General features: G+C 43.6%; 1 protein-coding gene across 3 annotated transcripts; it reads right to left on the reverse strand.

Moving 5' to 3' along the window:
* Window positions 1-10,673: 10,673 nt before the first annotated feature.
* On the reverse strand, window positions 10,674-86,227 carry lnpep (leucyl/cystinyl aminopeptidase). Of its 3 annotated transcripts, none has more exons than XR_009651414.1 (19): window positions 85,897-86,227; window positions 54,519-55,344; window positions 54,271-54,409; window positions 50,944-51,075; window positions 50,598-50,718; window positions 50,282-50,433; window positions 46,395-46,508; window positions 45,977-46,108; window positions 45,759-45,890; window positions 45,528-45,679; window positions 35,064-35,155; window positions 33,518-33,701; window positions 33,166-33,322; window positions 32,843-33,021; window positions 22,863-23,024; window positions 22,642-22,782; window positions 22,445-22,526; window positions 22,163-22,346; window positions 10,674-12,235 (listed from the first exon to the last, which is right to left on the reverse strand). XR_009651414.1 is itself a non-coding variant. In XM_060907007.1 (18 exons), exons 1-18 carry the CDS (start codon window positions 85,913-85,915, stop codon window positions 22,215-22,217), a joined length of 3,048 nt encoding a protein of 1,015 aa, XP_060762990.1. In that variant the 5' UTR covers window positions 85,916-86,227; the 3' UTR covers window positions 19,821-22,214. The 3 variants fall into 3 exon arrangements, 1 of the variants encoding a protein (XP_060762990.1); XR_009651415.1 differs by having other exon boundaries at window positions 22,144-22,346; XM_060907007.1 differs by lacking the exon at window positions 10,674-12,235 and having other exon boundaries at window positions 19,821-22,346.
* Between the last annotated feature and the right edge of the window lie 20,228 nt (window positions 86,228-106,455).

Consider the following 106,455-nt stretch of genomic DNA (forward strand, 5'->3'; position numbering starts at 1 on the left):
TGCTTTGCAACAATGTCTGTTGCTGAAAGCATTATAAAAATAAACTAGACTTGAAGAGGCCATGTGGTGTAAACTGCCCTAACCCCCCAACTGAGACGCATATTCCAAATGTGCTATATACATGTCCAAAGAATGCTCCTAAAACCCAAATAATATTGGCATATCCCATGTCTTAATCGGAAAATGCTCATTTCAGAATAAGGCCAGATTCAGAATATCCAAATGGAATACGCTGTTTGCTGCTTATGAACTGTATCAAACTGTGAATATTATCATATTCGGAACAATAGTGGAATTAGTGAACAATTAGTGTGAATGTAAACATACTGAATGAAAGTCACACAGTTTATGCCATGCCTCTCTTTGCTTCTCCAAATATGCTGACATGAAATCCAGGATCAGCATCTCCTCTGTTTCTCAGCTGCTGAGTTCCATTTAAAACTATTGGATTTTTAAAAATGTGTTGTGGGAGAAAGTGTGCACATATAAATAATGTGTGTTGTGACATATGTAGACTGATAATGATGTGATAATGATGACTGATGACTACTCAAGTCAAGTCCCAAGCTCAGAACTCAGTCACACCACCCCAACCCCCACTACAACCCACACCAACCTCTGACACCACCCCACTCACCGTGGAGGTGGAGGACGTGAGATGTGTGCTCCGTGCTGTCAACCCCAAAAAGGCCACAGGACCAGATGGAGTACCAGGGAAAGTACTCAAGGCATGTGCTGACCAGCTAGCACCAGTCTTCACTGACATTTTCAATCTGTCACTGGAACAAGCCAACATCCCAGCCTGTCTAAAATCGGCCACCATCATCCCAGTCCCCAAAAAGTCACCCACAACCAACCTCAACGACTTCCGCCCAGTAGCACTCACTCCAGTCATCACAAAGTGCTTTGAAAAACTGGTGCTGAGACACATCAAAGCCTGTCTCCCCCACACCTTCGACCCACAACAGTTTGCATACCGGCCAAACAGATCCACTGAAGATGCAATAACCACCGCCCTCCACGCTGCACTGAGCCACCTCGAGAAAAGGGGGCGCTATGTCAGGATGCTCTTCATTGACTACAGCTCAGCCTTTAACACAATAATACCGGACATTCTTATCCCCAAGTTGGCCAACCTGGGGCTCCCACCCTCCACCTGCTCCTGGATTAAGGACTTTCTGGTCAACCGACCCCAGCACGTGAAGCTGGGTCCCCACCTCTCATCTGCCCGCACGCTCAGCACCGGCTCGTCCCAAGGCTATGTGCTGAGCCCACTACTCTACTCACTCTACACGCATGACTGCAGACCCACCCACCCTGAGAACATCATTGTGAAATTCGCAGATGACACAACGGTGGTGGGGATGATCACAGAGGGGAATGAGGCGGCCTACAGAGATGAGGTCCTTAGACTCAGCGAGTGGTGTGCCTTCAACAACCTGGCGCTGAAGATCTCCAAAACTAAGGAACTCATCCTGGACTTCCGACAGAACAAAGCCGCCCCTGCCCCCCTGTACATCAATGGCGAAAGCGTGGAACGAGTGGAGTCCTTCAAATTCCTTGGGGTCCACATCTCTGCTGACCTCTCCTGGGCAGCCAACACCACCGCACTGGTTAAAAAGGCACAGCAGAGACTACACTTCCTGAGAGTGCTCAGGAAGGAGCAACTTGACATGAACCTGCTGGTGACCTTCTACCGGTCAGCCAATGAGAGCCTGCTGACCTATGCTGTGTCAGTGTGGCACTCAAGCTGCACAGAAGCGGACAGAAAAAGACTGCAGAGGGTGACTAACACAGCACAAAAGATCATCGGTTGCCCTCTACCTCCCTTGTCCACCATTTACAACTCCCGGTGCCTAGGCAGGGCAAAGAGCATCATAAAAGACTATACACACCCTGGCTTCCACCTCTTCGACCTGTTGCCCTCTGGCAGGCGCTACAGGGCCATACCAGCCAAAACAGACTCAGGGACAGTTTCTTTCCAAGAGCTGTCACAATACTCAACTCAAGTTTGCACTGAGGAACTGTCATGCTTGAACACCACTGACAAGGTAACCATCACCACAATGCTGCTAACCACTTGAACTCAAACCTAGTGTCTCCTTGTCAGACTGTAAACTGTCATATTTGCACTGTAAATATCACAAGACTGTCATATTGCACTATCATATCAAGTCAGTTCATCTGTTCTTAGACATCCTCTTCCTTTGTCATTTTAAGTACTGTAAACTGTCATATTTGCACTGTTAATATCATAGCTATCTGTAAACTGTCTTATTGCACTATCATACCAAGTCAGATCATCTGTTTTTTAGTTGCCTACATACTGAAAATAGGCGTCTGTACATGCCAATGCTACCTCTATCACTTGATGCAGCTAGTCACTTTATTCTCAACCCTGTTATTGCTATGCACCTGTGTTCCTTCAGGGACTTGCACAAGTTTATGTATAGTTTATGTATAGTTGTCAGTAGTTTTTTTAGTAGTAGTTTTATATTAGTTTTATTGTACATATTTTCCTATGTTTATTTTAGTATTTACAGTGGGGCAAAAAAGTATTTAGTCAGCCACCAATAGAGATCTTGCAGTCACGTGACCGGAAAGTACACAGCCGCCATCTTGTCGGTCAACAGCACAGCTGAATACTGCTGCACTCGTGTACAGAATGGATCAATTTCAACCGACGGACTACACGGCTCATTTTTCTAATGAACAGATAACTAGATATATGTCTAAAATAAACCAGCTACAGATTATTGACCCTTATGGCTTTCCGGACGGAGTTTTCATGACCGTGTCAGTGGATATGGAACTGCCAGCGGAATACCCAGACGTGTATAATTACCTCATTAACTTTCCCTCACTGTTCAGTGGTGAAGCACTGCGTGCTTATAAATCTCTGGACAGTTATCTTTACAGAAATTCAGGATTTGTCAGCAACTCAGATGTGGCATCTTGTAAACAAGAAAATGATCCTCACTGGATGGGTAAGTCACTTAAGTATTGAGTATAGCACTGACCAGCCGATTATAGAATAGAAGAAGGTAATTCCAGCTGTAATTTCAAATTGTCCGTCTTGTTTACCTGGCGTTGGAGAGGTAGCGGCTTAGCAGTGGAGGTTTGAGTGGCTGTTTTCTGAGCTTAGTCAACAGGCCGGCTCTGCAGCCTCGCTTTTGCTCCCGGCGCCGCCTCCTTAGCTTTGCTTCCAATAACAATCCACGGAGACCCCGCTGGTCTCACTATCTCGTCCGGAATTTTTTTTTTTCTCGTCCGGAATGTTGTACATGCGATGGAAATCGCTACAAACCGTCATTTTCTGCTGGAAACCAATGTCCAGTAAGTCCATACGGTTGTAGTGGATATTGAAGTCCGGTACAGACAAACAACATGCAAAAATACACACAAAAACCATAAAAAACGTGCACAGGTAGGGAGAGCTTGTAGCCGCAGCCGTTGTAGTAGAATTGTATATAGTAGGTTTTTCCAGAAGAAAAGGTAGAAGTAAAAGCAGAAGTAGAACCAGAAGTAGAAGTAGAAGGTGGAAATATGGCGTTTGACCGACAAGATGGCGTCTGTCACAATCTGGATCGGCTGTGACGTCACATGCAAGTGCTCCATTGTGCAAGTTCTCCCACTTAAAAAGATGAGAGAGGCCTGTAATTTTCATCATAGGTACACTTCAACTATGAGAGACAGAATGGGGGGAAAGAATCCAGGAAATCACATTGTAGGATTTTTAATGAATTAATTCGTAAGTTCCTCGGTAAAATAAGTATTTGGTCACCTACAAACAAGCAAGATTTCTGGCTCTCACAGACCTGTAAATTCTTCTTTAAGATGCCCCTCTGTCCTTCACTCGTTACCTGTATTAATGGCACCTGTTTGAACTCATTATCAGTATAAAAGACACCTGTCCACAACCTCAAACAGTCACACTCCAAACTCCACTATGGCCAAGACCAAAGAGCTGTCAAAGGACACCAGAAACAAAATTGTAGACCTGCACCAGGCTGGGAAGACTGAATCTGCAATAGGTAAGCAGCTTGGTGTGAAGAAATCAACTGTGGGAGCAATTATTAGAAAATGGAAGACATACAAGACCACTGATAATCTCCCTCGATCTGGGGCTCCACGCAAGATCTCACCCTGTGGGGTCAAAATAATCACAAGAACGGTGAGCAAAAATCCCAGAACCATACTGGGGGACCTAGTGAATGACCTGCAGAGAGCTGGGACCAAAGAAACAAAGGCTACCATCAGTAACACACTACGCCGCCAGGGACTCAAATCCTGCAGTGCCAGACGTGTCCCCCTGCTTAAACCAGTACATGTCCAGGCCTGTCTGAAGTTTGCTAGAGAGCATTTGGATGATCCAGAAGAGGATTGGGAGAATGTCATATGGTCAGATGAAACCAAAATAGAACTTTTTGGTAAAAACTCAACTTGTCGTGTTTGGAGGAGAAAGAATGCTGAGTTGCATCCAAAGAACACCATACCTACTGTGAAGCATGGGGGTGGAAACATCATGCTTTGGGGCTGTTTTTCTGCAAAGGGACCAGGACGACTGATCCGTGTAAAGGAAAGAATGAATGGGGCCATGTATCGTGAGATTTTGCGTGAAAAGCTCCTTCCATCAGCAAGGGCATTGAAGATGAAACGTGGCTGGGTCTTTCAGCATGACAATGATCCCAAACACACCACCCGGGCAACGAAGGAGTGGCTTCGTAAGAAGCATTTCAAGGTCCTGGAGTGGCCTAGCCAGTCTCCAGATCTCAACCCCATAGAAAATCTTTGGAGGGAGTTGAAAGTCAGTGTTGCCCAGTGACAGCCCCAAAACATCAGTGCTCTAGAGGAGATCTGCATGGAGGAATGGGCCAAAATACCAGCAACAGTGTGTGAAAACCTTGTGAAGACTTACAGAAAACGTTTGACCTCTGTCATTGCCAACAAAGGGTATATAACAAAGTATTGAGATGAACTTTTGTTATTGACCAAATACTTATTTTCCACCATAATTTGCAAATAAATTCTTTAAAAATCAGACAATGTGATTTTCTGGATTTTTTTTCTCATTTTGTCTCTCATAGTTGAGGTATACCTATGATGAAAATTACAGGCCTCTCTCATCTTTTTAAGTGGGAGAACTTGCGCAATTGGTGACTGACTAAATACTTTTTTGCCCCACTGTATGTGTGCACTTTTTGGTGAAGCTTTAAATCTCATTGTACTTGTATAATGACAATAAAGGCATTCTATTCTATTCTACTGGGTAACTTAGTTGACGTTAAAAAAACATAGTTGACAATTTCCCCATTTTGACCCATAATTTCAATGGTAGGCCTTGCCTAGCTGACCGCGTGTCATTTTCTTGAACAGGTTAACATTAAACTTGAAGATATAACTGAATTAAAATCATTTAAAAATTGTAAACCATAACAATGTATGTAACATAGTTGACAGTCAATTAATATACTCATTGACAATGCACTATTTTAGATAAAATATTGAGGAAAAAAAAAGAAGAGAGGACATGCTACACAGCGTGTTTAACATGTCTGCCACCAAGGAAAAGCACATCACGTGATGCTGGTCACAAGGTGTTGGGACAAACCATTTTTAAATTGGGGGGGGGGGGGGGGAGTTCTGTTAGTAATACAGTTGGCAAATTAAGATATTTAAATTATTTGAATGAGAAAATGAATTAAAAAATATATTTTCTTTTGTATTTAGACTTTTGAAACAAACAAACAAAAAATGTTGACTTTAATGTTTTTTTTTATCCCCCACTGGGCGAAAGGTCCGAAGGGGGATTATGTCATGGCGATGTCTGTCCGTCTGTCCATCCGTCCCGGAAAGGGTACTCACCTTCTGAAATCAACTCCTCTCACAATTTTTGGAGGAATTTCATGAAACGTGACAGGATTCTTTGTTATATATTGGTAATAAGCATATTGTAATTTCGTTCAATTCAGTCGCATTTTACCAGAGTTATGGCCCTTGATTTCCAAACTTGTACTTTGACAATTTCATGAGGGTGTATTAAGCACTTATAGCATAGATATAGTTGCCAGCGGGGGATATTGTTCTCTCAGAGCACTCTTGTATTAATTATTTTGAAACCAAGACAAAAAAAAAACCCGTTAATTTAGGAACACTGACAAATTTAAAGCCAAATTCAAGAACGAAAGAAAGAATTCAAGGAAAAAAGAATTCAAGAAAGAAAGAAAGAAAAGTTGGGCTGATGTGTAAGGGGGGGGGGGGGGGGCAGAATGCTCCATGTTACTTTGAACATTTGAGCACAGGTATTTAAACTCATCCACTTTTGCCACCTCTACTTCTTGCATCCTCACCATTCCAACATAATCCTTCTCGTTCACACGCCTGTATTCGGTCTTGCTCCAAGCTCCAGTTGATCTTCATTCCTTTTCTCTCCAGTGCGTACCTCCATCTCTCCTCAACCTGCTCCCTGTTCTCACTACACAACACAATGTCATTGGTGCAGACTTGTAGTACTCGAGTTCGACTCGTGCCCTAATTTTAAGGACTTGTGACTTGACTTGGACTTAAGCACTGATGACTTGGACTTGTGCATTAACTGCATTCGGACTCATAAATTGGAGACGAGGACTCGGATTTTTTCTTTATTTTTTGTAACATGCCATAATAATTTGGCTGAAGATATTTATATCTACATTAATTTTATACTAATTTTGTGCAAGAGAATGCACATTCACCTGTTCATGTGTGATGTTCAGGAACAAACTAACGTTAATGCTGCTAAAATGCCTGGAGAGAAGCCCCTAGGATTGTCCACTTTGCTTATACAGACTTCTCATGTAGTGGGGAAAAAGTGCATTGCTGTGTGTTCCATATGTAGAAGAACTATCGAGGAGACGATGGGGACAACCTCGAACTTCAATCGTCATTTGGTAAAACTCCACCCAGAGAAGTGAGCGGCGTGCTATGTTCATTGCTCTGTTGATAGCGGGGCTTGCTTGCTGACCAATGAACTAGCTCATGTTAACCCTCTTGTGTTATTTGCCCTGTTGATAGCGGGGCTTGTATCAGACTTGACTCGGATGAGTAGTGGACTCGACTCGAAATTTTCTTTAATGACTTGGACTTGAACACTGGGGACTCGAGACTGGACTTGGATTCAAGGCTTAGTGACTCGACTACAACACTGCATCTGTGAACATCATACTGTAGTCCATGGAGACTCCTGCCTGATCTCCTCCATCAACTGGTCCATCACCATATTTATTAATGACGAGAAGTTAATAACGGTGGCGCGGACAGACGCAGTGGCTCAGAACTCTCAGTTATACAGCAGCGTTTTTGTTTTTTGTGTGTATGTTAAGACTACACAAAGGATTGGGGGAACCAAGCTCCCAAATCTGGACATAGTTTATGCTAGCCGTTGACGTAAGAGGGCTAATAACATCATCAAGGACTCAACACACCCAGGCCACAAACTGTTTGCCCCCCTCCCACTGGGCAAAAGATATAGGACCATCAGGACATGCACAAATAGACTGAGGAACAGCTTCTTCCCCAGAGTTGTGGCCTCCATGACACCCCATCCCCACACACTTACACACACATACATTTGATATACAGTACATCCACCCATAACTGCTGAAGACTGAAGAGAGTAAACAAATCAGTGGTCCCCCCCACATTGTCGCTCACGTACTGATCACTTTACATTCAGGACCCTGAATACAATTATTACAATTTGTGCAATATCTGTTTACACTGTATTTTTTATACTTAGTTTATCTTGTATTTTATTGCTGCTGAGTGCTTCCAAACAAAATTTTGCTGTAGAACTACAATCACAAAGTCTCATATCATCTCATCTCATCATCTCTAGCTGCTTTATCCTGTTCTACAGGGTCGCAGGCAAGCTGGAGCCTATCCCAGCTGACTACGGGCGAAAGGCGGGGTACACCCTGGACAAGTCGCCAGGTCATCACAGGGCTGACACATAGACACAGACAACCATTCACACTCACATTCACACCTACGGTCAATTTAGAGTCACCAGTTAACCTAACCTGCATGTCTTTGGACTGTGGGGGAAACCGGAGCACCCGGAGGAAACCCACGCAGACACGGGGAGAACATGCAAACTCCGCACAGAAAGGCCCTCGTCGGCCACGGGGCTTGAACCCGGACCTTCTTGCTGTGAGGCGACAGCGCTAACCACTACACCACCGTGCCGCCCACAATAAAGTCTTATCTTATAATTTAACATTGAAAAATAAATTACCTAATTTTTAAATAGTTTTAGGGCCCCTGTCAGTCACAGGCCCTTAGAATCATCTCAACTTTCTCTTACGGTGCCCCTGGTCCACATACCTCTGTAAATATGCCATCATGTGATGTTTGCTGAGGGGTGGAGTAGAACATGTTCTGCCTGGCAGCTATTTAAGAAATAAATCTCACTCCATGATAAATATCTTAATTGCAAATGTACTGTAGAAAAATGCTGTTTCTCAGATACAGGTCTTGTTAAACACCTGGGGAAAGTGCACAAGAGAAGATTCGTGTCTCATCTATCTATAAATATGTAGCGAGAACTTTTATTTCCTTCAAGGGATTTCTACAGGTTACGATCTCTTCGTTTTAGGTGCTTTTTAAAATGCATTTAAATGACAATCCGCATCCAAACGGATGGACACCACAATATGAAGGATGAAACATGGCAGACAGTGAGTGGTATTATAGGAATAATCAACAATGAGGTGGTGTGATGCATTTTCCGATTACAGCCATGTTCCATTGTGTTTTATTTGTCTTATACCACAGCAAGTCACCAACTACTGTATTACAATTTTATTTTATTGAAGATACTGTACTACTCTGAACTGCTTATAGTTACATAAAAATGCAACTTGTGCTACCAAGAAAACAGAAAGCACAAAGTCTCTTTCCTGATGGTGTAAAACTTACAAAGCATTACGAAAAAACTTACTAATTCACTTTCAAAGTACTGACACCTTCAACTCCTTACGTAAATGTTAAATAAACAGCAGCTTTCAGAACGCTTCACCCGATTAACAACTACACATATATCATTTCAATAGAAATAACGTATTAGAACATATTACACAGACATGAGTGTTTTACTGAGAAATATGCCACTCGTATTTTTTGTACAAACTACATCCAGGACATCAAGTGACAATTAGCTCTCTGTCCATAAGACCGATGAGTTATTGCCAACTTAACACATTTTCTTCTGACTAGAATTGTATCTCCTCTGTCATTGATCATGCGAATTCAGTTCTGATCGATGTTTTGGGTCGAGCTTCTCTTAAATAGAATTTAGTCCTTTGTTGAATTTCTTGTTGTAAATTTGTTGTGGAGGTCAGTTCTCTCTCACATTGTCACATTTCAGTTCTGTTTGATGTTTTGGTCGTCATAGCGGTTTTGATGGCAGGCCAGATGAGCTACTACGCCCTTGACATTCTGGTTAAACAATATTTACTGGCTTTTTTTCGTAGTATATCAGATGTATTCCATTCAGCTAGTATGGTGTTGAACGAGTTGAAGACAAGCTGAATGGAATACATCTGATATACCACGAAAAAAAGCCAGCCATTATACATACACATTTCTTTTGGGTGTTCAACGCGTCTTTCTCTTTCAAAATTCTCTCAACATCTTCCATATTTAACAAAGCGAACCTGGCAGCCATGTTTGTTTACAAATTGTCACAGTCGCTCGCTAGGGCAGAAGTTTTACATTTCCGACATGTCTCTTTTCCAGTTTTTCTCTTTCCATTGGTATGTTTTTCTCTTGCAAATATGAGTTGAAGAATATCTAGTGAAATTTTGGTAGCCTTTCAGGCGTTCAACGCGTTTTTCTCTTTCCCAGCGAACAAAGAAATGCTTCTGCACATACACAGCAGAAAACTCCCTCACTGAATATTCACATCAGCCCTGACGTGCAACATCATGTTGTCTTGACAACCACGCAATATCTTAAACCATATTACATGCTCATTCTCCATTGGATAGAGTGATGTAACACATGTAGGATAAGTGATAGCATGCAATATTGCTAGCATATCAAACCAACTTAATGAAACCTGCTAGAAGGGAATAGAACAAGTTTTTGTTCCATCGAAAAAGTGTCCTGTATGTATAATATTTCCCAATATTTCACTCCGATGACGTCACAGTGTTTTCCTGCTCACTGGACCGACATTGTCAAAATGGCAAACCGGTTCAAAATTAAAATTCTTTTGATTAACTTGCATTTTGTTTTTTTTGTTTTGGTGCATGTGCCCATATAATATAAAGAACATTATACAGTGATGCAAAGATATGAAGTTTATCTTCTTGTATTGAAAGATATCACTTGTTCGCTGCATTCACACATGATGTATACATTTCACCACTCGAAGATGTGGTGGAAGATGTCAAAGACTTCATATCACCACACCACCATGTAATATCTGATATGTATTTGTATTACAGCTAGCACTCTTGTCAAGCAGCTGTTATTAAAAAAAACAACAAAAAAGAAGTTTTGATATAGAATTTACAGTTTCAACTAAGTGCACTGAAACTTTTGACTGCTACACATTAGTGTGTGCCATTTTATTGTTTGAGAATAGTGATATTTACTGAACTGATAAATAAGTTAGAGGATATCTGAAGTATTTTACAGAAAGTTTATTTTTTTTCTTTTTGATAAAGACAGTTTTCTCTCTCTGTGTATATACACTCACCGGCCACTTTAAAGGAACAGTCCACCATACTTCCATAATGAAATATGCTCTTATCTGAATTGAGACGAGCTGCTCCGTACCTCTCCGAGCTTTGCGCGACCTCCCAGTCAGTCAGACGCGCTGTCACTCCTGTTAGCAATGTAGCTAGGCTCAGTATGGCCAATGGTATTTTTTGGGGCTGTAGTTAGATGCGACCAAACTCTTCCGCGTTTTTCCTGTTTACATAGGTTTATATGACCAGTGATATGAAACAAGTTCAGTTACACAAATTGAAACGTAGCGATTTTCTATGCTATGGAAAGTCCGCACTATAATGACAGGCGTACTAACACCTTCTGCGTGCTTCGGCAGCGCATTGATACGGAGCTCAGATATCATTATTGAGTGTCATTATTGAGTGGAACTCAATGCGGTTGCCTGCTGTTGCATGCCGAGATGCTTTTCTGCTCACCACGGTTGTAAAGCGTTAATACGAGTTGCTAGATCCTTGCTGTCATATAAAATACAAGGCGTTTCCACCCACAGAACCGTTGCTCACTCGATGTTTTTTGTTTTTCGCACCATTCTGTGTAAACTCTCAAGACTGCTTTATCTGAAAACCCCAGATCATCAGCAATTTCTGAAATACTCAAATAAACCAGTCCATCTGGCTCAAACCAACACGCATGCCACACTTTGAGATCCCAATTTTTCCCGTTCTGATGTTTGAAATGAACATTAAACTGAAGCGCTTGATTTGTATCTGCATGATTTGATACAGCGTGCTGCTGTCAAGGGATTGGCTGATTAGAGCACGGCATAAAACAGCAGGTGGATGTATAGGTATTCCTAATAAAGTGGCCAGCGAGTGGATACTGTACATAGCTTTGAATCATGTATGGGCAAATCCAGTGTAAAGATTTAGCACAAAATATATGTGAAGGGTGGTGACAGAGGACAAGACTACATGCAATGAAAAACGGAGAAACAATATTCATGTTCACTTTGACACTGCAACTGGCAAAACTAATTAAACTGACATTTCGAAAAACATCATGACAACAAGTAAAGAAATGAACAGATAATTGCTAAAATATTTCATGGGTCAAATCCTACTTTGTGAACAGTTTAAATTAAAAAAAAAAACCGAACAAACAATAACAATAGTGGGCAAATGTATATTTCAATCTGTAACAGTGAGTACAAAGAAAATCAAAGAATTATCAATCAATCAATCAATCAATCAATCAATCAATAGGCATCCATTCATTTATTCATTCAGCTGCTGTACATGGATGTCTGACAGTATTAAAGAGCTTAGAACAAACAGGTGGTGGAGTGCGAACAGAAACCAGACCACAAAGTGAATTACACTGACAGGCAGATCAGGATCACAAACAAAAGGTCTTGAGTAAAATCCAAGCTTGAGTAACTCTCAGTATTCTGGGCTGGAAAGCAGCGTTCAGACAGCTGGGTCTTGAAATGCACATAATTCAAATTCAAAGCCCACCACTGCAAAACCACAAGAGTTAAGACATTCAGTGAGAAACGTTTCAAATGTGGCAACAGCACTAAAATATATGTTTTATTAAAAGAAAAAAAAATAATCCTCACATATGATGCTGCACAGGTAGAAATGTACGGATTCATTTAAACTGGCCAATCTCAGTAAGAATAATTGCTCTTTCACAGTATTAATATTCTACAGTGATGAACTAAAATTCTTGTCGGAAACCAAAATTCAGGGTCCTCTGAAAAACTGAAATATAATAATAATAATAATAATAATAATATTCATTAGATACTAAATATAATTAATTAATAATAAATTAAAACTAGACAATTAAAAAAAATAAATAAAAAACTACCCCCCCCCCCCCCCCCCACACACTGTCATTCCATAACAAAATCAACCAAATTTTTCATTTTAGTAATTTTTTATCCAGTCAAATATACACACAAATGATGAAGGCGGCCAAAATATTAAAAGGCAGAGTGTTATCAGTTTTGTGTCCCATTTTGGAGCTCTCCAAGTACCCACATCCCTTAGTTTGGTTTTATGGAAAGACATGTTGGTACACCCTGGCACTGTAAATACCTTTCAGCCCAAAAACAAACAAAACCTGCTTTATAAATTGAGAGTGCATTTATTTAACCTTATTATTTTCCAAGCACACACACACACACACACACAGTGGTGCTTGAAAGTTTGTGAACCCTTTAAAATTTTCTATATTTCTGCATAATAGGACTTAAACATGATCAGATTTTCACACAAGTCCTAAAAGTAGAAAAAGAAAACCCAGGTAAACAAAGGAGACAAAAATATTATACTTGGTCATTTATTTATTGAGGAAAATGATCCAATATTACATATCTGTGAGTGGCAAAAGTATGTGAACCTTTGCTTTCAGTATCTGGTGTGACCCCCTTGTTCAGCAATAACTGCAACTAAACGTTTCCGGTAACTGTTGATCAGTCCTGCACACCGGCTTGGAGGAATTTTAGCCCGTTCCTCCATACAGAACAGCTTCAACTCGGGGATGTTGGTGGGTTTCCTCATATGAACTGCTCGCTTCAGGTCCTCCCACAACATTTCCACTGGTTAAGGTCAGGACTTTGACTTGGCCATTCCAAAATATTACGGTAACTTTATTCTTCTTTAACCATTCTTTGGTAGAACGACTTGTGTGCTTAGGGTTGTCGTCTTGCTGAATGACCCACCTTCTCTTGAGATTCAGTTCATGGACAGATGTCCAGACATTTTCCTTTAGAATTCACTGGTATAATTCAGAATTCATTGTTCCATCAATGATGGCAAGTCGTCCTGGCCCAGATGCAGCAAAACAAGCCCAAACCAAGATACTACCACCACCATGTTTCACAGATGGGAAAAGGTTCTTATGCTGGAATGCAGTGTTTTCCTTTCTTCAAACATAACGCTTCCCATTTAAATCAAAAGGTTCTATTTTGGTCTCATCCGTCCACATAACATTTTTCCAATAGCCGTCTGGCTTGTCCACATGATCTTTAGCAAACTGCAGACGAGCAGCAATGTTGTTTTTGGAGAGCAGTGGCTTTCTCCTTGCAACCCTGCCATGCACACCATCATTGTTCAGTGTTCTCCTGATTGTGGACTCATGAACATTAACATTAGCCAATGTGAGAGAGGCCTTCAGTTGCTTAGAAGTTACCCTGGGGTCCTTTGTGACCTTGCCGACTATTACACGCCTTGCTCTTGGAGAGTGATCTTTGTTGGTCGACCTCTCCTGGGGAGGGTAACAATGGTCTTGAATTTCCTCCATTTGTACACAATCTGTCTGACTGTGGATTGGTGGAGTCCAAACTCTTTAGAGAGGGTTTTGTAACCTTTTCCAGCCTGATGAGCATCAACAACGCTTTTTCTGAGGTCCTCAGAAATCTCCTTTGTTCGTGCCATGATACACTTCCACAAACATGTGTTGTGAAGATCAGACTTTGATAGATCCCTGTTCTTTAAATAAAACAGGGTGCCCACTCACACCTGATTGTCATCCCATTGATTGAAAACACCTGACTCTAATTTCACCTTCAAATTAACTGCTAATCCTAGAGGTTCACATACTTTTGCCACTCACAGACATGTAATATTGGATCATTTTCCTCAATAAATAAATGAGCAAGTATAATATTTTTGTCTCATTTGTTTAACTGGGTTCTCTTTATCTACTTTTAGGACTTGCGTGAAAATCTGATGATGTTTTCGGTCATATTTATGCAGAAATGTCAAATTCTAAAGGGTTCACAAACTTTCAAGCACCACTGTGTGTGTGTGTACACACACACACACACACTTTATATTCTGGTTAGGAATTAACTTCTCTTGGTCTCCAGGCATTTTCAACTTCTTTGTGATTACACTCAAAAAATAAATCAACTCTCTAACAGAATTATATTGTTAAATTTAGCTTCACCCCCCGAAAGGAAAATCCAAATTTGGCCATAAGGAATAAATTTGGTTTTCTGTGTTGTGGAAGAAGAAAGTTGTGCAGATTAATTAACATGAAAATTGTAAGAAATCCCCCCCCCCCCCCCAATCATTTAAAAAAAAAAAAAGTGACATTAATTTTTCACAGAAACCCCCCCCCCCCCCAACATTTACATAATGTGGCTAATTTGCAAGATGGAAGAGGGATTAACTGTAAAATGTCGTGGTTTTTCCATTTTCACCAAAATGTATAACATATTTGACCGGTTAAAAATTATCAAAATTTGGCAGGAAGCCTTGGTTGAGTTGGCACAGAATGACCTGATTATTTTAAAATTTCAACTTTTAAATAGAACCTAACTCCTCTAAACCAAATTGACAAATATACGTGTATATACACAGTACCAGTCAAAAGTTTGGACACACCTACCGGTAATTCAATGGTTTTTCTTTATTTTTATTAATTAAAAATACTCTTCATGTCTTAAAGTAATGATGGATGTCGTTTCTCTTTACTTCGCTGATCAGTTCTTGACATAATATGGATTACTGCAGTTGTGGTATGGAATAGGGCTATTTACTGTATTTTTATTATTTACCATTTGATCTCAAACACATTAAGAAGGCAAGAAATTGCACTAAATAACTTTTGACGAGGCACAAGTGTTAACTGAAACACATTCCAGCATGAAGCAGGTTAAGATAATGCCAGTAGTGTGCAAAGCATCAAGATAAATGCTGGCTACTTTGAAGAATCTAAAATGTGAAGCATTTTGTTTTCTTAAAGGAACAGTCCACCGTACTTCCATAATGAAATACTGTATGCTCTTATCTGAATTGAGACGAGCTGCTCCGTACCTCTCCGAGCTTTGCGCGACCTCCCAGTCAGTCAGACGCAGGGTCACTCCTGTTAGCAAATGTAGCTAGGCTCAGTATGGCCAATGGTATTTTTTGGGGCTGTAGTTAGATGCGACCAAACTCTTCCGCGTTTTTCCTGTTTACATAGGTTTATATGAGCAGTGATATGAAACAAGTTCAGTTACACAAATTGAAACGTAGCGATTTTCTATGCTATGGAAAGTCCGCACTATAATGACAGGCGTACTAACACCTTCTGTGCGCTTCGGCAGCGCATTGATATCTGAGCTCCGTATCAATGCGCTGCCGAAGCGCGCAGAAGGTGTTAGTACGCCTGTCATTATAGTGCGGACTTTCCATAGCATAGAAAATCGCTACGTTTCAATTTGTGTAACTGAACTTGTTTCATATCACTGCTCATATAAACCTATGTAAACAGGAAAAACGCGGAAGAGTTTGGTCGCATCTAAGTACAGCCCCAAAAAATACCACTGGCCATACTGAGCCTAGCTACATTGCTAACAGGAGTGACAGCGCGTCTGACTGACTGGGAGGTCGCGCAAAGCTCGGAGAGGTACGGAGCAGCTCGTCTCAATTCAGATAAGAGCATATTTCATTATGGAAGTATGGTGGACTGTTCCTTTAACACCCTTTTCTGTTTATGTCATAGTTGTGATGTTTTCAGTATTGTTCTACAATGTAGAAAATAGTCCAAATACAGAAAACCCTATGAGTAGAGGTGTACAAACTATTGACTGGTGCTGTACATCTGTTTTATATGAGTGATTCCACGCTTATGGGTACTGAAATGGGGACATGAACTTATTTTTAAAAATTCACCTAAAACCATTTCTTTTTTTACCATCAGGTCACAAAACATGTAATCTTTAATGAATGTTAAAAGATAACTTTAATTTTCTGAGATGTAATAAAAACATATTTATATGCCAAAGTCAGAACGTAACAGAAGTGTTGTGGACATATATATTCTCAATTTTAACAATGTAGAATTACTTTTTGAAACATAGGAAGGTGATGTTTTAGCAAATATAATTAATAAACATGTGTAGTAGAATAAACATACACATTCTTTCAATAAGATTAACATGGTATATAGCTAGATTGTAATTAATTTGTAACAGACGCGAGATGGACAATCATAACAGAAGTAATGCAACAGACATCATTTTGGAACTCATAGGCTTGACTTTGGCATATAAATATGTTTTTATTACATCTCAGAAAATTAAAGTTATCTTTTAACATATCATTCATTAAAGATTACATGTTTTGTGACCTGATGGTAAAAAAAAGAAATGGTTTTAGGTGAATAAGTTCATGTCCCCATTTCAGTACCCATAAGCGTGGAATCACTCATATAGCTATTATTAAGATCTGTAGACAGCTTGTTTTGTGTGCGTGTGTAAAAAACATGGCCAATGTGACAAAATATAAAAACAAAAAAAGGTATCAATGTGTTCATTAAGCATTTTTAAGAATTTGTTAATTAATTAAATCAACCATGACATATCAATGTTTACCTTATGATTAATAATTAATAAACGATACCCTGGTCAGAGATGGAAATAAATCCTCTAATGCTTCATCAGATTTAGAAAAGACAGTGGATAGGATTTCAGACTAATCTCCCAGGTCAGAACTTTTTAAGAACCTTGAGGTGCGAGTGAGTGGATCAGATTACTCAACTGAGATGGCCATAGCAACCCAGTGACGTGAATTTGGTGGGGGGGTTTTTTTCCTTCACAAAAACCCTGTTGACTGAGAACTGGAACACCTTTCAGTGAACTGCTCCAGCAGCTACAATGCCAGTCTTTTCTCTTATGATGCAAATCTCATCTCTAAAGGGCCGGTGAGCCTGTGGCTCTTTCGTCCAGTGAGGTGGCTCATAACTCCTTTATCAGACTGCAGAAGCTTCTGTGGACGTTATTGTTAAAAGGGAGGAAACTGGCATGACCCTGCACCAGCAGGGAGGAAAAAAAATGCCTGCAAGATTACAAGACCCAAAAACGGACCATGTGCAAATGCAAACGGATCTAAGGATGCTGCCATCACAGAACGCCGATAGCAAATCTATTCGCTACTTACACACAGTATTCTGGACCTTAAAGTGCCATTCCACCATTGGATGTATTTTTTTGGCATAAAATACAATATATTTTATGACAACATGACTAGACAGAGAAATCTTTTAGCTTCAAAATGATACATCAAACATAATTTTTGACAATGACAAGTATATTAATTTTGCGACCAAAGTCACTTACCCTTTTAATTTCCGTGCGGTAGTGAAACGTGATGTCATCGGCAGGTTCCCCTTCTTGTGTACCACGTCACATGTGATGTGGCACAGATCATCAGCAATGGCGGATAGAACACGATTGTCAGCTTCGGAAAAGAAGCGAAGGAAAATAGCAAGTGATGCCCAAAGGAGACGGTCGATGGTGAATATCGGCACAGCAATCGACAAGTGGAAATCGCGTTCTATCCGCCATTGCTGATAATTTGTGCCACGTCACACGTGACGTGGTACACAAGAAGGGGAACCTGCCGATGACATCACGTTTCACTACTGCGCGGAAATTAAAAGGGTAGGTGACTTTGGTCGCAAAATTAATATACTTGTCGTCGTCAAAAAATTATGTTTGATATATGCCAAAGAATACATCCAATGGTGGAATGGCACTTTAAACTGCTTTTTGTGATCCAAATGATACTGAAGATATCCTCACTACAATCATTAACTGAATTTTTTTTTCCAACGATTACTGCTCACCAGTGAATCTGCAGCTCAAATGAATGATTCAATCAATATTACATTAATATTTTAAATGTAAGCTTCATCCCAATGTGCATAGCAAAACTTAAATATACAAAATATACCTATATCTATACATCTCTCCACACTTAAAATCCAAGCTTTAACATAAAATCTCAAATAAAAACCTCTGATTTAATGTGCAAGGCTGCATAAAATCTATTAAAGACACGATAAAATCAATACTCAAACGCCAACAAACTTAAAGAATAAGGCTTATGAGGGAAGCTGCTAAGGCAAGAGAGTATTTACACAGTACCAGCTACAAGCATTGCAAATTCAAATCTTTTTTTCAAAAAAATGCTTTTATCAGATGCCTTACAAGACTGATTGTCTGCACACGTTCAGACGGATAAACCATCTCAGTACCAAAGGTGTTTGAGTTATAGTGACACTTCGACCATTGCTTGATATCAAATTCAGAAGGTCAGTCATTTTCCCCTTAAATGACAACGTATTCTTGGCAACGTATGCAAAAAAAACGCATGTTGAAAAGACACTACTGAGACGATTGGTCTGGAGCCATCGTGCGCCATCGTTCATGACCTGGAGTAACCCTGAGCAAGCTGGAATTCCTAATAGTGCAAACAGTCACAGGCCACAACTGCTTGTGTGCAGAGACGGGCCAAAAAAAAACAAAAGTGTCAGCGTAGTTTCCCACATGACAAGCAAGAAAGCAGAACACATCATCATACATTATGCACTTAACAGGAAGCTCATAAACAACAGTACAAACTAATGTGCTATTATTTACAGCATGATAAATCACAATCATCTTTAACCATAGTCTTCCAGAGGTTCTAACGAGAAAACCCAAGCAAGCAAATTAAACAGAATTTACTACAGTAGGGCATGCACTCACCACCCACTTTAATAATAATACACCTGCTCATTTATGCAGTTATTCAAATCCAATCAGCCAATCATGTGGCAGCAGCATAATTTATAGAATCACGCAGATACAGGTCTAGAGCTTTAGGTAATGTTCACATCAAACATCAGAATAGGGAAAAGTGTGCTCTCTGTGACTTTCACCATGGTATGGTTGTTGGTGCCAGATGGAGCGGTTTGAGTATTTCAGAATCTGAGGCTGTGTGAACATCACCTGAAGCTCTTGACCCGTTTTGCATTGTGCTGGACCCTGAGCTGGCCTAGTGGTTAGCGTCTCCGCCTCTCGATGGGGAGATTGAGAGTTTTACTCGAGGTCAGGTCATACCATAGACCATCATAAAAATAGGTATCCTATGGGTACATGTGGCTACCGCTCATCTCATTAGCCGCTTTATCCTGTTCTACAGGGTCGCAGGCAAGCTGGAGCCTATCCCAGCTGACTACGGGCGAAAGGCGGGGTACACCCTGGACAAGTCGCCAGGTCATCACAGGGCTGACACATAGACACAGACAACCATTCACACTCACATTCACACCTACGGTCAATTTAGAGTCACCAGTTAACCTAACCTGCATGTCTTTGGACTGTGGGGGAAACCGGAGCACCCGGAGGAAACCCACGCGGACACAGGGAGAACAGGCAAACTCCACACAGAAAGGCCCTCGTCGGCTGCTGGGCTCGAACCCAGGACCTTCTTGTTGTGAGGCGACAGTGCTAACCACTACACCACTGTGCCGCCTGCTGGGAGGTCTGTATCGGGAAATACCATGACCGAGGTCTTGGGCCGAGGTCAGTATTCAAGGCCGAGGTCACGGTATTTCACCATACGGACCGATCTTAAGCTGGTAAATAATTTTTTTTCTTTACCAAATTCTACCAGAAAACGAGAGCGCCCGAAAGGGAAAACCGAGCCAAGCCGCCATTTTGAATCCTCATTCACGGCTGTAATGCAAATCGCTTCCTCCTCGGTATACAAGTGCACTTCCATGGCAGGAAAAAAAACTACATTTTGCTGCCTATGTAGTCCCCTATTTATACAAAATTGAGTCATTCAGGATTCAGCCATGTTTTTGCTCGGCGTTAGCAAGTTAGAGGTTTTTAGCTTTCTCCTGAAGTGTTTTATTTTATTTCTTCTTCCTCAGGGTAGTAAAACTCGCTTTCGCTGTGAACACTGTCGTTATCGCTATCCATGCTGTAAAATTAATGCTATTCTCCTGAGAAATGCAAAAATAAATGTTGACAAAAATTGCTACCATGTTTGTCGTCGTTGTGAACGAGCGAGTCGCCAGAGGTCCGTATCGTAGGATACGGACCCGCTCGCCAGCCAATCAGAGCGCGGGATTTGATGGAAACCGGACGGCGAAAAAAATAATTACGTTATCAATTCTACTCGCCTCATCTCTTGCAAGCACCACCAAGCTGTGAGCAGCATCAGGGCTTGGAGTATTTTGGTTACCAATTGTGTTAACTGTGTTTTGTTCAAGTGAACTAGATCCATTTTCAAAATAGTAAAAAAGCACTTGTTCATAAATTGTCTTCGAAGCATTATTTAGTACTAATGAGCACATTTTGTTTCACTAGTATAAAGACTCTCAAATAAAAAAAAATTAACAAATTAAAGCGAATAGCAGAAGTTGTTTGATATCGGCTTCTCAACATATCTGCCAAGAAGCTCAAAAAAAAAAAAAAAACACCTTACAAAACCTTTCATTTGACCTTTCTGAAGGACCAAACAAAAGCTATGATAATCAAACGGTAAATTTTCTTAAAATAAACACCACTTACTTGATATCGAATGAGTAGCCTTGACGAACAATGAGGTAAATTTCATTTATCTTTTTAGCTTCCGATGCTACAAAGTTATAACAAGGTTTCTCTTATTTCGTTTCTGGTTCTGATTGGTTCCGAAGTTTATCAAGAAGTAGAACGGGTAATCGAACTTGATCAGGATAAGTGCTGATTGGTTCCGAAGTTTCGCTATCGTTACGCTCATTCTTATAACACGATGACATAGTGGCTTCCCCACTCGTTCTTGTGTACCTTTGATGACGTGAGATCAACTGTTCGTATCATGAGATCACGATTCGCCGTTCTGGTGATTGTAATGCTTATGTGTAGGTGTTAGGTGTTACACTTATTCTTACAACACGAGGACACAGCGGCTGCCGCCTCGCTTCGCTTCTATGATGCAGTAGCCACAAAAATGGTACCTACTGCTGTCTGGCAAGGCACGCTGCAATACAGATGTGAGTGGGGAGTCAAACTCTGTCTGTTACCAGAGGACCAGCTCCCACTGTATAATAGGCAAGAGGCCGAGGGCTATAGAAGCAGAAATCGGCACTGCCCAATGCACCTTAAGAGCCTGGTTAGTAGGGGCACAGGAGACTGCCTGGGAAGACCAGGTCCTGGAACGGGAAGGACTTTGACTTTTTTGATGCATTGCACTGCTGCCACATGATTGGCTGATTGGAGAACTGTATAAATGACCAAGTGTACACGTGTGTGTGTGTGTGTATGTATTGGTGGAAGAGATGGATCTTTTTGAATTTCAGATGTGTGCCAAGTGTGCAAAGGCAAAAATAGCTCCATGTATTGCCTTATTGTTTTTTTTTTGCCCTTTTCTGCCAGGTGAATTTTATTTGCTTTTGGTCTGAGTGCTGACAATTTACATACAAATCTAAATGCTACCACTAAACAGTAGATTTTAACACCTCTGGTTTTCCATGGAAAAGGAGAAAAAAAATATAGAAAGCTAATCAGAGAGCAGATAAAAACACAATCAAAATAGGCATAAATTAAGTTTAAAAAAAAAATCATCATCTCTGCACACATTTGGCTCTGGCCATGATCGCTGTAACATCACTCACAAGTGCTCGGCCTCGTCACCTGAGGGGTATGTGCATGTGTGTTGGCGTGAACAGAAGTTGGCCCTCTGAGCCTACAGAAACTTCCGGAGTGTGTCCAGGTTGTTCTCCACCCAGAGCATGTTCAGCTGAATGTTCTCAATGGCCTCCTGAAAGCTCCTCATCTGAGATCCCCTCTCCTTTAAAGAGCCGAAAAACCTCTGAACCTGAGCACAGATGCAAATCATGTTGTTTTAGGATTCATTTAACTGGTAGACATTAAATAAAAATAAAAAAAAAATCAGATTTGCATGCAGAAACCAACCTCCTCAAGGTGCGTCTTTGTAGAGAACTGGCTGGTCGTAGACATGATTATGTTTCGCAAAGGGAAACTGCCAATGGAAAATCTTAAAAAAAAAAAAAAAAGGTGGGGAGGGGGAAATAAATGTGTTAGAATTCTATCGTATTGCAGTCAAACATTAAATTTGACGCATTTTCAGATACCATCCGACATTCACTTACTTTTGTGTGATTTTATCCCAGTTCTCCTTCACAAAATCCCAAGCATACAGGTAACCTGCAAACTGTGTGCTTACTCTGCTAATCACAAGAGGAAATTCAGGGGTCTGAACCAGATTTCCATCCAGACTTGCTTTTAGGATCCTAGAAGAAACAGGATTTCACTTGTGAACTTAAGAATCTTTTCAGGTTGTTGATGGATGGTTGTTCTATCAAAGCCTTACCATGCGATTTTTCGCATATCCTGAGTGCTGGCCAAAGCCTCCAGTGCTTTACGTTTCTCCGAGTCATACATGGAATATGTGTAATTGGTATATAATGCATTCCAACCTTCCTCGGTTTGGGCTCCCACAGACAGAACTGCTCTCAGGAGATCTCCAGGAACCCTGAAGAATGAAGAGATCGCCATATCTCATTTACACATCACCGTCATGTGCCCATAGCGACAAAAGCTGATAAAACCTTCAAACCTGTCGGTTAAGACTTCCTAGAAGTTTTGCACAAAACTGAGAGTTCATTAAAGGTCGTTTCACATTTGTTTGCGGTGAGAAAGTGGTTCAGCTCTGAATCGACCCAAATGCAGGAAGTGAATCAAACATTGTGTAGTTTGTACATTTTTAGTTGTTGCATAGTACAGGGCTGCACTGGTGCAAATACGTGATGTGTGCTGGATATTTGGACCGACAAAGAAACGAGAAAAAAAAAAATTGTGGATACGATACACAAACTGTTTAGTTATTTAGATAATTATCTGAGCCTTCATTGAGAGACGGCGCCGCGTTCTAGCAAATTCTGTCATTCCTAGACACAGCTCTTGACAAAAGATTTACGAGGATGTTTTCAGCTCTACACACCCTTTAGTCAATATTTTTTTTGGCTCAGTAATCATGTGCAGTGTCAAACAAAACCAAACGAACCAAATTGCAAAAGTATACAAAATATATAAATTTCGCTCCGATTCAAATTTGGCATATGGACTAATCAGTGTGACATCACTAACTTCAGAAAGACGGAGCTGCCAGTTCAGCAACATTTGATTACCGCGGCAAACAATGTTCATAGAAAGCTGCAAACATGTACTTTCATTCAACCATTCACGTGTTCCTTCCTTTGTTTTGTAATTCACTTACTTTTAGCCACGGAGTTCTTTATATAGTTGAGGTCAGAAGTTTACATACAGTGACATGAACGTCATCTTGGATATGAATGTCATGGCAATATTTGGGCTTTCAGTCATTTGATGCACAAATTTTTATTTTCTTTGGGTTTGCTGAAATCAACACAGGGTCAAAATTATACATACAGGGTCAAATATTTACATACGCTCACTTAGATTATTAATTCAGAGGTGCTGAAACTTCCAAAATGTCTCTTATCTTGCCAAGGCCGAGGTCTCTTAACTTCCTGTTAGTGATCATGATTGACTACAGCTGGTAGCTTCTCTGTGCCTTCATAAAAAGGGTTTGTTTACAGCACTCATTGGATTAACACACAGTAAAATGGGAAAGTCCAAGGAACTCAGTGCAGATCTGAGAAAGAGGATCGCAGATGAACACAACTCCGGAATGTCTCTTGGAGCTATTTCTAAACAACTGCAAGTTCCAAGATCAGTTCAAACAATTGTATCCAAGTTATTGTGAGGTGTAGTCACTTTGCCAAGCCACTTTGCTTCAAGAAAACCCAAACTGTCACCCTCAGCTGAAAAGAAATTGGTTTGGATGGTCAGGAACAACTTGGGAACCACCATGGCACAGCCCTGCCATGAACTGGAAGCTGATGGATCACTGTCTACAGTTCAGATCACCATGGACTAAGAGGCTGTTATCCAAGAAATAACCCCCTGCTCCAAAACTGACACCTTCAAGCTTAACTAAAGTTTGAAGCTGACCGCATAGACAAAGAAAAAGCCTTCTGAAGGAAAGCTGTATGGTCAGATAAAACAAAGATTGAGTTGTTTGGCCACAATGACCACCATGTACAGAGGGACACTGTATCAGCTGGTGGTGGTGGTAGGATCATCATGCTCTGGGGCTGTTTTGCTGCCAGTGGAACTGTTTCATTGCACAAAGTGGATGGAATAATGAAGGAGGACTACCTCAGAATTCTTCAGCATAAACCACCAGAAACTTGAACACGACTGAGGACTTGGGAGTTACAACAGGACAATGAGCCCAAACACGCATCAGAGCTGGTTGTGGAGGATAAAGCAGGCTAACATTAAGCTTAAAACAAGTCCTGACTTCAACCCTATTGAAAATATATGGGCCGTGCTTATAAGTCGAGTCCGTGCCAAGAAAAAAAAACAAATTTAATTGAACTCTACCAATTCTACCATGAAGAGTCGTGAAATATCCAATCAGAATTCTGCCACAAGCTTGTTCATGGTAAACAAAAATGTTGGGTTAAGGTGAATCTTGTGAAGAGACATTTTACCCAAATATTAGGTGTGCTGTATGTATATTTTTCATCCTGTGTAGATTTCAGAAAACCCAAAGAAAATTAAAACTTGTGCACCAAATTCTAGTTTTTTTTTTTTAATTAAAGATGTATGCTGTCAGCCCTGTGATGACCTGGCGACTTGTCCAGGGTGTACCCCGCCTTTCGCCTGTAGTCAGCTGGGATAGGCTCCAGCTTGCCTGCGACCCTGTAGAACAGGATAAAGCGGCTACAGATAATGAGATGAGATGTATGCTGTACAATCATTCTGCCACAGAAAAAGAACAGTTCAAAGAAATGACTGAAAGTCCAAATATTGCCATGACATTCATATCCAAGATGACATTCATGTTACTGTATGTAAACTTCTGACCACAACTATATAAAAAGCATTCGACTTCTTCCACCAAGTGACATTCAAGTGACAGGAACTACATACTTGCCAACTCACTGATTTATGCGGTTAGTGTACCGATTTTGACAGGTGAATACTGCCTACCACTTTTAGTTCTAACAAGAATGCTCTGAGAGCACAATATCCCCCGCTGGCAACTCGGCCATAACTCTGGTAAAATGTGACCGAATTGAACAATATGCGTATTACCAACATATAACAAAGAATCCTGTCAAGCTTTGTGAAATTCCTCCAAAAATTGTGAAGGAAGTTGAGTTCAGAAAGCAAGCACACCTTGATGAAATTGCCAAAGTACAAGTTTGTTAATAATCAAGGGCATAACTCTGGTCAAATTTGCCCAAATTAAATGAAATTTCAATATGCGTATAACTGTCATATAACAAAGCCTTTTGCCAAGTTTGGTGAAATTCCTCCACAAATTGTGAGAGGAGATGATTTCAGAAGAACATACACCCTCATGAAATTGTCAAAGTACAAGTTATTTAATCAAGGGTCAAAACTCTGGTAAAATTTTCACAAACGAAATTAAATCACAATATGCGCATTACCGTCATATAACAAGGCCTTTTGCCAAACTTCGAAAAATTCGTCCGAAAATTGTGAGAGGAGTTGATGTCAGAAGGCAAGCGCACCTTCATGAAATTGTGAAAGTACAAGGTTGTTAATCAAGGGCTGTAATTCTGGTAAAATGTGACCAAATTGAACAAAATAACATTATGCGTACTCAGGGGCGGTCCTGGGGGTGGTCCGACCGGCATCGCCGGGGGGGGGGGGGGGCAGCACGAGCGCGGGCGTGAAAAAAAAAAAAGGGTCCCTCAAAAAAAAAAAACCCCGAAAAAAAACAAGACGGACGGGGACATTTTAGATGGGGAGGCCCAATACCAAAGTTGCGCAGGTGACGTCAGTGTGTGTGTGTGCCTAACTTGTCGTAGCCCCATAATATGCACAATCCCGCCAGCGGAACGTTGTACTAGTCATCAAAAAGACTTTACTACCATAGTACTACACTACTATGACATTACACAGAGTCTTAAGTAATACATTACGACTTGATCATTGCCATTCTGGTAACGGCAAATTTATAACGGGCCGTGTCCGCGACGTACAACACACGACGAGAAATGTTTAAATGACCATGTAAAGCTGTTAACATTCTGTTGGCTAATACAGAGCCCAATGTGGGGGGGGGCACGAGTGCGGGCACGGAAAAAAAAAAAAAAGGTCCCCTCCAAAAAAAAAAGGTCCCCCCCCAAAAAACCCCCGAAAAAAAAAAAGACCGGGGGGGGGGGGGGGGGGGGGGGGGGCAGCAGCAGGGGGTTTTGCCCGGGGAGTAAATCACTCTAGGATCGCCACTGTGCGTACTAACGACATACAACAACGACTCTTGTCAAGTTTCGAGAAATTCATCCACAAATTGTGAGAGGAGTTGATTTCAGAAGGAAAACACACTGTCATGAAATTAACAAAGTATAATTTTGTAAATCAAGGGCTGTAACTCTGGTAAAAAGTGACCCAATCCAACAAAATTACAGTATGCGTATTACCGACATATAACAAAGAATCCTGCCAAGTGTCATGAAATTCCTCCAAAAATTGAGAGAGGAGTTGATTTCAGAAGGTGAGCACCCTTCCCAGGACAGACATCGCCATGACATAATCCCCCTTCAGGCCTTTTGGCCAGCGGGGGATAAAAACTACCACATTACAAAATAATCAGTAACGCTGTTGGATTCGCACTTCTGATCTCGCTTCATCTGTTTTCAGCACTGGGGATACAAGGATATAGCATCAGAGAGTCATATTAAGTGAAGGTGAGAGCCAATGGAACGGCATGAATGGAAAGATGTTGAATCTAAATTGGATCACGCCATTCCACTGGTTCTCGTTATGGCTCTATCCAATTGCATGTTACAACAAATCGCGTTAGTAGGTGTAAATACCAAACACGCTGTGGTGATCACAAACAATGAAAATTCAGGAAAAAAAAAAAAAAAAAGATTCGCTATGACAACACCTTGAAGGCCAATTGGTTGTCGGATCATCCAGCATCAAAGCATCGAGGCATGCATTTTGTGAAGTACATCGGTCTGATTTCTCGATTAAATTTCCAACAAATGCACCGTTTTTTCCAAAATTTTCAATTTTAGAAAGAAAGAAAGAAAGAAAGAAAGAAAGAAAGAAAGAAAGAAAGAAAGAAAGAAAGCACAATTTTATTCATCACACACTTGTGAAATATACCCAGAGCAGTGGGCAGCTATGCTAACAGCACCCGGGGAGCAGCTGGGAGTTAGGTGCCTCGCTCAAGGGCACCTCAGCCCAAGGCCGTCCCATATTAACCTAACCGCATGTCTTTAGACTGTGGGGGAAACCGGAGCACCCGGAGGAAACCCACGCAGACACGGGGAGAACATGTAAACTCCACACAGAAAGGCCCTCGCCGGCCGCTGGGTTCGAACCCAGAACCTTCTTGCTGTGAGGTGACCGTGCTAACCACTACACCACCCTGCCCGCCCACGGTGGTGGGGTGATAGGGTATGGATTGCTCCTGGATCCTGCTAGAAGGGCACGACTGTGCCACGCAACCTGATCTGCTGTTAATTCTCTGGGGGTTGGCAAGTATGGAAAGAGAGTCCATCTGTTACAGGGTTATTTTGAATTTAACATCACAACAAATTATGTTTTTAATAACGGGTTGGTTTTGAAATCTCAGGGGGGAAAAAAAACAGCAACAACTACCTACAGTATATCACACTCACTCACTCACACTATATTAATGGCATTTAGCAGATGCTCTTATCCAGAGCAATGTTCAAAATACCCAGAGCAGCCTGGGGGTTCGGTGCCTTACTCAAGGGCACTTCAGCCATTCCTGCTGGTCCAGGGAATCAAACTGGTGACCTTCTGGTCCCAAAGCTGCTTCTCTAACCTTCAGGCCATGGCTTCCCCCATGTATGAGTTCAATAGGTCAGTGATAATATACAAATATCACATTATCACAGATAACGTACACACCTATCAGGAACTAAAACTACTGAACCCAACAGAAATTCACTGATGATTAAAACAAGAGAAACCACGATAAAACTACAATTGAATTTCAAAAAATAAACCAAGAATAAACACCAAAACTATTTTAAAAAGTCCGTTACAGGAAAATGTTATAAACAACCATTTAAAACATGAACCATTTTAAATCAAAAACTGCTGCACTCCCATTTGCACTGTGGTGTAGTGGTTAGCACTGTCGCCTCACAGCAAGAAGGTTCTGGGTTCGAGCCCCGTGGCCGACGGGGGCCTTTCTGTGTGGAGTTTGCATGTTCTCCCCATGTCTGTGTGGGTTTCCTCCAGGTGCGCCGGTTTCCCCCACAGTCCAAAGGCATGCAGTTGGGTTAACATGGGGCGGCCTTGGGCCAGGGATGGGAATGAAAAATATTTTAAAAAGTCTGAAAAAAGCCGGGGGTTTGGGGGCCGCAGGCACCCCCGGTGGGGGCCCAGGGGGTGGGAGCTAATGATTTTTGGCTATTTTTTTTTTTTTTTACCCCAAAACCATTAATTTTATCAGCAAAAAGTTGCAATTTATTTGGAAATAAATTCCCCTTCTTGGTGGACTACCAGGTGAAAATGATTAATATGGTACAAGAGACTTGTTTTTAATCAATTCACATTTGATGATTTAAAAAAATCAATGCACCTTTTAATATAAACGAGCTCTACAGTATTATCTCATCTCATCTCATTATCTCTAGCCGCTTTATCCTGTTCTACAGGGTCGCAGGCAAGCTGGAGCCTATCCCAGCTGACTACGGGTGAAAGGCGGGGTACACCCTGGACAAGTCGCCAGGTCATCACAGGGCTGACACATAGACACAGACAACCATTCACACTCACATTCACACCTACGGTCAATTTAGAGTCACCAGTTAACCTAACCTGCATGTCTTTGGACTGTGGGGGAAACCGGAGCACCCGGAGGAAACCCACGCAGACACGGGGAGAACATGCAAACTCCGCACAGAAAGGCCCTCGCTGGCCACAGGGCTCGAACCCGGACCTTCTTGCTGTGAGGCGACAGCGCTAACCACTACACCACCGTGCCGCCCTCTACAGTATTCTATTTCTGCATTTTTGCTATTCATGTCTTTGAATACTCTAATCCTTTAAAATGAAGTGCAAACCAGAAAAAAGTTCTATCCTATAATTCTCTTAAGCTTTCTTCTGATGTTATCATGGTAGCAGGAGGTCTTGCATATTAAGCAGGCAACATTCAACATCACTTATCACTTCCCTTTCAACTGTTGTGTGTACTAACTAGGTTTTATCTGGACAGGATGTTGTGTAATGTAATACATATACCAGATGGTCAATTTGAAGATCAAGATGGTGATTTTGAATTAAAGAACAGGCATGTACAATTGGCATTACATATTGGAAATTTTTTTTAAATCAAAAACTACAAGTTCATCTCGGCCTAAAAAATTTGGGCAGACGCTCCCGCGCGGCACATGCCAGCAATTCCCCCCATCCCCCTGTGAAATAAGTAGGAGAGTTATACATGGTATCATACCTAAAATTTTATCAGAAATATAGAGATGATACTATGATTCTCCCCAACATGCTACATTAGATAAGCTAACCCCATTTATAAAAGATACACTTGTATATGACATGTATTTGATAGATGGATATATATATATATATATATATATATATATATATATATATATATATATATATATATACACACACACACACACACACACACATACATACACACACACACACTATTATATATATACACACACACACACACACACACACACAGGGTGTCCATAAAGTCTCTTTACAATTTAAAAAAATTATTACAAAGGCAGTTGTTGAGATATTGTAACTAGATTTATTTTATTTTAATCAGTGTTGATTAAAGTTGTTATTCACATTACAATTTTGTGTTTCAGATACTGTGTTGATGGAAACCGAACCCCTATAAAATGGCTACTCCTCAAGAAAAGGCACAATGTGTCTCCTGGTTTGAGTACCGTCTTGATGTGCTTCGTGCAACTAATGGTGCCCATATAGAGGTCTATTAACTGCAGTTGAAAAAAATTTAATAAAACACTGATTAAAATAAATCTAGTTACAATATCTCAACAACTGCCTTTGTAATAAATTTTTTTTAATTGTAAAGAGACTTTATGGACACCCTGTGTGTGTGTGTGTATATATATATATATATATATATATATATATATATATTAGTGCTGTCAAAAATGTCGCGTTATTAACGTGTTAACTTGACTCAATTTTAACGGCGATAATTTTTTTATCGCGAGATTAACGCCCTGTGGCATGATGTAGGTTTTTCATCAGCTTTTGAAACTGCCAGGAACTTGGAACAGAGACTTTGCTTAGAAAACCGATAGCAGCTAGACTGTAATGCCACGCCCCGCACAGCCAGAGTCCTCTGCCCCCCCAAGAACCAGCGCGGGCAGGGCGCGCTAGTAGAGATGGGATTTATGGCTCTTTGATGGGATCCGCATCTTTGTGATCCGTTCTTTGAAAAGAGCCGTTCAAAAGACTGGCTAATTTGGCTCTTTTTAAATATTTATTCAGTTTTAAGAAGACAGCGTCTAAAGAAGCCAGATCCCTCTGAACTGTAAACTCAATGCTATCCCAGAAATCCTTCCTGTAATATGCAAATTTGGCCGCCTCTGATTGGACAGCGCGACGCATCAACAGGCAGAAAGTGTAAAAGTACAAAATGTGTTAAGTGAGCTGAAACAGTAAAGATCAGATTCAATGCAATATTTATCAACGAACAACTTAAACTTAATATAATAGTGTACTTTATATTCTAATCAAGCATGTCAAGCCTACCGTCACTGTGTAACCTATCTCTCTTTAGTTGTAGACTAACTCAAACAGTAGATCATTTCACTCATGGTTCTCTTGCTAGCCCCGCGCCGGTGCTCGGCTTAGGTTTCACTTTGCAGTGGCTGTGTCAAGACGTGTTATGCTTTGCAATAAAAAAAAAAAAAAAAAACATTGGTACAAAGCAAGCCCATTCACTTTTTTATGCTGATAAGAGAATTACAATGTTTTTTTATGTGACAAAAATGTGCGATTAAATTGGGATTAATCGCGAGTTAACTATGACAGTCGCGACATTAATCGCGATTAAATATTTTATCGCTTGACAGCACTTTTTTATATATATATATATATATATATATATATATATATATATATATATACACACACACACACATACATACACACACACACACACACACACACACACACATACATACACACACACACACATACACACACACACACATACATACACACACACACACATACACACACACACACATACATACACACACACACCATAGCATTGATTTGTGCGATATACATTATAAATATAATGAATCATTGAACAGGCAAAATTATTTTCGACCTACCTTTGTGTTTTTTGGTGTATATGTGAAGTTCGATATCCCTTCCCCCTCTACTAGCGTAGTTTATCATGTCAGAACACAATGAGCAAAGTACTTTTCCTGGGACGTCTATTTTCCATATGTGATCACCGAGCTTCGTTGTGACAGTCTGCTTGTCGATCTCAACATTCAGTGTTCTTTCTAACCAAGCCCATCAAAAACAGTTCTTTATTCCTGCACCTTTATCAATCTCCCTCGCTCGATCCTCTTCTTTCTTATCTAGGACTTCTGCCATTGTCAATATGCTAAAATATCCCGCCTGAATACGTCTCTTTCCGATGTTACCAATGCGTATCGTCAAACAGTGTATACGGTCGGTGAACGGCGATTGCAAGCCACACGTGGAGAGCATGCGCACTTGTGTTTATACACTGCACGCGATGGGATTTCCCGAAAATTCTACCGCAAATAAGTCGAACATTGTTGCAAAAGTGAATGTTAATTACGACATGTCGAAAGACTCGAGTGTGTTAACCCGGAGCCCACCAAGAATCAAGACGTTATAAGGTGACCACAGATCGTTAAGCATACACCCCCCGAAAATTTCTCAACGGATTTACATCGATCTCAAAAACGATCATTTTGGTCTGAAAAAGTCGGAAATCCAGCGATCGGCGGAAAATTCTCATCCCTGTTGGGCTGAAGTGCCCTTCAGCAAGGTACCTGACCCCTGACTGCTCCCCGGGCGCTGTAGTGTGGCTGCCCACTGCTCTGGGTGTGTTCACTGCTTCAGATGGGTTAAATGCAGAGGATGAATTTCACTGTGTGCTTGAGTGTGCATGTGACAAATAAAGGTGGCTTCTTCTATAAATACTTGCTAATTAAATGGGGAAAATAAATTACTCAAACCTACATCTTATTAAATGATGCCCACTGTTCAAAGAGGTGTTTGGCCTTCTCAATGCAGCTTTGTCTGTTGAGCGAGCAGGCCGTCTCCAGCAGGACTGACCTCAGGGTCACTTTAGACACAGAGGTCTCTTCTTCCCATGACTGGTTGTCCATCAGTTTGCCAAAATGATTAGAAATATATGTCTAGAAGAAAAGAAGAGAATAAACTGCCCCTGGTGAAGTTATTTCCATCTGTACCTGAACTGAGCTGAAGTTTTTAATTTTTTCGAAGCAAGTACTTGATAAATCAAAACTTAACAGTGTACTGTGAACGGAGAGAAAACCAACCGTCATTTTGGACACTAGATATAAATCGGATCTTTTCTCAAGCAGCCTGTAGATGGAGCAGAGTTGCGTCAGGGCTTCAGTCAGCGGCGCCGTTTCGGTTTCATTCTTTAAATAACCCAAGAGATTTAACACTTGTCTGAAGGAAACCTTTCCTAACCTGAACAAATAAACAACATGAAAACAAAATTAAATTGGCAAAGAACTTTTTGCGACGCTGTCTTTCACTTTTGGATAAACTTTAAAAGTTTATGCTTCAAAGCAAACTACCTACACATGTATTCATCTGTATGACTATATCTTTGGCATTTCCTGAATCTTTAATAAAATGTAGCTGAAACCAAATACAGTCTACCTTGACAGAGCAAAGGCATTATTAATGAGAGATGCTCGGTCCTCCGGTGGAAAAACGTTCACGTTTTCCTTCAAGGCCTCAATCAGTACGCTCCAGCCTTCATCTCCGTAGTCCACTATGTAGAAGCCATCACTTCTGTAGTTAAACTTCAGCCACTTCACACTGCCGGTAACGTTAAACGTGGCTGAAAAAGATGGTGGGGGGACATTTAAAAACCAGAAGGGCACTTGGCAGAGTGTATACCTCCATCAAACCACATATTAAAATCAAAATCACTCGAACCCAGGGCTTTGAACCGGTTCAAGGAACGAAAACGAAAACCGGGAACTTTTTCTATAACAGAAACAAAACCAGAAACTTTATTATTTTTTATGTTCTGGAACAGAAACGCTTATTAAAAATAATGGTAACCCGTTAATACCGGTTTTTATCTCGTTCCTCAAAGTTTCCGTAGCCTACAAATAAAAAAAGTCATTCTTCTCCTGCGCAAGTTTCTATGACCCACTGGGGTTCACTTCCTGTGTGACGTTCGCTGACTGAATGGAGAGAGCAGGAGGGTGGACTACTATCACGTCTCCACATCTTAAATAAGAGGTAAATATTGCAGTCTATCGTTATTCAAAAACGTCAGTTTCAAACACGATATCAATATATTTGTCCACGTTAATGAGAGGCTCGCGAACATTAAATGACGTTAACCTCTGTTAGCCTATCAATGCATAGGGCCTGACTAGCCTTTGGTAACACACTAAACGAATTATCTTTCATTTTTGGCACTTTTTCTGTTTGTGTAGATGGGAAGACATACTGAGAATCCAAATCGCCAACATTTGAAATAATAATTGTTTTGAATTATTTCTTGTCTTATTTAATGAAGGTTGTAATAGAATTAGCCTACATTTGGCTTAAGCTGGATGAGACAGAGACATAATTTTATAGCCATTTGTTAAACAGCTGACAGGGAACGTAATTAACCGTTCCGGGAACGAAATTTTTTTGTTCTAACCAGTTCGGGAACGTCTATTTAATGGTGGAACCCAAAACCGGAAACGTTAAAATTCCGTTTCTGTTCGGAACGAACCAATAGGAAAAAAATTCTGGTTCAAAGCCCTGCTTGAACCTAAGATAATACTCAAGCCGTACACCAAATTTCATCAAAATCTGTTCACTACTTTTTGAGCTACACTGGGAACAAAGGGAAAAAAATATTCATGGATCTGCATACATAAGCGGATTTGCATCAAAATCTAAATCAATCAATCGTTCCTTGGCCCATGGCTCACCTTTCCATAAAATTAATTCACTACTTTTTCAGTTACATTGGAAACAGACAAAAAACAAATAAACAATAGGTGAAAACATAACCTCCTCCAACAAAATTGGCAGAGATAACAAGGTTAACATCAAACTACTACTGCTGTGGCATGAGTTCTGTGATTTACTGCATAATTTTCTTCACATGCTATCAATTTTCCATAATTCAATTATCAAATTGGAGCAGGGCAGGTTTCTATGGTTACAAGAGCAAAACCAGGAAAATATTTACCCGTTTTGTCCTTAAAATAAAACATCTGCTTGCAGGAGATTGAGCTGCTACAAGTGTCATTGATGTACGTCAGTGGGATGTGCCACAAGTTGCTGTGAAGAGAACAAATCCACATCGGAGTGAAAATTAGCTGATTTTCATTAGCTCTTATTAGATTAGGACTTGATGCATTTCTAAATAAATAAATAAATGTATGTTAGACTTTTTGACACCCCCCAGTGACAAAATGGCATTCTGTTTTATAGTGCAAAACACACACACACACACACACACACACACACACACACACACACACCCCTCTCCAGGTCATGCAAACAGACTGCTCTTAATCTGAATAACTGTGTCTCCCAGGTATATACTAATACTATAGTTCGAGTACAGTGGTGCTTGAAAGTTTGTGAACCCTTTAGACCAACAAAAAAAATCACTCCAAAGCAAGGCGTGTCATAGTCTGCACAGTCACAGAAGAACTCAGCTGTTTAATTTAATTTACTTGTGACATAGTTTGTGACGGGGAAGAATACAGGGTAAAGCCCCAACTGATTTTCAATCTCTTTGCTTTGGCATAGATTTTAACACTGGATGCCCTTCCTGACACATCCCTCCCCAATCTTTCCAGGCTTGGGACCGGCACCAAGTATGCATTGGCTTGTGCAATCCCAGTGGCTGGATATTTTTACCTAATCTGCATGTCTTTGAACCATGGGGGAAACTGGAGCACCTGGGGAGACACTGGGAGAACACGCAAACTCCACACAGAAAGGCCCCCGTTGGGGGCTCAAACGCAGAACCTTTTTGCTGAGGCGACAGTGCTAACCACTACACCACTATGCTGCCCCAAACTCAGGGTAAATTCTAAGCAACTGAAGGCTTCTCTCACATTGGATACTGTTAATGTTCATGAGTCCACCATCAGGAGAACACTGAACAACAATGGTGTGCATGGCAAGGTTGCAAGAGGGAAGCTACTGCTCTCCAAAAAAAAAAAAAAAAAAGGGCATTTCTGCCCGACTCCAGTTTGCTAAAGATCACATGGACAAGCCAAAAGGCTACTGGAAAAAATATGGGGACGGAGGAGACCAAAATAGAACTTTCTGGTTTAAATAAGAAGTGTTATGTTTGGAGAAAGGAAAACACTACATTCCAGCATCAGAACATTATCCCATCTGTGAAACATGGTGGTGGTAGTATCATGATTTGGGCCTGTTTTGCTGCACCTGGGCCAGGATGGCTTGCCATCATTGATGGAACAACGACTTCCAAATGATTCCACTGAAATTTAAAGAAAAATATCAGGACATCTGTCAAGAAGAAAATGCAGCAAGACAACAACGCTAACCACACAAGATGTTTTACCAAAGAATTGTTAAAAAAAAATAAAGGTTTTGGAATGGCCAAATCAAAGTCCTGAACTTACTCTAATAGAAATGTGTGAGCAGTTCATGTGAGGAAACCCACCAACATCCCAGAGTTGAAGTTGTTCTGTACAGTGGAATGGGCTAAAAATCCTCCACGCCAATGGGTACCAATGATCAACAATCACTGAAAATGTTTAGCTGCAGTTATTGCTGCACAAGGGGGTCACACCAGATACTGAAAGCAAAGGTTCACATACTTTTGCCACTCACTGATATGTAATAGTGGATTATTTTCCTCAACAAATAAATAAATAACCAAGTATAATAATTTTGCCTCCATTGTTTAATTTGGTTCTCTTTATCTACTTATGACTTGTGTGAAAATCTGGTGTTTTAGGTTATATTTATGCAGAAATATAGAAAAACACAGAAAAGGGTTCACAAACTTTCAAGCACCACTGTATATGTGCAGTGGCATGAGAGTGGCATGAGAGATTTGACATTTTCTATTATATGTAATTCTGAAAACTGCAGGCTTTTCTAAATGGAATACATTTTTCTCTTTCCTTACATCCAAAAGTGAAAAGGGAGAAAACTGCATTTAAAGAGGTCACTCTCTTTATACTGACTCATCTCATCTCATTATCTCTAGCTGCTTTATCCTGTTCTACAGGGTCGCAGGCAAGCTGGAGCCTATCCCAGCCGACTACGGGTGAAAGGCGGCAAATTTCACACTGATTATATAAATCATACTACTGATTTACAAAATCACTGAATGGTCTCAGACCACAATACCTGAGCAAACTTTTAGACTTTTATGATCTGCCATGCCTACTTCAATCAAAAGGTGCAGGCTATTGATTGGTACCTTGAACAGTGAAGGCTACAGCAGGTGCCAGAGTTTTGTCTAACAGCCTTCCAATTAGCGTTTGGGACTCAGACATGGTTGCAGTACTTAAGTCTAGGCTGAAAATAAATATATATGTTATTTACCAGCTGGGAGGTCTGTATCGTGAAATACCGTGACCGAGGTCTTGAAAGTACTGAGTGAGGCCTTCTGGGCCGAGGTCGGTATTCAAGGCCGAGGTCACGGTATTTCACCATACAGACCGACCTTAAGCTGGTACGTAAATTATAGATTTATTTTTTTCTTTACCAAATTCTAACAGAAAACGAGAGTGCCTGAAAGGGAAAACTGAGCTGAGCCGCTATTTTGAATCCTCATTCACGGCTGTAATGCAAATTGCTTCCTCCTCGGTATACAAGTGCACTTCCATGGCAGGAAAAAAAAAAAAAAACTACATTTTGCCGCCTATGTAGTCCCCTATTTATACAAAACTGAGTCATTCAGGATTCAGCCATGTTTTTGCTCGGCGTTAGCAAGTTACAGGTTTTTAGCTTTCTCCTGAAATGTTTTTTTTCATTTCTTCTTCCTCAGGGTAGTAAAACTCGCTTTCGCTGTGAACACTGTCGCTATCGCTATCCATGCTGTAAAATTAATGCTATTCTCCTGAGAAATGCTGGCAAAAATTTATAAGATTTTTGATACTTATAAATAAATCTTATTTTTAAAAAAATGTTGACAAAAAATTCTACTATGTTGTTTGTTGTGAACGAGCGAGTCGCCAGAGGTCCGTAACCGGGGTCCGTATTGTAGGATACAGACCCGCTCGCCAGCCAATCAGAGCACAGGATTTGGACTGCAAAAAAATTGTTTATTCAAGCCTTTTGTTTATAACTTTTTATTAGGTAAAAGAGCAGATCTGGAGGGTTCAAAGGCATAGATTGTTTTGGTAAACTGGGATATTTACATGCTGTCACCTCACCACTCTTACTCAGGTTTGTTGACGGTGGAGTGGCTGGCCGCGTTATGTTCCATGGTGCTCTCACGTCTGTGGTAGTTTCTGGCTGTCCCTTTTAGTTATGCGGTCATAGCTAGTCTTGCTACAGTCCCTATTTGCACTCAGCACAATATATACATTTTATTTTTTTCTTATGTGACAATAAGCATAGCAATCTCTCTCCCTCTCTCTCTCTCTATACCCCCTAATGATCTTGACCGCTTCTTCTCTCTGAGCCTGCCTGATCCATCCTGATGCCCTACTTCTGACTGGCGTTCATCACTTTGGCCCCATATGGACAGCCTAAAGATTCATTTAGAAACCGTGAAGGCTTTGGACTGCAAATGATAAACAGTTTTGAGATGATGGCTCAGGACTACAACTGCCATGCTAACTTTAGGACTGCGATCGCCACGCAGTTGAGAGCATTTTACACTCAAGTCTCCATCAGTGACCAGCTGAGAACTTATTCAAAATAGACTTCACGTTAAAACTATGATGAATTTCCTAGTTACACAATCACACTGTGTGTCCATACAGCAAGGTTCCCTTTTGAGTCTGGTTCCTCTCAAGGCTTCTTCCTCATGTTGTCTCAGGGAGTTTCTCCTTGCCATGGTCACCTTGCTCATTCAGGATAAATTTCTAAAGTTGTTTGTTTCTGTAAAGCCGTTTTGTGACGATGTCCATCGTTAAAAGCACTGCACAAATAAAACTGAAGTGAATTCTCACTGTGGCACAGGGGCATGATAGGTCATTTTGGCAGCTTGGATCTTATTACAAATTGACTTGATGATGCTTTTGCCCATGTCTCTAAAGGACATACCCGAGATTAGAGCCCTGCACTCCCGCGGGAGTCCCGCGGGACCCGACACAAAGCAGTGCGGCGCAGGACAAATTTTGAAAGCTCATTGCGGGCGCGGGCGGGAGGGGGAGTGCACAATGCGGGAGCGGGCGGGAGAGGTGATAAGCTGCAGTCCCGCTAACTAAAAACATGTTTAAAATAAAATTTATAAATTATTAATTTATGTCTATCATATATAATTTGTGCTGGATATTTTATTTGGCATTAATAAAAACATTTTAAGATGCCTAAATTTGCGGATGTGGTCTAATCTCACGTACGTTTCCGATTCCTTTCCGCTCTTCCGTGTTTGAGATCTCCGATCATGGCAGAAGAGCAGAGCTCCTCTAGTCAAGCTCACAGTGCTTCAGAAGTAAGTGCTGCTTTAAAAAGATAGCATAAACCATATTGGTTTAATGCTAACTTGGTTGGTTGTTTGGGAAACGCACCCCTGAACGCGAGCTGTAGATATTTATGCTCAAATCCACTCAAAGTAGGGGGCGGGGCACCATCACGCTGTGTCTTTAAATTATATTAATTTCTTATAGGCCTACTTGTATTTCCTAGAATGTAAATGTGAGGAGTGACATATAAGCTATGTGCAATGTACAATATTCTTAATATCCACTGTAGGATTTTGGTAGGTGTGTTGGGTATCTCTGTAAAGCCTCAGCTGCGCATGCCACCTGGCAACGCACACCCTCGCTACGTGCGCTAGGTGAAGGATTGGTCAGTGGAGAGCTCAGCTAAGCTCAGCATGTTTAATTCCCCAAGCCAATGACAAGATCTTTCGTGAGAAATAACATGAACGTCTGCATCATGCAGGATTTGCGGGCGGGAGCGGGACAAAATATGGCAGGCGCGGGCAGGAGCGGGACTGAAAATCATAATTCTTTGCGGGAGCGGGACTGCACAATGCGGGAGCGGGACTGAAAATTCTGTCCCGCGCAGACCTCTACCCGAGATCAAAATGTGACATTCAGTGTGTGACTCAAGTTTTAGACCTCTTCTGGCAAACTGTTTTTACAATCACTTTTGTTAAGTCATTTATTCAATATGATATTTGCAGAAAATCTAGGAAAGATTAAAAAGTCAAACAAAAACACTTCATTGTTGTTTTGATAAAATGTATATGGTAAATATGGTGTAGGCAAAAGCAAAAAAAAAAAAACAGGTACAGTAAAACTTGGGGTTTCCTCCTTTTTTTGGCCATTTGCCAGAATTCAGTGACACTGATAACTGCTGGGTTTTTCCAGACCACTGCACATTTCAAGCTCTGTTCCTTTCTATTCAAAGTTCAAAATATGAAGTTTTTCATTACATATTTAAATATTACCACAATTGTGTATGTAAAATACCAGTGGGGGCTTGACTTTAGGAGCAGGTCAATCAGCCGTGAAACAAATGTAAACTTCATATAGTCCTCATTCACAACTCCAGATGTTTTAAAGGCGCTCTCTAGAGCCAGGTTTTGGTTTGTCCATTCTGAGTTACTGTAGAAACATGGCGGTGCAACATGGTGGGCTCTGTGGAAGAGGACTGCATCCCTATGTGGCTCTGACGGGCTTATTCCAAGCTTACAAAAACACAATACTATATTCCATTTCTGAGTCCCCTAAATAGTGCACCTTTAAATTCCGTTGAAATACAAATGACCTCTGAGTGATTTTTTTTTCTTGCCTTTCCAGAAGTTTCACGGTCACGGTAAGCATGCTCACAACACCATTCAGCTCGAGTAATTACTGCACCTCGTGGTCAATAATGGGAACTGCAACAACCACTAGACCGGACAATTCCCCGGGGGAAATTGTGAGAGGATGCAGTGCGCGAAGCAATTCGGTCACGCATGTTTGCTGGCCGTGAATGTGTGACCTGCAATGACGTTTCAATGCAATGATTGTGTGTGTGCTTGAGACAGCAGCCGTCATGAAGAAGAGCTATTCAAGAGTATAAACAAAGTGACTACAGGTGGAAATTAGCATGTACTGCTATAACCTGGGACAGACATCTGTCCTTACCACAAGGATAATGTTTAATTTGTGCACTGTCCCTTTTAAAAATAAAATAAACTCTAAACTCTAAGAAGAGTGGTTGTAGTTTGTATGTACGAACAGAAGTGTTCCTAATAAAGTGGGCGGCTAAGGTGAAGTGTCATGCCGACCGAGGCTGTTTTTTTTTTTTCACAAACAAAAGAAATTCACAAAATTCTTTCACAGTGAGCGCTAGAAGGGTCTCCTGAATAGACTGATGTAATTTTTTGTCTGTAGTGTTAAAAATGAGAGACTTTTCTGTCACTTTTATAATGGGTGTCAATGAGCTAAGACACACAAGGTATGGAGTTTTGTGCTGTTTTTCATGAAGGACCAGGCCTCGAACAATGACAAATAACTCGACAACGGAAGCAGCTATTCACAAAATTCTTTCACAGTGAGCGCTAGAAGGGTCTACTGAATAAAATGATGTATTTTTTTGTCTGTAGTGTTAAAAATAATGACACTAGAGCAAGTTAAAAATGAGTGACTTTTCTGTCCCGTTTATAATGGGTGTCAATGAAGCCTCTCGGCTGCACTCTTCTCAGTTTGAGGCTTCTCATTCAAAAACTGTAAATCCTATCGTTTAGTTAGACACATTGTGTGAATCAGGACAAGTTTTCCTACTACTTTTGAGAAAATCATGTCTGTAGAGTGAAATTTGTGGCTGAAAACACAGTTTAAGCGAGAAAGTCTGACCTTTTTTTTCAAGCTGTCTACACTCTGACTTAACGAGATGCACTGGTGTGTAACGCAATAGACACCCATTCAAAAGCCGGATTTTCTCCCGGAACCCACATGGCGGTTGAGCCGGGACTGATCCGAAAGTGTAGAACCTAGCAGAAAAGTTGAATGCCAGATCCACAGAGGAGAAGTTTTCTTACGTTTTAGAGTTTGAATCACGTCTCTAGGTGAAAGCATGCCAGAGCAGCGGACGTTTGAAAAACGTTGAAAAAGTGCTTTTTTTTCAAATAATCCCATAGAAATGAATGGGGTTTTTTTCGACGATTTTTTCGCGACTATGTCGCGAAAAAATCGTATTCTGTAGAGAAAAGTAATAGCATAGCGAGTCCGATCGAGCCGCACGTTTTGATATATTGTTTGTCTGTGTGCGACATATGGTTATTGAGTTATTCGAAATCGAAATTTGCGTAAGAGGAAGAAGAATACAGAAGAAGAAGAAGAAGAAACACGTAGAAGAACAATAGTTGCAGTGCTTTGCACTGCAACCTATGGGCTCCCCTAGGGGAGCCCATAGGTTGCTGTGCTGCAGCACTGCATCCTAATTAATCAAGGGCCACTGGGGCAAGAATCTGCCTGTCTGTTGCCATCCTCATAGTTGAGGGTCGGCGATCCAGGAAGCTATCAACTAACTTCCCTGAATTCTTTTGGGTGATTATAGCACCTCAGAGGAACCCAAACCCTCATCTGATGGCAGGTACACCTATGGGCAATTTAGAGTAGCCAGTCAACCTAATCCATGTCTTTGGACTGTGGGAGGAAACCTGAGCACCCGGAGGAAACCCACGCAGGCACGGGGAGAACATGCAACCTCTACACAGAAAGGTCCCCATCGGCCACTGGGCTCGAACCCAGAACCTTCTTGCACTTGTGAGGCGATGGTGCTGACCACTACACCACTGTGCCACAAGAATCACGGCGCCCCCCCCCCCATGTTCACACTATGAACCTTTTCAGTGGAGGAGCAGAGGACAGGATAGGGGTTGTACTTTTTTTTTTTTTTTAAACACCAAATTGGGATAGTTTAAAAATCTATGGCCACAAAGATCATGTTTTAAATAAAAATCAGAATGACATCTAATCAGTTTGGGCAAACAAATGGAAAGTACAAGTGCAGACAGTGTGTCTATGATGTACAGAACAATTTCTATTGTAAGATATATATGGTACTGTACATATTCCAGGAAGGAAAGGGGGATTTTGGTGTGGTTAATGTCCCCACACCACGAATGAGTGCGCACCACAGTAACTTTTTTTTCGTTACACAAAGGAATAAGAACAAGAATGCAAAATGTGTCTCCCTTTTCCAGTGCTGAATTTTTGGGCTAGTTTCAGGTCTTGCATATGGTTTTTGAGATTTGTGTCAGCAATGCTTAGCCACTGACCAGAATGACTTTAACCCTCTGGGGTCGAGAGTTTCGCCAGTGAAGCTCGGCAGGTTTAGAATGAGTAGGTCATGCATTTAGATAAATATCTTCGCAAGTTTATCATACAAGCATGATAAACATATTGATAGAAACTTTATACTTTCCAATGTGCCCACTGCCAAATAATATAGTTTTTAAATGACCCAACATAAAACTTGTCACCTTACTCAGTCACACCGGAGTCAGAACACAGAGTGCCCACTTAAGCCTTCATGAAAGACTATTCCTATGGTAACAGCATGATAATCATTTTCACTCTTTCGGTTGGTTTCTCTTTCGCGGTGGGAACGCCCACCGTAAACAGGATAAAATCTGTCTGACAATAGTTTAGGCTATTTGGAGGTAAAACTTGTTTCAAGATGGCACACGGATTTTATGCACTTCAGATTTGTGGCAGCGGGGGCGTGGTCAAGCGTCGGTCTGTGACCGGAGGGCGGAGTCAGGGAAGGTAAGTGGCAGAATCACTGCACCTGATGTTGATTAATCTGTGTTTGTGTGTCTTCCCCAGTGACCACGCCCTATATAAGGAGAGAGAGAGCAGAGGAAGGAAGCTCTCTCCCTGACCTGACGACTCGTGTGTGTGGGGGGGGCCGAGAGTGTGAATATAGTTACTGAAAAGTACTAAATAAAGAGTTTTTTCTTGTGGAACTTAATTCTGGCCTGCCATCTTTTCTGTGCTCCACCCCTACAAACTGCTACAAGATGATTTAGGACATCGATTCAATTCATGATTCAGGACAGTGATTCAATTTCAGGACAGCGAATCAATTCATGATTCAGGACAGTGATTAAATTCAATCTTGACAACTGCAACACTGATGAGCAGTGCCTTTTTTAAATTTTTTTTAAATTTTTTACTTCGACCCAATCCAGCCAAAGGTCAACTCGAGTAAGTGTAAATATTTCTTCTATATATTATGAGCAGATCAGTTGATGTGTGCGCTGTAGTGCATACACAGGAAAAATGACCAAGCAATTTTTCCAGAGTTAAAAGTATTTTCCTCAAAAATAGTTAATTTTGTTGTACTTTGAGTTTAGAGAGTAAAATCTGGAGTTGGAGTAAAATTACAGAGTAATTGTGTAAGAGAGTAACAGTTGTGGCTCCAAACTGAGTAAAATAGTACAAGAGTTCATTTCAAGACACACTGAATAGAGTCAAATACCAAAATAAAGTCAAATACCAGATAAATGAAGATGTTGTAAAAAGTAGTTTTAGAACTGTGTGGAAAAAAAAAAACAAAAAAAACATGACCTTACCCAATGGGACTTGACCTGATGGGATTAAGTGATGGCAGTGGGAGGGGTTTTCACTCTTCTCACTGAATGGAATGGAAATTTTTACCCTTCTCATTGAAACCCCCTCCCACTACCAACCTTTTATCCCAAAACAATAAGACATACATTTTTTGATGGCCAGTTAATTGTCCAAATCAATGCAGCAGATTTAAGTTTTTGTGCTTGATACATTCTTAAGACTGAACAGAATCATCGCAAGTGATCAAAACAGTTCGACAGAATGGGTAAGGTTGTGTTTTTTCACACATTCCAACACCGTTCTAAAACTGCTTTTTACAATATCTTCATTTATGTTATTTGTTAAAAGTACAATCATGAATATATAAAATATTGTATTATATATAAAATTGTAGCTGAACTTGTGCTGAATACAAAAAAAAAGTCATATGACTTTGAAAATACTGCTTAGATTTGTTTAAATTGACAGTCAGAGCATACCAAAATCATTAGAGTGCCATAAAAATACCCTCAGACTTCAGAGGGTTAAATATCACCATTTATTTAAAAAAAAAAAATGCTGTTCTTCCCCCAAATGGTAGCCCAGTTCTGAGGACGATAAACTTGTGCGTCTTATGAATGTTAACTTAATGATTTCATAGTACACTGTAGAAATTCCATGACAAGAATTGTAGATGAGAGTTTGCACGAAACTTTTGTAGAAATTTACATTTGTACAATGCAATTAAAAAAAGAAATCTAAACAGCTTACAACAGATTTATCATAAATCTTGATGGCTGTGTTGGTAGTTTGCATGTGTCAGTTCAAGGGTGTGTCCTGTTCAGGCTGGTATCAGATCCTGACCACATTAAAAAGATAAGCAAGAACCACATCCTGATCTGAGCAGTAATTTGGGACTGAACGCTTAAGGCTGCAGTGTTACTGAAGACTGCACAAACAAAACCTCAGGCCAAAAACAGATCATGAAATACCTGTGTTCTGTGGTGTTGCCAGGACTGAGGAGGAAATGGTCTTGTGTTACTTTCACTTGGTTGCCTGTTCTGTTCACGGTGACCAGCGGAAAACCTTTTTGTACAGTCCAGGTGTTCATCATCTGCGCCACGTCGATGGATGTTTTTGTGAACTGGAACAGCAGTGACAGTGTGGTGAATGAAGCATAATTAATATTCAACAAAATCACTCATACGTGGAGAAGGTTGTACCTGTGAAAAGGTGTTCCACAGATCTTCCTTGTCTGTATTGCTGCCGTTGTACTTTTTCAGATACTCAATCACTCCTTTCCTGAACACGTTTTCGCCAAGTGTTGTATTCAGCATGCGTAAAAGAGAGGCACCCTGGGTGAGAACAATGAAAAGGTCAATGGTAGTGTCTAGCTGGTGGCCTGAAGGACACGTGAAGAGATGTGCTCAGAATATGAAACCTTCTCGTAGGACACAGAGTCAAACATCTCTTCCACTTCCTCTGGAGCGGTTACTTTAGCAGACACAGGATGGGACGAATTCAATGCGTCTTTGGCAAGGGCTTCGAAACGTACATTCAGGAATTCAAGGCCCTGGAAAAGAGCCAACCAACCAACCAACCAAAAAAAAAAGTTGGTATCAGAATGCGTATCGAAAACATCCTTAAAGTAGAATAATGCTGCAAGCAGATGATGAATATTCCCAGATATGTTTAAAAAAAAAAAAAAAATTGTACAAAATGTATGAAGGCTGTTTTTGGTGGTAACATTTTTTCCCAACATTCTTTAAGATGTGTGCGCACACATTCATTTAATTAATATACTTAATATTAATACAACTAGTTTATTATCTTTATAATGTAGAATTACAAGCACTTACAATGTCAAGATTGGGGAAAACTTTCTCTATAGACAAGTACTGCATGTATGTTGCAAATCCTTCGTTCAGCCAGAGATCATTCCACCAGCGCATGGTGACCTGGTTCCCGAACCACTTAAACAGACAAAACAAAAAACATTTTTGCAGGGTTTTTTTGTTGTAATTTTCCAACGATTTAATCAAGACAATATCTCAACACCTGGTGGAACCTCATGTCCTGAACAGCTGAGATTGTTCAGAGGTCCTACCCAGCATTAGCACAGTGTTCCTAATAAAGTGGCTGGTGAGTGTACTGGGCTTCTAACGCAAACTAGTTAAACAGCAATTACATACTGTACTAGTCAGCGTAGCCCTGCGATGACCTGGCGACTTGTCCAGGGTGTACCCTGCCTCTCGCCCGTAGTCAGCTGGGATAGGCTCCAGCTTGCCTGCGACCCTGTAGAACAGGATAAAGCAGCTAGAGATAACGAGATGAGACTAGTCAGCGTAAACGTGTTACATGCTAGGCTTTGTACCGTACTCTGTTGGCAGATTAGCAAAGCAAGCCAACTGTGCGAGCCACATACACTCACCAGAGAACTCTGCTACTGGTTAAAAATCTTGGTGTTTTCATTGACAGCGAGCTAAACTTTGACAGTCACATGAAAGCAATCACTAAAACGGCATTTTATCACCTAAAAAACATTTCCAAACTAAGAGGACTTGTGTCAAAAAATGATCTGGAAAAACGAATACATGCCTTCATCTCTAGTAGGGTTGATTACTGCAATGGCCTTTTCACAGGCCTGCCAAAAAAGACCATCAAACGACTTCAGCTGGTTCAAAATGCAGCGGCGAGGGTTCTCACACGAACAAAAAGAACAGAGCACATTACTCCAATTCTAAGGTCTCTTCACTGGCTTCCAGTAAGCTACAGAATTGACTTTAAAGTATTGCTGCTGGTGTATAAATCTCTAAATGGTACAGGGCCCAATTACCTCTCTGATATGTTGCAGTGGCCTAACCCAATCAGATCTACCAGATCGCAGCAGCAAAATTTACTATTAAAACCAGTTGTTAAAACAAAGTGTGGTGAAGCAGCTTTTAGCTACTATGCAGTACAGCTATGGAACCAACTGCCAGAGGACATTAAAAATGCTCCTGCTGTTGGCAGCTTCAAATCTAGACTAAAGACCAAGCTGTTTTCAGATGCTTTCTGTTAAATAATTAATATTGTCTTCTTTAAATTCTTTATAATCTTTACTTCTCTGCATGTTTTAAATTTACTTTAACTTTATCCTATTTTATTCTTTATTCTATTCTGCTGGGTTTTTTTTTCTCTTTTCTTTCTCATCCTATTTGAACTACTACTTCATTTTATTATTTTATTTTTACTATTGTTTAATTCTTATTATTTTCTTTTAATTTCTTTTAATTATTTTAATTAATTGTTTTAGAATAAAAATAAAATTATGTAATTTTATTTCTCTATTGTTTACTGTTTTTGTTTTTACTTCTGTAAAGCACATTGAACTGCCATTGTGTATGAAATGTGCTATATAAATAAACTTGCCTTGCCTCCTACGCTATACTTTTCTTCATAACGTCTCTATACTCCTGGGGCAGCAGGGGCGTGGTCGAGCGCCAGCTGTGGGTGGTGAGGAGTCAGCTGGAACTGGCAGGTAATACGTGGGGAGCATCACCTCTGTTCGATTCCTGGTAATTTACTCTCGTGTGTTTTTCTGTGTTCTTGCAGAGTGAGGTTGTAATCAGAGAGAGATGAACTACTCAGAGCCATGTTTGTTGACTCATGTGTAAAGATAAAGAAATTGCAGAAGTCACTGAAAAGTGAAGTTAGAAAGAAATACGTAAAATGCACCTTGAACTGTCAACTCTGTTTCCCCGTTCCTCACTCCCCGAGCTGTTTGAGTGTCACACTGGTGCCAAACCCCAGGGGTGAGACACACTGAGACAGCTCGACTATTCAAGGAGTGTTTTATTTGTACACATGCACACACAAACCAAGGTACAGTAATGTAAGGCAAGGTCTCTCTCTCCCCCCATCTCTTTTCTTACTCTCTCTTTCCCATCTCTTTTCTTTCCTTTCTTTTTCTCTACCCATCTAATTTCTTTCTTTCTCTCTCTCCCCCCACTCTTCTTTCCTTCTCTCTCTCCCATCTCTTTTCTTACTCTCTTTCCCATCTCTTTTCTTTTCTCTTTTTCTCTACCCATCTAATTTCTTTTTCTCTGTCTCTCTCCCCACTCTTTTCTTTCTCTCTCCCCACTCTTCTTTCCTTCTCTCTCTCCCGTCTCTTTTCTCTCTCTGTCTCTCCCCATCTCTTTTCTTTCCTTTCTTTTTCTCTACCCATCTAATTTCTCTCTCTTTCTCTGTCCCTCTCCCCACTCTTCTTTCCCTCTCTCCATCTCTTTTCTTTCTCTGTCTCTCTCCCCACTCTTCTTTCCTTCTCTCTCTCTCCCATCTCTTTTCTCTCTCTGTCTCTCCCCCATCTCTTTTCTTTCCTTTTTTCTTTTCCATCTCTTTTCTTTCCTTCCTTTCTCTCTCTCCATCTCTTTTCTTTTATTTCTTTCTGTCTCTCTCCCCCACTCTTTTCTTTCCCTCTCTCCATCTCTTTTCTTTCTCTGTCTCTCTCCCCACTCTTCTTTCCTTTTCTTTCTCTCTCTCCCCCATCTCTTTTCTCTCTCCCCATCTCTTTTCTTTCTTTCTCTCCCCACTCTTTCCTTTTCTTTCTCTCTCTCTCTTTTCTTTCTGTCTCTCCCCATCTCCTCTTTTCTTTCCCTCCCCACTTTCCTTTTCTTTCTCTCTTTTCTTTCTGTCTCTCTCCCATCTCCTCTTTTCTTTCCTTTTCTTTCTTTCCCCATCTCTTTTCATTCCTTTCTTTCTCTCTCCCCCCATCTCTTTTCTTTCCTTTCTTTCTCTCTCCCCATCTCTTCTTACTCTCTCTTTCCCATCTCTTTTCTTTCCTTTCTTTTTCTCTACCCATCTAATTTCTTTTTCTCTGTCTCTCTCCCCACTCTTTTCTTTCTCTCTCTCCCCACTCTTCTTTCCTTCTCTCTCTCCCGTCTCTTTTCTCTCTGTCTCTCTCCCTCTCTTTTCTTTCTCTATCTCCATCTCTTTTCTTTCCATTTTTTGTCTCCATCCCTCTTCTTTCCCTTTCCTTCCTCTCCCCATCTCTTTTTGTTCCTTTCTTTCTCTCTCCCTCCATCTCTTCTTTCCCTTTCCTGTCTCTCTGTCTCTCTCCATCTCTTTTCTTTCCCTTCTCTCCCCATCTCTTTTCTCTCTCTCTTACTCCCGATCTCTTTTCTTTCCTTCTCTCTCTAGCTCTTTTCTTTTCTTTCTTTCTCTCTCCCCCCAATTACCGGCTTTGCTCTGCAAGAAGACATAAAAAAAAAAAAATTCCACAAAAAGGTGAAGCAATGGCCTAATGGTTAGAGAAGCAGCTTTGGGACCAAAAGGTCACCAGTTCAAGTCCCTGGACCAACAGGAATAGCTGAAGAGCCCTTGAGCAAGGCACTGAACCCCCACCTGCTCCCCAGGCTGCTCAGGGTGTGTTGTATGTTGCTCAGGATAAGAGCATCTGCTAAATGCCTGTAATGTAATTAATGTAATGTAATTTCCAGTAATCAAACACAGGTGAAACTTATCATGTGTTACCTGCCGGGTCTACTCGCCGCCCACAGCTGATGCTTGACCACGCCCCCGCTACCACAACATATTAAATCAGAGGCTGTATGTGACAGGATAAAATTAAACCACATTTATGACTTTTCCCCCTCATTTATGCACCTCAATCTGGGAGCTGACGGGGAATTACGCGGTCACTTGCGAGTGTGGACGCAGGGTAACGTTTTTACGTAATGTTTCTGTTACTGTGAATCATTTTGTGTACCTGATGTGCAAGTTCATGGGCAATAACAGAGGACACGAGTTGTTTATCCATGGGGGAGGAATGATTACCCACGAGCAGTGTCATCTCCCTGAATGTGATGAGACCCCAGTTCTCCATGGCTCCAGCCAGGAAGTCTGGAATCCCCACTAAGTCTGTTAATCAAAGAGAGAGACATTAAGTAACGCAATTTGCCAAAAATAAATCCGACCAACACAAACTGAGTTACTAGTAAACACCGTTAACACGAATACGCTACCATATAGAGAATTGGATTATTTCCATTTGCTCAGGAACTACAAAGTGAAGCCTGTCTCACCTAATTTACGCAATGGATACTTGATCTCAAAGAACTGATTGTAGAACTGCAGCAGCCTGGCAGCTGTTTCCAGTGCATAATGCACTTGGTCCTTTTTATCTGGGACTGCGTATACAGAGACCTGTTGAAAATGTGATACAGATGAGCACGCATATTAGACCTAATCAGTTTAAGAATTAAAAAACCGGATAATAAACACCCAAACATCATCATCATCATCATCATCAACAGCAGCAAGTTGTCTCAGTATAAGCCATGTGAATTCTTTCTGGATGCATTTTTTCAAATACAAAAGAAGTATTTAAAAAAAAAAAAGTGCAGTGGAACAAGCAAGAAACATACATACCAGAGTGTCCGAGACATTTTTGTGGACACTGCTGAAGTTGGCTACAATAAAGGCAACCAGATAGGTGCTCATATTGACACTCTTCTCAAACTCATCCTCAAAAAGCCCATCCGACAATTGCGTAGTTCTGGCCTTAACAAACAAACAAACCAGTAAGTCAGAGTAAATCTTAGCCTGGCAAGCCAGACTAAATGTGAATATTTAGTCTGGTCTCAATCCGTAGACATTTCCGACAGGTGGGGGTGGAACAAACCGCTGTCTTTCAAACTGTCTCTGTGCGTATAGGCCAACGCTCTGACCAATCAGTGCAACAGTGACTGTGACGTAGTCAGAGCGACAGAAAGCAGTGGGGGAGGCCTTGAAATAAATAATTTTTCAAAATGCGTATTAATTAATAAACAGGTTCTAGATATTAAGAAGTTTGGAGATAATGACCACAAGTTTGGAGTCTGTACCACATACTTAACATACACTCTTATTTTTTCCAAGTGTTTTTCAAGGGTTTGCTTAAACTGTTTTTAAGAGTTTTTATTTCGTGGTGTTTGGTGAAATAATTTCCCTTAAATTTAAAATAACGGGAAAATAAGAAACAATCAAAAAGTAATGTTTCAAAAGCTGTTTATTAATTCTTCGTACTGCACAAACTAGCCCCATCCTTTTGGCTACGAGCGGAGCCAGCTGGTAGATCAGACTTTTGCCATAGCCGGTCGGCAAAACAGCGAAAACGTCCTTCTTGAAAAGGAATGAGCGGAGAGCCTCTTCCTGCTCATGTTTCAACGAAAACTCCAAGTCTAATTCTTCTAAAACTGATTCCAAAGCGGAGTCAAACGCGCGCTGTTCACTAGCGGTAGCCATCTTTCCTGCTGTGCTTTCTGCAGTGTCGCGCAGCTTTGTCGTCACTCCTGCAAAAGCCCGCCCAAAGAATCCAAACAAAAACCTTGCGTTGTGATTGACGGGCACAATTTGATGCCCGGGGTGTTTTTGTTTATATGGTGCGAGGCTAGACCCACTCGTAGGCAAAAATATTTTTGGCCGCTAGGCAGGTGGGTCTAGTTTACTAGGCTAAGTAAATCTGTAAATATGTTGCAGAAAACATTCATTTTGTGTCATGTAGAATTCACCGTGTGTGCGCGAACATGTGCTGGGGTTTTTATATCGTTTTCAACGTTCCTCCAGACACCACTAATTTAATATCAAGGTTTTTAAAGCACTTCATGTCGTATATCACATTCCTTTTTTTTTTTAAACAATGTAAATGGCACTGGATGTAAACAAAAAAAAGCAAACACTAAGACAAGTCATGGCTAGGGTGTGACTAAAGTGAGGCAAACATTTGAGAAAGGAGTGTGCATCTCTATTAGGATAGTAAAAATAGAATGTTTTGATTACACGCTCTACTGTGAACGTTTTGGAACAGGGGTCTGAAACTCAAATTCTGCCCAAGCCAGCATATCAGCATTTTTGTGAAACTTTGAAGGGCCATAAATATAAAACATATTTATTATTATACAAATGATCAACACTAAAATAGCCAGCTGTGAAAATAAAACAAGATGCTTCAAGGAAAAAAATCAAAACTAACAGAATGTGGATGTACTATTAGGTGATATACAGTGCCTTGCAAAAGTATTCATCCCCCTTGGTGTTTGTCCTGTTTTGTCGCATTACAAGCTGGAATTAAAATGGATTTTTGGAGGGTTAGCACCATTTGATTTACATATCATGCATATTTTTTTCTTTTTTTTTTTTTTTTAATTGTGACACAAACAATAATTAAGATGAAAAAACAGAACTCTCGAGTGTGAAGAAGTATTCAGCCCCCCCCCCATTGCAATTACAGCTGCAAGTCTCTTGGGGTATGTCTCTATTAGCTTAGCACATCTAGTCACTGGGATTTTTGCCCATTTCTCAAGGCAAAACTGCTCCAGCTCCTTCAAGTTAGATGGGTTGCGTTGGTGTACAGCGATCTTCAAGTTATGCCACAGATTCTCAATTGGATTGAGGTCTGGGTTTTGACTAGGCCATTCCAAGACATTCAAATGTTTCCCTTTAAACCATTCCAGTGTAGCTTTAGCAGTATGTTTAGGGTCATTGTCCTGCTGGAATGTGAACTTTCGTCCCAGTCTCAAACCTCTGGCCGAGTCAAACAGGTTTTCCTCCAGAATTGCCCTGTATTTAGGGCCATCCATCTTTCCTTCAGTCCTGACCAGCTTTCCTTTCCTTGCAGATAAAGAACATCCCCACAGCATGCTGCTGCCACCACCATGCTTCATTATAGGGATGGTGTTCTCAGGGTGTTGGGTTTGCACTACATATGGCATTTCCCATGATGGCCAAAAAGTTCAATTTTAGTCTCATCTGACCAGAGAATCTTCTTCCATGTGTTTGGGGAGTCTGCCACATGCTGTTGGGCAAACTCCAAACGTGTTTTCTTAAGCAATGGCTTCTTTCTGGCCACTCTTCCATAAAGCCCCACTCTGTGGAGTGTACGGATTAAAGTGGTCCTATGGACAGATACTCTCATCTCCACTGTGGATCTTTGCAGCTCCTTCAGTGTTATCTTTGGTATCTTTGTTGCATCTCTGATTAATGCCCTCCTTGCCCGGTCTGAGAGTTTTGGTGGGCGGCCTTCTCTTGTCAGGTTTGTAGTGGTGCCATATTCTTTCCATTTTGCTATAATGGATTTAATGGAGCTCCCTGGGATATTCAAAGTTTGGTATATTGTTTATAACCCAGCCCTGATCTATACTTCTCCACAACTTTGTCTCTGACCTGTTTGGAGGCTCCTTGGTTTTCATGTTGCTTGTTTAATAGTGTTGCAGAGTCAGGGTCCTTCCAGAACAGGTTGATTTATACAGACATCGTGTGACACTTTGATTGCACACAGGTGGATCTTAATCAACTAATGATGTGACTTATGAAGTGAATTGGTTGGAGCAGCTCTTATTTAGGGGTTTCATATGAAAGGGGGTGAATACTTATGCACACTCCAGATTTCTGTTTTTTCATCTTAATTATTGTTTGTGTCACAATTAAAAAAAAAAAGTGCACCTTTAAAGCGGTAGGCATGTTGTGTAAATCAAATGGTGCTAACCGTCCAAAAATCCATTTTAATTCCAGCTTGTAATGCGACAAAACAGGACAAACACCAAGGGGGATGAATACTTTTGCAAGGCACTGTGTATGTATATATCAGCAATAAAATACTGCTCTTGCGCTGTGTCTGTTATTGTGTATATGACAAATAAAAATCTTGAATCTCTTGAACCTTGTATCTCTTTTTAGCAACAGTCCAAAAAAACATCACAAATAAACTGGGGTTATTACCAAAGGCATGTTAGAAAGGCTGATGTACTCCGCTTCTCTCTTCATCTTGATTAAAAACGTGGCTTTAAAGGCAGGTTCATCAAAACAAGGAAAAGCCTTGCGGGCAGCCAGGGGTTCAAACTGAGTAGCAGCCAAAACTCTGATGAAAAGAGCAAGTGAGAAAACAAACATGATAAATTACACCAACAATACTACTACTACTAAATAATAATAGGGAACACATAAATCGTAATAATAATCTAGTGTACCTTCTTATTCCGTTTGTGTCGGTGTAAGAGCTGTTATAGAAGCCATCATAGCTGCTGGAAAGGTTTGCTGAATAGCTAATATTCAGCACATACTTTTGTCCCTTTTTAAGCTCCTCTGACACCTTGATAGCAATCTGCTGCCAGGGCGCGTACTCCAAGATCTTCACCGCTTTGCCTTGGAAAGTGGCGCTCTGGATCTGTAAATCAGAGCTGTGCAAAACAACCTTCTTGGTCTCTTGCAGGACCACTACAGTGATGGCTACACTCCCTCTGAAAGTCATGGTGCTCAGGTTGGGATAGAGCGAGATCTGGTAGTCAACAGGACGCACGCTGGTTGGAAGCCTCAGGTCCGTCCATGGGAAAAGCTCGCCATTTTTGGAGATTGGATAGATGACTTCCATGGTGGAGCTGGCCTTGTGGCAGCCTTCTTTAGAAAAAGTGCACTTGGGCAGGAAGTAGAGGACCATGACCAATGAGGCAACGAGGACAAGGAGCAAGACTCCCACCACCATGGTCTTCGCAGAAGGTCTGGCGCACGAACCGGATGGTTGCTGGCGGCTGTAGGAGGCGGTGGCACTGCGCTGGTTGGAGCTGCGGTTCATGAAGGACATGCCCAGGAGTCTAGCTGAAGACTCGTAGTCTTCTTCATCATCTTCCAGCTCATTCTCGCCAAGGCCACGTACCAGCAATCTGGAGCTGCGCGGCTCATACGTGACATCGTCCGAATCGATGGGGTAGGAGGGAGAGTCCTTCGCCAGATCCACCACGTCAGGTTCCTCCTCAAACATGCTGTTTTCTATCATGTTCCGGGGAAGTGGAGCTCGGTCTGAGAATTAAAAAAAACAAACAAAAAAAAAAAAGCTGATATATGCAGAAAGACTCAATTCTGCAATGTGCATCAAACAATAATTGTTGCTGGTAATATTTGGTTATTTCCTGTTGACATATAGGGCTGTCGCACCCAGGCTAAACAGGAGTGCTCACGTAGCTTGTTTTGCACTCAAGTGCAATTCAAGCAGCACATTAACCACATCAATATACAGCCAGACGTGAGAGAGAAATTCTGTGGCGTGGCCCGTTCCATTACGTTTATATGTAATACGGTAATGTAAAGTCGAGCTCTTTTACTGCTGGATAAACATTATACGGTTGTATCATGAAATTTTGAGCAAACATATCAAGACAAGTGGACCAAATGTAAAGTTCGGCCTGTCGACTTTTATTCAGACGTCTGCATACAGATTCATCAGCACCCTTAAAACGTGACCACAATCTTCCTTCTTTCGTTTCCTCCTCGAAGAGCTATGAGAAAAACAGGCTGTGTTGTACGCGCACTAAAATAATCTGCACAGGAAATCAAACTTTTTAGTCCTGCTATTTAACAAGAAGCAATTAAACCACAAAGGTACTTTATTATTCGAAACACAGTGCCACTATGTAGGTTACAGCTGTTTAAAAAAACAACCTCTTTCTCCTGCTTATCACGAGTCCTGGCCGAGATAAACGCAATAAATCATCCCTTGTGCAAACATTACAATTTGAACAGCTGCTTTCTTGCAGTCACAGGCGTGGCTGTGCGCCTTATTTTTATACTTTAGAAATGTAGCAAACTGAACCACAAGTTCTCCTCTGGTTCTGATTCAGCTTTGCTCTATACAATGAGAAATATCCCATGTACTGATCCAAAACAGGATTTTCGCTGATGACAGCAATGGTGCTGATAAACACACAGCTTTAATGTTTTACAGCTCTGTGAAGTGTCAATATTTTGTTTTAGGATGTGTAATAACCATTTACCCAACCTAATTATACTGATTCTGGAATTGACACTGCTGAAAGCTTGTTATTATTATAGCGGCGGCTACAATTATCGACAGTCCATAATTATCGACACCTTTTCATCTCATCTCTAGCCGCTTTATCCTTCTACAGGGTCGCAGGTAAGCTGGAGCCTATCCCAGCTGACTACGGGCGAAAGGCGGGGTACACCCTGGACAAGTGGCCAGGTCATCACAGGGCTGACACATAGACACAGACAACCATTCACACTCACATTCACACCTACGGTCAATTTAGAGTCACCAGTTAACCTAACCTGCATGTCTTTGGACTGTGGGGGAAACCGGAGCACCCGGAGGAAACCCACGCGGACACGGGGAGAACATGCAAACTCCGCACAGAAAGGCCCTCGCCGGCCACGGGGCTCGAACCCAGGACCTTCTTGCTGTGAGGCGACAGCGCTAACCACTACACCACCATGCCACCAGATTTACCAATATATATAAAAAAAAAATTTTACAAACGTGAGTTTCAGTTACAATGGTTATTATTATTGGTTAATCAATCAACCGGAAGACCTGCCTCACCCTTTGATCTTGTCGTCTGATGACGCAGCTCGTTACCTGAGATGGAATTTTTTTTTCAGCACGATCAGTGATTTGAGGAAAACCCGGACGTTATCATCGCAGGTAAGCATGGTGGAAAGATCACGGACATGTTTTTACTTTGGGCTGTCGAAGTTAACGCGTTATTAGTGCGTTAACGCAATTAAATTTGATCGCGATTAAAAAAAAAGACGGCATTATCGGAGGGTACAGTGAATTGGGCTCATCTTGGTAAGGAACAATGCAGATTTTCGCAGGTGACTAGCATGCAAAATAAAGCTAGTTATAACATTAACTTTGTGGTAAAACGTAGCTCTACAACTTGTCAAATAAACCCGCAACATGGTCAGTTAAATTGAAGTCTGCATATGCGATGCGGTGCGAGTTCCGTTTACTTTCACTTTACCGGGTGAAATGTGTTGATATCTGATGGGCTACGATCGGGAATGCGCACATTCCCTTTTCTCCACCTGTAGATTGTAGGTAGCCTAGCGATTTCCAAATAGCCTACTGCTTCACTTGAATGAACTTGCAGGAGTCAAACTACTTCCTCTTTGCTCTTCAAAGTGTAGCTTGCAGCCATTACAGTTGAGAAAAAAAATACAGTCTGTTATTTCTCCAAATCGTGCTTTGCACATAGCCTACAGTATGCCCAACAGATGTCTGACAGGCTACATTGGAAAGAATATGCTGCATGCCAAGATCTAATATAAAAACCCGGATGCCAAATATTTGTGCATTAGGCCGATATATTGTCCATCATAGAGAAGATGAGCCTTATAATTGACATGGAGCATCAGAGCATATATTCAAATGTTTGCTCTGATGTAGAAATGTATTTGAGTACAATTTAAACAGATGTTTAAAGATTTTTATGAGATTAATCGCGATTAAAAATTTTAATCGTTTGACAGCCCTAGCTTTTACTGATCAAATTCACCGATATTTCATGATCTCCTTGTTGAAACCTACTTTGTTTCTTACTCTTTCATTTGACAGCCACCAGTCTGTATCTAAACACGCATTTGAGAATCACGTGAGGTGTCGATAATAGTGATCACTTTCACCGGTGTCCACCATTATCGACACCCTGTGGAATTAAGTGACATTTACAACTGTTATGGATCGAGCTTTGGGTAACATAGATGAAGTACTTAAAAAAAAAAAAAAGTGCTGTGATTTTATATATAAATTTTTTTTCTGATTAATAACAGAATGAAATGTTTACAGAGTATTTGGAATCCGATTGCAATAAATAGAATTAGAGCAGAATTAAATTCCAAGCATATAAAAAAAAAAAAAAAATTACATGCTTGAAATATTCAGATTCTTCTATTCTATTCAGAATTTTTTTTTTGGCAGTTTGTTGTAAATATCTACCACATATTACAATATCAGTAGACATTTTATATTTTGGTTCAAGGAATGACATGTGACCTTTGACCTGGATTTCCATGTGGTTACAGTGTCAATTGCCTGTTGATATTTATTGGTAAACGACAAAACTAGAAATTAATACAAACAATGAATGATTAACAAAATGTCTCATTATCTGTAGCCGCTTTATCCTGTTCTACAGGGTCGCAGGCAAGCTGGAGCCTATCCCAGCTGACTACGGGCGAAAGGCGGGGTACACCCTGGACAAGTCGCCAGGTCATCACAGGGCTGACACATAGACACAGACAACCATTCACACTCACACTCACACCTACGGTCAATTTAGAGTCACCAGTTAACCTAACCTGCATGTCTTTGGACTGTGGGGGAAACCGGAGCACCCGGAGGAAACCCACGCGGACACGGGGAGAACATGCAAACTCCACACAGAAAGGCCCTCGCCAGCCCCGGGGCTCGAACTCGGACCTTCTTGCTGTGAGGCGACAGCGCTAACCACTACACCACTGTGCCGCCCTGATATAAACATATCAAAGATATTTGTACTAAATATAAGTCTATCTAAAACAAATTTTAAATAAAAACTATGTTTGTTAATACCACATACTGATTATTTATTTAAAAAAAAAAAAATTGGGTGTTGAGAACTGTGGACAAAGGTGTCAATAATTGTGGAACGGCATCACGTGATCTGATACGCCAAGTAATCAGGAATCAACTCTTCCCCCCCCATGGAAGTTTGAGTAATTATTCATGCACAATTTACGTACTGAAAGTCTTTTCTACTTTTGCAACGACCAAAAGATCATTAAGGTGTCGATAACTGTTCTATTATTTTTTATGGCTGGGTTCTTGCCCAAACTGATAATCACGTCATCCGTTTTTCTTTGGCTAATCAGACACAAGGTACGCCACCACACTTGCCAGAGCAGTTGGGGGATAGGTCCTTTGCTCAAGGGCACTTGAGCCAATCCTGCTGGTTCAGGGAATCGAACCAGCAACCTTTTGGTTCCGGAGCTGTTTCTCTAACCATTTTCTACGTTAACTCAGGGTGCAAACTTTTTACTTTGCTCGTAAAAATAACTGCTAACTTGGACTCCTATGCGGTTTGCTAGATAAACTGGAAAACTAAAGTCTGTTTTTCAGAAAGAAAACCCCATTGCAACACAGCCTCAATGATGAAACAACTGAGTCCATGTTGTAATGTGTTTTCATTAAGTTTTGCAGATAAAAGATAAAACAAGCATACGTTTCATCAGAGAAGCCAAAAGGGATGGAGGCTTTTGCATTAAACTGTGCCATGAGTGACAGCTGTTCTCAGCGAAAATATCAGAATAATAAGCAATTATTGGACAACTTGAGGTGTTCGTGGCGAGCAAGTAATTATTTGCCAATACCGTAGGCAGCGTTCGCACGGCGAGGTTTTTTTTTTTTTTAAGTGCTTTCACTTTCAATTAAAGAAGCCAACTCATTGTCTGTTGATTTTGGGACGCGAGCCAGGTTGACAAAAGTGCAAAGGAACTGTGCATGAGCAGACCATTATTTATAGTCCATTATTTGCAGTTGGCTCAACCAATCAAAGTGGCGTCAAAATAACCTGAATGATAATCCTATCTGGCCCTAACTTGAAGCACGTCAGGTAATCTCAAGATGTTCCTGAGGAGAGTATGTGACTTTAATGACAGAATTACTTTCAAGCTCCTATATCAAGTGTAACAATGTGGATGTTGTTCTAATTGAAATCATGACACAGTGGATCCAGAAGCCTAAAAACAAGGTACGAGAGCTCATCCCTGACCGACACCCATAGCCCAGAAGATGTGAATAATTATCCAATTGAAATTTCAGGGCCTAGTCTGACCAGCGACCAAAACACAAGTCAAGTTGGCACACTGTCAGGAATCAGGGTACAGTAGGAATCCATTTCTGTCCCCCATGGCACAATCTACACTAATGTACCCCCTAGGGCTCATTATTGGACCTCAAGGTAACTATTACCCCTTTTCCACCAAATCAGTTCCAGGGCTGGTTCGGGGCCAGTGCTGGTGCTGGTTCTCAACTTGCAAACCAGCTGAGAACCAGTTTGCTTTTCCATAGCTCAGGGTGCTGAGGGGAGCCACGTCGTTACGTCACTGTATGTGTCAGTTACGTCACTGCGTTTGCATAAACCTTGGCGTGAACATCGACGCAACAACAACACAGAGAAGAAGAAGAAGAAGAAGAAGAAACAACAATGGATGACTGCTGCTTTACTGCATTCATGATATCTCGTCGCTTATTTAAAAATGGCACCCTCTCGCCGTCTTGCTATTGTTGTTGGTCTTAACAACTCCGCCCCCCCCCCCGCTGACGTAAGCAGTTCTTTCCTCTAGCCCAACTAAGAGCTGGTGCTACCCTGGAACCATTTTTTTCTGGCCCAGAGCTAGCTCTTTGTCAGTGGAAACAGAAAACCTGGTTCCAAACTAAGCACTGGCCCCGAACCAGCCCTGGAACTGATTTGGTGGAAAAGGGGTCAGCGTGTACCTTTCTAGGGCCAAAAAAGTACATACATGTTCCCAAGTTGTATATAAAGGATACAAATAAGTACCTTAGAGGGTCCTGCTGCAGTGACGAGCCTTTGTACCACTAAAGGTACAAAAATGTAGTTTATTTTCCGAGAGTGTAGGCCATCTTTGCCAGCTGGTAAATTACTTTCAGTAAATGTTTGAGATGCTCTAATTGCTCTTATAACATAATTAAAAGTGTAGTGTAAGGTGACCAGATTTCTGAGAAGAGAAACAGGGACATTTTCACCACCGAACTGAAAATATAATCAAAACATCTAATGTTTTCATCATTGTAATAAAAATGGGGGACATTTCTGGTTTTCATGGATTTTGATCATGCACTGTATTAAAAGTAGGATTTTCCTCACTGAGTGCACTGTAGGCTGATTCTGCAACTGCTTTAGGTGAACATTAAACAAACACAATGTGAAAATCTCTGGTATGGGTCCATAGTTTAGATTTATAGACTCAAATTGTAGGTGAGCTGAAATAGATGTTTTAGACCCATGCAAGTATATATATTATATAAAATTTACCAGCTGGGCGGTCCGTATCGTGAAATACTGTGACCGAAGTCTTGAGAGGCCCGAGGTCAGTATTCAAGGCCGAGGTCATGGTATTTCACCATACGGACCAACCATAAGCTGGTAAATTATAGATTTATTTTTTTCTTTACCAAATTCTAACAGAAAACGAGAGCACCCGAAAGGGAAAACCGAGCCGAGGCGCCATTTTGAATCCTCATTCACAGCTGTAATGCAAATTGCTTCCTCCTCGGTATACAAGTGCACTTCCATGGCAGGGAAAAAAACTACATTTTGCCACCTATGTAGTCCCCTATTTATACAAAATTGAGTCATTCAGGATTCAGCCATGTTTTTGCTCGGCGTTAGCAACAGTTAGAGGTTTTTAGCTTTCTCCTGAAATGTTTTTTTTATTTCTTCTTCCTCAGGGCAGTAAAACTCGCTTTCGCTGTGAACACTGTCGTTATCGCTATCCATGCTGTAAAATTAATGCTATTCTCCAGAGAAATGCGAAAATAAATGTTGACAAAAAATGCTATGATGTTGTTTGTTGTTGTGAACGAGCGAGTCGCCAGAGGTCCGTAACCGGGGTCCGTATCATAGGATATGGACCCGCTCACCAGACAATCAGAGTGCAGGATTTGATGGAAACCGGACCGCGAAAAAAATAAATGAAATTAATTACCATGTATGCCACTAGTAATGGACAATGTATTTAAAATACAAAACACACAACACAATTTAAATAGTTTACTTCAATCCAAGCAATTTCAAGGTATATTATTGAGGATACAAATGATTCCCGATCTCCCATAGCCATAGCTGAATTAACGATTTCGCCTAAATGAGTAGCCTTAATCAAAATGTATAGTCCGCTACACATCACAACAAATTATACAAGTTACTGACACTTTGGTAACATTACCATAAGCCTACAGCTTTCTATAGCCAGCTACTCTGTGGGATAACACACTGATCTGTGTGTAAGTTAGCTTATGCCATTGAACTGTTACAATTTTACCTCAGCTGGATTTCCGTTACAGCAACGCTATGTCTAGCAACAACTTCAGCTGACTGACTGGCGCTGCACTGAGCTTTCTCCTGCTAGCATTGACCGAAGTAGGCTACGGTTTGTTTGGTCAACCGCTACATCTCAATACAGTGTGACAAGGAATTGTGTCATATTGTGTCAGTGTGACAGTGACACAGAGTGACAGTGAGAGAGTGACAGTGTGAGAGACAGTGACAATGAGAGAGACAGTGAGAGAGAGAGTGACAGTGAGGGAGAGTGCGACAGTGTGAGAGAGTGACACAGAGAGAGAGAGAGAGAGAGAGAGAGAGAGAGAGAGAGAGAGAGAGACAGACAGTGAGGGAGAGTGTCAGAGAGTGACAGTGAGAGTGTGACAGTGAGTGACAGTGAGAGAGTGTGAGAGAGTGACAGTGAGGGAGAGTGACAGTGAGGGAGCGTGACAGTGAGGGAGAGTGTGACAGAGAGTGACAGTGAGAGAGAGTGACAGTGAGAGAGGGTGACAGTGAGAGAGGGAGAGTGCAAGAGAGTGTGACAGTGCAAGAGAGAGAGAGAGTGTGACAGTGTGAGAGTGAGTGTGACAGTGACAGTGTGAAAGTGAGAGAGAGAGAGACAGTGAGAGTGTGAGAGAGAGAGTGACAGTGAGGGAGAGAGAGGGTGAGAGAGTGACTAAGAGAGAGTGTGACAGTGAGAGTGTGACAGAGTGACAGTGTGAGAGAGAGTGTGACAGAGAGTGACAGTGAGAGACAGTGGAAGAGTGTGACAGTGAGAGTGTGACAGAGTGTGACAGAGTGACAGTGTGAGAAAGAGTGTGACAGAGAGAGTGACAGTGAGAGAGAGTGACAGTGAGGGAGAGTGACAGTGTGAGACAGTGAGGGAGAGTGACAGTGAGGGAGAGTGACAGTGAGAGACAGAGTGTGACAGACAGAGTGTGTGACAGTGTGAGGGAGTGTGACAGAGTGTGTGACAGTGACAGAGAGTGTGTGACAGTGAGATAGAGTGTGAGAGAGTGTCAGTGAGGGAGAGTGTCAGTGAGGGAGTGAGAGTGTGACAGTGTGAAAGAGAGTGTGACAGTGAGGGAGAGAGAGTGTGACAATGTGAGAGAGTGTGACAGAGAGGGAGAGAGACCATGACAGTGAGGGAGAGAGTGAGACAGTGAGGGAGAGTGACAGTGACAGAGTGACAGTGAGGGAGAGTGAGACAGTGTGAGAGTGTGACAGAGAGAGACAGTGAAAGAGAGTGTCAGTGAGGGAGAGAGAGTGACAGTGAGAGAGAGAGACAGTGAGGGAGAGTGACAGTGAGAGACAGTGTGTGACAGAGTGACAGTGAGAGTGTGTGACAGTGAGGGAGTGAGTGACAGTGAGGGAGTGAGAGTGTGACAGTGTGAAAGAGTGTGACAGAGAGTGACAGTGAAAGAGAGTGTCAGTGAGGGAGAGAGACAGACAGTGAGAGAGACAGACAGTGAGGGAGAGGGAGACAGTGTGAGAGTGTGACAGAGAGAGTGTGACAGAGTGACAGTGAAAGAGAGAGTGTCAGTGAGGGAGAGTGTGAGACAGAGAGAGTGACAGTGAGAGAGAGAGAGACAGTGACAGTGAGGGAGAGAGTGAGAGTGAGAGAGTGTGACAGTGAGGGAGAGAGTGACAGTGACAGTGAGGGAGAGTGACAGTGACAGAGTGTGAGAGAGACTGTGACAGTGAGAGTGAGAGTGTGACAGTGTGACAGAGTGAGGGAGAGTGACAGTGTGAGAGGGAGTGTGACAGTGTGAGAGAGAGTGAGACAGTGAGGGAGAGTGACAGACAGTGAGAGTGAGTGACAGTGAGAGAGAGAGTGTGACAGTGTGAGGGAGTGTGACAGTGAGAGAGTGTGACAGAGAGAGTGACAGTGAGAGACAGTGGGAGAGTGACAGTGGGAGAGTGACAGTGGGAGAGTGACAGTGGGAGACAGAGTGTGACAGACAGAGTGTGTGACAGTGTGAGGGAGTGTGACAGAGAGTGTGTGACAGTGACAGAGAGTGTGTGACAGTGAGATAGAGTGTGAGAGAGTGTCAGTGAGGGAGAGTGTCAGTGAGGGAGTGAGAGTGTGACAGTGTGAAAGAGAGTGTGACAGTGAGGGAGAGAGAGTGTGACAATGTGAGAGAGTGTGACAGAGAGGGAGAGAGACCATGACAGTGAGGGAGAGAGTGAGACAGTGAGGGAGAGTGACAGTGACAGAGTGTGAGAGAGTGACAGTGAGAGAGTGACAGTGAGGGAGAGTGAGACAGTGTGAGAGTGTGACAGAGAGAGACAGTGAAAGAGAGAGTGTCAGTGAGGGAGAGAGAGTGACAGTGAGAGAGAGAGAGACAGTGAGGGAGAGTGACAGTGAGAGAGTGTGACAGAGTGTGACAGTGAGAGTGACAGTGAGAGAGTGACAGTGAGGGAGTGAGAGTGTGACAGTGAGGGAGAGTGACAGTGACAGAGTGTGAGAGAGTGTGACAGTGAGAGAGAGTGTGAGAGAGTGACAGTGAGGGAGAGTAAGACAGTGGGAGAGTGAGACAGTGAGAGTGTGACAGAGTGACAGTGTGAGAGTGTGACAGTGAGAGAGAGAGAGAGAGAGAGAGAGAGAGAGAGAGAGAGAGAGTGACAGTGTGAGAGAGAGACAGTGAGAGAGAGACAGTGAGGGAGAGTGAGACAGTGTGAGAGTGTGACAGAGAGAGACAGTGAAAGAGAGAGTGTCAGTGAGAGAGAGAGAGAGAGAGAGAGAGAGAGACAGTGAGGGAGAGTGACAGTGAGAGAGTGTGACAGTGAGAGACAGTGAAAGAGAGAGTGTCAGTGAGAGAGAGAGAGACAGTGAGGGAGAGTGACAGTGAGAGAGTGTGACAGTGAGAGACAGTGAAAGAGAGAGTGTCAGTGAGAGAGAGAGAGACAGTGAGGGAGAGTGACAGTGAGAGAGTGTGACAGTGAGAGAGAGAGTGACAGTGAGAGAGTGTGACAGTGAGAGAGAGAGTGACAGAGAGAGAGTGACAGTGAGAGAGTGTGACAGTGAGAGAGAGAGTGACAGAGAGAGAGTGTCAGTGAGAGAGAGAGAGACAGTGAGGGAGAGTGACAGTGAGGGAGAGTGACAGTGACAGAGTGTGAGAGAGTGTGACAGTGAGAGAGTGACAGTGAGGGAGAGTAAGACAGTGGGAGAGTGTGACAGTGAGAGACAGTGAAAGAGAGAGTGTCAGTGAGAGAGAGAGAGACAGTGAAAGAGAGAGTGTCAGTGAGAGAGAGAGAGACAGTGAGGGAGAGTGACAGTGAGAGAGTGTGACAGTGAGAGAGTGAAAGAGAGAGTGTCAGTGAGAGAGAGAGAGACAGTGAGGGAGAGTGACAGTGAGAGAGTGTGACAGTGAGAGAGAGAGTGACAGTGAGAGAGAGAGTGACAGAGAGAGTGACAGTGAGAGAGTGTGACCGTGAGAGAGAGAGTGACAGAGAGAGAGTGTCAGTGAGAGAGAGAGAGACAGTGAGGGAGAGTGACAGTGAGGGAGAGTGACAGTGACAGAGTGTGAGAGAGTGTGACAGTGAGAGAGTGACAGTGAGGGAGAGTAAGACAGTGAGGGACAGTGAGGGAGAGTGTGACAGTGAGGGACAGTGAGGGAGAGTGTGACAGTGAGGGACAGTGAGGGAGAGTGTGACAGTGAGGGACAGTGAGGGAGTGTGTGACAGTGAGGGACAGTGAGGGAGAGTGTGACAGTGAGGGACAGTGAGGGAGAGTGTGACAGTGAGGGACAGTGAGGGACAGTGAGGGAGTGAGGGACAGTGAGGCAGTGAGGGACAGTGAGGGAGAGTGAGGCAGTGAGGGACAGTGAGGGAGAGTGTGACAGTGAGGGACAGTGAGGGAGAGTGTGACAGTGAGGGACAGTGAGGGAGAGTGTGACAGTGAGGGAGAGTGTGACAGTGAGGGACAGTGAGGGAGAGTGTGACAGTGAGGGACAGTGAGGGAGAGTGTGACAGTGAGGGACAGTGAGGGAGAGTGTGACAGTGAGGGACAGTGAGGGAGAGTGTGACAGTGAGGGACAGTGAGGGAGAGTGTGACAGTGAGGGACAGTGAGGGAGAGTGTGACAGTGAGGGACAGTGAGGGAGAGTGTGACAGTGAGGGACAGTGAGGGAGAGTGTGACAGTGAGGGACAGTGAGGGAGAGTGTGACAGTGAGGGACAGTGAGGGAGAGTGTGACAGTGAGGGACAGTGAGGGAGAGTGTGACAGTGAGGGACAGTGAGGGAGAGTGTGACAGTGAGGGACAGTGAGGGAGAGTGTGACAGTGAGGGACAGTGAGGGAGAGTGTGACAGTGAGGGAGAGTGTGACAGTGAGGGAGAGTGTGACAGTGAGGGACAGTGAGGCAGTGAGGGACAGTGAGGCAGTGAGGGACAGTGAGGCAGTGAGGGAGAGTGTGACAGTGAGGGACAGTGAGGGAGAGTGTGACAGTGAGGGACAGTGAGGGAGAGTGTGACAGTGTGAGAGTGTGACAGTGAGAGAGTGAGAGTGTGAAAGTGTGTGTGTGTGTGACAGTGAGAGTGACAGTGAGAGAGTGAGAGCGTGACAGTGTGAGAGTGTGTGTGACAGAGAGAGTGACAGTGAGGGAGAGTGACCGTGAGAGAGAGTGTGACAGAGTGAGAGAGAGAGAGAGAGAGAGAGAGTGTGACAGTGAGGGAGAGTGCGAGAGAGTGTGACAGTGCGAGAGAGTGTGACAGTGAGTGTGACAGTGAGGGAGAGAGAGGGTGAGAGAGTGACTAAGAGAGAGTGTGACAGAGAGAGTGTGACAGAGAGAGTGTGACAGAGAGAGAGACAGTGAGAGTGAGACAGTGTGAGTGACAGAGTGACAGTGAGAGTGACAGTGAGGGAGAGTGACAGTGTGACAGTGTGAGAGAGTGTGACAGAGAGAGTGACAGTGAGGGAGAGTGACAGTGAGAGAGTGAGAGCGTGTGTGACAGTGAGAGTGTGACAGAGACAGTGAGAGAGAGCACGACAGTGAGAGAGATAGTGAGAGAGGGAGAGTGCGACAGTGTGAGAGTGAGTGTGACAGTGAGAGAGAGAGTGACAGTGAGGGTGAGAGTGACGGAGAGAGACAGTGAGTGTGACAGTGTGAGAGTGTGACAGAGTGAGACAGTGAGAGTGAGGGAGAGTGACAGTGTGAGAGGGAGTGTGACAGTGTGAGAGAGAGTGAGACAGAGTGAGGGAGAGTGACAGACAGTGAGAGTGAGTGACAGTGAGAGAGAGTGTGACAGTGTGAGGGAGTGTGACAGTGAGGGAGTGTGACAGTGAGGGAGAGAGTGTGACAGAGTGTGACAGTGAGAGAGAGTGACAGTGAGAGACAGTGACAGTGAGGGAGAGAGTGACAGTGAGAGTGGCAGTGAGGGAGAGTGACAGAGAGAGAGAGTGTGAGAGAGACAGTGAGGGAGAGAGTGTGAAAGTGACAGTGAGAGAGTGTGACAGTGAGGGAGTGAGAGTGTGACAGAGAGAGTGACAGTGAGGGAGAGTGTGACAGTGAGGAGAGAGACAGTGAGAGAGAGTGTGAGAGTGACAGTGAGGGAGAGTGACAGAGAGAGTGTGAGAGAGAGACAGTGAGGGAGAGAGTGTGAGAGTGACAGTGACAGTGAGGGAGAGTGTGACAGAGAGGGAGAGTGTGACAGTGTGAGAGAGTGACAGTGACAGTGAGGAGAGAGAGTGACAGAGAGGGAGAGAGTGTGAGAGTGACAGTAAGAGACTGTGACAGTGAGGGAGAGTGTGACAGAGAGTGACAGTGAGGGAGAGTGTGACAGTGTGAGAGAGTGACAGTGACAGTGAGGAGAGAGAGTGACAGAGAGAGAGAGACAGTGAGGGAGAGAGTGTGAGAGTGACAGTAAGAGACTGTGACAGTGAGTGACAGTGAGGGAGAGTGTGACAGTGTGAGAGTGTGACAGTGACAGTGAGACAGTGACAGTGAGGGAGAGAGTGAGACAGTGTGAGAGTGACAGTGAGACAGTGAGAGTGACAATGAGAGAGTGTGACAGTGTGAGAGAGAGAGAGAATGACAGTGAGAGAGTGTGAGAGTGACAGTGAGAGAGTGACAGTGTGACAGAGAGAGTGTGACAGTGTGACAGAGAGAGACAGTGAGAGAGAGTGTGATAGTGAGAGTGTGTGTGTGTGTGTGTGTGTGTGTGTGTGTGTGTGTGTGTGTGTGTGTGACAGAGTGTGAGACAGAGAGTGACAGTGAGAGAGAGTGTGACAGAGAGAGAGTGAGTGAGTGTGACAGTGAGAGAGAGTGTGACAGTGAGAGAGAGTGTGACAGAGTGTGAGAGAGTGACAGAGTGTGAGAGAGTGACAGTGAGGGAGAGTGAGACAGTGTGAGAGTGTGACAGAGAGAGTGACAATGAGAGTGTGACAGTGTGAGAGAGTGACAGTGAGAGTGTGACAGAGAGAGTGACAGTGAGAGAGAGAGTGTGTGTGTGACAGAGAGAGTGACAGTGAGAGAGTGTGTGACAGTGTGACAGAGAGTGACAGTGAGGGTGACAGAGAGAGACAGTGAGAGAGTGTGACAGAGAGTGTGACAGAGTGTGACAGTGAGAGAGTGACAGTGAGACAGTGAGAGAGAGTGACAGTGAGTGTGACAGTGTGAGAGTGTGACAGAGAGTCACAGTGTGAGAGTGAGACAGCGAGAGTGACAGTGAGAGAGAGAGAGAGAGAGAGAGAGAGAGAGAGAGAGAGAATAACAGTGAGAGTGCGACAGTGAGACTGACAGTGAGAGTGACAGTGAGAGAGAGTGTGACAGAGTGAGTGAGTGAGAGAGTGTTACAGTGAGAGAGTGTGACAGAGAGAGTGACAGTGAGAGAGAGAGTGACCATGACAGTGAGAGAGAGTGACGGTGAGAGAGAGAGTGAGTGTGTGACAGTGAGGGAGAGTGAGTGTGACAGTGTGAGGGAGAGTGTGACAGTGTGAGGGAGAGTGTGAGAGAGTGACAGTGAGGGTGTGACAGTGTGAGAGTATGACAGAGAGTGTGACAGAGAGAGTGACAGTGAGGGAGAGTGACAGTGAGAGAGTGTGACAGAGAGTGACAGTGAGGGAGAGTGAGTGTGACAGTGTGAGGGAGAGTGTGACAGTGAGTGTGACAGTGTGAGAGAGTGACAGTGAGGGAGAGAGTGTGACAGCGAGAGTGTGACAGTGTGAGGGAGAGTGTGACAGTGAGAGTGTGACAGTGTGAGAGTGTGACAGAGAGAGTGACAGTGAGGGAGAGTGACAGTGAGGGAGAGAGTGACAGTGAGATAGTGAGTGACAGTGAGAGAGAGTGACAGTGTGACAGTGTGAGAGAGTGTGACAGAGAGAGTGACAGTGAGGGAGAGTGACAGTGAGAGAGTGAGAGCGTGTGTGACAGTGAGAGTGTGACAGAGACAGTGAGAGAGAGCACGACAGTGAGAGAGATAGTGAGAGAGGGAGAGTGCGACAGTGTGAGAGTGAGTGTGACAGTGAGAGAGAGAGTGACAGTGAGGGTGAGAGTGACGGAGAGAGACAGTGAGTGTGACAGTGTGAGAGTGTGACAGAGTGAGACAGTGAGAGTGAGGGAGAGTGACAGTGTGAGAGGGAGTGTGACAGTGTGAGAGAGAGTGAGACAGAGTGAGGGAGAGTGACAGACAGTGAGAGTGAGTGACAGTGAGAGAGAGTGTGACAGTGTGAGGGAGTGTGACAGTGAGGGAGTGTGACAGTGAGGGAGTGTGACAGTGAGGGAGAGAGTGTGACAGAGTGTGACAGTGAGAGAGAGTGACAGTGAGAGACAGTGACAGTGAGGGAGAGAGTGACAGTGAGAGTGGCAGTGAGGGAGAGAGTGAGACAGAGAGACAGTGAGGGAGAGTGACAGAGAGAGAGAGTGTGAGAGAGACAGTGAGGGAGAGAGTGTGAAAGTGACAGTGAGAGAGTGTGACAGTGAGGGAGTGAGAGTGTGACAGAGAGAGTGACAGTGAGGGAGAGTGTGACAGTGAGGAGAGAGACAGTGAGAGAGAGTGTGAGAGTGACAGTGAGGGAGAGTGACAGAGAGAGTGTGAGAGAGAGACAGTGAGGGAGAGAGTGTGAGAGTGACAGTGACAGTGAGGGAGAGTGTGACAGAGAGGGAGAGTGTGACAGTGTGAGAGAGTGACAGTGACAGTGAGGAGAGAGAGTGACAGAGAGGGAGAGAGTGTGAGAGTGACAGTAAGAGACTGTGACAGTGAGGGAGAGTGTGACAGAGAGTGACAGTGAGGGAGAGTGTGACAGTGTGAGAGAGTGACAGTGACAGTGAGGAGAGAGAGTGACAGAGAGAGAGACAGTGTGAGAGTGACAGAGAGTGACAGTGAGACAGTGAGAGTGACAATGAGAGAGTGTGACAGTGTGAGAGAGAGAGAGAATGACAGTGAGAGAGTGTGAGAGTGACAGTGAGAGAGTGACAGTGTGACAGAGAGAGTGTGACAGTGTGACAGAGAGAGACAGTGAGAGAGAGTGTGATAGTGAGAGTGTGTGTGTGTGTGTGTGTGTGTGTGTGTGTGTGTGTGTGTGTGTGTGTGTGTGTGACAGAGTGTGAGACAGAGAGTGACAGTGAGAGAGAGTGTGACAGAGAGAGAGTGAGTGAGTGTGACAGTGAGAGAGAGTGTGACAGAGAGAGAGTGAGTGAGTGTGACAGTGAGAAAGAGTGTGACAGAGTGTGAGAGAGTGACAGTGAGGGAGAGTGAGACAGTGTGAGAGTGTGACAGAGAGAGTGACAATGAGAGTGTGACAGTGTGAGAGAGTGACAGTGAGAGTGTGACAGAGAGAGTGACAGTGAGAGAGAGAGTGTGTGTGTGACAGAGAGAGTGACAGTGAGAGAGTGTGTGACAGTGTGACAGAGAGTGACAGTGAGGGTGACAGAGAGAGACAGTGAGAGAGTGTGACAGAGAGTGTGACAGAGTGTGACAGTGAGAGAGTGACAGTGAGACAGTGAGAGAGAGTGACAGTGAGTGTGACAGTGTGAGAGTGTGACAGAGAGTCACAGTGTGAGAGTGAGACAGCGAGAGTGACAGTGAGAGAGAGAGAGAGAGAGAGAGAGAGAGAGAGAGAGAGAGAGAGAATAACAGTGAGAGTGCGACAGTGAGACTGACAGTGAGAGTGACAGTGAGAGAGAGTGTGACAGAGTGAGTGAGTGAGAGAGTGTTACAGTGAGAGAGTGTGACAGAGAGAGTGACAGTGAGGGAGACAGTGTGACAGTGAGAGAGAGAGAGTGACAGTGAGAGAGAGAGTGACCATGACAGTGAGAGAGAGTGACGGTGAGAGAGAGAGTGAGTGTGACAGTGAGGGAGAGTGAGTGTGACAGTGTGAGGGAGAGTGTGACAGTGTGAGGGAGAGTGTGAGAGAGTGACAGTGAGGGTGTGACAGTGTGAGAGTATGACAGAGAGTGTGACAGAGAGAGTGACAGTGAGGGAGAGTGACAGTGAGAGAGTGTGACAGAGAGTGACAGTGAGGGAGAGTGAGTGTGACAGTGTGAGGGAGAGTGTGACAGTGAGTGTGACAGTGTGAGAGAGTGACAGTGAGGGAGAGAGTGTGACAGCGAGAGTGTGACAGTGTGAGGGAGAGTGTGACAGTGAGAGTGTGACAGTGTGAGAGTGTGACAGAGAGAGTGACAGTGAGGGAGAGTGACAGTGAGGGAGAGAGTGACAGTGAGATAGTGAGTGACAGTGAGAGAGAGAGAGAGAGTGTGACAGTGTGAGAGTGTGACAGCGAGAGTGTGACAGAGAGAGTGACAGAGAGACAGTGAGAGAGAGAGAGTGACAGTGTGACAGAGAGAGACAGTGAGAGAGAGTGTGACAGTGAGAGAGTGTGACAGAGAGAGTGAGTGTGACAGAGTGAGTGAGAGAGAGTGTTACAGTGAGAGAGTGTGACAGTGAGGGAGACAGTGTGACAGTGAGAGAGAGAGTGACAGAGAGTGTGACAGAGTGACAGTGTGAGAGTGACAGTGAGAGAGTGCGACAGTGAGACTGACTGAGAGAGAGACTGACAGTGAGAGTGTGACAGAGAGAGTGACAGTGAGAGAGTGACATTGAGAGTGTGACAGAGTGAGTGAGTGAGAGAGTGTTACAGTGAGAGAGAGTGTGTGACAGAGAGTGTGACAGTGAGGGAGACAGTGTGACAGTGAGAGAGTGACAGTGAGATAGTGACAGTGAGAGTGACAGTGAGAGTGACAGTGAGACAGTGAGAGAGAGAGAGTGACAGTGAGACAGTGAGAGAGAGTGACAGTGAGGGAGAGTGAGACAGTGTGAGAGTGTGACAGAGAGAGTGACAGTGAGAGTGTGTGTGACAGAGAGTGTGACAGTGAGAGAGAGTGTGACAGAGAGAGTGTGACAGTGAGAGAGTGACAGTGAGACAGTGAGAGAGAGTGACAGTGAGAGAGAGAGTGACAGTGAGAGTGTGAGAGAGAGAGAGAGAGAGAGAGAGAGAGAGAGAGAGAATAACAGTGAGAGTGCAACAGTGAGACTGACAGTGAGAGTGTGACAGTGAGAGAGAGTGTGACAGAGTGAGTGAGTGAGAGAGTGTTACAGTGAGAGAGTGTGACAGAGAGAGTGACAGTGAGGGAGACAGTGTGACAGTGAGAGAGAGAGTGACGGTGAGAGAGAGAGTGAGAGAGTGTGACAGTGTGAGAGAGAGTGTGATAGAGAGTGACAGTGAGGGAGAGTGACAGTGAGGGAGTGACAGTGAGAGAGAGAGAGAGAGAGAGAGAGAGAGAGAGAGTGTGTGTGTGACAGAGTGACAGTGAGGGAGAGTGAGTGTGACAGTGTGAGGGAGAGTGTGACAGTGAGTGTGACAGTGTGAGAGAGTGACAGTGAGGGAGAGAGTGTGACAGCGAGAGTGTGACAGTGTGAGGGAGAGTGTGACAGTGAGAGTGTGACAGTGTGAGAGTGTGACAGAGAGAGTGACAGTGAGGGAGAGTGACAGTGAGGGAGAGAGTGACAGTGAGATAGTGAGTGACAGTGAGAGAGAGTGACAGTGTGACAGTGTGAGAGAGTGTGACAGAGAGAGTGACAGTGAGGGAGAGTGACAGTGAGAGAGTGAGAGCGTGTGTGACAGTGAGAGTGTGACAGAGACAGTGAGAGAGAGCACGACAGTGAGAGAGATAGTGAGAGAGGGAGAGTGCGACAGTGTGAGAGTGAGTGTGACAGTGAGAGAGAGAGTGACAGTGAGGGTGAGAGTGACGGAGAGAGACAGTGAGTGTGACAGTGTGAGAGTGTGACAGAGTGAGACAGTGAGAGTGAGGGAGAGTGACAGTGTGAGAGGGAGTGTGACAGTGTGAGAGAGAGTGAGACAGAGTGAGGGAGAGTGACAGACAGTGAGAGTGAGTGACAGTGAGAGAGAGTGTGACAGTGTGAGGGAGTGTGACAGTGAGGGAGTGTGACAGTGAGGGAGAGAGTGTGACAGAGTGTGACAGTGAGAGAGAGTGACAGTGAGAGACAGTGACAGTGAGGGAGAGAGTGACAGTGAGAGTGGCAGTGAGGGAGAGAGTGAGACAGAGAGACAGTGAGGGAGAGTGACAGAGAGAGAGAGTGTGAGAGAGACAGTGAGGGAGAGAGTGTGAAAGTGACAGTGAGAGAGTGTGACAGTGAGGGAGTGAGAGTGTGACAGAGAGAGTGACAGTGAGGGAGAGTGTGACAGTGAGGAGAGAGACAGTGAGAGAGAGTGTGAGAGTGACAGTGAGGGAGAGTGACAGAGAGAGTGTGAGAGAGAGACAGTGAGGGAGAGAGTGTGAGAGTGACAGTGACAGTGAGGGAGAGTGTGACAGAGAGGGAGAGTGTGACAGTGTGAGAGAGTGACAGTGACAGTGAGGAGAGAGAGTGACAGAGAGGGAGAGAGTGTGAGAGTGACAGTAAGAGACTGTGACAGTGAGGGAGAGTGTGACAGAGAGTGACAGTGAGGGAGAGTGTGACAGTGTGAGAGAGTGACAGTGACAGTGAGGAGAGAGAGTGACAGAGAGAGAGACAGTGTGAGAGTGACAGAGAGTGACAGTGAGACAGTGAGAGTGACAATGAGAGAGTGTGACAGTGTGAGAGAGAGAGAGAATGACAGTGAGAGAGTGTGAGAGTGACAGTGAGAGAGTGACAGTGTGACAGAGAGAGTGTGACAGTGTGACAGAGAGAGACAGTGAGAGAGAGTGTGATAGTGAGAGTGTGTGTGTGTGTGTGTGTGTGTGTGTGTGTGTGTGTGTGACAGAGTGTGAGACAGAGAGTGACAGTGAGAGAGAGTGTGACAGAGAGAGAGTGAGTGAGTGTGACAGTGAGAAAGAGTGTGACAGAGTGTGAGAGAGTGACAGTGAGGGAGAGTGAGACAGTGTGAGAGTGTGACAGAGAGAGTGACAATGAGAGTGTGACAGTGTGAGAGAGTGACAGTGAGAGTGTGACAGAGAGAGTGACAGTGAGAGAGAGAGTGTGTGTGTGACAGAGAGAGTGACAGTGAGAGAGTGTGTGACAGTGTGACAGAGAGTGACAGTGAGGGTGACAGAGAGAGACAGTGAGAGAGTGTGACAGAGAGTGTGACAGAGTGTGACAGTGAGAGAGTGACAGTGAGACAGTGAGAGAGAGTGACAGTGAGTGTGACAGTGTGAGAGTGTGACAGAGAGTCACAGTGTGAGAGTGAGACAGCGAGAGTGACAGTGAGAGAGAGAGAGAGAGAGAGAGAGAGAGAGAGAGAGAGAGAATAACAGTGAGAGTGCGACAGTGAGACTGACAGTGAGAGTGACAGTGAGAGAGAGTGTGACAGAGTGAGTGAGTGAGAGAGTGTTACAGTGAGAGAGTGTGACAGAGAGAGTGACAGTGAGGGAGACAGTGTGACAGTGAGAGAGAGAGAGTGACAGTGAGAGAGAGAGTGACCAGGACAGTGAGAGAGAGTGACGGTGAGAGAGAGAGTGAGTGTGACAGTGAGGGAGAGTGAGTGTGACAGTGTGAGGGAGAGTGTGACAGTGTGAGGGAGAGTGTGAGAGAGTGACAGTGAGGGTGTGACAGTGTGAGAGTATGACAGAGAGTGTGACAGAGAGAGTGACAGTGAGGGAGAGTGACAGTGAGAGAGTGTGACAGAGAGTGACAGTGAGGGAGAGTGAGTGTGACAGTGTGAGGGAGAGTGTGACAGTGAGTGTGACAGTGTGAGAGAGTGACAGTGAGGGAGAGAGTGTGACAGCGAGAGTGTGACAGTGTGAGGGAGAGTGTGACAGTGAGAGTGTGACAGTGTGAGAGTGTGACAGAGAGAGTGACAGTGAGGGAGAGTGACAGTGAGGGAGAGAGTGACAGTGAGATAGTGAGTGACAGTGAGAGAGAGAGAGAGAGAGAGTGTGACAGTGTGAGAGTGTGACAGCGAGAGTGTGACAGAGAGAGTGACAGAGAGACAGTGAGAGAGAGAGAGTGACAGTGTGACAGAGAGAGACAGTGAGAGAGAGTGTGACAGTGAGAGAGTGTGACAGAGAGAGTGAGTGTGACAGAGTGAGTGAGAGAGAGTGTTACAGTGAGAGAGTGTGACAGTGAGGGAGACAGTGTGACAGTGAGAGAGAGAGTGACAGAGAGTGTGACAGAGTGACAGTGTGAGAGTGACAGTGAGAGAGTGCGACAGTGAGACTGACTGAGAGAGAGACTGACAGTGAGAGTGTGACAGAGAGAGTGACAGTGAGAGAGTGACATTGAGAGTGTGACAGAGTGAGTGAGTGAGAGAGTGTTACAGTGAGAGAGAGTGTGTGACAGAGAGTGTGACAGTGAGGGAGACAGTGTGACAGTGAGAGAGTGACAGTGAGATAGTGACAGTGAGATAGTGACAGTGAGAGTGACAGTGAGACAGTGAGAGAGAGAGAGTGACAGTGAGACAGTGTGAGAGAGTGACAGTGAGGGAGAGTGAGACAGTGTGAGAGTGTGACAGAGAGAGTGACAGTGAGAGTGTGTGTGACAGAGAGTGTGACAGTGAGAGAGAGTGTGACAGAGAGAGTGTGACAGTGAGAGAGTGACAGTGAGACAGTGAGAGAGAGTGACAGTGAGAGTGTGAGAGAGAGAGAGAGAGAGAGAGAGAGAGAGAGAGAATAACAGTGAGAGTGCAACAGTGAGACTGACAGTGAGAGTGTGACAGTGAGAGAGAGTGTGACAGAGTGAGTGAGTGAGAGAGTGTTACAGTGAGAGAGTGTGACAGAGAGAGTGACAGTGAGGGAGACAGTGTGACAGTGAGAGAGAGAGTGACGGTGAGAGAGAGAGTGAGAGAGTGTGACAGTGTGAGAGAGAGTGTGATAGAGAGTGACAGTGAGGGAGAGTGACAGTGAGGGAGTGACAGTGAGAGAGAGAGAGAGAGAGAGAGAGAGAGAGAGAGAGAGAGTGTGTGTGTGACAGAGTGACAGTGAGGGAGAGTGAGTGTGACAGTGTGAGGGAGAGTGTGACAGTGAGAGTGTGACAGTGAGTGTGACAGTGTGAGAGAGAGTGTGACAGAGAGTGTGACAGTGAGGGAGTGTGACAGTGACAGTGAGGGAGAGAGTGTGACAGTGAGAGTGTGACAGTGTGAGAGAGAGTGTGACAGTATGACAGTGTGACAGAGAGAGTGACAGTGAGGGAGAGTGGCAGTGAGGGAGAGTGACAGTGAGAGAGAGTGTGACAGTGTGAGAGTATGACAGAGTGACAGTGTGAGAGTGACAGAGAGAGAGAGTGTGTGACAGAGAGAGTGACAGTGAGGGAGAGTGAGTGTGACAGTGTGAGGGAGAGTGTGACTGTGAGAGTGTGACAGTGAGAGAGTGTGACAGAGAGAGTGACAGTGAGAGAGAGTGTGACAGAGTGAGTGAGTGAGTGAGTGAGAGAGTGTTACAGTGAGAGAGTGTGACAGAGAGAGTGACAGTGAGGGAGACAGTGTGACAGTGAGAGAGAGTGACAGTGAGAGAGTGACCATGACAGTGAGAGAGAGTGACGGTGAGAGAGTGAGAGAGTGTGACAGTGTGAGAGAGAGTGTGACAGAGAGTGACAGTGAGGGAGAGTGACAGTGAGGGAGAGAGAGAGAGTGTGACAGAGAGTGACAGTGAGGGAGAGAGTGACAGTGAGATAGTGAGTGACAGTGAGAGAGAGTGAGAGAGTGTGACAGTGTGAGAGTGTGACAGCGAGAGTGTGACAGAGAGAGTGACAGAGAGACAGTGAGAGAGAGAGAGTGACAGTGTGACAGAGAGAGACAGTGAGAGAGAGTGTGACAGTGAGAGAGTGTGACAGAGAGAGTGAGTGTGACAGAGTGAGTGAGAGAGAGTGTTACAGTGAGAGAGTGTGACAGTGAGGGAGACAGTGTGACAGTGAGAGAGAGAGTGACAGTGAGAGAGAGTGAGTGTGAGAGAGTGTGACAGAGTGACAGTGTGAGAGTGACAGTGAGAGAGTGCGACAGTGAGACTGACTGAGAGAGAGACTGACAGTGAGAGTGTGACAGAGAGAGTGACAGTGAGAGAGTGACATTGAGAGTGTGACAGAGTGAGTGAGTGAGAGAGTGTTACAGTGAGAGAGAGTGTGTGACAGAGTGTGACAGTGAGGGAGACAGTGTGACAGTGAGAGAGTGACAGTGAGATAGTGACAGTGAGAGTGACAGTGAGAGTGACAGTGAGACAGTGAGAGAGAGAGTGACAGTGAGACAGTGTGAGAGAGTGACAGTGAGGGAGAGTGAGACAGTGTGAGAGTGTGACAGAGAGAGTGACAGTGAGAGTGTGTGTGACAGAGAGTGTGACAGAGAGAGTGTGACAGTGAGAGAGTGACAGTGAGACAGTGAGAGAGAGTGACAGTGAGAGAGAGAGTGACAGTGAGAGTGTGAGAGAGAGAGAGAGAGAGAGAGAGAGAATAACAGTGAGAGTGCAACAGTGAGACTGACAGTGAGAGTGTGACAGTGAGAGAGAGTGTGACAGAGTGAGTGAGTGAGAGAGTGTTACAGTGAGAGAGTGTGACAGAGAGAGTGACAGTGAGAGAGAGAGTGACGGTGAGAGAGAGAGTGAGAGAGTGTGACAGTGTGAGAGAGAGTGTGATAGAGAGTGACAGTGAGGGAGAGTGACAGTGAGGGAGTGACAGTGAGAGAGAGAGAGAGAGAGAGAGAGAGAGAGAGAGAGAGAGAGAGAGAGAGAGAGTGTGTGTGTGACAGAGTGACAGTGAGGGAGAGTGAGTGTGACAGTGTGAGGGAGAGTGTGACAGTGAGAGTGTGACAGTGAGTGTGACAGTGTGAGGGAGAGTGTGACAGTGAGAGTGTGACAGTGAGGGAGAGTGGCAGTGAGGGAGAGTGACAGTGAGAGAGAGTGTGACAGTGTGAGAGTATGACAGAGTGACAGTGTGAGAGTGACAGAGAGAGTGTGTGACAGAGAGAGTGACAGTGAGGGAGAGTGAGTGTGACAGTGTGAGAGAGAGTGTGATAGAGAGTGACAGTGAGGGAGAGTGACAGTGAGGGAGTGACAGTGAGAGAGAGAGAGAGAGAGAGAGAGAGAGAGAGAGAGAGAGTGTGTGTGTGACAGAGTGACAGTGAGGGAGAGTGAGTGTGACAGTGTGAGGGAGAGTGCGACAGTGAGAGTGTGACAGTGAGTGTGACAGTGTGAGGGAGAGTGTGACAGTGAGAGTGTGACAGTGAGGGAGAGTGGCAGTGAGGGAGAGTGACAGTGAGAGAGAGTGTGACAGTGTGAGAGTATGACAGAGTGACAGTGTGAGAGTGACAGAGAGAGTGTGTGACAGAGAGAGTGACAGTGAGGGAGAGTGAGTGTGACAGTGTGAGGGAGAGTGTGACTGTGAGAGTGTGACAGTGAGAGAGTGTGACAGAGAGAGTGACAGTGAGAGAGTGACAGTGAGAGAGAGTGTGACAGAGTGAGTGAGTGAGTGAGTGAGTGAGTGAGTGAGTGAGTGAGTGAGTGAGTGAGAGAGTGTTACAGTGAGAGAGTGTGACAGAGAGAGTGACAGTGAGGGAGACAGTGTGACAGTGAGGGAGAGAGTGACAGTGAGAGAGTGACCATGACAGTGAGAGAGAGTGACGGTGAGAGAGTGAGAGAGTGTGACAGTGTGAGAGAGAGTGTGACAGAGAGTGACAGTGAGGGAGAGTGACAGTGAGGGAGAGAGAGAGAGTGTGACAGAGAGTGACAGTGAGGGAGAGTGAGTGTGACAGTGTGAGGGAGAGTGTGACAGTGAGAGTGTGACAGTGTGAGGGAGAGTGTGACAGTGAGTGTGAGAGAGTGACAGTGAGAGTGTGACAGTGTGAGGGAGAGTGTGACAGTGAGAGTGTGACAGTATGACAGAGTGTGACAGAGAGAGTGACAGTGAGGGAGAGCGTGACAGTGAGAGTGAGAGTGTGACAGTGAGAGAGAGTGTGACAGAGAGAGTGTGACAGTGAGAGAGTGACAGTGAGACAGTGAGAGAGAGTGACAGTGAGAGAGAGAGTGACAGTGAGAGTGTGAGAGAGAGAGAGAATAACAGTGAGAGTGCAACAGTGAGACTGACAGTGAGAGTGTGACAGTGAGAGAGAGTGTGACAGAGTGAGTGAGTGAGAGAGTGTTACAGTGAGAGAGTGTGACAGAGAGAGTGACAGTGAGAGAGAGAGTGAGAGAGTGTGACAGTGTGAGAGAGAGTGTGATAGAGAGTGACAGTGAGGGAGAGTGACAGTGAGGGAGTGACAGTGAGAGAGAGAGAGAGAGAGAGAGAGAGAGAGAGTGTGTGACAGAGTGACAGTGAGGGAGAGTGAGTGTGACAGTGTGAGGGAGAGTGTGACAGTGAGAGTGTGACAGTGAGTGTGACAGTGTGAGAGAGAGTGTGACAGAGAGAGTGTGACAGTGAGGGAGAGTGACAGTGACAGTGAGGGAGAGAGTGTGACAGTGAGAGTGTGACAGTGTGAGAGAGAGTGTGACAGTATGACAGTGTGACAGAGAGAGTGACAGTGAGGGAGAGTGGCAGTGAGGGAGAGTGACAGTGAGAGTGAGTGTGACAGTGTGAGAGTATGACAGAGTGACAGTGTGAGAGTGACAGAGAGAGAGAGTGTGTGACAGAGAGAGTGACAGTGAGGGAGAGTGAGTGTGACAGTGTGAGGGAGAGTGTGACTGTGAGAGTGTGACAGTGAGAGAGAGTGACAGTGAGAGAGTGACAGAGTGAGAGAGAGTGAGTGAGAGAGTGTTACAGTGAGAGAGTGTGACAGAGAGAGTGACAGTGAGGGAGACAGTGTGACAGTGAGAGAGTGACAGTGAGAGAGTGACCATGACAGTGAGAGAGAGTGACGGTGAGAGAGTGAGAGAGTGTGACAGTGTGAGAGAGAGTGTGACAGAGAGTGACAGTGAGGGAGAGTGACAGTGAGGGAGAGAGAGAGAGTGTGACAGAGAGTGACAGTGAGGGAGAGTGAGTGTGACAGTGTGAGGGAGAGTGTGACAGTGAGAGTGGCAGTGAGGGAGAGTGACAGTGAGAGAGAGTGTGACAGTGTGAGAGTATGACAGAGTGACAGTGTGAGAGTGACAGAGAGTGTGTGACAGAGAGAGTGACAGTGAGGGAGAGTGAGTGTGACAGTGTGAGGGAGAGTGTGACTGTGAGAGTGTGACAGTGAGAGAGTGTGACAGAGAGAGTGACAGTGAGAGAGAGTGTGACAGAGTGAGTGAGTGAGTGAGTGAGAGAGTGTTACAGTGAGAGAGTGTGACAGAGAGAGTGACAGTGAGGGAGACAGTGTGACAGTGAGAGAGAGAGAGTGACAGTGAGAGAGTGACCATGACAGTGAGAGAGAGTGACGGTGAGAGAGTGAGAGAGTGTGACAGTGTGAGAGAGAGTGTGACAGAGAGTGACAGTGAGGGAGAGAGAGAGAGTGTGACAGAGAGTGACAGTGAGGGAGAGTGAGTGTGACAGTGTGAGGGAGAGTGTGACAGTGAGAGTGTGACAGTGTGAGGGAGAGTGTGACAGTGAGTGTGAGAGAGTGACAGTGAGGGAGAGAGTGTGACAGTGAGAGTGTGACAGTGTGAGGGAGAGTGTGACAGTGAGAGTGTGACAGTATGACAGAGTGTGACAGAGAGAGTGACAGTGAGGGAGAGCGTGACAGTGAGAGTGAGAGAGTGTGACAGTGTGACAGCGAGAGTGACAGAGAGAGACAGTGAGAGAGAGTGTGACAGTGAGAGAGTGACAGTGTGACAGAGAGAGTGTGACAGAGAGAGACAGTGAGAGAGAGTGTGACAGAGAGTGAGAGAGTGTGACAGTGAGAGAGAGAGTGTGACAGAGTGAGTGTGTTACAGTGAGAGAGTGTGACAGAGAGTGACAGTGAGAGAGAGTGAGTGTGAGAGTGTGACAGAGTGACAGTGTGAGAGAGAATGACAGTGAGAGAGTGCGACAGTGAGACTGACTGAGAGAGAGACTGACAGTGAGAGAGTGAGAGTGTGACATTGAGAGTGTGAAAGAGTGAGTGAGTGAGTGTTACAGTGAGAGAGTGTGACAGTGAGGGAGACAGTGTGACAGTGAGAGAGAGAGTGACCGTGAGAGAGAGAGAGAGAGAGTGACAGTGAGAGAGTGACAGTGAGAGAGTGACAGTGAGAGAGTGACAGAGAGACTGACAGTGAGGGAGAGTGAGACAGTGTGAGAGTGTGACAGAGAGAGTGACACAGAGAGTGTGTGACAGAGTGTGACAGTGAGAGAGAGTGTGACAGAGTGTGACAGTGAGACAGAGTGACAGTGAGAGTGACAGTGTGACAGTGTGAGAGTGTGGCAGAGAGTGACAGTGTGAGAGAGTGACAGTGAGAGAGAGTGTGACAGTGAGAGTGTGACAGAGAGAGAGAGAGAGAGAGAGAGAGAGAGAGAATAACAGTGAGAGAGTGCAACAGTGAGACTGACAGTGAGAGTGTGACAGAGAGAGTGACAGTGAGAGAGTGACAGAGTGTGACAGTGAGGGAGAGTGTGACAGTGAGAGTGTGACAGAGTGAGTGAGTGAGAGAGTGTTACAGTGAGAGAGTGACAGTGAGGGAGACAGTGTGACAGTGAGAGAGAGTGTGACAGTGAGAGAGAGTGACCGTGAGAGAGTGGCCGTGAGAGTGAGAGAGAGTGACGGTGAGAGAGTGTGACAGTGTGAGAGAGAGTGTGATAGAGAGTGACAGTGAGGGAGAGTGACAGTGAGTGAGAGAGAGAGAGAGAGAGAGAGAGAGAGAGAGAGTGTGTGACAGAGAGTGACAGTGAGGGAGAGTGAGTGTGACAGTGTGAGGGAGAGTGTGACAGTGAGAGTGACAGAGAGAGTGACAGAGAGGGAGAGAGTGTGACAGAGAGAGTGTGACAGTGAGGGAGAGTGACAGTGACAGTGAGGGAGAGAGTGTGAGGGAGAGTGTGACAGTGAGAGTGTGACAGTGTGAGAGAGAGTGTGACAGAGAGAGTGACAGTGAGGGAGAGAGTGTGACAGTATGACAGAGAGTGTGACAGAGAGAGTGACAGTGAGGGAGAGAGTGACAGTGAGAGAGAGTGAGAGTGTGACAGTGTGAGAGAGAGTATGACAGTGACAGTGAGAGAGTGACAGAGAGAGTGTGTGACAGAGAGAGTGACAGTGAGGGAGAGTGAGTGTGACAGTGTGAGGGAGAGTGAGTGTGACAGTGTGAGGGAGAGTGTGACAGTGAGAGTGTGACAGAGAGTGTGACAGTGAGGGAGAGAGTGTGACAGTGTGACAGTGAGTGACAGTGAGGGAGAGTGACAGTGAGGGAGACAGTGTGACAGTGTGAGAGTGTGTGACAATGTGAGAGAGAGTGTGACAGAGAGAGTGACAGTGAGGGAGAGTGACAGTGAGGGAGAGAGTGACAGTGAGGGAGAGAGTGACAGTGAGAGAGAGTGAGAGTGTGACAGTGTGAGAGAGAGTATGACAGAGTGACAGTGAGAGAGTGACAGAGAGAGTGTGTGACAGAGAGAGTGACAGTGTGAGGGAGAGTGTGACAGTGAGAGTGTGACAGTGAGAGTGTGACAGAGTGTGAGACAGTGAGGGAGAGAGTGTGACAGTGTGACAGTGAGGGAGAGTGACAGTGAGGGAGACAGTGTGACAGTGTGAGAGTGTGTGACAATGTGAGAGAGAGTGTGACAGAGAGTGACAGTGACAGAGTGTGACAGTGAGGGAGAGAGTGTGACAGTGACAGAGTGTGACAGTGAGGGAGAGTGACAGTGAGGGAGAGTGACAGTGAGGGAGAGTGACAGTGAGGGAGAGAGTGTGACAGTGTGAGAGAGTGTGACAGAGAGTGTGAGAGTGTGACAGAGAGAGTGACAGTGACAGAGTGTGTGACAGAGAGAGAGTGTGACAGTGAAGGAGAGTGACCGTGTGAGAGAGAGTGTGACAGAGTGTGACAGTGACAGTAAGAGAGAGTGTGAGAGAGAGAGAGAGAGAGAGAGAGAGAGAGAGAGAGAGAGAGAGAGAGAGAGACTGACAGTAAGGGAGAGTGTGAGAGAGTGACAGTGAGAGAGAAACAGTGAGAGAGTGTGCATATGAGAGCGTGACAGTGGGAGAGAGAGTGACAGAGTGTGAAAGAAAGTGTGAGAGAGTGACAGTGAGGGAGAGTGTGAGAGAGTGACAGTGAGGGAGTGACAGTGCGAGAGAGAGACAGTGAGAGAAAGAGTGTGACAGAGTGTGAGAGAGAGACAGTGAGAGAGGGAGAGAGGGTGAGAGAGTGAGAGAGAGTGAGAGTGACAGTGTGAGAGAGGCAGTGAGAGAGAGAGTGTGACAGAGTGACATTGAGAGAGCGTGAGAGAGCGTGACAGTGAGAGAGAAACAGTGAGAGTGTGAGACAGTGAGAGTGACAGTGAGACAGTGAGGGAGAGAGCGTGTGAGAGCGAGTGAGAGAGTGAGAGAGCGTGTGAGAGCGAGAGATCGTGCGAGAGCGAGTGAGAGAGCGTGTGAGAGTGAGAGAGTAACAGTGAGCGAGTGACAGTGAGAGTGTGACAGAGAGTGTGACAGAGAGTGTGACAGAGAGAGTGACAGAGAGAGAGCGTGAGAGAGTGTGAGAGAGACAGCGTGTGAGAGAGTGTGAGAGAGCGTGTGAGAGAGTGTGAGAGAGCGTGTGAGAGAGTGTGAGAGAGAGAGCGTGTGAGAGAGCGTGAGAGTGTGAGAGAGAGTGCATGTGAGAGAGAGTGCATGTGAGAGAGAGTGACAGTGAGTGTGACAGTGAAAGAGTGACAGTGAGAGAGAGACAGTGACAGAGTGTGACAGAGAGTGTGAGAGAGTGACAGTGAGGGAGAGAGAGTGTGAGTGACAGTGAGGGAGAGAGAGTGACAGTGTGAGACAGTGAGAGAGAGAGTGTGAGAGTGAGCGACAGTGAGAGAGAGAGGGCGTGTGAGAGAGAGAGTGTGAGAGAGTGACAGTGAGGGAGAGTGTGAGAGAGTGACAGTGAGGGAGAGTGTGACAGAGTGTGAGACAGTGAGAGAGAGAGCGACAGTGAGAGAGAGAGTGAGAGAGAGAGCGACAGTGAGAGAGACAGTGAGAGAGAGAGCGACAGTGAGAGAGACAGTGAGAGAGAGAGCGACAGTGAGAGAGACAGTGAGAGAGAGAGCGACAGTGAGAGAGACAGTGAGAGAGAGAGCGACAGTGAGAGAGAGCGACAGTGAGTGTGAGAGACAGTGAGTGTGAGAGACAGTGAGTGTGAGAGACAGTGAGTGTGAGAGAGACAGAGAGAGCGACAGTGAGAGAGCGACAGTGAGAGAGAGAGCGTGTGAGAGTGACAGTGAGAGTGTGACAGTGAGAGAGCGTGTGAGAGTGACAGTGAGAGAGTGTGACAGTGAGAGACAGAGTGACAGTGAGAGTGACGGTGAAAGAGACTGACAGTGTGAGTGAGAGAGAGACTGTGTGAGAGAGAGACTGTGTGAGAGTGAGTGAGAGAGAGACTGTGTGAGAGTGAGTGAGAGAGAGACTGTGTGAGAGTGAGTGAGAGAGAGACTGTGTGAGAGTGAGTGAGAGAGAGACTGTGTGAGAGTGAGTGTGTGAGTGAGACAGAGAGTGAGAGAGAGTGAGAGAATGAGTGAGAGAGAGAGTGAGAGAATGAGTGAGAGAGAGCTCGAGCTCTCCCGCTAGTGAAACAGTAGCAGCTGTGTGTGAGCGCGTGCGGTGGCGATGCCGCTGTGTCCGGCTGCTCAGAGTCTTTTGTTGTCGCCGCGCCATTCCTCCTCACACCGCGCTCTGCTCCTCCGCCTTTCACACACATTAGCGAGCTGGATGCAAAACTACTCAGTGTGCAAACTTCTCACCACTATTTCTGCACTATTCAGTGTGCAATTGGTGTCATTTAACTTAAGTTGCTGTCACTTAGCCGGACAACACTGAAACACAGCATGCTAGCTGTCCGTGTACGCATTAGCTACTGGATTAGCTTAGCTTAGCTCCAGTCTTATAAACAGGAGTGACAGCACACAGGAGCGTTTGGACATCATTACAAAACAACCCGGGTTTACTGGAAACGTGCTTCATATGAAAAGCATATCGCTCTTTACAAGCAGATTAAAGAGTATGTGGTGTTTGGAGGATTACAGCGTCCCATATCGCTGCTCCTGTCTGAACCGATAGCTTAGCTGAGTGACAGATCCGCACTCGGCTTCTTACCGCTGTCAAACGGATCCATAGTTAGATGAAGGTCAGCTCAGGTCCGGTGTTTGCAGGATAAAATGTTAATTCACAGCAGAGTGATGCCTTGGTAAACAAAAAACAGAGCTACACATTCGGTTAAAAACAAACAACTTGAACTGCTGCTGAAAACTAGCTGAGTAGCAGTCTAGCTCACTTCCAGGCTCCTGAGCTGGGCCGGAGTAAACGGGGAGAATGTGTAGAACAGCAGCACACGAGTTTTCAGCATGACGGCTCCCAGTCCATGATTTAGACGCACAGAGTGCTCCTGTCTGAGAGCTCAGTGCACTGCTTGGCATTAGCACTGCTCCAGGCGGCATACACAAGTACTACACTGTCTCTGAGCTGTCAGTGTTCAAATCCTCTCCAGCTCCCTCAGCCCTGGTCCTGGAGTGGCCCCTACACTTCACTGCACACACTGGTGCTTTCTCAGCTCTCACACCCACTTCATCTCAGGCAGGCCTCAGAATCAGCGAGGGTGGGTTTCCCAAAAGCATCGTAGCACAAAGATCACCGTTAAATGGTCGAGCAAGCATCACAATGAACGCTCTCTATCCTAGTTAAGAGGCTTTTGGGAAACCCACCCCTGATTAGTTGTGTGAGGACAGGCAGTACTCCAGGACCAGGACTACACTAATCACCAAACAAGTGCAGAGAACATTACCTGAGATGTAATCGAACCATCCCGAACAGAGAGGAACTAGTTCCCAAATTCCAATAAATGAAAAGAAATAATAATCATACCCACAGATCCATATTCCAACTGAGACCCCATATCCAGAGCAGAAGAGGCGACTGAACGAACACAGTGAGAAAGCACCCAGGGTGACTGCACACCAATTTGAGCGATCACATGCTGTTCATTTCTTTCACCACAATTCATTGTGGCTCTCACAATAGTCTGATGTTCTATCATATGATTGTAAGTTAAAGCCCTGCCTGTTTATCGACTACAGGACCACGAGCCTGTACGTCTGCATGCAGTTGAAGAAAACTGATCAGCACTGACACATTTCAACCCTATACAGTGCAGAACAGATTAAATATCCACCCTGAGCAAGCATATATATATATATATATATATATATGATGTTTTTCGCCTCCATTTGTTTGTTTGTTTCAACTATTCCCAATGTAACTCAAAAAGCAGTGAACAGATTTTGATGAAATTTTGAGAAAAGATGAGCCATGGGTCAAGGAACAATTGATTAGATTTTGGTGCAAATCCAGATATGTACAGTTGTGCTTGAAAGTTTGTGAATCCTTTAGAATTGTCTATATTTCTGCATAAATATGACCTAAAACATCATCAGATTTTCACACAAGTCCTAAAAGTAGATAAAGAGAACCCAGTTGAACAAATGAGACAAAAATATTATACTTGGTCATTTATTTATTGAAGAAAATGATCCAATTTTACATATCTGTGAGTGGCAAAAGTATGTGAACCTCTAGGATTATCAGTTAATTTGAAGGTGAAATTAGAGTCCGGTGTTTTCAATCAATGGGATGACAATCAGGTGTGAGTGGGCACCCTGTTTTATTTAAAGAACAGGGATCTATCAAAGTCTGATCTTCACAACACATGTTTGTGGAAGTGTATCATGGCACAAACAAAGGAGATTTCTGAGGACCTCAGAAAAAGCATTGTTGATGCCCATCAGGCTGGAAAAGGTTACAAAACCATCTCTAAAGAGTTTGGACTCCACCAATCCACAGTCAGACAGATTGTGTACAAATGGAGGAAATTCAAGATCATTGTTACCCTCCCCAGGAGTGGTCGACCAACAAAGATCACTCCAAGAGCAAGGCGTGTAATAGTCAACGAGGTCACAAAGGACCCCAGGGTAACTTCTAAGCAACTGAAGGCCTCTCTCACATTGGCTAATGTTAATGTTCATGAGTCCACCATCAGGAAAACACTGAACAACAATGGTGTGCATGGCAGGGTTGCAAGGAGAAAGCCACTGCTCTCCAAAAACAACATTGCTGCTCATCTGCAGTTTGCCAAAGATCATGTGGACAAGCCAGAAGGCTATTGGAAAAATGTTTTGTGGACGGATGAGACCAAAATAGAACTTTTTGGTTTAAATGAGAAGCGTTATGTTTGGAGAAAGGAAAACACTGCATTCCAGCATAAGAACCTTATCCCATCTGTGAAACATGGTGGTGGTAGTATCATGGTTTGGGCCCGTTTTGCTGCATCTGGGCCAGGACGGCTTGCCATCATTGATGGAACAATGAATTCTGAATTATACCAGTGAATTCTAAAGGAAAATATCAGGACATCTGTCCATGAACTGAATCTCAAGAGAAGGTGGGTCATGCAGCAAGACAATGACCCTAAGAACACAAGTCGTTCTACCAAAGAATGGTTAAAGAAGAATAAAGCTAATGTTTTGGAATGGCCAAGTCAAAGTCCCGACCTTAATCCAATGGAAATGTTGTGGAAGGACCTGAAGCGAGCAGTTCATGTGAGGAAACCCACCAACATCCCAGAGTTGAAGCTGTTCTGTATGGAGGGACGGGCTAAAATTCCTCCAAGCTGGTGTGCAGGACTGATCAACAGTTACCACAAACGTTTAGTTGCAGTTATTCCTGCACAAGGGGGTCACACCAGATACTGAAAGCAAAGGTTCACATACTTTTGCCACTCATAGATATGTAATATTGGATCATTTTCCTCAATAAATAAATGACCAAGTATAATATTTTTGTCTCATTTGTTTAACTGGGTTCTCTTTATCTACTTTTAGGACTTGTGTGAAAATCTGATGATGTTTTAGGTCATATTTATGCAGAAATATAGAAAATTCTAAAGGGTTCACAAACTTTCAAGCACCACTGTATGTATATATATATATATATATATATATATATATATATATATATATATATATATATATATATGATGTTTTTCGCCTCCATTTGTTTGTTTGTTTCAACTATTCCCAATGTAACTCAAAAAGCAGTGAACAGATTTTGATGAAATTTTGAGAAAAGATGAGCCATGGGTCAAGGAACATTTGATTAGATTTTGGTGCAAATCCAGATATGTACAGTTGTGCTTGAAAGTTTGTGAATCCTTTAGAATTTTCTATATTTCTGCATAAATATGACCTAAAACATCATCAGATTTTCACACAAGTCCTAAAAGTAGATAAAGAGAACCCAGTTGAACAAATGAGACAAAAATATTATACTTGCTCATTTATTTATTGAAGAAAATGATCCAATTTTACATATCTGTGAGTGGCAAAAGTATGTGAACCTCTAGGATTATCAGTTAATTTGAAGGTGAAATTAGAGTCAGGTGTTTTCAATCAATGGGATGACAATCAGGTGTGAGTGGGCACCCTGTTTTATTTAAAGAACAGGGATCTATCAAAGTCTGATCTTCACAACACATGTTTGTGGAAGTGTATCATGGCACGAACAAAGGAGGTTTCTGAGGACCTCAGAAAAAGCGTTGTTGATGCTCATCAGGCTGGAAAAGGTTACAAAACCATCTCTAAAGAGTTTGGACTCCACCAATCCACAGTCAGACAGATTGTGTATAAATGGAGGAAATTCAAGACCATTATTACCCTCCCCAGGAGAGGTCGACCAACAAAGATCACTCCAAGAGCAAGGCATGTAATAGTCGGCGAGGTCACAAAGGACCCCAGGGTAACTTCTAAGCAACTGAAGGCCTCTCTCACATTGGCTAATGTTCATGAGTCCACCATCAGGAGGACACTGAACAACAATGGTGTGCATGGCAGGGTTGCAAGGAGAAAGCCACTGCTCTCCAAAAAGAACATTGCTGCTCGTCTGCAGTTTGCTAAAGATCATGTGGACAAGCCAGAAGGCTATTGGAAAAATGTTTTGTGGATGGATGAGACCAAAATAGAACTTTTTGGTTAAAGTGAGAAGCGTTATGTTTGGAGAAAGGAAAACACTGCATTCCAGCATAAGAACCTTATCCCATCTGTGAAACGTGGTGGTGGTAGTGTCATGGTTTGGGCCTGTTTTGCTGCATCTGGGCCAGGACGGCTTGCCATCATTGATGGAATAATGAATTCTGAATTATACCAGCAAATTCTAAAGGAAAATGTCAGGACATCTGTTCATGAACTGAATCTCAAGAGAAGGTGGGTCATGCTAGCCTAGTAAACTAGACCCACCCGCCTAGCGGCCAAAAATATTTTTGCCTACGAGTGGGTCTAGCCTCGCACCATATCAACAAAACACCCTGGGCATCAAATCGTGCCCGCCAATCACAACGCAAGGTTTTTGTTTGGATTCTTTGGGAGGGCTTTTGCAGGAGTGACGACAAGGCTGCGCGACGCTGGAGAAAGCACAGCAGGAAAGATGGCTACGGCTAGAGAACAGCGCTCGTTTGACTCCACTTTGGAATCAGTTTTAGAAGAATTAGACTTGGAGTTTTTGTTGAAACATGAGCAGGAAGAGGCTCTCCGCTCATTCCTTTTCAAGAAGGATGTTTTCGCTGTTTTGCCGACCGGCTATGGCAAAAGTCTGATCTACCAGCTGGCTCCGCTCGTAGCCAAAAGGATGGGGCTAGTTTGTGCAGTACGAAGAATTAATAAACAGCTTTGAAACATTACTTTTTGATTGTTTCTTATTTTCCCGTTATTTTAAATTTAAGGGAAATTATTTCACCAAACACCACTAAATAAAAATAAAAACTCTCAAAAACAGTTTAAGCAAACCCTTGAAAAACACTTGAAAAAAAATGAGTGTATATTAAGTATGTGGTACAGACTCCAAACTTGTGGTCATTATCTCCAAACTTCTTAATATCTAGAACCTGTTTATTAATTAATACGCATTTTGAAAAATTATTTATTTCAAGGCCTCACCCACTGCTTTCTGTCGCTCTGACTACGTCACCGTTGCGCTGATTGGTCAGAGCGGCGGGTTGTTCCTACCCACCCCCTTCGGAAATGTCTACGACTGAGACCAGACTAAATATTCACATTTAGTCTGGCTTGCCAGGCTAGGGTCATGCAGCAAGACAACAACCCTAAGCACACAAGTCGTTCTACCAAAGAATGGTTAAAGAAGAATAAAGTTAATGTTTTGGAATGGCCAAGTCAAAGTCCTGACCTTAATCCAATGGAAATGTTGTTGAAGGACCTGAAGCAAGCAGTTCATGTGAGGAAACCCACCAACATCCCAGAGTTGAAGCTGTTCTGTACAGAGGAATGGGCTAAAATTCCTCCAAGCCGGTGTGCAGGACTGATCAACAGTTACCGCAAACGTTTAGTTGCAGTTATTGCTGCACAAGGGGGTCACACCAGATACTGAAAGCAAAGGTTCACATACTTTTGCCACTCACAGATATATGTAATATTGGATCATTTTCCTCAATAAATAAATGACCAAGTATAATATTTTTGTCTCATTTGTTTAACTGGGTTCTCTTTATCTACTTTTAGGACTTGTGTGAAAATCTGATGATGTTTTAGGTCATAATTATGCACAAATATAGAAAATTCTAAAGGGTTCACAAACTTTCAAGCACCACTGTATGTCACATAGGAGTGGGGAGAAAAGGGCTCCGGTTCATAACACAGTAATAAACATTACATAGATATTTTATAGACAATATTTTATAAAAAGATCTATGTCAAATCTTGTCAGGTGAAATGAGAGTTTTATGTAATATCTCTGATAGGAGTGGAGACAAAAGGTCTGTCATGATTGATAGACCAATAATATGGATAACAAATGAGCACATGAGCTTTGGAATGTTTTATTAAGCTTATTTAGAATGGGGTGAATTAAGTATTAAAGCTAGATGGCCTTTTGATTTCATAAAATCGGTGAAATTTAGTTCCCTCTGAAATTTGGTCATTGTGATATATGTTTATTTCTGTAATATCTTGCAAAATATCAGGCCATTCTGTGGCTGGGAAGTTATTTAATTTGAGGGGCAAATAATGTGCATGAAACTGCTCGCTTTGTGCAGTCAAGCAGACAGAGGAAATCCGTGTGCGCATGTGCAGGTTTACCTTCTTCTTCTTTTGGGTTTTACAGCAACTGGCATCCAGTGTTGCATTACTGCCATCTACAGGTTTACCTTTGACCGTGCACTGACAGTTCCATCATTCTGTCGCTAAACGAACAGCTGATCACACCGAGGCGCTTGCTGACCGCCGATATTTATTAGTTTAGTCCTGTGTTTCCTTTCCTTCGCAACAAAACGTCTTTTCTTCTCACTTTCCGTTACTGTAGTCGCTCTTTCATGTTTCATTCGCGTCCTCCATTTTTCTGTCCTGTTTCAAATTTGTATCCCACAATGCCTTGCACGAATGGGGAAAGCCCACCACGTGATGTATGATGTAGTATCTTGTATTGCGTCATGGTGAAACAGGAAAAAATAGCGGAGAATTTAGGGCCACGTGGCCCTAAATTCATTAATTGTTCTATTTACAAAAATAAATAAATAAATAAATAAATAAATAAAATTGGAAGTCTGTGATACAAATTCAGTAGCTTTCGGTCCACTAAACAAGAATAACTGGGTGTCGGGAAAAATTCTTTTTATGACCTACACTTGAAAAATCTGAAAGGCAGTGTAGCTTTAAGTACACGTCACCTTCCCTTGTTGAACTCTTTACTTCACTGATGTACTGTAGGAATACAAAACCTCTGGAGATCTGTCCCATTTATAAAACTTTTATGAACTCAAACAGCATATATGATAACGTTATGAATGATTTTGATGCCCTGAAGTAAAGGGAGAGGATATTTTCCCTTCACTACACTGTCATGAAGCTCTATTCCCATATAATATGAATTTTAAATGACGTATGCCAACATTATGAATGATTTACATGCACTCAAACTAAAGTGATATATTTTGATAATGCAGTCTTTATTTGTAACAGCTGAATTTTATTTACATAGTTTGGCTTGCTTTAGTCATAGACAGTGAAAAATAACTGCATTGAAATTATGATCATGAACGGTCTTTAGAAAGTAATGATTAGGACTCGCTATATTAGACTAAGAATATCAGTAACAGGACTGGGAGGCAAGAGAATTTCAGCATGCTAGTAAACTTTGAAGACTTCATAAATATAATATATAATATAAATAATACATGGACTTCACATTCTTTATGTGCTTTCAGGAAGCTTCTGTGCTGAAGCCACTTTCCCAATCTTCTGTTTGAAAAATGCATTGCCCTTAAAAATTCAGGAAAAATAGTCAGTCATTGTGACTCTCCAAGGTTTTAAATATCTGACCCAGAAAACTTTGACTGTTGACATAATACATACAATTAATAAATTGAAAATTGTTTAAACGTAGAATAGCCTTCTTTTTCTCCACAAGAGTTTTGATGACTGTGTTTGAGAACGATTCTAAGGGCCCAGCATTGACAGAGGACCCTCAGGGGACAATATTATTACCATGTCTAAGTTAATTTAATAAAAATATCTTTAATAATTGTGTCTCTTAAAATGAGCAAATACAACAACCTTCTGGTTTGGTTTTCCATTTTCTGCAAAATTATTAGAATAGGAGTTTGCATGTTCTCCCCGTGTCCGCGTGGGTTTCCTCCGGGTGCTCCGGTTTCCCCCACAGTCCAAAGACATGCAGGTTAGGTTAACTGGTGACTCTAAATTGACCGTAGGTGTGAATGTGAGTGTGAATGGTTGTCTGTGTCTATGTGTCGGCCCTGTGATGACCTGGCGACTTGTCCAGGGTGTACCCCGCCTTTCGCCCGTAGTCAGCTGGGATAGGCTCCAGCTTGCCTGCGACCCTGTAGAAGGATAAAGCGGCTAGAGATAATGAGATGAGATTATTAGAATAGACAGTTTTTAGATTTCACCCCTCTCCCTATTCATGACATGGTACTGTCTTGTGTAGGCGGAGCCAGAGCGTGACACCACGTTAGGTTTGTTGCTTTCCAATCCAACACTAATGTTAGCTGCGAATGGGAAAAGCAGAATTGATGGTGAACCATCAGTAGATTGACACCATCATGAAGAAGACAGGTCACCAGAAACGTAAAGAGTGGGGGTGGGGGACAATATTATATTCTTTCATAGGGCCCAAAATTTCTAGTCACGCCCCTGTGTGACGTGTATCAAATGCATAAAAATGCTTTAAAACACAATTTATCAAGCAATAATTGTAAGTATTTACTACATTCACCCATTTCCAATACTTTATTGCAAGTCAGTCATTGCTTTTTGTTTTATGAGAGAACATTTGGTGTGTTTTTCCAGGGGGCAAGGTATTGTTTTCGGTAAGGTTTGTTTGTTTGTTTGTTTGTTTGTTTGTTTGTTTATTAATGATATTACGGGAAAATGGCTGGACCAATCTTCGTGAAACTTTCAGGACAGATGGGCATTGGTCTCAAATAGAACCTCCAACATTTTGAGGGTCATCCGGTCAAGGTCAAGATAACCAAAAAGGTCAAAATCGTTTTTTGCGACATCTTCCTTCATATTCATTCAGATGTGTTCTGAAAGTTCACCAAAAAAAAACCCTATGGAGAAAAAATCCAGGACCGTGACGTCGCCCGGTAGGACGCAGCCGGGGCCCCACCCTGGAGCCAGGCCCGGGGTTGGGGCTCGTATGCGAGCGCTTGGTGGCCGGGCCTTTGCCCATGGGGCCCGGCCGGGCTCAGCCCGAAGAGGTGACGTGGGCCCGACCTCCTGTGGGTTCACCACCCACAGAGGTAGCAGTAGGGGTTTGGTGCAGTGTGGATTGGGTGGCAGTCGAAGGCAGGGGCCTCGACGACCTGATCCCCGGACACAGCGGCTGGCTGTTGGGACATGGAATGTCACTTCGCTGGGGGGGAAGGAGCCTGAGCTTGTGCGGGAGGTTGAGAGGTACCGGCTAGAGATAGTCGGGCTCACCTCCACGCACAGCTTGGGCTCTGGAACCCAGCTCCTCGAGAGGGGCTGGACTTTCCACTTCTCTGGAGTCGCCCATGGTGAGCGGCGGCGGGCTGGTGTGGGCTTCCTTATAGCTCCCCAGCTCAGCCGCCATGTGTTGGAGTTTACCCCAGTGAACGAGAGGGTCGCCTCTCTGCGCCTTCGGATTGGGGAGAGGGCTCTTGCTGTTGTTTGTGCCTACGGGCCAAATAGCAGTATAGAGTATCCGGCCTTCTTGGAGTCCCTGGGAGAGGTACTGAGGGGTGCTCAGACTGGGGACTCCATTGTGCTACTGGGGGACTTCAATGCTCACGTGGGCGATGACAGTGACACCTGGAGGGGCGTGGTTGGGAGGAACGGCCTCCCCGATCTGAACCCGAGTGGTGTTTTGTTATTGGACTTCTGTGCTAGTCACGGTTTGTCCATAACGAACACCATGTTCGAGCATAGGGGTGTCCATAAGTGCACGTGGCACCAGGACACCTTAGGTCGGAGGTCGATGATCGACTTTGTAGTCGTGTCATCTGATCTCCGACCCTATGTCTTGGACACTCGGGTGAAGAGAGGGGCTGAGTTGTCAACTGATCACCACCTGGTGGTGAGTTGGATCCGCTGGCGGAGGAGGAAGCTGGACAGACCTGGCAGGCCCAAATGTATGGTGAGGGTCTGCTGGGAACGTCTGGCCGAGCACTCTGTTGGGGAGGTCTTTAACTCCCACCTCCGGGAGAGCTTTTCCCAGCTTCCAAGGGAGGCGGGGGACATTGAGTCTGAGTGGACCATGTTCTCTACCTCCATTGTGGACGCAGCTGTTCGGAGCTGTGGCCGCAAGGTCTCCGGTGCCTGTCGTGGCGGCAATCCCCGAACCCGGTGGTGGACACCGGAAGTAAGGGATGCCGTCAAGCTGAAGAAGGAGTCCTATCGGGCCATGTTGACCTCCGGGACTCCTGAGGCAGCCGACGGGTATCGGCAGGCCAGGCGTGCTGCAGCTCGGGCAGTTGCGGAGGCAAAAACTCGGAACTGGGAGGAGTTCGGGGAGGCCATGGAGAAGGACTATCGGTCGGCCTCGAAGAAATTCTGGCAAACCGTCCGGCGCCTCAGGAGGGGGAAGCAGTACTCTGCCAACACTGTTTACAGTGCGGGTGGGGAGCTGTTGACCTCGACTGGGGACATTGTCGGGCGGTGGAAGGAATACTTTGAGGATCTCCTCAATCCCACCGTCATGTCTTCCACTGAGGAGACTGAGGCTGATGACTCAGAGGTGGACTCGTCCATTACCCAAGCCGAAGTCACTGAGGTGGTTTGCAAGCTCCTCGGTGGCAAGGCACCGGGGGTGGATGAGATCCGCCCTGAGTATCTCAAGTCTCTGGATGTTGTGGGGCTGTCTTGGTTGACACGCCTCTGCAACATCGCGTGGCGGTCGGGGACAGTGCCTCTGGAGTGGCAGACTGGGGTGGTGGTCCCTCTTTTTAAGAAAGGGGACCGGAGAGTGTGCTCCAATTATAGGGGAATCACACTTCTCAGCCTCCCAGGGAAAGTTTACTCCAGGGTATTGGAGAGGAGAATTCGACCAATAGTCGAACCTCGGATCCAGGAGGAACAATGCGGTTTTCGTCCTGGTCGCGGAACACTGGACCAGCTCTATACCCTTCATAGGGTGCTCGAGGGTTCATGGGAGTTTGCCCAACCAGTCCACATGTGCTTTGTGGATCTGGAGAAGGCATTCGACCGTGTCCCCCGTGGTATTCTGTGGGGGGTGCTTCGGGAGTATGGGGTTCGGGGCTCTTTGCTAAGGGCTGTCCGGTCCCTGTACGAACGGAGCAGGAGTCTGGTTCGCATTGCCGGCAGTAAGTCAGACCTGTTCCCAGTGCATGTTGGACTCCGGCAGGGCTGCCCTTTGTCACCGGTTCTGTTCATAATTTTTATGGACAGAATTTCTAGGCGCAGCCAGGGGCCGGAAGGAATCCTGTTTGGGAACCACAGGATTTCATCTCTGCTTTTTGCGGATGATGTTGTCCTGTTGGCTTCTTCAAACCAGGACCTTCAGCATGCACTGGGGCGGTTTGCAGTCGAGTGTGAAGCGGCTGGGATGAGAATCAGCACCTCCAAGTCCGAGGCCATGGTTCTCGACCGGAAAAGGGTGGCTTGCCCTCTCCAGGTTGGTGGAGAAGTCCTGCCTCAAGTGGAGGAGTTTAAGTATCTCGGGATCTTGTTCACGAGTGAGGGAAGGATGGAGCGTGAGATCGACAGGCGGATCGGTGCAGCCTCCGCAGTGATGCGGTCGCTTTACCGGTCCGTCGTGGTGAAGAAGGAGCTGAGCCAAAAGGCGAAGCTCTCAATTTACCGGTCGATCTACGTTCCGACTCTCACCTATGGTCATGAGCTTTGGGTAATGACAGAAAGAACAAGATCGCGGATACAAGCGGCTGAAATGAGTTTCCTTCGCAGGGTGGCTGGGCGCTCCCTTAGAGATAGGGTGAGAAGCACAGTCACTCGGGAGGAGCTCGGAGTAGAGCCGCTGCTCCTCCACATCGAGAGGAACCAGCTGAGGTGGCTCGGGCATCTTTTTCGGATGCCTCCTGGACGCCTCCCTGGGGAGGTGTTCCAGGCATGTGCCCCCGGGAGGAGGCCCCGGGGAAGACCCAGGACACGCTGGAGGGACTATGTCTCTCGGCTGGCCTGGGAACGCCTCGGTGTTCTTCCCGAGGAGCTGGCCGAGGTGTCTGGGGAAAGGGAAGTTTGGGCTTCCATGCTTAGACTGCTGCCTCCGCGACCCGGTCCTGGATAAGCGGAAGAAGACGAGACGAGATGTGTTCTGATTGGCTGAGAGCAGTACGGTGTGTTCTGATTGGCTGAGAGCAGTACGGTGTGCGAATGCGAATCAGAATCAGAGCCATGTTTATTGGCCAAATATTTTCACACACAAGGTCAAAATCAAGGTCAAGGTCACCAAAAAGGTCAAAATAGTTTTTTTTCGCTTTATCTTCCTTCATCATAAGTGCTACTGGGTGAGGTTTGTTTTGCCTGGCAACACTTGTTTTTTCTTGATTTCTTGGTACATAGTGGAAGGAAGGAAAGTTCAGATAACTATCTTGCTTTTGCTAGTTACTGCAGTGAGTAACGTTAGTTTAGCTACAGTAGTTTGCCAGCTAACTGAATACTAGCTTGTTAATACAATAAACTGGCACCAAATCCACAGATAGAACAAGAATATGGAAAGAAGTCAAATGTTTCTATTCTCTTCCAAGTACCTAATTGTTTGGGTAGTTTTGAATGTGTACATATTACTTGCATGGAAACATCGGGCTGTGTGATGGCAAGTGCACTGGCAGGTTCAATACCTATCCGTAGCCCATCAGCTATCTGGCATTACATGGTCGTGCATCACTCTCCAAACATGAAAACACCATACAGCATTTGTGTATAACGGCTACTTGGCTAGCAGAAGCAGTGCCAGATTCTGTTCGTAATATGGCATTTTCTGTCTGAAGCCAGTGAATAACTAGGTGCACTGGAAAGCACTGAGAGAAAAAGACTACTGACTCCAGTCAGATGTAGAGTCCAGCATTGCAACTGCATCAGAGCTTGACAGACTCTGACCTGTGTGATGCCTAAGCCAAATCATTTGTAAGGCTAGGCTAGGCTAAGAATGTACAGTCACTCGGTACTTTTTATAATGTGTTTATATATATATATATATATATATATATATATATATATATATATATATATATATACACGAGTGTTTTACTGGGAAATACGCCACTCGTATTTTTTATATGAACTACATCTGGGACATTGAGTAACATATTTTTCAATGTGTCACTCGTGAAAATAATGATGAATTGTTTTGATAAATTTGGGTACTTTTTGTTTGTGAATGTGTCTGTATAATAAAAATAACATCACACATTGGGTTGAAGATATATATGTTATTTACCAGCTGGGAGGTCCGTATGGTGAAATACCGTGACCGAAGTCTTGAAAGTACTGAGTGAGGCCCTCTGGGCCGAGATCAGTATTCAAGGCCAAGGTCACGGTATTTCACCATACGGCTCGACCTTAAGCTGGTAAGTAATATATTAATTTTTTTCTTTACCAAATTCTAACAGAAAACGAGAGTGCCCGAAAGGGAAAACCGAGCCGAGGCGAGCCGCCATTTTGAATCCTCATTCATGGCTGTAATGCAAATTGCTTCCTCCTCGGTATGCAAGTGCACTTCCATGGCAGGAAAACAACTACATTTTGCCTCCTATGTAGTCCCCTATTTATACAAATAGGAGTCATTCAGGATTCAGCCATGTTTTTGCTCGGCGTTAGCAAGTTACAGGTTTTTAGCTTTCTCCTGAAATGTTTTCTTTTATTTCGTCTTCCTCAGGGTAGTAAAACTCGCTTTCGCTGTGAACACTGCCGTTATTGCTATCCATGCTGTAAAATTAATGCTATTCTCCTGAGAAATGCTGGCAAAAATTTATAAGATTTTTGATAATCTTATAAATAAATCTTATAAAAAAGATAAATGTTGACAAAAAATGATACTATGTTTGTTGTTGTTGTGAACGAGCGAGTCGCCAGAGGTCCATAACCGGGGTCTGTAACTGGGGTCCGTACTGTAGGATATGGACCCACTCGCCAGCCAATCAGAGCGCAGGATTTGATGGAAACCGGACTGCGAAAAAAATAAATGAAGTTTATCTTCTCGTGTTGAAAAACTTGCATTTTTCACACGAAATTCATCACAGATCTGAGTGACATATTTAAATTTACAATTTAAATATGTCATTTAAATTTACATATTTAAATTGGCTGGCATTGAGTGGTATATCAGATATATTCCATTCAGCTAGCATGATATTGAACGAGTCGAAGATAGGTAGCTGAATGGAATATATCTGATATACCACAAAAAGCCAGCCAATATTATTATTATTATTATTATTATTATTATTATTATTATTATTATTATACATTCCTTTCAGGTGTTCAACACCTCTTTCTCTTTCAAAATTCTCTCAAAATCTTCCATATTTAACAAAGCAAACCTGGCAGCCATGTTTGTTTACAAATGGTCACAGTCGCTAGTTGGAAATTTTACGCCTCCCAAGTGTGACGTCATGTTGTCTTGACAACCGTGCAATATTGTAAACCATATCCAACACTCATTCTCCATTGGGTAGAGTGACATAATACACGTAGGATAAGCGATGTGCTAACAATATTGCATGCTATCAAACCAAATGAATGAAATCCGTGAGAAGGGAACAGACTACATGTTTTTATTCCACATTCCCTGATATTTCACTCCAATGACATCACCCCCAGTGTTTTCCTGCTGACTTGACTGTCAAAATGGTGAACTGGTTCAAAATTAAAATTCTTTTGATTAATTTGTGTATTATTTTATTTATTTTTTTGTGGATGTGTCCATATAATATAATGAACATTACATGGTGGCACGGAGATATGAAGTTTATCTTCTGGTGTTGAAAAATATTTAACTTGTTTGCTTTGATCACTAGTGAAATATGTTCACTGCTCAAATATACACTTCATATCTTCATGCTACCCTGTAATATCCTCTATATATACATAGTTAGGGAACCAAGTAAAGTGCTTTTCTGCTCAGGTTTTAAATTAATTCTTCAGAAAACACAGTAACTACCCAATCCACCAGCACCAGTTCTCCAACTCAGATATACTATTATATAGGAAAATATCTAGTGGTTCATCTGGTGGACTTCTTACCGTACATTCCCAGATGAATAGTAAACATATAGCCTGTTTAGAATGTAGAACAGTAAACCTTTGTCTTACTTCTGGGAACCCAGTATTGCAATGTTATGTGCTTGATGTACCACAGTGGGCATGTCAGATCAGGGAGACACTGAAAATGTAAAGTACTGTAGATCCTCAGGTGCAGGATGAAGAACCACTACAGTAGTCTCTTCTTTGTCTTCTTGGACTTTTCTTCTTCTTAACTCTGTCCTCGATCAATATATCTTCAGAATCAGAGTCAGTTGGGTCTTTTGTTACCCATTCCTCTGATGACGAGGGGCCATCAAATGGAAAACCAAGGATCAACAAGAAGACAGAGTCATCTATATCCCCTGCCCTATATACCAACTATATACAGTACCAAGTTTCAAGATATTATTTGTCACGTTTTTCAAGTTGTGCTGCAGGAAACCAACCCTACCTCTTTATACTGACCTCAGCAGCCCATGGCATAAACCCACAGGGGAGCTAAAAATTAAAATTTCTCACATTTCTTCATATGAAAAAGGCACATATACATTACTTAACACATATACCAACTTTCAAGACCATACCGCTCATAGTTTTCAAGTTCTGCTCCAGAAACAAAACCTACCCCTAAGACTAACCTGAGAGACTACAGTGGTGCTTGAAAGTTTGTGAACCCTTTAGAATTTTCTATATTTCTGCATAAATATGACCTAAAACTTCATCAGATTTTCACACAAGTCCTAAAAGTAGATAAAGAGAACCCAATTAAACAAATGAGACAAAAATATTATACTTGCTCATTTATTTATCGAGGAAAATTATCCAATATTACATATCTGTTTGTGGCAAAAGTATGTGAACCTCTAAGATTAGCAGTTAATTTGAAGGTGAAATTAGAGTCAGGTGTTTTAAATCAATGGGATGACAATCAGGTGTGAGTGGGCACCCTGTTTTATTTAAAGAACAGGGATCTATCAAAGTCTGATCTTCACAACACATGTTTGTGGAAGTGTATCATGGCACGAACAAAGGAGATTTCTGAGGACCTCAGAAAAAGCGTTGTTGACGCTCATCAGGCTGGAAAAGGTTACAAAACCATCTCTAAAGAGTTTGGACTCCACCAATCCACAGTCAGACAGATTGTGTACAAATGGAGGAAATTCAAGACCATTGTTACCCTCCCCAGGAGTGGTCGACCAACAAAGATCACTCCAAGAGCAAGGCATGTAATAGTCGGCGAGGTCACAAAGGACCCCAGGGTAACTTCTAAGCAACTGAAGGCCTCTCTCACATTGGCTAATGTTAATGTTCATGAGTCCACCATCAGCAGAACACTGAGCAACAATGGTGTGCATGGCAGGGTTGCAAGGAGAAAGCCACTGCTCTCCAAAAAGAACATTGCTGCTCATCTGCAGTTTGCTAAATATCATGTGGACAAGCCAGAAGGCTATTGGAAAAATGTTTTGTGGACGGATGAGACCAAAATAGACCTTTTTTGGTTTAAATCAGAAGCGTGTTTGGAGAAAGGAAAAGACTGCATTCCAGCATAAGAACCTTATCCCATCTGTGAAACATGGTGGTGGTAGTATCATGGTTTGGGCCTGTTTTGCTGCATCTGGGCCAGGACGGCTTGCCATCATTGATGGAACAATGAATTCTGAATTATACCAGCGAATTCTAAAGGAAAATGTCAGGACATCTGTCCATGAACGGAAACTCAAGAGAAGGTGGGTCATGCAGCAAGACACCAACCCTAAGCACACAAGTCATTCTACCAAAGAATGGTTAAAGAAGAATGAAGTTAATGTTTTGGAATGGCCAAGTCAAAGTCCTGACCTTAATCCAATGGAAATGTTGTGGAAGGACCTGAAGCGAGCAGTTCATGTGAGGAAACCCACCAACATCCCAGAGTTGAAGCTGTTCTGTACGGAGGAATGGGCTAAAATTCCTCCAAGCTGGTGTGCAGGACTGATCAGCAGTTACCGGAAACGTTTAGTTGCAGTTATTGCTGCACAAGGGGGTCACACCAGATACTGAAAGCAAAGGTTCACATACTTTTGCCACTCACAAATATGTAATATTAGATACTTTTCCTCAATAAATAAATGACCAAGTATAATATTTTTGTCTCATTTGTTTAACTGGGTTCTCTTTATCTACTTTTAGGACTTGTGTGAAAATCTGATGATGTTTTAGAAATATAGAAAATTCTAAAGGGTTCACAAACTTTCAAGCACCACTGTATTACATAGCATATTTCAAACACTCAACTTGTTATATAGCAGTGACAAAATAGCTGTCAGAAATGCATTCCTATATTTAATAAAATGAGAAATAGAATGTTGATAATAAAAAATTTGCCTTCATTTCCCCTTTAATTACATGGTTCTTATTTATTTGCACTGAAGACCGTATCAGGGTTATAAACAGATACAAGAAGGCCGTGATATACTACAGTATATTGGGTTCCACGAAGAGGGCTTTTGAGTGTCTGGGAGTGGACAGAAATACCATATCTCACACTGCTGGGCTCAGCATGGTTTCCCCACAGGTGTTTTACAGTCTTCCTCCATAGGATGAAAAAACAGAGGGTACGCAGAGAGATGCCGCACTGCCCAGACTCCAGAAATTAAAAAAGTAAAGAAGAGCTTCTCCAAATTGTGTCTGGCAAGTAAGTCAATGCAGTTCTAGATTAATTTTTTTTTTCCTTTCATCAAAGCTTTATCTGAGAAACAGTTCCTGTGTGAGTTCAGTTTGTTTTAATCTTGTTCGAAAATGCCGTAGTGCTCCGACCAAATGTTTACACATTTTAGATGAAGCTTGACTCTTGATTGGTACAACTGTTGTCATTATGCTTGCGTTAACTTTTTTGAAATTTACTAGGAAGGCAGTGTAAAAATGGTTGTCAAATTGTAACGGGAAAGTAATCAAACATCTGTGTGGTTTTCCTTTATGTTGTCCAGTAGCCTCAAAGCAATTGTTTTCTTGAGCTAGTCAAGCAGAGCTACAATATGAGTTCAATAGAACGGACTAAATTTAAGGTCATTTAAAGACCTTTTCGAAACACCTTTCATGATCATCCATCCATCCATCCATCCATCCATCCATTATCTGTAGCCGTTTATCCTGTCCTACAGGGTCGCAGGCAAGCTGGAGCCTATCCCAGCTGACTATGGGTGAGAGCCGGGGTACACCCTGGACAAGTCGCCAGGTCATCGCAGGGCTGATACATAGAGACACACAACCATTCACACTCACATTCACACCTACGGTCAATTTAGAGTCACCAGTTAACCTAAACTGCATGTCTTTGGACTGTGGGGGAAACCGGAGCACCCGGAGGAAACCCACGTGGACACGGGGAGAACATGCAAACTCCACACAGAAAGACCCTCGTTGGCTGCTGGGCTCGAACCCAGACCTTCTTGCTGTGAGGTGACAGTGCTAACCACTACACCACTGTGTTGCCTCGTCTATGACTAAAGCAAGACAAACTATGTGCTGTATGTAAAATGCAACCGTTACAAATAAACACTGCATTATCAAAATGTAAGACTTTAGTTTGAGTGCATGTAAATCATTCATAATGTTGCCATATTATGTCATTTAAAATTCATATTATATGGGAATAGAGCTTCATGACAGTGTAGTGAAGGGAAAATATCCTCTCCCTTTACTTCAGGGCATCAAAATCATTCATAATGTTGTCATATATGCTGTTTGAGTTCATAAAAGTCTTATAATATTGACAGATCTCCAGAGGCTACATCAGTGAAGTAAACTGTTGAAAACGGGAAGGTGAGGTGTACTTAATACTTAATTCACCTCATTCCAAACATGTTCCAAAGCTCATGTGCTCATTTGTTAGCCATATTATCTGTCTGATCTTTTTATAAATTGTCTATAGAATATCTATGTAATGTTTATGACTGTGTTATGAACCAAAACCCTTTTCTCCGCACTCCTATGTGACATATTGCATAAAACCTGTAATGCCACCTGGTGGGTTTTGACCAGAAGTGGACAGTAATGAAGTACATTTACTTGAGTACTGTAATTAAGTACACTTTTTGAGTATCTGTACTTCTCATCTCATCTCATTATCTCTAGCCGCTTTATCCTGTTCTACAGGGTCGCAGGCAAGCTGGAGCCTATCCCAGCTGACTACGGGCGAAAGGCGGGGTACACCCTGGACAAGTCGCCAGGTCATCACAGGGCTGACACATAGACACAGACAACCATTCACACTCACATTCACACCTACGGTCAATTTAGAGTCACCAGTTAACCTAACCTGCATGTCTTTGGACTGTGAGGGAAACCGGAGCACCCGGAGGAAACCCATGCGGACATGGGGAGAACAGGCAAACTCCACACAGAAAGGCCCTCGCCGGCCCCGGGGCTCGAACCCGGACCTTCTTGCTGTGAGGCGACAGCGCTAACCACTACACCACCGTGCCGCCCGTATCTGTACTTTACTTGAGTATTTTTTTTTTGGAAACTTATGACTTTAACTTCACTACATTTGAAAGACCAATATCGTACTTTTTACTCCACTACATTTCTGTCATGGTCCTCATTACTATGAAGCAGCTTTGAAAGTGTATGTTTTTTTCTTTTCTTTTCTAAAACGTGATTGGTTTTTTGCAGGTGACCCTGAGACAGCCGATCAGTAATCACTAGGGTCACGTCACATCCATAGACTGTATAAAATCAAGTTTAATGATTTCTCAGCAGCATTATTTAACACGATCAGTTGACGGCAGAATGGAAGAATGCTTCCATTCTGCCAATATGCTTCCGCAGGTCCACGGCTAACATTAACACGTACTGTAGCTAGTTAACTTGGACACTGTTAGTTAGCATGTAAAAACGGAGTTACACTAACATGAATAGCATCTGAAGTCCTTTCAGAAATATGTTTTAGCATAATCTTGCCAAATAAACAGAATGTATAAATTTTTCTTTTCTAGTAACATTAGCTACCCAATATGATTTTGAGTTTGAAAAGAGTTTGCTAGCATGTCAGCTGGAGTTTCACTGACTAGCTAGCTTAATGTTAAACCACCATGATGGCACAGCATGCGTTCATTTTGTGAATTCACATTTCTGTCTTTGGTAACGGCGTTAGGTTTTGTAAGCGTTGTGGCAATAATACAATGATGCGTTGACAGAAAATGTACTTTTAATACTTAAGTGTTTTTAAAAGCAAGTACTTCAGTACTTTAACTTAAGTAAAAATTTGACGGAACAACTTTCACTTGTATCGGAGTAACATTTGACCAGTGGGATCTGTACTTTGACTTAAGTAATGAATTTGGGTACTTTGTCCACCTCTGGTTTTGACATAAGCCTTTCACAAAGCGAAACACTGTTTTATTAAAGCTTAATGTAACTGTTATGAATGTATTATGAGTGTGCAAAGTGTCAAGGTAAATGGTGCCTACTTTTATAAATCTAAAATATGAAAATTTTTTAACACTGAACATAATTCAACTATGTAGAAAATAGTAAAAATACCGAAAAACCTATGAATATGTAGGTGTGTCTAAACTTTTGCCTGGTACTGTATATAAGTTTATCTTGAATATGTGACATGCTGAGCAAGTTCAGTGTTAGTTTGTCCATCCATTATCCGTAGCCGCTTATCCTGTACAGGGTCGCAGGCAAGCTGGAGCCTATCCCAGCTGACTACGGGCGAAAGGCGGGGTACACCCTGGACAAGTCGCCAGGTCATCACAGGGCTGACACATAGACACAGACAACCATTCACACTCACATTCACACCTACGGTCAATTTAAAGCCACCAGTTAACCTAACCTGCATGTCTTTGGACTGTGGGGGAAACCAGAGCACCCGGAGGAAACCCACACGGACACGGGGAGAACATGCAAACTC

This window comes from Neoarius graeffei, chromosome 24 (genome assembly GCF_027579695.1).
Source record: "Neoarius graeffei isolate fNeoGra1 chromosome 24, fNeoGra1.pri, whole genome shotgun sequence".
NCBI classification, from domain to species: domain Eukaryota; kingdom Metazoa; phylum Chordata; class Actinopteri; order Siluriformes; family Ariidae; genus Neoarius; species Neoarius graeffei.

Excerpts from the sequence above, each read along its gene's own strand:
- lnpep (XM_060907007.1), bottom strand. Across the intron at positions 46,509-50,281 it reads CCCATGAACTTGCACATCAG|TGGTTCGGGAACCAGGTCAC; the intron begins GTACACAAAATG and ends TGTCTGTTTAAG. Across the intron at positions 23,025-32,842 it reads TGGGCATCATTTAATAAGAT|GGTTCCTGGAGATCTCCTGA; the intron begins GTAGGTTTGAGT and ends TTCATTCTTCAG.